Source organism: Melospiza melodia, chromosome 11 (genome assembly GCF_035770615.1).
Source record: "Melospiza melodia melodia isolate bMelMel2 chromosome 11, bMelMel2.pri, whole genome shotgun sequence".
Classification (NCBI taxonomy): domain Eukaryota; kingdom Metazoa; phylum Chordata; class Aves; order Passeriformes; family Passerellidae; genus Melospiza; species Melospiza melodia.
The window spans coordinates 1,539,859-1,673,496 of record NC_086204.1 but is presented as its reverse complement, the minus strand read 5'-3'; the positions used below and the strand labels follow the sequence as shown (position 1 = coordinate 1,673,496).

Below are 133,638 nucleotides of genomic sequence, written 5' to 3'. Positions count from 1 at the left end.
TCTTTTATTAATCTATTCAGCTTTCACTCCAAAAGAACTCAGATATTATGGAATCTCCCTCTTGCATCTTGCAGGGTGATTTTGTTTCTGTGTCTCTTCTTCACTATTGGTTCTTCAGTGCAGGGCACTCAAGAGGAAGGCCAGAAGACAGAACAGAGATTTACCTCTACACAAACTGTGAGTCTCAATAAACGGTGATCCCAGCAAGCAAAGGTGGAATCCTTTTCAAGCTCTGTTTGCTCCAGGTGTCTGCAGTATCAGTACTCTGCACTGCAGAAACACAGTTGTGGGAATCTAAAAAATTAGAGGGTTTTGGGAAAGCTGCAAAAGGCAAGGCTCAGAGGCAACAGAACTGTGATTAGAGCTAAGCAGTAGCCATGAGATTGGTCAGCAGAAAAATTATTTAAACTGTGGAAAAGCAAGGACAAATAGAACCATGGTCTGTGTATTAATGCTTGGCTAGAATAACTCTCTAAGCTGCAGAAAAGTTTATCTAGCAAGATATTAGGAAGTTTGAAGCTTAATAATGGAGCTCTGTGCATTGTGTTTTAAGGCTTACAAGCAGGTATTGTATTTGAAATAAGCAAGCATTGTTTAACCAAAGGTACCTGTGCTTATTGTAGTGGTTGGATGGAACTACTGTCAATGTGCTTTGGCTTTGTGTGATTGGTCAAAAAATTTTTAAAGTAAGTTATAACATTGAGTTCTTGGTCTGCTGCCTGAGATGTGAGCTGGTGGCATCTTCCCATTGTCATAACCATGTAATGAGACTGATGCTGGAAAATCAAAAAGCTCAAGGCACATTCCACAGCAGTTCCCCTCCCATTTGTGATTTGTACACAGACTCTGGCCGACGTCAACAATCAGGAAATTGGATGTTCCCAATACAAATGGGCTCCCCTACATCCCCAGCAGCACTGCAACATCCTGACAAATATCTGACCAAGTTTTTAAGAACAGCACAAAGGTGACCCAGCCTTCACCAAGCAAAAGAAATCTTATTTGCAAAAATAGACTCGAGTTTCTTTTAAGCAGGATCAGTTCCCTAGTCCAGCTTACAGCTGATATGTGGCAGTTTGACTAGAAGTGTGCAATATCACAGGGTGGAAAACTTATAGTTTAAGGGTTTAGAATACAGTAATATCTATAAAGCAAGATGGAGGTTTTAGGGTGGAGGTTGGTCCTTCTTCACCTTCTTCTCCCTGGGTTTAGGTGGTTTTGTGTAATTGGATAAAAAGTCCCCATTGCAGGCCATGGGTGGTTGCTTATTGGGTTAAAAGTGAAAATACTTCAGGTGTCATTTCTTAATTGAACAGTTTATCCTTAAAAAGTCTTGTAGAGAGAGAGATGGGGCTCCATTTTTAGTTTGTTAGAGTGAAGTGCTGTAAAGCTCAGGGTTGGTGAGACTGTGACATAGACACCTGAGTCCCAACAAGAAATACCATCTCACACATTTAATCCCAACCCTGGCAAAAAGAAGCAAAGAATCCACACCAGAGAGTGCCACAACAGCCAAAGGTAATCCTGGATTCACTCAGCAAAGTGAGGTTTTCTCTTAGCAGACACCATAAACCCCATGAGAATTGTTGGGCACAATGGCACCCACACTTGTCTTTCCATGGTACAGTTCTCACCCAATGCAAACATGTCAGAAATAACAGTTCTGAAAAAAAAACAGGGTTAGTTTTTCAGGGTGAATGTTGGTTATAAGTCTTTTAGATAAATTAATGATGGGTTTGACTCACAGCAGTCCTGCCCTACACAAAAAGAGTGAAGATCTCCAGAAGGCTGCATAAACACTACTTTTATTTTCTTATTATTTTACCTGCATGTGATCAAATCCCTGTTGCAGCTCTGTCATCTGTGAGTTGCTGTGGACACACCATTTCTCCTCAGATCTTAGTGCAGACAACCAAGTGAATCTCAAGAGCACTGAGCCTTTTAAAGCACTTCCTACTGCTGTCAAAGCTTAGATCAAACAGATTTGTGCCCAGAACTGTGTGATAAAGAGCACATAAACAGCAGGGTTGGGTTTGTTGGGTTTTTTTGGTTGTTGGGTTTTTTGTTTTGGTTTGGTTTTGGTTTTGGGTTTTGTTTGTTTGTTTTGGTTTTTTGTTTTGGTTTTTCACTAAATGGATGCTTCATTTCCTATTTGTAAACAACAGCATATTAATATTTTCTGCTAAGAACAACTCACAAGTGGTTCATGCTGTCTCCTACACTGATATTCTGAACAGGAGCAGAATCAGTCCACCCAGAAGCTGTGAAGCGCTGTTACAGATCCCACATCTGCATTCACAAGGAGTGTGGTGTTTGAGTGTGGGCACGATGACACCCACACTATCTGTGACTGCTGAAATATGAGCAAACCCACACCTCAACCTTAGTTTCCTTTCCCAAATGGCCACGTGACTCTTTCTGAAGTTGAAGCCAGCTAACCAGCTTTTTTCTTGGTGGTAGGGAGAATCCAGAGCTCTGGATAAAGTGGAGTAAACTAAACTAAACTAACAGTCCACAATGCCTGCCAGTCATTGGCTTGAACAGCTCTTGGTCTAGAATAGGAATGTGCTTGTATTTATGTGGGTAAGCCAACATTTCCTCTGTGTGCCTTCCTCTCCCTTCCCATGAGATCAGGCAGTCCTGTGACAAGGGGTTTAGCAGAAATTAAAATGAGGGATCAGCTAGAGAGGCTCCTTGTTAAAACACCTGCAGCTCATCTCTGCCTAAGCAGCCCAATTAAAATCATGTATCAGATGGTTTATGATGAGTTGGTGCAAGATCCAAGGTGGATCTGCTTGTTAGATATTTAGGAGGAGGATGTTTCAGGATATTTAAGGAGGAGTTGGACTTGCTTTTATATTAGTAGGTAACCATCTGTCCCTGCAGATTGGAGCTGTACACGTACTTCTGAAACGCATCAGCTGCACAGAAAAAGAAATAAAAACATGTGCACAAGCTCCACATATCAAATAGATCACAAAGGGTCAATGTTTCCTTTAAATGATTATGTTCTGCTTACAAAACACCTGGTATGCAATTTCCACACAGACAGCACTCAGGAGTGCTGTAAGATTTCTCTTTATCTTAAAAAGGCCTCTATAGTCATTCCTCTGCCTCACACTCATGCTTGGCACATGCTGTCAGGAATAGAAGCAGTTAAAGCAAGTAATTTTTGCTTTATCTTTGACAAGAGGTTTTTAAGGGTTCCTGAGAGCCAGGGGATGATGTCCACACAAGAGGCAGGGGCAGAGAGCACACGTGCAGCTCTGAGGGCAGTGAGGAGCAGCTGCAGGTTGGGTGGCAGCTGGTAACCTTTACTGCTGCCTGGATTGTTCTGCTGCAGCTTTGGTGGCTCGTTCAGAGCAGCAGGGAACGCCCCTGTCAGGCTGGGAAACAGCAATGTGACAGTGGATGCACAAATTGTCTGGCTTGCTGAGGCCCAGACTTCTTCATCACAATCCTAAACGCCACTCATGTGTCCAATCGGACTTAGCAGTTTTCAAAATTATTGCTGTGGAAATAATTTAGTTTTGAGTTGACTGTGGAATTGACAAAAAAAAAAAAAAAAAAAAAAGTGCTTTGGGTTGATGAGAAACTTAAATTAAATATTGCCCTTTTCTCACACACACAAAAATTTCTGTGTCAGACCAAGTAAAATGTTTTCTAATTTTTTATTTGTAATCAGATTCAGGTAGATTTGGTTTCAGCCTATCATTTACAAGTACAAACAAGAATAATGTCTCCAGCAGACTGGTCAGTCTTGCAAAATCACTCTGTGTCAAGGAAATGCAGAGCAAAGCAAATCCTTGGGCAAAGACCCAGCCTTGGGAGGACAGGACTTCTGATGTCTCAGGAGAAACCCTTGCTTTGAACCACATTTCCAAAGCAGAGTTCACTGCTTGTAGGTCAGGATGAACTCACAAGCCTTCAGGGCATATCCTGCACAATTCCCATGTGCTTCCATGGGTGCAGCCACAGCAGCAATCTGGTATCGTTTATACAATTGGAATTTAGCAATCTGGAATTCCATCTAAAGCAACAAAACACGGCATCTGAGCCCTATGGGTAAATATATATTAAAATTAATGTCACTGAAATTGGCCAGAGCTCTGTTCCTATGGAGGGAACACACATTTCTTTCCCTCTAATCCTTCTAGCCCTGGTGCCAACATTATAAATTACATTATAAAGGGAGTGAGTGAAGCCACTCTTGTGTAGGAGAGGCAGCTCGAAGATTTTGTCCCAAGCACAGTGAGAGTCCCAGCAGGACCCAGATTTGGAGATCCACAAACAGTTTGCTAACACAAACAGCAATATTTGGGGAGGACTCCTGAGCTTTGGCCAGGAGGATTTTATTTGGTTCTGCTCAGTGGTGCTGAGGAGGAAGGGAAGGAAGGGCAGGGTTCCTGGTGAAACTGCAGCAGGGGCTGCTCTGTTGTTCTTGATAAGAAGCATGACAGCTGTGCCCACAACATCTGGTTCTCATTGAACCCTAGTGAGAGTTCCTTGCTGAGTCTCTTCCACCTCAGATGTGGTGGTTTAATTGATGGAGCCTGAGAAGGTTTTAGGTCCTGCATGGAATGCTGCCTTTCACTGTGATATGTGACACCAGATACAGTAAGGGCTGGGCTGCTTCAGAGCCATCTCTTAAAAGCATTTCTTTTCAAGATTGAATTTTGAGTCTATTGCCCTCTGTTGGCTCAAGTGCAGGGTAAAGCTCCTTTTTGAGGTGAAAGCTAGCAAAAATCTCCTCCTGCCTGAGTGGGGAGGCTTGAGGGGTTTGGAAAATGCAGGATGAAGTCTGCTGCAGCCTTGTGCATGTGAGTGTGCACAGTTCCTGTGCCCCCACAGCTCTGGTTTTTTATTAGCACAGCTCTAACCAAGGAGGAAGGGGCTCTGGAAACTGCCTGGCTCGGCCATTGAAAACTGCACACAAGAAGAAAGTTTTTTAGAAGCGATCAGAGAGGATCATGGTTTGGTGAGCAGGATGTTGCACACTCATGGAACAGCACAAAAAGCAATGCAGAACCCCCTCAGGGAGAACTGGGCAAGTGGGAGATAATTTAGGCTCAATGTCTTTCAGCTCTGGCATGCAACTGCCAGAAATGCTTTGGTGAAAAGTCCCTCAAGGATTTATTTTCAATTCCAAAGCAAGAGGAAAGATGGCAACCCACACCATCAAAGCTCCTTCTGCACACAGCACTGCCAGAAAAAACATGCCTTTCCACTTCCTCTCAGCTGGATCCTTCCTACCTAAGGCACGAGGCTGACCCATCTGCTCAGACCACAGAGCTACTGCCCCGTTATCCTGTGTCTGACAGCCACTGGCAGCAGATTCAGGGAACAGCCCAAATCCATTAGGAGGGAAGTGTGCTTTGGTAGCTCTTAGCATTTAGCACAGAGCCAGAGCAGGTATTTTCCTGAACTCTTAGAAGGGCCAGGCATGAAGCCTCCCCAGTGTGGGAAATCCAGGGCACACACTGGTGATGTGATGTGGAAGGGGTGATGTCAGGCAGGGACAATTCCCTTTCTGTGAAAGATTAGGTGTCCTGTGCCTGCTATCTCAGTGTGAGTCCTTTCTTTAGAAAAAAAAAAAAAAAAGTATCCTACATAGCATAGTTTCTATTTTAACATTTTGTTATAACCTAAAACTATATTTACCACACTACTTAAGACAATTAATACGGCATAACTTTCTAACACAACACATATAATATTCATTTTAATATTTGTGAAAAGCCAATCATAAAATAAGCATTTTTCACAGACAGCTTTTGTGTGAAGTGTGAACATCCTGACAAAAGAGCAACTCCACCCTGAGAAAGAAGAGAGTGCCATGGCTAAAAACAGAGCTGCAGAAAGAAGTGCTCTGTGCAGACCAGGACAAGAGAGACCATTTAACCTTCTCAATCTGCCTCTCTTTTTGCAGAGGCAGAGATGTAAAGATCCAGGCTTTCAGATCTGCAGCTCTGTGGATCCCTCCCTGCTGTTGGCTTGGAGGGCAAACATCAGACTGGCTTTCCCTGATCTGATACAGGGGAACATTTCACAGCAGTGCTGTTGACCATCAGTCAGAACTTTTAGAACTAAAGTGGAAAATAGATTGTTCTGTGAGCCACAGAGCAACAGGAGAGCTTCTTTTAGATGTGTGTCTTTCTGTTTCCATCTGAAATAAGCCCCACAGCTCCTCTCACTTGCCATCTGTTGGGAAAGATCCACCCTGGACAAGAAACTGCCTGTGCTGCAGCCAAGCTGGGGCTTGTGGCGTTCACATTCTCTGAAAAAATCCCTTTGCCCAGGATTTTTCTTCTGGGAAGCTCAGAAGCCTCAGAGAAAAGGAAAACAATTCTTATCTCATTTGCTTCTCCCGTGTTTTGCTCATGTGGAATGTGTTTGGAGATTGTTTACCCACAGGTGATTGTTTAATTTTTAACTCATTGGCCAATCAGGACCAAGCTGTGTTGGGACTCTGGAAAGGGTCACAAGTCTTCATTAACAGGTTTTTAGCATTCAGTAAGTATCCTTTCTGTATTTCTTTGGTTAGTATAGTATAGCATTCTTTAATATAATATAGTATCATAAAATAATAAATTAGCCTTCTGAGAACATGGAGTCAGATTCATTATTCCTGCCTTCATTGGGGCATTTCCCAGCAAATACAATAGGAGCTGCTGTGGGACAGCTTGGCCAGCAGTTCCTCTGTGCTGTCTGTCTGTCTGTCTGTCTGGAGAGTGTGCACAGAGGGACTGACCTCTCTCTGCTGCCAAAGAGCTGAACTCTGCTTAACTCTCCCTGAGCACAGTCCCCACCACAGGTCTCTCCCTCATCTGCCCAGCAGCCAGAGCACACAAACCCCTAGAAACTTAATTAACTTGCAGACTTGCACACAAACCTGCAGAAACTTAATTAACTTGCACATCTTTCAGTGGTGATTGCACTTGGCCAACATGTCACGAGGGCATTAAGAGGGAGGGAGCAGAAACCTGATGAATGCACGGATAGGTAAGGCAAGATAAAACTAATTTCCTCAGGAAGTCAAAGAAAAACGAGCTGAAAGGAAAAAAAGAAAAGTTGGCTGTAGAGAACAAATATGACAAGTGACCTTGAAGGACCTCTGGCACCTTTAGCTCCTGAGAAGGAGCGGTGTGGCAGAAGCCTGTGAGTGTGTTTGTGTGAGCACAGCAGGGAGATGAGGGGGGTCAGGAGCTGCAAGCAGCATTTTTGGATCAGTGAAAGAATCAGGAGTATAATATCCCTTGCATTTCAGACACATTTCAGTGTCTGTGACCCTGCTGGCTTGATCAGCCTTCATGCTCAACCTGGCTCTGAGTTGTGTGGAGTTTCTCAATACCAGGAACTCGCCAGTTAAATTCTGTGCATGCCTTGGAACATTAAATTTACCATTTCTGAAACACTAAATGATAAATATCAAGGGCAAAGAAAACTAGATTAAACTCAACTCCTGGACAGCATAAACTAGAAACACACCTCTTTGTGTGAAATACTGCTCTTACACTGAGGAGTGGCTCAAAAATTTGCAAAAACCTCTGTTCAGCACTGATGTAGAAACCTATATGATCAAGACTGGAAATTGTTTGCTTTGCATTGATAATTTCTTGATAAACTCTCAAACTAGAACAATTCAAAAGCCAAATGGATGTGTGCTGTCCTTTGGAACCAAAAAATGATCAAGATGTGAAAGGTTTGAGATGGTTAAATGTTTCCTCCAGAGGCTGGGGATTAACAGCCTGGGCAAGTAGCAGAGGAGGGAAATAAAAAAAAAAAAAAAAGCAAAATAAAAGAAGAAACTCTTAAGTGACCTGACAAGGGAAACTTAAATCTTGTTTTTAAGAGGTTAGGTTGTACTAAAGCTTGAAAAATTAAATCCACAGCTGTCTCCAGAGGACCATATCTCACTGAGAAAGCTTCAAGTAAGTTTATCATGTATCCAACACCTAGACATTGGACCTCAGGGACCACTAGGATAATATTTCCTCTGGATTAGCAAGAAAGCTTGCAAGTGACATTTGTATGAGACTAACTTTTAGTTTAAGGGGTTTCCTTATAAAATGATAAATGAAGAATGAGCACACTGGGAAGGGAAATTCTTGCAGTTTGTAAATCCAATACATCCCCACTATTTGTTTAAAAATGTACTGTTATCTCCTAAATTAGTTTTATTTAGTGCCATCAGTAATTTGATGGTTTTATGTCTGTCATCCCCCCAGTGAGGATCAATGTGCTCTTTACGAGCAATATTTTTAATTTCATAATCCCCTTTATGAGAAATGCTTTTAATTTCAGAGACCACAAGCACTGGCATGGAGACAATATGTATGAAAAAAAATTCTAGAGTGAAACTAAAGGAAACAGAGGGTGGATCTGGCACAATTACAGTGCTTTCCTTTTTTGGGATTCTTCACTACTAGCCAGTAAAGCCCAGGATATGTTGGAATGCTACTAATTAATTCACCTCATTATGCCTTGCCAGGACAACTGATATTTCAGAGGAATCTCATGAAACATGCGAGATGCTCAGCTGGGTGAGCTAAGGACAACTTTAACATGCTACCTCTGAAATCTGAAATCCAGTAGCAAACTGGGTTTTGTACAAAATAAAACTCAGACATCTACACTAATGCCAATGTTGGAGTTTTGTACCACAAAGCACTTTTTTAAAAAAAATATATTTCACTCTTTCTGTGTCTATATAAAATATATTGGTGTGAGGAAGAGGCCATGGGTGCCCACAGCAAAATACCAGCAGTCTGTGGATGGGTTACAGTAATGCAGCCCACAAAGAACATCAGGGACAGTAGTGTTTTCCTGCTCTACAGAAAATCCTCAGTTACACACCTATAAAATCCTCAGTTGCACACCTATGTGCTTCTCTGTGCCTGCACAGGAGGTGGAATGAAGAAAAAGCATACAGAGCAAAATTAAAAGGGGAAAGTGAAATAAGGGGAATGGCTCAAACAGCTTGCAGATGGTAACTAAATTAGCTGAAAGCTGAAGGATTGTTTTTTCAACACACAGCTCAACAGCACTGTAAAACCTCCATTATTGTAACCCAGAAGCTCCTGAGAACCAGTAATTTCCAGAGCTGAACTTCTCCTATTTTCTTACTCATGGACCAGCCAGTCCCTGCTTTTTCATTCCCCCAGTCCTTTCCAGGCCCCTGGAAAGCACAGCTGGGAGGGTGAGGGAATATTCTTTGCCCCATGTTCCCTTCCACCTCCTGGGTCTCCTGTTGCCACCCCACCCCATCACCATCCTCCTCTGACAGCCTCCCCCAGGTGCTCCAAATGCTCTCCTGCTTTTCCCTCACCAAGCAGGGCGAAGGGGCAAGTGCACTAAATCAAGCCCAAGCTCAGCCTCTGCTTGGTTCCTTCCACGATGGAAATAAAACAAATTAGCATCAGGACAGACCCTGGGAAAGGATTTACTCCACACTCACCCACATTCTCTTCCTTAAACTCCTGATATAAAGGCTGGTAATGATGGGGAAGCATCAACTCATAAATCCTAAGGTAAGTCATTCCATGTGTTAAGTGCTATCCCAGTAAAATTTTATGCTTTATTTCAGGTCTGAATTCATCTAGCTTGAATGCTTCTCCTTGTACTTCCATTCTGCTACATTCCCGATGTGCCTTGGCTAAAATTAGGTGGAAACAAATACAAAATTACTGCAAAACTAGAAGAGTTTTCCTGGGTATGAAGAACAATGCTGGTGTTGTCCATGACAGTTAAAAAACTTTAAAAAATATTTTGGCTGCAAAGTGTTGTGCAAAATCTTCACTTTTTAAATGAAGTGTCTGAAGTATTTAGAATTAATATTGAAAACTGATATTTCCCTCTTGAATCCATTTGAAATGAGTTAAATGTCACCAGAGCAACACCACTTCAGCTGAGGTACTCATTCCTTGCTCTCCCTTTGCCTTTTTTGGACAAAAACTGAAAAAAAAGAGGCAATTATTGTTGTGCAAAGTAGAAACAATTTGATGCTCACATGCAGAATCCTTTTCTTTAGAAGGGGAGGAATTCCTGATTTATGATGAAATATAGGCTTGTTCAAGTGTAAAAGAGACCCCTCCTTGAAAACGCTTTAGCTAGTGCTTAACTTTATTACTGTGGCAAAATTAACCATGTGCTTGAGTGGTTGCAGAGTCAGAACCATAAAATGTCACAGCCTTTATAGCTACGAGTCTGCTTTCTGCCTGCTGCATCTAATAAACATTAAGAGGTGAAATTCTGTCCCCGCCGGGGTCAGTGCAAAACCCCCAGTGATTTCAGCAAAACCAGGATTTTGCACAAGAAATCCCTGTCGTGGTCATCAGGGCTGACAAGATGACACAAACAGAGAGAAGCCATCTGTTCCTTCTTCTGTGGGCACTTCCATATTGAATCTTTTCAGGCTGGTTGCCAGGAAATGAGGAGAAATGGAGAATGCAAATCCTAGAGCAGCACAAGCACTGAACATCCATATCCAGGATAAGGTGTGGCACTTAGGGATGTGCTTTAGTGGTGGATTTGGCAGTGTTAGCTTTATTCTTGGGCTTGATCTTAAAACTCTGTCCAACCTGCATGATTCTAAGATTCTCTGACAGCGCACAAGATGCTGTTCTGCCTTCCTCACAGGAAAATTCCCTCTTAAAGACCTGGGCTGGACTCAGGCACATGGAAATCCATGGAGATGGTTACTTTAGCACAGCCCCAGCTCCAGAAGGAGCTACAAGGCCACCAAAGATCACCATGGAAGGCAAAAATTCTGATTTCAATAGACCAAAGAAGAAAACAGCACACTCTGCTTTACAGTGAACTCTGTATGAAGAGATCTGCTTCTTCTCACATCTTCAGATGTTTCTTTTTATACCTGAAACAATGGAAACCTATAGGTAGTTTTCTTCCCTGGTTTGAATGAGATGAAAATTGATGCATTTACTTAGCTCAGTGTTATTATGCCTTGTTATGTTATATTAAATTAATTATATCATATAATATCACATAACATATCACATAATATTAAAATATATTTAAAATATATTTATAATATACTTAAATAGAAATAATAATTATATAAAATATATTAAATATATATTAATTGTAATAACTAAATATATATTAAATACATATTATATTATATTATATTATATTATATTATATTATATTATATTATATTATATTATATTATATTATATTATATTATATTATATTATATTATATTATATTTTCATATCACATATCATATCATATCATACCACATAACAGAATATTAATATATTTAAAATAGATGTATAATATATTTAAATATAAAAATAAATAGAAATATACATATTAAGATATAAATAATTTTTATTATTTAATTATAATATATATATTATATAATATATTATATATTTAAATATTTTATATAATATATATTTCATATATTTAAAATGTCTTTTAAATATATTAAAAATATTTTGTATTTTAAATATATTATAAAGTACAAACCAAGCTCTTCATGGAGGATCTTGTTCTCTTCTTCTCATTTTTGTGAAGTCTCACATTCAAGAATAACAAAAGCAGCCAGGATTTGCCAGCACAATCACATGTCACACTGAAAATGACCTTCTCCTGTGTAGATGCCACTGTCACTGCTGATCGAAAAGGCACTCAGGAGTCACCTTGATCTGTGCTCCAAGATGAATTCCATCCAGAGGAGTTAAGCCAGACTTTCCCTCTGCAGATCAGATTTTGCTTTGCCTTGTCTCACTTCCTCCTCCCAGTATAAACTTTTAAGCCCGGGGTTTACTACCTCCATTCCTCAGCCCCTTCCTGTGTGACAGCATCATCTCCATCCCCTACTTGAGCTGCACAGCCTAATCACCTAGCACGTTTCCCTGGAAGTCATCCTTTCTGAGTGCTCCACCTTATTTTATCTAATAAAGGCTCTTCAGGAGTTTTATGCACAGTTCATTTTACAAGGTCTAGGCAAATGTCCCAAATTCATTATTTTTTTTCCCCTACAAACCACTGGATTCTTTTTTTCCTGAGAGCAAGATGCAGTCTTTGATGGATAGGTTACAAATTTCAGGGCTGCTTTGGTTTCTCAGCTCCACAAGGCACAAGAGATCAGTCTATTACATTTCAACCATTCCATTTGCTACAGAAAAACAATGTTGACTATTTTGGTTGAATTTTTTTTTTTTACAGTGATGTAAAAGAAACCAGTCCCAATGCATTTTCAACATGCAGTCTTGTCATATACCAAAGACTCATTGAAGACAATGGAAACACCTCTTTTGGCTTAAAAATCACTGCTAGCATCAGTACTTTTCAATACTAAGAGAACAAACAGGAAGAAATAAAATCAAGTTTTTACCATGAGGCAATGTGGTGCAATGTTTCATGACATGTCTGCAGCTTGAGACCAAAAAATATAAATTTGGGGAGTTTTTGCATAAAAATATTGTTAGTTACTCCATCTGTGCTTATTCTACCATAAATCTATATACATATATACACACATAGATACATGTACCATATGGGAGCACTCCACAGTTCTTTCCTCTTGATTTTTACCCACCTGCTTCACTCCTCTTGCCCAGCTTCTCCTCACCTTTCTCCACCATTCTCTTCCTATTCTGATTTTCTCTGCACCTCCCAAGCTCTTTCACACCCTCCTTTATATTCCCTCACTACAAAGAAAAAATAAAAATCTCTTCTTCAAGGTGACTCCAGAACTATATTTCTTGCAACTATTCTACAAAAAAAGCCAAACTAGCCCAAAAACACCCAAACAAAAGAACAAACACAAAAATCTTGTATATTCCAGCTTCTGCTTACAACTTGATCACCCTGCTGCCTCAAATTCCACCCTCTCTTTCCTCCTCTTACTTCTACCATGCAGGTAAGGAGATATCCAGAGTCCCATCCCATAAATTTCATCACACTGTAAGGACAGGGATGTAAGGAATTGTTCAAAACAACATCAGAGGCTCAGGGCAAGGCTGCAGAACAAAACCTCAGGCAACAGGCGCTCTACAATTGAATTTTAGAAGAATCCACCATGCAATACCTGGGGTTTGGTGTTTGTGCCACGTGGTTTTCTAAACCCAGCGTCAACTGGTTGTCACTGCCCAACAGAATTGTTTGATTTGGCAGAATTGTCTGATCTTTGTGGGCTCAATACCTACAAAGCTAAGATATTTATTTCACTTGGACTCTTTCCAGCCTCTGCTGTCCCTTCAGGTCCTGACAAACAGCCAGTTTTAGCCCAAACATCATGGCACACTGATCTGGAATAAGTGTTCCTTTACTTGTATTTTTTCACTTCTCACATTCTTTTGTATCATTCTCATCTTGTAATCTTTGGCCTGTTTTCTATAGATGTCTAAAACTAGACTCCATTCACAGGCATATGTGACCAGATAAATAAGATAAATTCATAGTGAAATAAATGAAGACTGTCAGGTATTTAGTGCTCAGTAAATATCAGACTATTTTTATGGCTTAAGAGTTTAATGTTTGGCTTATGCTTATCGAGAGAGCTGCTGAAATCACTGGAGAATTATCATTCTGATTAGGTATCTGCATTTTTTTTTCTTTATGACAATATTACTGTGATAAAAATAGAATAAGTAACAAGGGTGTTATGTTCTAGCAATGTTTTGTAAATTCATTGCACAAAGGTAGCACTTCATATTTCACAGGGTACTTTCTTTTTCCATTTTCTGTTAAAACAAAGGCAGGCTGTGTGGATTCCACAAAATATTTTATTCTGCTCTGTTACAGATTATGAAAGTATAAAAAATCTTAGTCTTTAGTGGGATCAGTAGACATTAAGTATTTATTCTTAATATTTTGCCACAATACAAACCAAAAGCTTTGTTGTCTATTATTTATTTCTGCATTACCCCAATGACTCTGAGCAGACAGAATTTTCGTTTGTAAAGAGTACTCCAGAAAACTGCAGCCCATTAAGATTCTTTCTGAGACTTCTTGGATATGATGCTGTTTGCTTTTTCATTAGAGTGGCTTGGAGACAAGATAAAGGGACAGAAAATTCAGGTGCTGGCTGAATATGTAACTTTTCCAGCATGATTTTGGATTTGCAGCCATTTTGCTTGAGTCTGGAGCTACAGCTGTGTCATCCCCGTGCCCTCTGTGTGTCAGTGACCCAAAATGAAGATTATGTTCCAAAACACCAAGGCAAGGAGCTGGTGCTGAGGACCAGTGGCCAGCTCAGGTGGCCATAATGGGGAAGGATACCAGAAGAACCCTTCTTCAATCCTCCTCTAAATACTGCACACAGGGTCTGGAGCATCTCTGGATGAGGAGCTGGGACAGCTTAGTCTGGAGAAGAAAGGTGATCTCATCCATCCATGGAAATGTCTCCAGGGAGGTGCCAGGAGAATGGTGTCAGATGGTTTTCGGTGCTGTCCAGTGGCAGGGTGAGGAGCAAGAGCCATGAATGGAAACACAAGAAATTCCACCTCAACATGAGGATGTTCTTTGCACTGACCATGACAGAGGAGGCTGTCCAGGAAGGTGGCAAATTCTCCCTCTCTGGAGGCATCCCAAACCCACCTGGGTGCATCCCTGTGTCACCTGCTCTGGGTGACCCTGTCTTGGCCAGGATGATCTCCAGAGGTCCCTTCCAACCTAGCCGTGCTGTGATTCTGTGAGTGTTCTGAGATTCTCCCTCACTCCTGCTGAAGTACCTCTCACCAAAACCAACTTGCTGATTAATTGAAAAACCATTTCACAATGTGGCATCCCAAACCCACCTGGGTGCATCCCTGTGTCACCTGCTCTGGGTGACCCTGTCTTGGCCAGGATGATCTCCAGAGGTCCCTTCCAACCTAGCCGTGCTGTGATTCTGTGAATGTTCTGAGATTCTCCCTCACTCCTGCTGAAGTACCTCTCACCAAAACCAACTTGCTGATTAATTGAAAAACCATTTCACAATGTGGCTTCCCAAACCCACCTGGATGAATCCCTGTGTCACCTGCTTGTGGTGACTCTGCCTTGGCCAGGACAATCTCCAGAGATTGTCCTGGAGATTGTCCAGCCCAGCCGTGCTGTGATTCTGTGAATGTTCTGAGATTCTCCCTCAGGTCCTGCTGCTGGCAGTGTGCTGAAGCACCTCTGACCAAAAACAACTTGCTGATTAATAAAAAAAAATTTGATGATTTGGCAGGAGGTGGCAGTGATATAAATTTCAAAATAATTAGGAATTCAACAAATACAGAAGACTAAGTAAAGGGCACCAATCCACCTGCCTCTACTGTCCTTAAGCCAGGTCACCTTTCACTCTCAGCCAAGTGTCTAATAATCTGAATCATATCGACGCCCAGAAACGCAGCGTTTCTCAAGCTTATAAACGTAACTTTTGCGTACATATTTAGGGGGGAAAAAAAACCAACAACACAACTTTTTTATTTCAAGCCGGGCCGTTCCGCGCCGTGAGGGGCCGGCAGCGGGCGGGGCAGCGCCTCCCCCGCGCCTGCAGGGGGCGCTAACGGGGAGGCAAAGGCGGGGCCCGGGTGGGGGGGGACAGTGAGGGCGGCGCGCATGCGCGGGGCGGGGCTCGCGCTCTCCCTGGTAACGAGCACCGCGCGCGCGGGGCCGCGCCCTGCCCGGGCCGCCCCCCCCCAATCCCATCCCGTCCCCTCACGGCCCCTGAGCGCCCCTCACCGCCGCCATGCAGGGCGAGGACGCCCGGTACCTCAAGAGGTAACCGGGGAGGACGGGCACGAGGGGCGGCGGTTCGTGCCGGGGGGATGAACGGGGTGAGGGGGGGGATGTCGCGGCGGTTGGGGCGCGGCAGGTTGTGCCGAGGGTGGATGGAGTGTGTCAGGTTGTGGGGTGCGCGGCACAGGTGTTGCGGGGTGTTGGCAGGGGAACATGGGGGAGCTGAGGGGTGGAGTGTGAGGCTGAGGCTGGAGTGAGGACTGGCTTGGGGATGGATGGGAGATTGGGGAGGTGGCAATGGAGTGTTTTGGGAGAGTGATGATGGGGTGGGTGGAGGTATGGCGAGTGAGGAGGGGCTAGTTTGGAAGCTGGGGTGAGATGGGTGAGGGAATGGCAGACAGATTTGTTTGGGCGGTCCCCCCTCAGCCTGCCCCACTCTGTTGGGAACGAGGTTTGGATGAGCATTGGGAAGGTTAAAGATGAGTGAAGGTTACAAAGGCAGCGTGGGCAGAGAGGTGGGGTGGGTGCTGCTGAGGAGGAGAAAGAGGGATTTGGAGGGTGCTCTGGCCTGGGGGTGGCATTTTATGGTGTGTTTGGGATGGGGCACTGAAGTGACAGCAGGGTGAAAGGAGAATAGGTGCTATTAGGAGATGGGTGGTGGGGATCATTGTGTATCAGGTGCAGGTGGCTGCTTTGGGGATCAGGGATGGGATATGAGACAGTAAGGCCAGGTTCAAGGAGCAGCAGGGAGAGTGATTCGGAGGAGCTGTCAACAGTATGGCCTGCAGATTGGGCAGGGCAGGTGGTGTGAATGGAAGAGGTAACTGTGGGGTGTAAAGTGTATGATCTGGGTTTGGTGTTGCAGGTGTGATAAATGAATGGTGCCTTTTATCTGTTTGGCAGTGAGACCAGTCAGCAGAAAGAATAGGGCCTGAGCTGGCAGCTCTTGGATCTCTGTCAGCTGTTTCAGAGCAAAAGTGAATCAATCCCAAAAGATGCCAGCTCATCCAGGCCTCTGTCCAGATGTCATGTGTCACACATGGACAGTGTCACTTCCTCCTGTCATACTGGTGATTTTATCCATCCTGTCTTGAATCCTAAGGAGTTCCTGCTCTTGTTTTTTACTTCCTTTCCATTTATTAGTATTTGCAGAATTTCCTGTTTAGACTGTCTAGGTTTTACTTTTTTTCCCCTTACATGCCACATATTAAGCTCCATATTTGTAAACAGTGCAGGGGAAAAACCCCTGTTGATCATCTTTGCATGTCAGTTCTGTCATAGCAATGTCATGATGGGTAAAGATCAAATGCCACCCTTAATTAAATCAACAGCTGTAACTTTAGAGCAGTGCCTGTTTTTTTTAGCCTTACCTGTTCAGTTTGTGCCATTTTGTAGGAATTTTTTTTTTTTTTTTTTGTAGCCATCCCTGCAACAGGTGTAGTTGTTTCTCTTTTTTGGGAGCACAAACCCAAACCTATCAGTTTGTGGTGTGCAAGTCTGGTGCTGCTGTGCTCCCTGTTCCCCTTTGTCACCCTGCATGGGCACTCCCCCTCCCACCCAGCCTCACTTGCTGGGATCTGTTATTGAATTTTCAGCCTTACCCACGTGTGCTTTGTGCCACTTTTCATTAGGACAGTTGGCTTTTGCTTTTTCCTTCTAAAGGAATCAGTTAATAAAGGATATTAACGCTCCAGCTTTGGTTACGTGAGCTCAGCTTGCAGCTTTTGTCTGTGGAAAAATGCCTTCCTCTTTGAAGCTTGAGCTGAGCTGGGTTCTTGTTGACAAAGCAAGCAGTGGAGTGAAAGGACAGGCTGATGTGCACGAGAGCTCCCCAGTGCATTGCTGTTTCTGCTCATAATAATATTTGCAGTTTCAAATGTTCTGTGAGGTGATTTACAGACTCAGGATGTGTGGAAAAATCAGTAAATGCGTTTGTAGATTTGAGGGATTTTTTTTTTTCCTGTAAACGAAGATTTCCCTCGTGATGCTGACAATCTGAATGCAGTGTTTTCCAGATAAAAACCAATTTCAGTGGCTGGGGAGTACATTTTAGTGCAGGTCCTCAAGCATTTCACAAGGCAGGATTTTCAGAGAGGGAGCTTGGCTGTGTATTGATTTGTGACTTCATTAGCTCAGAAATAGCTCAGGCAGAGAGGGTGTGTGTCAGTGTGAGAGGGCAGAAAATCTCTGCAGCTCTAAGTTCTTCAGTTTACCCATCTATCCCTCTGAAATAAAAACATTAACACCTGCTTCAAGGTACTGCTAAAGGGGAACAAACCAAGTCTCTTCAAAAAATCTCAAGTCATAAAGGGAGTTTTGCTATGCTTTCATGGAAAATGTTACTCTCCAGCACCAGAGAGATATATTTGTTTGCTCTGTGTAGCTTTATATCCTTTCAAGACTTTCTAGACTCTTGGTTTTCTGACCTTTCTGTGGTTTGTGGGGTTTTTGGGCAGCTGTACCTCAAGACAAAGGTTTTTTTTGCAGCTGTATCTCAAGACAAAGGTATTTTTTGCAGCTGTACCTCAAGACAAAGGTATTTTTTGCAGTTGTATCTCAAGACAAAGGTATTTTTTGCAGTTGTACCTCAAGACAAAGGTATTTTTTGCAGTTGTACCTCAAGACAAAGGTATTTTTTGCAGCTGTACCTGCAGAAGGAAAACTGGATGCCAGGGTAGCTGATTAGATGGAGACACATTTCAAACATTTTCTGCTGACAATGGTTACAGCACAGGCTGCATCTGGATTTGCTGACATTTCCAGCTTTTTGAGGTTAAAGTAATTTTTCCTGATCTAATTGACCCAATGTCATTGCTATCTCCTAGGTGCTGATACGACCACTGGTGAAGTCACTTGTAATTCTCTTTAAGGACATGATCTGTCCAAAAACCTGAACACCCAACAAAAAACCCACTCCACATCCCAAAAGCCAAACCTACATTTTGGAGGTGGTTTTAATTTGCAGTGTTTAGCAGCCTGGTTTATGGCATGACTGTACCAAGTGGACAAGGGACAAGTGTCATCTTTACCAAGAAATAAAAATAGGTCCCTGTATTCTCTGGATGTGTTCTGCCACTGCTTGAAAGCAGAAATGAGGTGTGTCTTCATCCATGTGAGCCTTTCCTCAGGAGCTTGGATCTGCATGGACACAGAATTGTTGGCACAAGGAGGAGAGAGCAGGACACTGCTGGCATAGCCCAGAATGCTTCTCCCAAGGATCTGTAGCTGTAGAAAAGCAGGCAGACAGGATTTATTGCTTTTGATGGCAGCTCTTGGTTTTTGTAATCCCTCAAGCCTGGCAGCAGGCACAATGAGGTGAAGAACAGGTTTGTGTTTCAAAAGAGAGTAGTTCAATTGAAATACAAATTATCTGTAATTCAGTCTCAGAGAATTGTAACTACTAGGAGTCAGCCAAGAGAATGACAAAAAAATTCCATTTGTAGAGGACTGCACTAAGTGAAGGGCATTAGACAAAGATTTGTCAATACTGACAAGGTAATGGGGAACCAGCTGGGAAATTCACCTGCTTGGTGAAATGCATCTTTTTATTCATTATGTTGATATGGAATAGGATAACTTTGATTTCTTTCCTCATTTCTGTGAGTGAGGCTTTACCAGGGGCTTGGATATTTCTGTACTCCAGGTGGTAGCCAAGAATATGCCCCTAGCACCAGGCTTTGGTACATTTATGTGGGATGGAATATGCAACCCAAGCACTACTTGGGTTTAGGGTCTGCACAGCAGGTACCTGATTTCTGCTCTGATGTGTTTTCTGAGCTTCTCCTTTAATCAGTTTTTTTCCCTTTATGGCAGGAAGGTAAAAGGAGGTAACATAGATGTGCATCCATCTGAGAAAGCCCTCATTGTCCATTATGAAGTGGAAGCAACAATTCTGGGAGAGCTGGGAGACCCCATGCTGGGGGAACGCAAGGAATGTCAGAAAATGTAAGGTCATAGCAAGCTCTGATATTTTATTTCAATTTTTCTATATTCAATAACTCAGAGTACCACCTGCTCTGAGAAATTGTAGTTTATAATCTTTGTGGAACTTAGTGCTGGACCAGCAGAGGTTTCAAAGCTGGGAAACAACACGTGCCTGGGAACATCTGAAACACACGTTGTGAATTGCTTTTCAGCCATGTCCTTTGAGGTGTTTTGTAAAGGAAAATGATGACTTCTGTTTTACATGATGGGTATTTGAGGCAGAGAAAAATGATTGTTTCCTGTGCAAATGGTAGTTCATGTTGGAGCAAGGAGTACCATTGAACCTCCTGACAGCCTTGTGCTCCAGCTGTTGCCTCTCCTGTTGTTTTGATCTGCCCAACCAGTGAATTCACTGCTTTTTCTGCATTTCAATTTTGCCTGGTTAATTTCTTTCAAGACCATTAAAATATTCCCCACTGGAAAAGCTGGGAGAACTATCCTAACTTCATCTTTCAAGCTGCAAGGTTGGATCTGTTCTAGGGGAGTTTTATCTCTGTACTGATTTCTTTTTGAAAATTTGAACTGAAGTGGCTGCCTGTGTGAGTGCATGTTGAGGGGAAAAAGAAAAGAGAGTCTTTAAATTGTCTCAAATTTTTGAAAATATCAGAAGCATACTTCTGTCATCAGATGAATCAACATAATTTGCATCTTCATGATGGTGGAATTCCTTTTTTTTCCAGCCTGTTGTTAATGCCCACAGAGATTTCTTCCTGCTCTTTGCTTGTGGACCTGGCTGCTGTGGGAGACTCCTGGCGCTGCAAAATAACCTTTCTGTGCAGACAAACACCCAGGACTGTCGTTCATTTGGGACTTTTTTTTTGTCTCCAATACTCCTTTGTGGTCCTGTGCCCTTTTTATGTGGTACATCCAAATCAATTACTGTCTTTTGTATCTAAGATGGCTGTGAGGGATCTGTTCATCCAGCTGCCTTTAATGTTGCTGCTTGTCAGCTCGTGAACAGTTACACTCCACCAAATCTGTTTGACGCTTGCTTGGCATTTGGAGTTCAGAGGCACCACTTGGACATGAAAGGCACTGGGTGTATCAGGATCATTTCTGCTTTGAGAAATTCTTGATTGTATAAACATAATCAAAGGGCTGAAGATAAATTTAAAAACTGAAAAGAGATTTGTCTGTGTTGCAGAATTCGGCTGAAGAGCCTCAATGCAAACACAGACATTGGTTCCCTGGCTCGAAAGGTTGTTGAAGAATGCAAGCTCATTCACCCCTCCAAGCTTGGAGAAGTGGAGCAGCTGCTGTACTACCTGCAGAACCGCAGGGATTCCTCAGCAGGGAAAGGTAAAAAACACAGCAGCAAAGCAGCTTGGGACTGGGCTGCCTCAGCCTTGAGCAAATACTGAGGTGTTCCTGGCTGAGAGCCCAGTGTGCCTGATGTACCAATTCTCTGGGGATGGTCACAGTAGGAAACATATCTTTATCACCCTTGGAAACAATTATGGTCTTGAAGCCAGGAAATTACCTTTTAAATAACCAAATTTATTGTGTTATTTACATTTAATATTGATGCTTCTTACTGGCTGCCTTGTGCTTTAGCAGGACTTGAGAGGTACAGATTTGGCTCTTGGCTGAAGCCTCATCGTATTGAATCTGCATTTTCAGTGACATCAAAAGTCTCTAAGGAGATCTTCCTAGAAAGATCTCTGCCATCACCTCCTGCAAGGGTACAGAGGGTGCCTAGGCTCAGTTTGGGCTGTGTGTAAAGCTGGAGACTCTCAGAGCCTCACAAGCTTTGATGCCTGGGGTGTTTCTCTCATCTCATCATCTAAAGTCCCATCTTGGTGCTCCTGTTTATGTCTTAAGTTCACCTTGAACTTTCTGCTCAGGGCACAGTTGAATATTTAACATAAGATTCTACATTACTTTGTGGTTACCCAGGTTTCTTGCAGCCCTGAAATGGTAAGCTTTGTTTTCAAACTGGATTCCTAGTGAGACAAATTTAAAATGAAGATTTATGTTAGAAATGGGATTTGATTGTAAGAGCTTTGCAGGTTTTACCCTCTTTCACTCTGCATTTCTGTGTCTGGGTGTGTCACAGGGCACAAGAAGGATCAAAGCTGCTGATGTCTCACTGTGGGAGTGAGTGTTGTCATTCTAGACTTGTTCTAAGGTTTATTAGCCTCTATCTCCCCAGCTGATAAGGTTATCACTGATCATTTAGACTGAGCTGTCAGAAGGCAGCTGAGGATTTGTTGTACTCCCTAGGACTGTTGGGGTTCAGAAACCTGTGTTAGTCTGGCAGGTCAGCTGGACACAAAGGACTTTGACCTTGATTTAACTCAGTATGAGAACACTGGACATGTGTTTGATCTGTGTTTGTGTGTAACTTAACTGCACCCACATCTTTTTCTTTGTAGAAAGGAAAGAGAAAGCCAGCAAGCCAAAAGATCCACCCCCCTTTGAAGGAACAGAGGTAAGTATTGATGTTAAAAGAGAAATGCAAACCCTGTTTGCTACTTCAGTAAGCAATTACAAAAGGGAGGAGGGGAGAGGAAATGCTGAATTCTTGTGGGTTTTTTGCTTCTTGATTTTTAAACAAAGAACTTGGTTTGGAAATACTGCACAATGGGAAAAAATTATCTCCAAAAAGGGTAAAATACTTGACTTGCATACTTACCCCTCCAAGTATAGCACACAGCAGGACTGACAGTCAGGACTGCAACATCAGACAAGACATCCTGAGCATCCTTTGATTTTTAGGAATTACATCTCCTCAGATTTCCTGCTGTTCATTGGCAGTCATTCTGCATGTGTTGGGATTTTTTAACTTGTATTTAATTTTTGCCTAAGATCTGTACTCAGAAGCTGAGTGTCCTTTGGTGTGACAACTGAATTGTGATTGCTGGTGTTGAATTGCCCTGTCTCTCAGTGAAAGCCTTGCTCTGACTGCTTTCAGATTGATGAAGTTGCCAACATCAATGACATGGATGAGTACATTGAGTTACTGTACGAGGACATTCCTGACAAGGTGCGGGGCTCTGCCCTCATCCTGCAGCTGGCCAGGAATCCTGATAATTTGGAAGAGCTGCTTATAAATGGTAATTTTAAAACCCAGTGGTAATTTCTCTTAATGTGCTGTTCATTTGTGTCCAGGGAAAAGTAGCTCACCTTTAATTTGGGATTTTCTTTACTTTGCTAGGCTCTGTTTCTCTGTATATAATAAGGTGACCATCAAAGCTCTGTTGGGTCTCTCTGCTCAGACTGGTCTTAGGTGAGGCTAATACTGAAATCCTCCTGGCCTCTAGAGCTTCAGCTATTTTTTTCTGATCCTGGTTATTTTGATGCTCAATTAACTCCAGCTGGCATTATTGCTGGAGATGGGAATGTATTGGTGTATTCTGTAGATCAGGGAACTTGCCTTGAAAAGAGAATTTGCAAGCTGACATGAGTTAATTTTTTTTTTATTTTCTTTCCTTGCCCTTTTTGTCTCTTTGCTGAGCCCTTATACCCTCATGTATTGATGACTTCAGTACATGCCCATCTTGCAGTGTCTCCACAGAAGATGGGATGGGAATAGTGAGCCATGAAATAATGGCTTGTCCCTAAGAGTTGTTGAAAATATTTAGTGCTGCAAGTTCCCAGTTGCTGCTTTTGTGATCAAGGAACCTGGTGTAACATGAATAGAGACTAGCTAGGGGAGCATGACTGGAAAAGTGAAATTAAATAAGACAAGGAGCAACCAAATTATTAAATAATATGAAGTAGATTCAGGGGGAAAAATAAATGGAAAGAGGGATGAGAAATATTGTCTGTCCAGGCAGAATTTAAAAGGAATTTGAAAGTGAAAATGGCTAAAACACAGAGACACAATGTAGTGTGCAACACAGAGCTGGCAGAGGCCACAAAATCTGAAGGTTAGTGGCAGTTCTGAGATGAATTCAGTGTTTGGTTGCACTTTCCTTCCATGCTGCTGCTTCTAGGGTTTGTGACATGCTGACCACCCAGGGCACTCTCTGGTACTGCCTCCAAACAGAACTGGTGAGCAGTGCTGGCTGTTAAAGTGAGACACCTGTGAGAGTGTTCCACTAGAAAACTGATAGATGTTTTCAAATTCTGAGGCTCGCAAGCTAAAAAGGAGGGACACAAAATGCTGATGCTTCTCTAAATCTTGTTTCACTTCAGAAACTGCCCTGGGTGCATTGGCCAGAGTGCTGAGGGAAGACTGGAAACAAAGCATTGAACTGGCTACCAATATAATTTACATTTTCTTCTGCTTTTCAAGGTGAGTGCAGAGTCCCTGGATTTAGGAACATAAAGAACGTAGCTCTGCTTAGTGGCTTTTCATTTGTTTATTGCTCTGTGCTACAAAACTTCACTGAAACAGGAAGAACAGACAGAAACATGCTTGTGCCTCAGTTTTCTCACTTAAAACAAAAAGAACTCTCGTGATGAGGCAGTTTGTAAGGGAGCTGGGAAGGAGCTAGTAAAGATTGACTCATAGCTTTGTGTCAGAAATGAAAGGTGGCTGAGCTGCCACCTCTCATTTCCATCTGCACACCTAAGGGAGGAAACAATGTTCAAAACTGAAGTGAGCACTTGCTCTTATTTAGCTATGCCAGTGTTTCTGCATACCCTGCCTAGAAATAATTCAAGCAGAAATTGCATTTACCTTGATTTTAGGTCTCTATTTCTGATGAGGAGAGTGCTCTGAAGCACTTGCAGAATGGAAGGCAGGGCTGAGGGGAAAACCTTTTCCTTTATGCATAAAAATTGAAATGTGTTTTTATTTTGATCTGGAACAACAAACTATTCCTTATTTTTCTACAAGTTGAGAAAATATTCATGTTTTCAGGGATTGCTCTTATTTTGAAATAATTTTCCAATAGGAGAGTGCTTTAATGGGACAGACTGTAAATACCTTTTTTAATATTTGATGTGGTGCACTATTACTACCATAGATGTCACAGTAGATATGGAGTTGTTGGCATTTATTCCTCACAAATATTATTTCTTCAATGTAGTTTCTCTCAGTTTCATGGGATAATCACACATTACAAAATTGGAGCTCTGTGTATGAATATCATAGACCATGAACTGAAGAGACATGAGCTTTGGCAGGAAGAACTTGCTAAAAAGAAGAAAGCTGATATCCTTTTGATGTTCTGCTGTAGCCTGATGGCTTCTGACTTGTCTTGATGAGTGTTGTTGGGTTACACAAGATGAGTGCACAACACCTTCTGTGAAAGCAGTAGAATTTACCAGAAAGTGCAAAATATAATTGCAGATATGAGAAAGACCAAGGGGGAAGATTTTGGGATGTGGAAGAGGTTAAACTGAAGCTATTAAAGCAACACAAGAAAAAAAAAATTTATCAGCAATATGTCTTAGAACATCTGTGCTGCTTAGTAGGGTGTAAAATATCCTGGCCTGGATTGCAGGTGTAGCAGCTGGTGCTGAGGGAGAGTTTTGACACTGGGTATTCCATAGATCCCTTGCTTTTCACTGGTGATTGAGAAACACTTTCCAGGACAATTGTCACCTAGCCTGCATCACTTTTCTCTGAACTCCTTAACTTCTCTAATTCACTTGATGAAGATCCTGAAAATCAAACCCTGAAAAAGGACTCTGAGAAAACTTACAAGAAATACAAAGGGCTGGTTGTCAAGCAGGAGCAGCTGCTTAGAGGTACCAAATCCAAATAGCAAATTATTTTCTTGTTGGTAAACATGGCTGAGGGATCCTCTGGGATTCTTTTTACAACCAGGATGTCTTAAACATGGATGAGTATGGAAGAGTGTTGCCCAAGAACAGGGAAAAGAGAAATATTTAATCAGATTGTTTGACATTATTAATAATTTTAAAAACCGTTTGTCAGTAGAAAAGCAAAAGTGATCCACTCTTCTTTGCTTATTATATTGGTTTGGGAGGAGTTGGGTATTTGAAATTTTTTAAAATTTACCTAATTTTGCTTCTATCTGACTCTTTGAATAGATTTCATTCTGTCCCAGTTTTTGTATTAAAATACACTTCATGTTAGATTGAAATGATCCGAGTGGTAAACCTTTCCTGAGAGGGGCTTTTTTGCTGCTTCCTGTTGGAATTGGAATTTTAAAAAACACAAATCACACAACATAAAAAGCTTCTAGTTATCATAATTCTAATTTTCTTCAGAGCCACAATTAGAATTAATGTTCTTAATGCTTCTTAAAGAGGCCAAAAAAAAGGCATTCACTGGCAATTTCCTTCAAAATGCATTGAAAAGGGAGCAAAATGCTTCTGAAAGTCTTGTCTTCAGTACCTGAAGTATAAATAGAGATTTGTTGTGTTGGGTGTGATCTGTTGGTGTGATTTGTGTTGACCTTTGCCAGTTGCAATTTACCTGCTGCTCAACCTGGCTGAGGACACTCGCATTGAGCTGAAGATGAGGAACAAGAACATTGTGCACATGCTGGTGAAAGCTCTGGACCGCGATAATTTTGAGCTGCTCATCCTCGTTGTGACCTTCCTGAAGAAACTCAGCATTTTCATGGAGAACAAAAATGATATGGTGAGGCTTGTAGCACTCCACTGAATGCTGGGAAGGTTGGAGATCTGAAAACTTTTGTGTGGTTGGAGGGAAGAGGGAAACATCTCTGTTTTCACACTGAGTATCTCTAGCACTGATTATTCTGTTTTGTTACAAGTAAAATGAGTGCAAGAAAAGCACAACATCCAGTCATAACCTACTGCAAACTGTTTTGAGAAAATCCCAAACAGAAAATATGATGCAAAATATGGTCCACAAAATTCCAGATTTTGAATTCAGCACCTCAGAGTCTTGTTTTATCCCCACTTATGGTGGTGCCCATGACTCTGCCCCCAGACTATACTCTTGTGACAACATATTGTTGTTTCTGCCATGTATTGACTTGGGAAGAGAGATATTTTTTCTCTTTATTCTCGTTTATTTATTTCCTGTGTCAGTTTGGTTCCTTCCTCCAAAGAAGTGGAGGCAGTTATTCTTCATAATTTTTTTTTGTGAAGTCTTACACTTCTGAAATTGTAGCATAATTTGTTTTGTGACTTTAAACTCTAGCCAAGTACCTCTTTTACTGATACTGTAATAGATGCTTGACTTCACTTTTGTGCCTCTATTTCAGTTAATTAGATGAAAATGATACATTTTCTTTATCCAAGAGGGAATCTGAGATCAGTGGTGTACAGAGATTGTGAGGTGAAAAGATCTGTGTAAAAGCAGCAGTGAATTAACTGGACCTTTGCATGCATGTGCACTGAACACTGCAGACAAGCAGTATCTCCCTTATTTATATATGGGACTTGGTTAGAAAAATAAGAATTTGCTCTCCAGCCCACTGATTTGCTGGCACACTTTCCCCATTCCTCCTGATTTACTGGAAAGATAAACAAAGTTGTTGAATCAATTTGATTTCAGAATGTTCTAACAATTTTGGAAATGTTGGTGTGCTTCAGGTCAGCTGTGTGAGCATTCCTTACTGATAATAAAGATGATGCTTTTTTCTCCATGGTATTATTAAGGAAAGCTACCAGTGAAGGAGAAAATGTTCTGATATTTGTATTGGGCAGTAATACAAACCTGTCCAAGGCAAAATGAACCAAGATTAGTTGTTCAGCACCTGATTCTGAGTACCAGTGAATAATTCATGTGTATTTATAGCACATTCTTTCCTTGGCTGTTGCAGGGCCATATGAAATTCAAAGCAGTGAGGTAGGAGTTGTTGCTATCTGATTGTTTCTGATCAAAGCTGTCCAGGCAGTTGTTGATTATTGCACTGGGCTGTGTGGGGAGAGCTGTAGTTTCTTTTCTTAGTGTTCATTCAGTGTCTATTTATAACCAGACTAGTAATGTACATGGAGAAGTCTGAAGAATGCCAAGTAATTTAATGTGCCTCCTTCTGGCCAAAGAAGGATCTGGGAAACAAAGAAACAAAAAAAAAAAAAAAAAAAAAAAGGAATGCATTTAAAAGATTGTGTCAAATAAAAGCTCAGAAATGTTGCTTAAAACATGATAAAAAACTTTCTGAAGTCTTGCCAGTTCAGATGTGTTTTCTGGCTGGTGAAGTGAACATGATCTCAGGAACTGATACCACTTCTCAGTTTCTGGATTCCACTTTTTAATTTGAAAGTGATACATGTTTCAAGATGACTTTCATGCTTTTATTAAATTGACATGTAGGATGGCATGCCTCTTCTGAGAGCACATGCACACTTCTGGCTAGGGGTTGATTTGAAATTCATAATGAAAGGTCTCAAATTCTTTTTGGGTGCCAATTTTCTGTCTTTCTTGGTTGGCTCTATCTTTGACTCCACTGGCAGTTGCTGCAGGATTGCATGTGTTAAAGTTTAAATGAGTTTGCTTACCCCAATCTAGTTCTGCAGGTGATGTCTTTACCACATTCCTGCAGTATTCCAACAGTGAGGAATGTTTTCAAGACATATGAACTTGTTGGTTCAAAGCCTTTTTTAATCAATGTTTCCCAGTAAGCCAATCTAGAAGATTTCAACCACAAAGGCATAAGTGAAACTACTTCAGATGAAACTGCATTAACAGTCACTGTTATGGCTACAAATTGGATATTGAAGCCAGAGTAAGTTTGGATGGATTATGGTTTTGGTTTTTTTTCCCTTGAAATACAGGTTGAAATGGATATTATTGAAAAACTTGTGAAAATGGTGCCATGTGAACATGAAGACCTGCTGAATATCACTCTTCGACTCTTGCTGAATCTCTCCTTTGACACAGGCCTGAGAAGTAAAATGGTCCATGTTGGTTTGCTTCCCAAACTCACTGCACTCCTGGGTATGTCTTCTTTTGGTCTAACACAGACATTGCAGTGAAGCTCTTTGCATCATGCTATGATGTACCTGAGAGTTGCTGTGTCACTTGTGTTTTTGCCACTTCCTCACCACTCCCAGCTTCCTGGCATTCACATCATCTTGTAGATTCCTGTAGATTTACTTCTAGGGTCTCTTGAGCTGTAGAATGAATCTTCCAGTCTTTAAAATTTACCTTAGTGGCTACCTGAAAACCCCATGAGCTGACACATGAGTGATGTTTGTCATTCTGGGGGAGCACCTAGGAAAAACAGCCAGCAACTTCACAGAGCCCAGCTGATGTAGGTACAAACTATATATATAAATATTTAGTGAAGCTTGGTGTTCCTGCTAGCTCTTGGAACTTGTCCAAACAGATCAGACACCTCCCAGTTTTGTTAGTTTTCAAAAATCACTTCAGTAGCTACCTGAAAACCCCATGAGCTGACACATGAGTGATGTTTGTCATTCTAGGGGAGCACCTAGGAAAAATAGCCAGCAACTTCACAGGGCTGATGTAGGTACAAACTACATATATATAAATATTTCTTTTTAGTGAAGCTTGGTATACCTGCTAGCTCTTGGAACTTGTCCAGAGAGATCAGAAATCTCCCAATTTTGTTAGTTTTCAATCTAGGGTGTACTGATTTCTAGACTTGCAGCTTGGCAGTCTTGTGTTAAGATCATGTACGTACATCAGTTACAAGTGAAACTTTGTTGTCTCTAGGGGAAAGCCGTGGAAACAATAAGGAATTTGGAAAAAGCAGAGGATTGTTCTGTTTGATCACTGTTGTATGCTGGAGTTCTGAGGAGGGACTCTGTTGCTTTCTGTGTTGTTTGGCTGAGGAGGCCAGACCTGGGGGTTGCTCTGGTGGATACACTAAAGGTTTAGCAGCTTTTGGCTTTAGGGATTGCTGAGTGGGAATAGAGAATCTTGTTTGTGTGAATCACTGATGCAAGACATTGCTAAAGTCTTCTGAAACCCCTTGGCTTTGGGATGTGCTGAATCCAGTGCAGAGGGTGTATCAGATCCTGGCTGGGGCAGGGGTAATGCAGTGGTGAATCTCAGCTTTCTCCTCTAGCTGTGAATTCTCTTAGGGTTGTTTGTCTTCTCAATTCTACTTCAACCTCATCACAGCCTTTTTGCTGTTTATTGAACACCATAAAAACTTAAAATGCTTTGGAAGCCTTGATCCTGTTGGTGATTATTATACAACAGCTACGTGGTACAGCCTGCCATGCCTCACATCCTTTTATACTTTCTGTTTGCTCTGCTCTGAGCTAGGATGGTGAAAATTGGCATTTGAAAGACTTCTTTATTATATATCCTCAAGACAATGTTATTTGGTAGTAAAGTCAACTGAGAAATGGAAGCTGATGAGGAAATCTTTGAATCTTCTTGGTTCAGCTTGGGTTGTAAGGTTTTTGGAGCAGGAACGTGTCCCTTTTGTTCATACAGCAGATATTGCTGTGGTCTGAGGGGGGCTTCTGGGGATTTGTCACCCCTGGCAATGACACAAATCACTGAAGTCCCTGCTTCCAGAAATTCTCCATTTAATATCAGAGTCAGACTGAACTCATCAGTTAAATATCTGCTTTTAGTGTCTGTTTGTAACATGGAGAGGAGAATTGCTTTTCAAATGCCATTCTCTTAGACTTGTAAGTAGGCCTGTGTGAAGGCTGTTTAGCTCAGAAGAACTGGTTGCTAATTTGTAGTTGTTAGGATAATTATTGCAAGTAATGCTGGTACTTCCAGAATATTCAGTGTGTTTCTTTTCTCACCTAAGATGTATTCAACCATTCTTTCTTTTTTAATTTGAATTTTTCATAGAGGCATGTGCTGTTCTTGCTTCTCCCTGTAGAATTGGTTGATACTTACTTTTGATGTGCTAAAAATTCTGTTATTTGCTTCTTTAAGCCATGACTAGGGTTTGTGAGACTTTTCTTGGTATGGTGATTCTAACAATTGCATCACTTGCCATATCCTGTCTGAGAGAAGTCTGCAGTCTGAATAATAAAACTGCCATGTGCCAGATGCCCCATTCATACAGGTTATTTGGATATTAAACACACATTATTCAAGTCAGTACCCTTCAGTTTACATTTGCAGGTCATCTCCAAGTGCTAACACAGCACAACAGCTGTTGACACGTCCTTGTACAACTCTTAATGCCAAGAGGTCAAGTGTGCTGACTCAACCTCCTGAAATTTAGCATTTATGCATGCTGGGCCTCTGAGTTTTTAGCACTGGGTTTGAGATGGGTACAAATTAATTGTAATAGGTGTTTAAGGGGAGAGTTGAGATTGCAAAGAATTAAAGGATTTGTTTGTTAGGGGTTTAGGGCTTAGCATGGAGCTGAATGCAGCCTGCAGTTCTGGAAGATGCTCTGCTCTCCCAAGGGACACTGAATTGTTTGGGAGCAGGAAGGCTCTAAATGGAGGTGGAGGCTGCACAGTGGGGATGAACTGGCTCCAACTGAGCTCTCAGGAGAGGAATAAATATGCCATGGGTATAATGGAGAAGGAACATCTTTCTTTCCATCACACTCCAGAGTGTTGAGGCTGCTGTTGAAAGCATGGACATGAGAAACTCTGCTTAAGTCTTGGTTTCCATTTTAATTAGCTTTTTCTTTTTAACAGTGCCAATGCCTGCTTCCCCATGTAGCTGTGCCAGTCAGCACCACTTGCTTCTCTTCACAAGTCTCAAGTATTGTATATGACAAAGCTCCTCTTGCTCCCTGCAGGCACCCAAATTAATCAGCCACAGCTGATCTTTGTTGGTCTGTGACTCTCAAAGAGCTGTGTGCAGCTGAGGGAAGTTTGGCTTCAGATTTGAGATCTGAAGCTGGAGCAGAGCTGTGGAGGCCTGTAAGATACAGCCTGCTGTACTCAGCTTTTTCCATGCACAGGGTGGTTAGGAGCTGTGAAAAGAGATTTTCTTGCTTTGTGTGACTTCCATCCTTTAAGAAGTCCTTTTAAATGTTGAATCACCAGGGCCCTGCAGGGAATGGTTTTTGTAGTGTGGCTTTGTTTTAATACTTTGAAATCACATTTAGATTTCTAAGTCATCTTAGATTTAGAGTCATCTTTCTGTGCCAATATATGTGAAGTGTGACTTGAGTTGCCTAAGGTGAGAATTCATGTGAATTCACCAAGTGGTTTAAACTAGATTTTTGCCTGAAATGTGGAAAACACAGGTTTAGTGTCTTCCAGTCATCCCCTTGGTAAAATACCAAAGCAGCCTGCTACACTCCTCTCCTTGCAGGTTTGCTTCACTCTTAGAGTGCTCTCATTGTGCTTTGCATGGCAGAATTCAAGGGAAGTGGAGCATAGGAGTGACTTGCCCCCAATTATGGTAGAGTTTGGAAAGGGGGAAACACAGAGCTGAACTTCAAAACAGGATACAAATCTGTTTTCTTGATTCCTGGAAATGCTCTTCCATTGTTGGACATCAGGGAAATGTTACCCTTTTTCATAATTCTTCCCCTGGATGTGTGATTGGCTTCTAAAGTAAATGCCCTGGCAACAAACAGAAGAAAACATTCAAGGAAAAATAAAACCCCCTCATTTTTTGTTTGGACCAAATCCACTTTGTTTTTCAGTTAAGTGGCCAAATTGAATACAAAATTTTTAGTACAGCTCTGTTAAATATAGGCACAGCTTGTGATGCATAGTCTTTTAATAAGGGTTCTATTTTATGCTGACTCTGAGTTGTTCCTTAGCCTTTGTGAAGTGAGACAAATAGTTCCCATTTGCCATGAGAACAGCAGGCAGTTTGTAGAGCAGAGCCAGCTGAGTGCTGCTGTGGGGGTTAAGCCTGAAAAGCTCATGGTGGAGCCCTGTTGAGAGGCAGCTTCTGGCAGCAGCCCTGTCCTGCCATCAGTGAGATATCCCTCTCCAAGGGTGCAAATTGCAGGGAATTCTGCAAGAGCTGTTACAGTGGGAAGGAACTGTGGTGCTGCTCAGAGAGTAAAAAGGGTAAGTCTGACTGTGTGGGGAACAAATAATCTCTTTGATGTGTGTGTTCATCTCCCAGAGCTGCTGGACAGTTCTTAGGTGTACTCAATACATATTGTCCTGAAATGCCATTTTCTTTTCATTCACTCCCCAGTGCAAGCCATGCTGAAAGAATAAAACCCCATCATGCTTGGAAGTCAGACTTAAGTATCTCTTCTGTTGCTTGCAATTACTGTCTGCTTTTAAAAATGGAAGATTGAACACAGATACTGGTGAGCTGAAAAGTGAGTGGGTCACAAAACAGGACTGGTTGCAAATCAGGCCCAAAGGGAACCTGGAGTGCAGAAGGGTTGTGAAAGTGCCACTCAGTGCCAAGGCAGTCAAACTCAAATAGATTTTAGGTGGTGAGGAACATCCTGGGTTATGTTTTCCAGCACAGATTACAGTGGCTGAAAGCACTTTGGCCTTGTGGATTTGTGTTTCAGCCAAGCAGGTGAGGGTTTGTTATACAGCACTCTGAAATACAGTGTGGGCAGCCCCAGGTAGCACCAGTATGGTTTTGCCAGTCACAGATTGTGCCCAGCCTCTCTGCCTTATTAATGTGAGCATCCTGGCATGATGTCCTTAATTTCTTTAATATAAGTACAATGAGGAGGAGTAGCCAACTAACTTTAGATAAAAATTCATGGGCTGTGGAAACTCCAGAGTAAGTCAGGCTTCTCTGTCTTGTTCATTTAAGCTGAAGAAGCCAGAGCAGAGAGTAGCACTGACAGTCATATTTAGCCCTCAGTGAGGAGCCTGTCTGCACTGGATTCATTGATAGAATCTTTTCTGGGAACTGCTGAAATTCCTCTGATATTTTTCCATTCTTTACAAGTTGGGTTTAATGAGCAATCAAAGAATTGCCAAACACAGTTGTGTGTTGGGCTTCTTAACAATCAAGGCTTGATATGGTGTGCAGCCAAGCTGGATTATAAGGTGACTGCTGGTAAAAAAGCCAAGTAGTACTTTGCTCTCTAATTAACGGAGTGCTGTGGGCTTTTAATGCTCTATTCCTTTTATGAAAGTTTCTTTTAAGAAGGCTTAAAGTAGATGTGCTCTCTTTATGCGTTCACTTGGCCTTTTTGTAATGAACTTATTATGGAGCTTCACACATCTGTTGAAAAATGGAGCTTCTTATAGGCTACTGCAGTGTTTTTTCTGACTTTAATAGGCCTCATTTATCCTATAAAGAAACATACATTTTCTTACCTGATCAAGTGAGCAAACAATGAGGGTCAGATGTGGCAAAGACCCTAACAAAAAGCACATGTCCAGCCATCAGGGTGAGGTAAAGTCATATCAGGATTGCTTGAAGTTATTAATGGCAGTAAAATTTATGCTTCCTCCTGTTTTCCCAATTAAATTGAGAAACCTTTTTTTCCTAAGGTGGCTCTGCAGCAGCTGGTTCCAATACTGCTTGTGTGAATATTGCCTGGGGTGTCTCCATTCCTTTATAGTGAAGGCTGGCTGAAGCACATTAAGTAACAGTTCAACTACAGGGACCAGTCTGTTGGAAAGCAGCAATTATTAAGGGATTTATTTTAATGGGAGTTTTTTTATCATTTGTGGTGAGTATGGCCAAGACTGAAATAAAAAAGAAAACCCTCAACAACAAACAAAAAGAACCCCGACACAAAAACCCCCACAAACAAAAAACATCTCTTAACATTGATTTTCAAAATCCTTATTAGAAGTGCAGATAGACTTAAACATGTCTGAGTGATATAAAGGGGGGGGGGGTGCACAATGTGTCTTAGAACTTTAGAACTCAGCATTTAAATTTAGATACTTTGAATGTGGATATAGACAGCAAACTTTAAAGAAGAGATGACTTCTCATTTTGAGAAATACAGAATTGAGTGTAGAGACACATCACTATCATGTGAGTGAAAACTCCTTGCTGTGGTGTGCAAGTGCATGTGTGAATTTACCTGAGTTATTGGCCTTTTTAGTAAAGAGGATAGCTTCAGTGGAACATAAGAAACTAACTTCATGTGTGTTGACTGGAAATAAAAGTGCTCATGGCAGCAGCAAGGACAGGAGTGGAGAGATGGCAGCAATCTAAAGATGAGAGATCCAAGTTGTTGGAAATTCTTTGAACTCAGGAATGGAAAGGATTCCTGAGCCAGTATTTCTGTTGTGGAGCTTACAAGATGTGACTGATTAATTCAATGCTTTTAATGATTTCTTAGCTTATTGCAAGAGCAAATTAATATTTCACAGTAAAAAGTAAATCTTCTGCTGAGCTGTTGACATCTGAAAGCTTTACAGAGCTTAACTTGGATGCCTGAAGCATGACAGAACACAACCAACTAGTTCTGGTTTATTGGAAAAACCTCCATAAGGAAGGGGTGGGGCATTTCTGCTGATGTGTGGTAACATCATCATGAAGAGGGCCAGGGTGGAAGAGAGGAGCACCTTCCCCAGAGCTGTTGTGAGGGCTGCAGGCAGAGGGGCACCCTCAAAGCACCACATTGAACAGTTTTGCTGCTGGGGTAGACCTAGAGCTCCTGAGGATTTTACAAGTTCAGATGTAAGGGAGAAGGTTACACTCTGCTTTCCTTCAAGACATGTGCAAGCATCTTAACTCACAAGTTTGTTCCCTACTTTAGAGTTTCTCAAATGCTTGGTGCAGTCCAGGAAACCAACTGTAGATTCCTCATGTCTGCAGTTGCTGAGGTGAGAAAGGCTTTGTCAGTTGATAATATTCTCTTCAAACCCTTTTAAATGGGTGCTTGAAGAGTATGGAATTCAATTCTTGCTATCTGGAAGACTCTAAAGCTCAACCAGTATTTAACTCCACTGTTTGGGCTTAGTAGATTTGAACCTCAGGGCTGTACTTCAGCATCTTCAAGAGAGGTAAAACCAGTTTCCATTTCAGAGTGGTGAATCATCCCTTTCTCAAGGCAAGAGAACCCATCCTGCATTGGGTTTGTTCCTCCTCCAAGCAGGAGCATGTTGGAATCCAGCTGCACCATCCATCCAGAGGAGCACAGAAAGCCTCCACCTATTTCCTTTCCTTCTGAATGCCAAACTAAATAGAAGGGTGTGTTTAGATCCAAAAAGTCTCAATAATTTGTAGTAATTTCAATCAGAACAGTTGATGTACTTTAATGAAATCATAGTGCAGATATGGCAAAAATTATGCATGTCCTGTATATTTCTATTTAATCTAAGTAGTGTGGTGGAGACTTCTGGAAGAAGATCTTTGCTTAAAAATTTTTCCACTTATTTTGGAAGTGTTTACTTAGTTTGAATCAAACTGAGAACCTGTTCTGATTTCTAGTTCAGTCCTTAACTCTTTTTTTTCTTTCTCTTGCTTTCTTTCTTGGTCATAGCCTAACCCAAAACATAATATTCTGTGGAGAAAAGAGAAGCAGCTTTACCTTCTTCTTTCAGGGATAATCCTATTGCCTCTTGATTTCTCTCTAATCTGAATTTTTAGTTGATTTCTTTCTGCTTTGTGAGGTATATGGGATATTGCAACTAATCAGCTTCCAGCTTCTGTGTGAAGTCAGGAGTTCAAGTATGATTGGTTATAGCCCATCCTAAGGACAGCAAATGGGATATGTTTTGCCTCAGAAAAAGACACGCTTAATTACAGCAGTGTGTTAATTACCATTCTTTCTGAGTGACAGTCCTACACTGAGGTGCTTACTGAATGGCTTTCAGTCTGTCTTAGAAATAAGCCTGAGGTTCCAGACATGCAGCTTTGTTTTTCCTTGTGCTGCAACATGAAGTAACTCAAATTAGTCAGTTTTTAGTCCTTTAGGATTCATCACTAACGTTCTTTTTTTGTTTCCTAGGGAAAAAAAAAATTATAACCAGGTTTCAGATGTGGTATGTACTGAGTTCTTTGGGAGAAGGGGGAAAAAATCCCCCAAAAATCCCAAAAAAACTAAATCCCAAACCTAACCATGACAACATTGAGATTTTAAATTAGACTTATGGTATGAAGCCAGTTTGAAATAACATAAAGGAGGCACAGGAGGGGTTATTAGTATGTAATTACTATCATAATGTTTTATTTACAATGTCTAGTCTCCTTGAGTCTGAGCAGATTTGAAAAATCTTTCAGTTTCTCTTGATAAAATAAACTGATATAGCCAATCTGATTTATATTTACATATGTAAATCAAACCAATATGTGTCTAGAGCACACATGGACTAACTCAGTCCAACTGCTTCAGAGCTGGTTGTGAGGAATGATATGGGGTAGAGGTAAGTGGAGATACCTTTTATCAATTTTTTTTTCTTAAAATCACTGCTAATTATGATACATTTGAATAAATTCTTTATTAATCTGTTTTCTGACATTAGGGTGAGACAGATAGAGGTGTGATATTCAGTTTGTGGCATTCCTAATAATCTAGATTTCTGACTTGCCTAATTCTGCAGCAGATCGTGTTAGGGTGTTAGAGTTTGAAACTGAAATAAAGACTCACTCTTCTGTTTTAACAGGTATTTATCCTCATTTGTGATCTGGTTTTCATTTAGTGTTGGAAGTGTTGTGCACATGGGTGGGATAGGGCATATTTCATATCTAATGTGGAGACATTGATTATTCCATTAGAAGTGATGGCTGCTTGATTTACTGATAGTGTTATATTTGAATAATTTAGTCCAGAAGTTATATTCTCCTTTTTACTTTAGCATTTGAAAGCTGAATGCTGCTGCTGAGACTGGCAATTCAGTTTTACAGTTTTAGAGTTTCTCTTTTTGTCATGGAGCTAATGAACTATTTTTTGATTTTAAGCTCACAAAGTCAACCAAAATATAGGACTTGATCTTGTGATCAAGAAATCGTATTTTTTCCTTTAGCCTCTGCTACTAATACTATTTAGATCTTTAACCAGAATAAGAACTAAACATGGAATTCAGGCATTGGTCCCCAGAACTGGCACATGGCTTCTTATTAATGTTCAAAGGCTAAAAATCTGAAGCCATTTTGAACTCAGAACCCATCATGTATTTATTTCCCTCTCTAATTTGCAGAAAACTAGTTGTGAAAACAGCCCCAGGGACCTGATATTTTTCCATCCCATCTGCTCCAGCTGAACTACAGCTGCAAAAAAAAAAAAAAAAAAACTAAAAAAACTTAAGTATTGTTTCTATAAACTGTTGAGTGTATTTTATAACATCATAATTCCCACAAAATCAGTAACTGCAGTTAATGACTGGTTTGTTAAGGCATTAACTGCACTCAGCTGGGAATGACCAATTTCTCAGGAATGGCTGTATAAGAACTAAAGCTAATTCAGTTACACTTTCAAATAATTGTTTGGTTAATTAATGGTAGATTCTTGTGGAAATCCTATCAAAGTGCTTATGACCCCCACATTTAATATCCAATGAGTTCATTATGATTCATGTTTTATTATAAATACCAGAAGAATCCATAATGACTAGGCCATTATTTTCCAGGGCTGCCCTTACTGCTTTAGGCCATTTGGCTATTCCACCTTCAGTCATAAAAAGCTTGATGCTCAAAACTTACCAGCATTTGTAGGCCACAATTTTCTGGCACTCCACCAAAACTTTGGTGATTTTTTATGAACACATTTGGCAGAAATCTGTTTTTTGGGGTTTTTTTCCCTCTTGCTTTTTCCAGTTAGGGCAATAATTGATCCTTACTCTACCCAGTCATAAGGAAGTCTTCCTTGCAATGGCTCCTTTTTCAGCAGTGGTCAAAAATAGCAGAAAAGGTATCACTTGGTGCTTTGGAAAACTGCTTTCCAGCCAGCTGCTGGGCAGGGTTTGACATTTTTACAGCCAAGTCTTTATGCAATGCTTCACTCAGGGTTAATTACTTAACATTCAGATGAGTAGAAAATAATTAGAAAAAAAGGAAGCTTGGTACTGACATATTCAAGTAAGCTGCCAGTTGATGTTTTTGGAGTACCAGTGTAAAAGGATGAGAATTGGCTTGGTACAACCACTTCCTCTTGATTGTCCTGCAGTGTTTTACTCTCTGGATCAGGAATTGTCTCTGTTTTATGTGAGAACTGACAAAATCACAAGGTTCTGCTTTTCCTTCCAAAGAGCATCCACAGGGAAAGTAGAACAGTGAAACTTGCAGACATCAGCCTGAAATCTCTGCCTTTCTGGAAAATTCAAATGAAATGAAACTTAAAACACATATACCATTAAATACTTAAAAGATAGGTTAATGGCAGACTGTTTGCCTTCAGATTTTGTTCTGCAGTTTACTTTTATTCACCAGTTAGTAAAATTCACTTGTTTTACTCACAATTGAAAAGCACTTCCTTGCTGAGGCTGTCCAATGGTTGTTTGTGACTTAAATGCTTTAAACCCTTCTCTGTTCCCCCTGTTGACAATAGAACAGGGGCAATTCAGGAAAATTGGTCAGGTAACTGCACAGCAAGGAGGAATTTAAATTCAGTTCTTCTCTTGAAAACTGTAACTGTCTTTGCCTTTTGTGTGTCATGAAATCTACTTTGTGGAATGCACTTTTGCAGAATGATTTAGGTGCTGGTCATTAGAAAGCAACTCTTTAGGAGTTTGTTCAAATAAAATAAGTTTATTTGGATTCCAAATATTCTTCACAATTTAGGTTGAGTATCTGGGTATTTTTTATTATTTTTGGTAGTTTTGAAATTGAGGTAGTGCTGTCATTTAGCACTGACAGCCAAGGTGGTGTTCAGGCATCAGAAAGGTTAATGTGACCAGTAGACCTTTGAAAAAACAGGGGTTAGAAAATCCTGCAGAGTTTTCTCTAAGAAAGAAAACAGAAGGTCTTTTACTTTTACTTTACTAATATCAGCCTATTGTGATTGAAAATATGCCACTAATATTGCCAAATAGCAGGGAGCTGCTGAGCTTACCAAATATAAAACTGTACCTTCACTGATGCTTTATGTTAGCACAAATGAAACTTGCAAAAATGAAGAAGAAAAAACCCACAAAGGACAGAGGTTAAACAGTAACATTTAGCATCATTCTTGTTAATGGTCTGGCAGTTCATATGTGCTGAAGGTCTGGTCAGACTCCATTCCAGTTCTTCTTGTTGGTGTTTTGGGGAGCTTTTCTCTCTTTTATACTGGCTTACCTTTTATTTCACACAGTTTCCTGCATTATCAGCTAAGTGTAATTGTAAATTGAGTCTTAAAAGTCCTAAATACAGGCATGGAGTGTTAAGAGCAGTATAAACAGATTTTTTTTTCTTTAGACCCTTGAAATTTGGAGGAATAACTTCTTCTGTAAACTTCTAAATTTGTATAGAATAAACTTTTACCTGTATGTGTGGGAAGTTGTTTTGGTTTTTTTTGTGAAATTATTGTTTTCCCAGTGTTCTGCAGGTGAATATGTAGGTAAGGTGACCAGTCTCAGGAGAGGCACTAAAGAGAGCACACACTTCATTTTGTTTTCTGTGCTTTTATTTTCATAATGATCAGAGTAGCTTTCACATTTGGGTGTTATCCTTCCTCCCACATTAAATGTATGGGCAATTGTGATACCAGTTATGTTTTTTCAAGCAGGTAAGACTAAAAAGCTTTGAAAGGTCAGCTCTGATTTTAGATTTAACATGGCTAAGAATACTTCACTCACTTGTATGGCAGCTACCAGAGGGCTTTCATGGGTCTCTTTGGATAATTCAGTTTTGAAAAGGGCTCATTCTCAGGATAAAGGCATCATATCCTTGCTGCTCAAAGGAAATTCCAGCTCCCAGTGATGTATGCAGAAGGGAAATTTTGCTTTTTGACATCTTTGTTCTTTGCCAAATTGTTACACAGATATTTTCTGACTTAGCATCAATAGAAGTGGGAGGTGGGGTATTGCTGATGAGTTGTGTTAAGAACTGTGAATGAATCTGGAGTTGGTGACCTTATTCCATCCTGGTTTCACTAATGTCCACGCTGAGATGCATTTATCCCATATATAGCCAATATCCTGCTCGTGCAGGGCTAGAGGAGAACTTGAGAATGCTCAGTGGGTTTTAGCAGTGAGTCAGAAGCAAATTTGTCTGTGTTGTTCTTAAACATTTGTATGTTTGTGTAAGGTGATTTTATAGAACTTTTCAGTTAAATACTTCACTCCCACTCGACTGCTCCAGTTTTCCTTGGGAGTCTTTGGTAAATATCACTGTGAAAATACACTGATGTAGTTTTTGGTATATATGAAACACAAAAGGCACCAATGGGGATAATATTGTTATTTAGGAGAGTAAAACAATGAGTATTTGCTTGAAAGGCAGTGGATTCCTTGCACAACACCTCTTAGTGGTACTTAGTTCCTATTTTTTCTCTCTGCCACTGGTGAATTCTTTATTAATTTCAATAGGAATATCCACAGCTAAATCTTAATTTTCTAGCTGAAGACTGATTAAGCCTTTCTCTGGATGACCAGTCATTATTAAGCATTCCTTTCACAAAATAAATACCTTGCAGAGTGGGGCTAAGGAAGTGTTTTGAGGTGCTGGGAAGAGGAAGGAATATTTACCATTGCCTTGGTTCCCTCTTTGCATTAATATGTGGTTCATTTGGCCAGGCCAGGACCCTTTCATTAAGGTGTCATTTCTGATTTAAATTTTCCATCTATTAGCTAGGATTGTTCTGCTTTTCATTTTCCTCTCTTGAGTATTTAACAACAGCTAATAGAATAATATATTTTTTTTCTCTTTCTAGGAAACGAAAACAACAAAAAAGTCGCGATTTGCATTCTGTATCACATCAGCATGGACGATTGCTTTAAATCGATGTTTGCATACACAGACTGTATCCCTCAGGTACGTGATGGGCTGATCGAATCCCTCTTCCCTCGCTCATGGCAGAGCTCGCACTGACACCCGCAGGTGACAAAGGGAACAGCCACGGTGCTGCCTGGGGACTGTTCTTTGGGCTTTGACGGTCCCCTGGAAATCAGAGGTGACCGAGCTCTGTCACTGCTGCTGGCACTTGAGCTGCACCAATGAACTCCTGAAATTACAGGTGACCCGGAGGATTCCTACAGAAGATTGGGAATGCTTCAGAGAGATTAAAGCTTGTGCAGAGCAGCTCCTTAGGGAATGGAGTGGAAAGTATTTCCTTTACAGTTTTAGAAGGCATTCTTGCCTGATCCCATTGGGTATCAAAATGTCAGTGTCTCCAGTATTGCAGGATATGAGCTGGAAACCAGCCAAGGAGGGTTACATTCCTACATGACAATTCCTTTTCCAACTGCAGGCATGTACAGCAAGGGAGACTTGATGACTGTGGAAGGCTCTTCACTGATCTTTCAGCCTGCATTTTGTTACTTAACTCATTGACTCAAGCAGACACAATATCATGGGGTTTGGGGATTTGTGGGTATGTTTGGTTTTTTGTGTGCATGTGTTTTGTTTCTTGTTTGTTTTAGTTTTTAGTTTTTCTCAAGCACCAAGTCCTCTCTCACTGACCTTTTTCTCAGCCCTGGTGAGGCTGGAGTTGAGAAAGCCTGTGGTGCCTAAGAGTAAAAGCTCTTTGGTAGCTTCTTCAGAATTGCACCATGGTATCTTCTCCTGCCAAATAGGTTTTTAACATCAAATACTTCCAGAGTGGAAAGTTGTCATGGAAAGTTGTCAGAATGTTTCTGGTCATTACCTTATGGCAAAATCGGTGAAGTTTTTCCACATGCAAGATGATCTTGGATAATAGAGAGGGGAGAACTGGTGGGAATAACTAATCTATGTTGCAAAGTGTTATTGTAAACATCTTGCTGTAATTTCTACCACAAGAAGCAATTCCCTTTTAAGGCATTTGTGTGATATAAGGGACCTGCTTTGTTCTGGCAGTTACCAGCCAAACTCAAACTCCTGCACTGGTGTCTTAGGACTTGCTTGTGATGTGCTTTCAGGGAATCTTGGTGTGACTCCTGGACTCCCAATCCTTACAGAGCTGTGTTCAAAGACTGGTGGAGCAGCAGACAATTCTGCTGCCTTCACTGGGCTTTAGTGAAATAAACAACAAAGTTGGAAAGTGTAACTATGGCTATTGTGGCAGTTGATGCTTCACAGCTCACACCTGCACACTGTTCAAAAAGAAGCTGAGCAACCAGAGCTTAAATTTTACTAATGAACGCTCAAAATTAGCATGGTTATCAAGGAAGACAGGTAGCAGAAAACATTAGGAAGTGGGTAAGGCATCAGGAAAAGAAAATTGTTTTAAATGGGCTCCCTGCTTTCTAATTCTACCAGAGAAACCCAAAATCTCTTTTCAGAATGCTGTACACCCTCGTGTGGGTTTGTCTCTTTGAAGAAAGGTGTTCATTAACAAATACTAATTAATGTTTAGCAGTATAGAAAGTGCTTGCAGAAAGCAGCCCCTGTGTGATTGTGGCTGCCTGCAGGGCTTGCCCGGGGCTCGCTCGTGGTTTGCAGGAGTTAGTGGGTGCTACTCTAGTAACAGTTAAAAGTGAGTATTAACAGTTCATTCTTGTTTAGACCTCAGCAATGCGTGTTTTGTTTAAATAGGTGCAAATGCCATCCAGATGCTTATAAAAGCCTTTATTGGTAATAACCTGGCCAATCAAAGGGCATGGTTAGGCAGTGATGTCATGGTGATATTTAATATTTTACCGCAGAGCGGTGTGCAAGGTTCTCCAAAGCTGCCCACATGTTTTCCACCACGCTTGTCCTGTTTGGGCCCTCTTTGATCTCTAAGCTTCTTTTCAGCTTAATGCTGGTAAACGTCCTCTCTTGACAGCCCCCTTTGCTCCTGTCCGCCATTATCTGCTGAAGTTCAGAAACCAGAGCATCACTTCAAACAGCAGAGTTGGGAGTAGCCGCTCAGGAGAGATTCCTGAGGCATGCAGTTCTGGCATAATCATTCAAAGATGTTGGAGCTGGCCTTGGGGAGGGGGTTGGACAGAGGTGTATGTGAACACAGAGCTGTGGGGGTTGGCCTCTGGTCACTGGTAAATAAGTGAAGGCAGGTGCCAGAGAGTCTAGACACAGTGATTTCAGTGCTGGTCTGTGGTATCTGATACTCAATATGGGACTTGTCTGATTGAACACTACTGCCTCTTCATTGCACATGCTGCAGTCTTTTTACTGCCTTCCTGTTAAATCAGTAAAAGATGACAATGGACATAGTAAAAGCAGAACAAATTTAATTTTAATATTTCCTATTTGGCAGCAATTACTCTTCCTTTTGAAGTGGCACAAGAAGCAATCAAATTAAATGAAGACATAATGGGAAACATGGAACTCGTATGAAACTATTATTTTAAAATTTGAATGGCTTTAATTGAAACTGGATATATTTTTTCTTTTATAGAGAAGTAGTTCAGTAATTAACAGTGTAATCCCATCTTGTTAAACATTTAATTTCCACAGATTTTGTATTGTGTAAGTAATGAGAATGTTTCCCTTCAAATTATTTGAAGGGTTTTAAAAATCTGTTTTTAAAGGTTTTGTAACAGAAGAGTTGCAGGGGGTGATTTTTGAATGCTCGTGTTCTACTTGTTAAATGGCAATTTTCTTCTCTGTTAATTCCCTCTTATGTGACTGTCAGGCTTAAGGATTTAATAAACCAGGGATTTTATAAGTTCTTAAAACAACCTAGAGAAATCTGATTCTACCTTTTTAAGAAAAGGAGGAAGAAATCAATGATAGCTTTTAAATGAGTACCTGAAAGTCTCAGGACAGACATAAATAGCTGTGTTGTAATGTAGTTTTTATTTTGGGGGTTTTTGGTTCTGTTTGGAATGAGAGCCTGATATCTGATAATGGGTAAACATACAGAATGGCTGGAGTAAAATAATTTGGAGGGAATTCCTGCAATCCTATTGTTTCTTTTTATTTTCTCCTGTTTAAATGGATTCTTCACCTACTTTCTCTAGCTTTTAATGCATTACAAACTTGTCTTTCCACCAGGGGGCAAGCACACAAATATTTAATGATTAGTTAGTCATGAAATTTAATGATCATTTCTTGCTTTCTTGTCCTCCCATCCCTTTCTGAGGTGCAGTTTTTGTACCTTATCTTTAGGCTTAGTTGTTTCTTCTTCCAGTAATCTCAGTCTTGTCATCACACTGGCTTGCATTATAATCTAACCATGTCTGATGAACTGAGTGGGTTGTAGAAGCAAACAGGGTGATGTCCCCCAACCCTGAGGTTGTGCAGGGCTTGTCTGTCAGGATTGGAACCAGAGGGAAAAGAAATGGGTTTATTTCAGTCATGTTCATATATTCCAAATGCCATTTCAATGTTCCTGTTGAACCAAATGAGCCAGGATAGCCAGCCTGTGATGTAATGGACAGTGCAGGGCCAGGTGTGTGAAATGATGGCAGTCCATGGCTTAGGAGCCTTGGCAATCACCTGGGAATTCACTGACATTTGCTGAACAGTTTGAACAGGATTGTAGGTGATTGTCTGCTTACATGAATGTTACATTAATGAAGAATGGGATTTCTGCTGAGGAGTCTGTGGATGTGGCAGTTCAGCTCTAGCTGAACACTGAAAGCTGCAAAGAGACAGAACAGTGCTGCAGAAACAGCTAAAATTGCCTATCAATGGAGTAACACACAGCAAAATAGTAGTAAAATTATTTTGCACTTAGTTACCTGTTTAGAGTGATCATTTTATTAAGATAATAGGTATTAATCTGACTTTCTGTGAAATTAAGTTGTGGGGTTGTTTTTTTCCTATATTAAATTCACCTAAGCTTTCAAAACTTATGCATTCACAAATACTAAAAACCAGTCAAACAAAAATTTCAGTGGTAGCAATAAAATGTAACTAAGTCAAGTTAATTTAAGGTGATGAGTGATTGCCATTTTTGGCACTTTAAAGGATTGTTATCCCTAAATAATGGAACTATACATGTCATGCCCCTGACCTTTGTAACTTTCACTGTTCTTGCAGAAATGCTGAATACTGATTTTTACAAAAGGTACTGTAGTTGATATCATAACACTGCTTTTCTAATGTTTTTGAAAGATTAATGACCCAAGTGTGCTTGTGTTTCTTGGCAGTTAATGAAGATGCTTTTTGAATGTCCTGATGAGAGAGTTGACCTGGAACTTATTTCTTTCTGTATTAACCTTGCTGCCAACAAAAGAAATGTGCAGCTTATCTGTGAAGGTAACTGGGCTGAGGTTTTGCTGGGGGGGTTGGAGATGACAACACTTTGTATATTTTCCTTTTTTATACTAACATAGGTAAATTATGTATGTTTGAGTTATTTATAAATGTATATATGTGTTTTTAAAAAATAAAATGCGTGTGTTTGGGTAATGATTGCAGACAAATGGCCACATCCTCCTCACAATTTGCTCCTGGTGGCAGAAAGGACACTTGAGGGAGATGCCCACAGTTCTGAAAAACAGGCTGATGTCATTGCTGTGGAAAGCTATGGCTGTATGGAGACATCAGCATTTTATTTTGCCTCATGCCTAAAATCCATCTTTGATTGGTGTTTCACCTGCCAGTTTCAAATGAATATAGCAGTGATGTCTGTTAGTTGCCTATTTCCTTTTTTTTTTATGATAATTGAGCTTCTTTTGGGTTCTAATATTTTGATTCATAGTCTTTTTAGTTCTGATGTTCTTGCACTAACTCTGGATTGCTTTTAAAGTTTCATTATTTTCATAATAGCAGTTTTAAATGAAACAATATTACTCAGTAGCTCCAACTTTCACTTGTGCTCAACATTTTCCCAAAAACTGCTGCAGTCACTTACTGCCCTTCAAAGGGGACAATTGCAATCAGGAGGTTCTGTGGCCTGAAATTCCACTTTAAAATTCTGTGCATAGCTCTGTAGAAGGGGGAGCAGGGAGATCCAATTTGATATTAAAGGTAAAACTCAAGCTAGCAGCACCTTTTAGGTAGGCAATGCTAAACATAATGGTAACACTGGCATTTGCTCTATGTGGTGAGATACTTCAGATCTGTTCCCATGCATTGATCTTTGGTAAATAAACTTTTAAAACCCTAACAACATATTTATTCCATGGAATGGGGAGAGAAATCTCTGTGCCTGGACTAACTGCTGTGCACTTTTTCTTTCTAAACTTTTACAGCTTAAAGCATTTGTTTGTGTGCATGTTGATTTTTTGATTAGCCAGTACTTGCCTCTTTTTTTACTAAGTGTTTGTTTCTTTTCAGGAAATGGTTTGAAAATGCTCATGAAGAGGGCTTTGAAGTTTAAGGATCCATTGTTAATGAAGATGATCAGAAATATTTCACAACATGATGGGCCAACTAAAAGCCAGTTTATTGTAAGTATTAGGTCTTACCTGATGTGATCTCTGGTTTTTATCCTTCTGAAAAGTCTGGCTCTGGAGAGCTGCTGTGGTTTGTTTTGTAGGGTGTCCAGTTGAAGTTTCCTTGTCTGTCCTGGGGTGATTTATGTTTTGTTTTATAAGGCTATCTCAGCTGCTAGATCAGAGTTTGGATTCCCCACTAAGGGGAAAACAGGCCTTAAGCCTTATCCAGTAAGTTTCAAAACAAACACACAAACCCAAGCAAACAAACAAAAATGCCCCAGCTGCTGGGGTGAACATCATAACAAGTAAGTTATCCTAAATTTCTGCTTTTGGACCTAGAGATAAAAATCTGGTGCTTTTTTTTTCCCCCACAGTGCTAAGTGTGTTTTATTTGTGGGTATTTTAAATATGTAATATTTAAATATTGATCCTGTAAAGCCACCCTTTCAAAAGAAAGGAGGAAAACACAGCATGAAGGTTTTAAACATACTCTTACATGTGGATTGAATATCAAATTGTCTTAAAGCAGTATAAAATAAGTAGAAGCCATTATTCCCCTGTTCATGTCCTCAGGCAATCTTGTAGTTATTAATTAAAATCTTTAGGTAAGGAACTCCATTACTACCAGTAATGCAGGATGGTTTTCTCTATCCTCTTTTCCTTTTTTTTAAGAGCTTTTTGAAGCTCTGTGCTGTAGTAACTACTTTTGGAACATTGAAACAAAGATCCACATTCCTTGAAAGTGAAAGGATGTAGGGGAAGAGTGCTGAAATGTTTTCTTGGATTATTCATCAACTGGAATTGAAACTGCCTTATTAATCCTTATTTCAGGAGCAAAGTTTCTTTAGTTTTTTTTTTTTTTTTGAGAACTAGCTTTAGTTTGGCTAAGATGTGAGTTCTTCAGAAACCCAAATTATCCATTTGTAATGCTCGCTGCTGTATTTTCTTCAGGAATATGTTGGTGATTTAGCAGCTCAAATATCAAATTCAGAAGAAGAAGAATTTGTGATTGAATGCCTGGGAACACTTGCAAATTTGACCTTACCAGAGCTGGACTGGGAACTTGTGCTGAAGGAATACAAACTGGTTCCATATCTCAAGGATAAGTTAAAACCAGGTCTGTACAAAGTTGGGTTTGGCTTCCAAAGCAGAGTTTCTGTAAGATTATTTAGAGTGCTCAGAGCAGAGTCCATTTACCTTTATAATTTGTGGTTGTTTAGGAAAACATAACACTGAAGAATAGAATCATGTCTGCAGATAAATACACAACTGCCAGTAGATTAAGAATTCCTGAGAGAGGTGATAGTTCCTATTTCTGCCTTGTGCCTTAGCAGGTTCTGCTGAGGATGACCTTGTGTTGGAAGTGGTGATCATGATTGGGACTGTGTCCATGGATGACTCCTGTGCTGCTCTGCTGGCCAAATCTGGGATCATCCCTGCCCTCATCGAGCTGCTGAATGGTAAACTGGCCATGTGTGACAGCAGGAGCTGTGATTGGCATTGCTGTTCCCTTGCAAGGCAGGGCTTGGGCTTTGTGTGGGGAAGGAGCAGCAGTTACTCTGTTAGTGATAGATTCTGAGTGCTGGTTCCATAGATTTGGCTTTTCCAGCACGTTCACAACTCTTTAACCATCAAAAGCTTCTATTGTGAGATTTGAAATTGTGCTGGATTTTTCCTCTCCTTGCAGCTCAGCAGGAAGATGATGAATTTGTCTGCCAGATCATCTATGTATTTTATCAGATGGTGTTCCACCAAGCCACCAGAGATGTCATCATCAAGGAAACACGTATCTTTTTACTGATTAAACATCTGGAGTTGCAGCACTTAATTTGCCATTGCTGGTGCTTGACTTCTGTTTCTCTTGCAGTAACCTCATGATCTCAGAGGTTTCTTTGTAAATGTTTATTTCAGCTGAAGAAAAAAACCCAAGCAGCCTAAGCATGTAAAGGGACTGTAAGATTAATAGTAAAGATGAAAACTTAGTTTGCTTTGAAGCAGGGAGGGGAGTAGGAGGGGATCACTGCACCAGCTGACTCATTAGTTGCTATCCAATCTGATTTACTGAATTTGTTTTGCAAATCATAATGAAATTCACAGTTCATAGAAGAACATATGTAGAGCATAAGCAAACTTTTTGTATTGTACAGTTATACAAATATGTTGCATGGTCTGAAATTTTGTGGGTCTTAAATGAATGTTGAATCTTATTGAAGCATTCAGAATGAGCTGAAAGAGCCCTGGGAGGGATAGCAAATTAGTGATTACATTGCTAGCAATAGAAAGGATACTTCTTCATGTTCTTTTTGCCTTTAATCTCTGTGGAATATCTGGGAAGCCATTTGGGTGGTTGTTCTTTGTGTCCTGTGTGCACTCCTAGGTTGCTGCTTTAAAAAATTAAAGATAAGAAGTTGCATCTCTTGCTAATTCTGGAACGATAAAGCAGCAACAATTAAAATTACTTTCTTGCTACGTGAGATGAAAAATTCCTGCAAATTAATGAAATTTGAAGAACCCACAGTTGTGAGGGAGGGAAAAAAAAAATTTCTCCTTAACAGTTGCTGTGCAGAAGCTCCAGCATACCTCATAGACCTGATGCACGACAAAAACGCTGAAATCCGCAAGGTCTGTGACAACACTCTGGATATCATAGCGGTAGGTCTGCCTTCCTTCATCCTTCCAGAGCCTCTTTGCACTAGAGAATTCCAAAAGAACTAAATGTATTGCTAATTGAAAGTATTTTTCTTGTGCAGCTTTTTAATCATATGGATAAAAGATGAATTTTCAAGGCACAATGATAATCGTTAGGCTGTGCATCAGAAAGTGTGTGTGTACTTTGAAAATTCATCCAAGTTAACTTTACACTTCTTAAAAGTGCTTTTAGACTTCTATAAATTAATCACATTATGTAAGTGTGCCAAGCTTTCATTATTTCTTAGTTCTCCAAACAAATGGCTCTTGTTACCCAGCAGCTTTATTCAGCTTCTCTGCATTGCCTGGTGCCAATATTTATTTCAAAAGGAAAATGTGGCAGTAATCCTGATGCTGGCTGTTCCCTGCTGAGGGAACAGACACACTAATATTGTGTTCACCTTTTGGATAGGCTTCCTTCAGCTATCCATGGATCACAGTCAGCTTTTGGGATTGGAAAAGTTGGAATTTAAAAAAAATTGGAAAAAAGAATACTGAATTATCAAGTGCTGCTGAGGATTGTAGTGACTCTACATCCTTTTGGGTATAGAGTAGCTGTCATGAAATTAAATTTTATAGTCAAAAACAATTGAACAGCAGTACCTATGGCTTTTTCAGTCATCTATATTGTTCCTTTTTCAGTTTAATTACATGTATTGCAGCTTGTTCTCTGAAAAGTTCAGTATAGTTTAAGCCTAACTTACACTGCACAATACTATATATAGTCTGGTTTGGCTTCTTCTGTTATACTCATTAATAATGTCTTCTAATTTAACAGTGAAATAACATTTTCTGAACTGGAATGCTTTTTAGCTGGCTCTGTCTTTTCTTCATGGAGGTATGGAATGAAAATTTGCTCCAGAGGCAGAGTTGCTGTTGATATTCATTAAGGACTAGATTTAAACTCAGATGAATTTGCACTTAGTACTTATTTATGATAGGCATCATGTTCAGTTTAACACAATCAGCTGTTTCTAGGGACATCTCCAATAGGAACAGTGGAAGGACTTCTTAAAATAAAGTCTCATTCTGGGTGAGGCTGCACAATCTGAGTGCATCCAACACTTGTTTTACCTTGAGGCCAGTGCAGTTTCCAAGTGACTCACATGTTGGTTTGTTCCTATGGGGAAGCTTTACAGTGAGGTGTGTTATAATATTATTAAGCAAAATTTATAGATTCTAGAAGAATAAACATATAAAAATACAGTTTTATATCCAATATTACCATCTGAATAAAATGTACTTGGCTTTGTTTCCCTTCCTAAGAATATGAAATCTTTATGCTCACCATGAGTCAGTGAGGAGTGCTAAGATAATGGACAGGAAAAGTTTCTCAACTTGCAAAAAGCACTGGACAGGGCTTTCAGGAAGGAAACCCCTTCCTTCTTTCTTGAGGAAGAATAAAGGGGAGAAGTGATGTGGCACTCTGGTTATTGGGGGTGGAGGAGGAGACACCAAACACACACTGAGAGCAGCTTGCATGGTGTGGTAAGTTATATTTTTCATTGCTTGTGAGCACTGCCACACTTAGAATGGTGCTAGCTGGTGAGTTAGGAGAATTCCTTTTCCAAGAAGGTTTTCTGGCTTTATTATCTGGGTGTTGGGGCTATAAGCTGCATAAACACCATGCCCCTGAGGGGAACAGGAAGCATAATGTGCTCTCTTTTCTGGAAGAGAAAAAGAACCACTAATTATTTGATTGCTTTCTCAGTCATGTTGGAATCTGGTTGCACTTGTATCTCTCAGTACAAAAAATCACAAGCAAAAAATGCAGTGTATTCTAAATAGTGATGATAGGAATTATAAGAGAGAAGGTTATCAGAAGCTCAGATCTGGGTAGGTGTTAAAGGAATGTTACAGCAGGCTGTAAACACAGAGGTGTTTGGTTGGGGGGCAGTTTTACACCAGCAGTGCCTGCTGAGGTGTCTGAACAGTCTCCAACAGTGGTGGAACTTATCTCTGCTAAATCCACAACAAGCAAACCTTCACTTCTCAGTCTTGTTGCACACATGCTGGCAGGAATGGGTCCTCTGATGGAAATCAGAAAATAAATGTTGGGGAGTAGATTTGAAAATAATTTCTACTCAGGGAGACAAATGCTTCTTTCACTCATCAATGAGCTGTATATACTGTGATTGAAATAGCACTGGAGAAAATCACATGGCTTATAAGCCTTAGGGGAGAAATGCTTTCTGTAGTAAAGTAATTGTCACAGAAATTATGGAAATGTTACACTAGTGATGATTTGTTTAATATAGCTTGGCTGGACTCTGCCACTGATGAACTGAAACAGATGTGCTGCTTTAGCTCAGAATATACTGGGCAGTGTCAGCTTTGCACTGGGAGAAGCAAGAGATCCCTTTTGTCAGAAAAAGTCTGAGTTGATGATTTAGGAGTGCTTCAGTCTCAGTCACGTGCTGAGCTTTGGCAGCAAGCAGCCAGTTCAGTGTTCTTGTACCCCTAAAGTGGGGCAGCTCTCAGGGCTTAGCTGAAAGCCTGGAATCAGCAGCTGCTATAGGAGTCTCAAGCAAATTAATTTCCATCTTCCCCTGCTTCAGAAGCCTGGAGAGCTGCAACTCCAAGCTTGTGGAAAGAGATGTCAGCTTACCTGAGATGGTTTTATTCTGTTCACTTTAGGCAACATTATCAAGAGCCAAGGGAGCTACTAATCTCTCAGGTTTCTTATTATTTTTCTGCTCCTAGCTGAGTTTTATTGCAGTCAAACTATTTTCCTCATTTATTCAAATGATATTTAATTAACCATCATCAGCTCCTAGGACTCTGTATTCTGACCCTCCCCCTTTCCCCTGATTTTCCTCTTCATTGCCTTTGCAGCTTTGAATCCAGACCTGCTGTACCATTTTTTTTCTCTTGTGATCAAGAGTGGATCACAACACTCCTGCAGCAGTAAAACATCTTTCAGATAGTTACAGCATTGTCCATGGGATTTAGGAAGGGCCTCATGCCTAAGGTGATTTTCCAGCTCTCATTTTTTGCCCTGGGTACTTGTAATAAATGGCAAATAATGTTTGCCTTGTATGGAATTCATTGTTAATGAGCAGCTTGCCTTTTTCTGTGTTAGCTAAGCTCCCTGATAGAAATCCTTCATGTTGGGAATGCTGGAATTTCACCTAAAGAAGCAGGAATGTGCTGTGAACCCTCTGTGCTCTGGGATTTGGGGCCAGCTGTATGAGATGTTGGCCAGCGCTCTTAGAGTCAAGGAGGAGCAGAGCACAGGGATTTGGTGTGAGCTTTCTTTGAATAGGCAGCATGCTCTGAAAATAGATAACCTTTGACTCCAGCCTGGTGTCCTCTTTCCATGAAGAGTGCTGTCACTCCAGGAAAAAAGGCTCTCCCTTCACTTGACAGGACCCCTTTCTGTGGTGCATCTTGTTACCCTGTAGTAAACATGAAAACAGAGGGGTGTGAGGGGCTGGGGCTGCAGCTGAGCTGCTGAAGTTTGCTCTGCTCATTGTTCAATTTGCCAACAGCCTGTTTTGGTGTTGGTTGTTTTTTGTGGCTCTGCCTGCAGCAGAGTAACCACAGGCAGCTTTAGATAGGGTAAGAGTGTCCTGATTGTTTTTGTCTTCACATAAAACCTGCCTTGGACAGATTCCTTTTCAGCGCTGCTCTCTGGCTTTGTGGGACTGGGAAGGTGAGCCAAACCCCTGATGTGTTACTTGCATAGCAGGTTGCCAGTGAGATAGCTTACATTCCTCCAAAAGGGAAGGAAAAGAAGATTTTCTAGTCTGCTACTGGCAATATAGGAACTTTGAGGGTGCCCTACATTTTATGGAGCCACCTAAATTTAGAGGGCATCAATGGTTACTCTTTTTTCCTTGCCTTGCCATTAGTTTCATCTGTCAGATTTCTGTGAGCTTACTGTCAGAATAAGTTTATTGTTACAAAGCTGATTGTGAAGCAGTGACTCCAGGTTGCACAGGTGTAAAGGGTGGAAGGATTTTTTTTCCTGCCCTGTGAAGGAATTGCCCTGCAGTGGTATTTATCCTAAGGTAGGTGTGGTAGACACCTGCAGAAGGTGATCCCTAACATCTGGTTCTCTCCTTGGTTTATAAAGGAGCTAAAATCACATGCCAAACTTTTGGATAGCTAGACAAGATAAATCTTTTCTTTCTTAATAAGTGGTTAATTGAATGTTTTATGTAAACAGTAGGTTTTTAATGAAGAATGTAACAAATCATTTAAGTAGAGCCTTGAACATAATGAGCCTTCTACTTATTGTACAGCAGTTTTGGTTCAGTATGAGGAATCACATCAAATGAACCTTATTACAGAGCCAATTAAAGGGCAACCACATTAAAGTGCAAAGGAAAATCTGTTTTTCATCAGCTGTGAGGGAACACAAAGCAGATCTGTGTAGCTCTGTGTTATCCTATAGTGTGTTAATCAGATACAAGGTGTGACGGAAGCCAGTGACAAAGGGGACCCTGATAGGGAACAGACACGCTCTGATAATGGGCCAGTTAACGCTTCATAATGTTTCAATGCTTCAGTGGTAAACAAAGCTGCAAGGAGAACTTCAAAAAGGATGGCACATTCCTCCCAGAGTCAGGCCATACATCTTCTATGACACTTCTGGATTTATGGAAACCGAATGTTAAAAGCAGTGATGTCAGGGAGCTCCAAAGAGAATCAAATCAGCTTTGAGAATTCCTCCTTTTAAGTTTCTGACCATGACTGGGGTGTTTGAAGGGGTGGTGCTGGAAAATAAGCACATTCTGTTCACCTTCTCATCTCCCTTGCTGTGCTTTTCCAGTAGCCTGACATTTAAAAGGACTGGAGGGCTCAAAGCTATAGCTGGATCTCCATAATTTTTAGCTTTCTGGTTTCATGTTTGAAGAAATTCCCTTGTAAAGGAGGAGTGCTTCATGTGTTTAAAAACCAAAACCCAACCAAAACAAAATAATAACCCTCCCCCACAAAATAATAATAAAAAATATTTTAATAGCTTAAAATATAATTGCTGGAAGACTTGCAGTGTTTTAGGGAATTGTTTTGCTCTAAATGTCTTTAATTTGGTTTCTTTGTGCCTTTTGGCTGTAGTCCTGCATTTACAGCTTTTCTTCCATTCTGATGTTATTCCATTAATCATTTACCCAGTGGTGGTTCTGCATATTTCCATGGAAAATCTACAGATATATCCCTGATCTAGCTCTACTGAAATGGACTTCTTTAGTGCTGAGGTTCTGTAAATCATTCTAGATTATTGCAGATCTTCCTTTTCTGTGATTGCTGCCAGAATGAAACTCCTGACAAAACTGATCATTGATCTAATTCTGGGGCAGTCACTTCTTTGTAACATTTGTACCTTGCTGTTTTCACTGAGAATGAACAACAAGAACAAAGATGTCAAAGTACTTGAATGGATAAATTGTGGTTTTTAAGTAATTGCTGTTCAATTGCTAATACTTTTCCAACGTAATAGGTTTCCAAAATAATTGCTAATAATTTTCCAAAATTTAGATGAATGATAGAGGAAAAATATCTGGGAGTCTTAATCCTCTTAATATAGGATGGGAAATGTAGAATATGTAGGAATATTCTGCCCTGCTGTCATGAGCTGAAGGAAAAATCAGTAAGAATCTGAGAAATGTAAAATGATTTTTGCATAAGGAGATAAGAAGTTGATGTCTATTTCTGACAGACATTCAGCATGTTCAGACAGTGGTGTGAGTGGAACTCTGGTGTCAGGAAGTGGGATACATTTAGGGTTGTGACTTCAGGAATATTCAAGTGTTTTCCAAGTGCATTGGTGGTAAATGTGAATGAGGTGATTTAGCTGATGGCCTTTTGGCTTTTGAGAACTTTGAAAAGTAAACAGGATAATGTAAAAGGGATTCAGCTTTCACAGAGGTTAATCTAATTTGCTGTTTGTTAAATTTGTTTATTTTCCTCCCTTTCTTTGCAATCATGACTTCTGGGAATAGTGTTCTTAAGAGTGCACTATGATTTCTGGCAGTTACAAGATGTTTCTCTAAAGCTTGTAAGTAATTCCCAACTGCTGGAGGGTGACATAACAGCCAGCCCAGGGGTTAGCTCTGCCAGATGCAGCAAAGGAGCTGTTTCCAAGGTGCTGGTCAGATGTCATCATTGAAAGTCATGCCTTGTCTTTTTTTTATAGGTAATTTTATAAATCTCAGTGATGAGCTTGCTTTTTCCAAGTTTTTACTGTTACTTCTAGTTTTTCTTTATAATCAAGAGTGAAAATGAGGGAAAAAAATCAAGAAGTAGCCTGAGGTGTTCTTTTCCAAACAGTATGTAGTGTAAGTGTGTGTTTGTTGAGTTTTGGTCTTGTCTTTCTCCCTCCCTAGGGCTGCAGTAATTCTGACAGACACAAAGTGGAATTTTGCTTCCCTAGGCACTGAGAATACAGATCCCACAGGTGATACCTGCTCTGGGTGTGGAAGTTGTGCAGGACACCATGTTTAGGACAGGATCACTGAACAGGAGTGTCAGATGGTGAGGAGTGGAATTAGCAAGGTGTAGAAATCAGTATTGATCATAGGTGGAATTGGAGAAATTGAGAATAATGAAATCTTGGATGTTCTAGATACCTGTTGGCAATGTCAGAGAAGCCTTTGCCAGACTGGCAGGGCCAGCTGGTTTTTGTGTTATTACACAAAAAAGACACAGGGAAGAGAGTGTTCCCTGTGGAACACATAGACAGCAATGAAGACAAGGCTGGTTGAGTATTAAGTCAGTTAAAAACCTCTAGTTCAGATTGTGGAGCTTTCAGAAGTTTAACCTGAGCTCCTAAACCAGCTGATTCTGCCTTCTCTGCTATTTTTTGTCCTCTGGTTGTAGGCAGATCTACTTTGGCAGGTCAGAAATTCCACTTCCACAACCAAGGCATTGTCACTAATTGTGTGACATCTTCAGGGCTAAGTAAAACAGATGTTTAAAGCCTTAAACTCCTCTGAGGAAAGTATATCTAGATCATGTGTTCACCACCATGAGAGTTCAGAAATTATTTTCAACTTTTCTCTCCTTTGTAGTTAGGTCAGAAGTGGAGTGGGATGTGTTCCATAAGGATATTTCTTCCCACAAGAAGAAATATTCTGGCTAGGGATATTATTCTTGCTCACAATACTTTGGTTTAAAAAAGCACAAATTGTGGTGCATTATTTGTGACTATTCCCAAATGGATACAATCTGCAGATTTCATGTGTTGATGAGCTACCTAGAGGTAGCTGGGCCTTATCATTCCAGCAGGATTGAGGAGCTGAGTGTTACCCATGGGAAATCACCAGCCCTAAATCTACTCTGTTCAGAAGATCCCTCTCAGAACAGCTGATTGCAGTGACCATAGGCTATCTCACTTCATGCTGCTGTTCCTTTACACGAATATCTCATCATTGAGTGCAATTAGGCTGTAATCCAGATTGAAATGTCATGCCTGCATGTTTTTCCATAGTGACTGGAACCTATATCCTGTTTTACTCAGCTTTCTGGAGAAGTTCCCCTCAGAGTTTACTTGCCTGCCGTTTTTGTGGTTGTTAGACATTGTACATAACATTTGACATGAAGTTGAAATTAAATTCTTGCTGGAGCTCATGAAAGAAATTTGTTTTATCACAGCCTTTTTCCTTAATAGATTTTTTAGTAACTAGTTGTCCTAGGAAATGCTCATCTAATGAAGATGTGCAGTATTTGGCCAGTGTTAATAATTAATTACTAAAAATCCCCTGGAGATTGGCAGTAATTGGGTCTTCTTAATTAAACCAAATGAGGAGACTGCTGATGGAACTGTTCTGTTGAAAGCAGGAGTTTTTTCTGGATGGAATGAAGTTCCAAACCATGAAGGGAAGATTGTACTGCTGTAGCACAAACCCATATAATTCCCAATGCTTGCAAAATCCCTTTTGCTCAAAGAACATGCAGCTGAGCAGAGCATTGAAGTCACTGGGCCCTGAGCTGGCATTTTTGCTGATGTTGGCTTCCCCTGATGTCACTGTAGGACACAAAACAACACAAGCACACACCCTGCTGCTCTCAAGGTGAAGGAAAAGGGAAGTTTATAAATGTTGGAGTCAGATAATAGTTTTCCAAAAGTGACAGTGGATTGGAGGGTGAAAGTGCCACATCTCCAGTGACACTGGCCAAACCAACAGTCCATCAAATTTCTCCTCCTCCATAAAAGAAGGAAAGTTCGTTACAAGAATGTCAACATCAGAAGGCTTAGAAAAAAATCTTAAAAAATCAGGGTGACACCCTGCCATTTCCTGTTACACCAGCTGTGTCTACAGCTGATCCTAAAGCAGTGTGTGGTGATTTTTACCAGGAATATGATGAGGAATGGGCTAAAAAAATCCAGACGGAGAAGTTCCGATGGCACAACTCGCAGTGGCTGGAGATGGTGGAGAGCCGGCAGATGGACGACAGCGAGCAGTACCTGTATGGGGATGACCCCATCGAGCCCTACATCCACGAGGGGGACATTCTGGAGAGACCTGACCTCTTCTACAATGCAGGTAAAGCAGCACTGTCAGTGTCCAGCACTGGGATTGCCACCTCTGCATTTGCAGTGGGAGCTTGAGCTGGGCCTGACTCAGCCGTGGTTGGGTTTGTCCTTGTTGGGGTTGATGCCATGGAATGCCTACCTACCTAGAACAAGATTAAGACAATAAAAGTGTTTATTATTATTTAGCTATTTGAAGGCCTTCAATATACCTTGGGCATCTGTTTCTCTGCTTGGTTTATAGAGGCACAGAGTTAAAATCACATGCCTAACTTTTGAATAGCTAGACAAGATCAATTTTTTCTTTCTTAATAAATGGTTAATTGAATCTCTTATGTAAACAGTAGGTTTTTAATGAAGAATGTAACAAATCACTATGTAGAGCCTTGAACATAATGAGCTTTGTACTTTTTGTACAGCAGTTTTGGTTCAGTATGAGGAATCACATCAAACAAACCCTATTACAGCCCAAATTAAAGGACAACCACATTAAAGTGCAAAGGAAAATCTGTTTATCATTCCTCCTTGGGCAGCCAGAAGCCTCCAAAGGGCTACACCCAGGATGGACAATGGTCACAAGTTTCTCAGACAATTATAAGTTTGTTCATTCACATATCAGGGGTTAATCCTCCAATTACAGCTTCAGGTAGTGAAGTTATACTCCCTCAGTTTGCTCCTCCCCATTTCACTTTTTGTTCATACTTCTCAGGGCCTGAAGCTGCAGGGTGTCCTTGAGTTTGAGGCCCAGAGGGATTGTTTTGTCTGACCAAAATGTGAAGGCAGCAGCTGAAACTGTATAGAATTTAGAGTTATACACTAAATCAGTACAGGATCTGAAAAATCTAAAATCCTAAGGCATCAGGATGTTAGTGATGGTTTAAGTACTACACATCCATGATTTTAGGACATGTTACAGGTCTGCAGGAATATGAGTAAACCTGTCTCAGATAGCTGGTGGACCATGACAGTGGAGTCAAGTAAAGATAGCCCAGCCTTGTTCTTCCCACCTATTTCTTGTGTCCATAGTTTGTTTGCTCTGTAAACAAAACCCTCTCACCCCTGTTAAATTCACAGCTGTGGGATTTATGCTGAATTTTGTTGTGCCTATTGTGTTAGTTGTGCAATGGGATTTTTATTGCAGATATTGATGAAAGACTTCACTTGATTCTCAGCAAAATTGTAGATTCCTTAGCAGAGGCCATCATTTCACAACTTTAATCTATCTGTATGATTTTTTTGCTGTTGTATATCTGGGATTTAGGGAAGTGTGTGGATCTCTTCTGTAAATGCTGATTTATCTAATCCAGTGCTGCCAGATGTTCAGGACAAAGGTCCAATAAAACTTTGCAGCAGACTATAATGAAATAATTTGGCCCAGTGGATAAATGTCTTCATAACTTTTTGTAACTAGGAGTTGGCTTACCCTCTCCAGCTTGTGGGTTTAGATCCTCTTCAAGCTCCTGGATAACTGAGTGCATGAATTTTTGCTTTTTTTTTTAATTGCTGGGTTTGAGTCTGTGTTTTTCATTTTCCACAGAAGTGTCCAGTCCTCTGCCACGAAGCATGAGTCACAAAACTCTGTGACTCTGAATCAGTTTGCAGGAAGAGTAATTAGAAAAACAAAACCACTAAATCCCATTGTCTTCACTCATAGCTGCTGCAAGAAAATAATTGTGCAAGATCTCAGTAGCATTTCAAATATTGTTCTCAAAGGATATCAGAACATAAAGCTTCTTTTTCTTCTGCCATAGCTACTTGCCTCTTAGTGTGATAATTTTTCCCTTTTGGATTTTTTGTGCTGGAATTGATACTTGACTGGAAAGGAAGGGTAGAATTCTGGTGATATGTTCTGCAGATGGTTTGAAATGTGTTTTTGGTTTTAAAGGTAGCCCTTTTTCAAGAGTGGTTATATTCAAAAGGTAGGTTCACTTCTCAGGTTCATTGCAGCAAATGTCAGTAATTGTGTGCTTCTGCAATTTCCTAGACTTCAACTTTTGAAATGTGGCATCTCAAAAGGGACATAATACTCCTTTGAAAGTTAAGGTTAAGGTACCAATTGGAGCAGAGATTTGGGTTCTGAAGGACAGATCATTACTTAGTGAAAAAAACCAAACCCACCAAAAGTACAAATCTTTGTGCAGCCAGAAATGAAATACTTGTATTTCAGTTTGATAATTTTAGAAGTGATCTACACTGATGGCTGACAGCACAAGTCCCACCTTGACCATAATCATTTTTGAGCTCACTGATGGCAAGATAAGTTCCTTAATTCATGACAGACCAATCTCTCTCTTGCACAGGAATTTAAATCTACATGAAAAATGTGGTAGAATCTCTGAAGTTACCTTCCTGAGCTCAGTGCCTCTCTTGCTCTGAAAGTACATAACCTAATTTATGTTGAAATGTACATAACAACAGATGTCCTTTAACTGTGTAATCACATTTTCTGCAGCTGATGCTCTCCATGTGCTTTCATTTTCCTATACATTCATGTGAGCCATAATTCTGAGTGTTATGGTTTGACTGTTAACACTCTTGATTGAAGACACTTTAAGTAGTGGTAGCAGTAGCCTCAGAGTTAAAATGTAGTGCTTGCTTTATTAATACAGAGACATATGTCATATTTCAGTTTCTCTTAACCTAGCCTGGCTATTTAAAATGCATAGTCACTTACTTACATGGATTGCTTTTGATCTGAAGTGCTGCAGGTATAAAAGTGATCATGCTCCTCCTCATTTCAGTTCAGTGGAGCATACAGACTAGGAGGTGAGCTAGAGAAATTTGGCACAAGCCTTAATAAAGGCTATTTCAACTTTCCTTTCACTTCTTTGCACATTTTCTGTTTGTGTGATGTCACAGGGCACCCCTGTCCTGCTGAACATGCTGAGAGACAGGAATATTGATCCCTGCCAGAACTCCTGCTTGTCAAGTCATACTCCTTCACATACTGTACACACATGTCTGCAATTAGAACATGGCCATGTACAGCAATCTGATGCTGCTAAAATGTGGGCTGATCATGGCTGGCATTTTTCATTTGCAATCTGCTGCCTTGCATTCAGTCACTTTCCCATGAGGTATTATCTTCTAAATGAATCTCTGTAGCACCTCATCAAATGTCTGTTAGAAATCTAGATGTGTCAATTCTATTCCTTTTATCACTTGTCACTATATTATCTTCAAAAAACATCAGGTAAATTCATAAAGCACGGGGAGATTTGTTTGAATGCCAGAGTCATCATCTCTAAGCCCTTGTGTCTGTAAGTAACTTTCCACTGCTTCCTGTGCAGGCAGTTTTAGTAGTTTGGAAACCACAGAGGTTAAGCTAAGTGGCCTGTGACTCCCTGGATCTTATCTCTCTTTCTTTAAAGTGGAATGGCATTTGTAACTTCCTAGTCATTAGGAATCTCTGTGTTCCCTCTCTTAAACTCTTAATGTATCAGTCTGGGTGTACCTGTTTCTGCCCTGGTTTTATGGGGATGCTTTCTGCACTTCAGGTCTGGAATGGTTTTCATACAGTGATGGAGACAAACTGATGTAGGGGCTGTTTAAATGAAAGAGCTTGTTTTATCTGATTAGAGCCTAATACTAATTACCAAGTAAGAACTGTGCCCTTAATATTAAAAAGAAATGTGTTTTGTGAATGGGAGCAGCAAAGAGTTAAGCTGGGTTCTCATTCAGCTGGGGTCAGTTCAGTGACTTTACTTCAAAGACACTCTCTGGGTTTACACTGATGGAACAGAAGGAAGATGTTAGCTCCTGATTTTCTTTTCCTCATAAAGCAGGCAGAGACTGTGAAGCCTTTAAGGAATATTTCTGGCTTTACAAATGTCTGCATCTTCACATGTCAGTGTTGTAATGTAAAGGGAGCACAAAAAATCTTTAACCTGTGTTTTTGAGAGGATATCACAGGAAAAGCCTGCCCTTGTTGGGAAGAGCTCTGAGATATTAAAAGATGGGCAAGAGAAATAAGTTTGAAGTCACTTTCTTGTTTTTCTCCACAAGTTTGAAAAGATACAGTGGTGCAGTGTAGAGTCTGCACAATTAAGACCTTTGCTGCTTTTTTATTTTTATGCTGCTGGCCCACATTAATGTTTTACCTTTCTCATTACTTGTTTTCTGTGCTTACTTTGATGGGTGAGACAAGATTTGTCTTGAAATAACTTTTATAGTCTTAAGGAAGAAGGGCTAAGAGAATATTTGTTAGGTACAGCATTTTTCAGGGCAGTGGGCTGAAGCTCCTTGGAGTCCCAGTAAGGACTTGTTTGTACTTGAAGTTGCTGGGTTTCAGTATTATTGTTGATTTTTGTTCCTCACAGAAATATTGTAAGTTAAATTCCTTTTGAATTGCTAAAAGAAACCAGGACAGGTGATTTTGGCCACTTTCCCTCAATCCTTCTCTTGACAAGTGGCTGTGTTTTGTTTTCTAGATGGGCTGATAGTCCCTGATGGAGCAGTGAGTCCTGATATCTTTGGGGATTACCAGCTGCAGAATGGAGACCTGGTTGGGCAGCACCCCTTCTCTGCCAAGTAAGTAGCTCCTACTGAAGAATTCTTATCATCCAACAAGTTTCTTTTAGGGCTTCATTTGTAGTGCTCAGTAATTGTTGCCCCCATAGCAGTAGGAATGATTTACACTGCACAAGCAGTTCTAGTCTGTTGTCTGAATCACATGTCTGTTTTAACATCCTAACATGTTGTAATACATCACAGCTTCTCAAACCTGTGGAATAGAATAATAACACAGAATACACCACCTGTTATGACAACTACTCAAATACTCCTCAGAGTATTTGGGAAACATCTAGAGAGAGGCTTGAGATGCTGATCATCCAGATGATGTTTGTTTCCAATATTCCTAAATTTAAAAGAAGTCTTTCAGCTGCTGTGGGTTTGGTGGTTTTTGGTGTTTTTCCATTAACCTAAGCCTTCCCAAGGTATTCTCAGCTAGATTCCTGAAAATGGGCAACAGGGGCAAAAGGCATCAGCTTTTGCTGATATTCTTGGAGATCTTTCTCAGAATTTCCCCTCTGCTCAAAGACCTCTCCCTCTCAAAGTTGGCAAGCTGTTCCAGTTTGAATTTCTGAATAAACTTCTCCCATGAGTTCAAAATAAAAAAGACTCATTTCCAAGAATGGAATCTTCATAAATCCTGACGCTGTAGAGTTTAGGAAGTGCCTTTTATAAAAACATTAATTCTGTGCACTCACGAGCAGGAAATAGTTCAAACACTTGATAGTCAAGGCACAGCATTTGCTTCAACAGGATCCAGCTATGTGGATATGCCCAGCCCTGGGGCTGAAGCTGTTTCTTTCCAGAGGAAGAATGTTCTTTTCACCACTAACACCTTAAATTTGTAAAATGTAAGTCATTCACAGTATGTACAGATGAAGCAAAAAAGATTTTCCTCCCTTACTTTGGCTTCTTGTAATTAATCAAGGGTGGTAAACAGTTACTTTGGTTGGTTTATTCTACCTGTGATGCCCCAGAAAGCTGAACACTGAGTAAGGGTTGGAGTGGTGGTAACAATATAGAGACAAATTAAAATAACTAACATGCTCAGGGAACACAAAAAGCAAGATTTGAGATGGATCTTCTGAAAAAAGTAAATATTTATACTCAGTAAGCATCAAATTCAGAGTAGTGTGAGGCTGTGTTTGGGAAAGGGGATGCTGGTGCCTGTGCTGATCATTTCCAAATGTTCAACCTTGGTTGCAGAGCTTGCAGGTGGGAGAGAAACTGAGGTAAGTGTGAGCTCTGTGCTGCTCTTGGGGTCTCAGTGGGTCACTCACCATTTTTAACTTCACAGTAGACACACAACCACGAGGTGATGGATTTCTCTGCTCACCAGAACATTGGAGGGTGCTCTCTGCAGGTTTTGGGGAAAGGTGTGTAGGGTAGAGCTTGTAGACTCCTAGAGAAGTTTACTTAGTTAATTTAGAGAAAGTCCCAGTCAAGATACTCTGAAAACAGAGAGTTTTCAGCTGGGAAACAAAACCATCTTCAATGTCCTTGGTTAAAAGTGAAGGCACATCAGTCAGCCTCAAATTGCAGTCCCTCATCAGGGAGCTCCAATATAACCTGCTTTTTAATCTGATTGTATTCCAGCTAACATGAGTGGCAAAATACATCTGGTGTATGCCTAGTTAAATTAAGTTAAATCAACCTTACTTGCATGTTTCAAGGCAAGAAAATTCTGCAGGTTGGCCCATTGCTGATGGCCTCTGGAAATATTGGAATTTCTGTTTGCTAGGAAGATTTCTTCCAATATGATTGCTCCATGGACTTATCTGCAGTCCAGACACACAGACTAATTGGAAACAGTGTGGAGTGCTGCAAATGTTCTGTCTTATTTGTAGCAGAGCAGGAGTGAATTGTTTGATAGAATAGATAGTGGCAGCTGAGTGGTGAATCTGACTGCTCACATGTGGATCATTATGGGCTGGAAGTGCCTGGCGCCAGCAGCCAGGATTTCCTGATGCTCAGACCTAATGTAAAATGCATTAGTGCTCCAAGGCATGAGCCATGGAATTGCCAGTCCCATGGGTCTGGAGCTCCCTTTTCCCAACTGGAATTGGTGTTGGAAGGTAAAACCATACGTGCTACAGAGCCTAATTAAAAATAATAGCAGCAAGTCAAGGCGCTTTTTATGTGTTATATAGTGTACATTTCAGCCACAGCAAAACATCATTCTGGGGGATTTTTATGCTTACAGTTTAAAGCTAACAAGAACCTTATGTCAAGGATTTATTTTTAACCAGTTCCAGCTTTTAATAAATCAAGATTTTTGTTATAAAAAATGGTTCATTTTTTTCTATTAATAATATTTGAATATGTTTTCAGGAAACTTTTTTAGCAAGAAAGCTGAGTTGTGGTTTTCATAGACAATTAGCAAGTCAGTTAATAGTAACATGTCTTGGAAGTTCAGAGAGAGATTGCTAATTATGAGTAGATTCTTGGTTTTGGTCTTTTAATTTGTTATACTTTTTCATTTATTATACATTTATTTGTTATGCCTCTGTCTTCTGGTCTGCCTTTTATGTTAGGCTTTTCAATTCTGTAATAGAAGCAGTTTTTGCTAAGCAATGGGGTGAGTTCTGAAGTCTCTTTGTCAATTTAAGAGAGAGTCTCTTTGCCACTTAAGACCACCCTGTGAATTTTGAGGTAGGTAACAACCATGAGCTGACTTCTTGCTCCTTAGCCTTGAATAATTTAATCCTTTCTTCTTTCTGCATTCCTATGAGAAAGAATGAGGGTATGTTACCTCTTTAATTTCTCTGAGGCTGTTTCCTGTCCTTGCAATGTGCTCAGAGTATGGATCAGGACTTTGCCTTGCCTCCAGGAGGAAAGAAAAGGCAGCCAGAAAATCCCACGTTTTTAGTGGCTGCACATCTGAGAAACTGAGTTTGTGTTGAGCTGGTGTTGGTGCCCTCAGTGCATTACCAGGCCTTGAGTGTGTTCTGATCACCACCCCAGTTTTTGGAGCCAAAGAACTGTGTCTGTGAGCAGTGGCTGTCAAGGACCACAGTGAAACTCAAACTGTCTGGAAGATTTTCCCTGTAAGTTCTGTTTGATAACCCAGCCCCCACCACCTGCCATGTGTCCTATTGTTACTCCAGTTCCATTGTGAACTTCCTTGGCTGGGGGATGCTGTTCTAGCAGAGCTCCAGGGCACCCAGAAAACTCAGTTCCTTTTCAAACCAGGGTACTCTGCCATTGCAATTCCAGGCTGCTTCATTTGGGAAGTTTCAGGGCAATTGGAGCAGCAGCTGTGTCCAAAGGTGCAGTTGCTGAAGTGGTTGACTGTCCTGTGATGCAGCAGGGATGCCGCCAGCATCTCTGGTGGAGTCCCTGCCCCAGGAGCCCCTGGACCCACACACCCAGAGCTGCTGCACAGTCCTGGGAGGGTGGGGAGATGCTTTTGTGAAGTTAAGCAGAACAGGAATTCAAAATAGTTGAATTATGGATAGGCATCTGCACTCACTGGGTTACCACACTGGGGCTGTTCTTCCTGGTCATTTTCAGGAGGGTAACGTGAAGTGGCAGCATTGGCAGTAAAAACATCTCTTGATCTGGGGAAAGAGGCTTTTTTTTTCAAAGACACTGCCTTCCCTTCATGGGATATCTTTTCCTTTGACACCTGGAGTAGTGTTACTCTCAGGAGTTGAGAGTGCCACCTCACATCACCATGCACTGTGAAGTAAGGAACAGCTTTGAAGGGAATTGTAAAAGTATCTAGCCCTGAATTCAACTTTGAAGGGAATTGTAAAAGCATCTAGCCCTGAATTCAGCTTTGAAGGGAATTGTAAAAGTGTCTAGCCCTGAATTCAGCTTTGAAGGGAATTGTTAAAAGTATCTAGCCCTGAATTCAGCTTTGAAGGGAATTGTAAAAGTATCTAGCCCTGAATTCAACTTTGAAGGGAATTGTAAAAGCATCTAGCCCTGAATTCAGCTTTGAAGGGAATTGTGAAAGTATCTAGCCCTGAATTCAGTTTTGAAGGGAATTGTGAAAGTATCTAGCCCTGAATTCAGCTTTGAAGGGAATTGTAAAAGTATCTAGCCCTGAATTCAGCTTTGAAGGGAATTGTTAAAAGTATCTAGCCCTGAATTCAGCTTTGAAGGGAATTGTAAAAGTGTCTAGCCTTGAATTCACTTTGTAGATTTGCTTGCATGCTTGCTGCTCTGGACATATCCCATCCTGATAATTGTTATTTCTGTTATTTGTCATCATGAAGCAGAAGCAGCACAAAAGTGAAGACCTGTGCAGCTGCCATTTTTCTGATAGTGCCACCCTGGGAAATGCTCTGTTTCTGGGGATCTAGCCTGTGTGTTCTGCAGCTTCTGTTTACAGCTCTTATCCATGAACTATATTCTTAGTGCTGTTGTACTGTTACCTATGAGGCCTATAAATAGAATTATTTCAGAATGTTACATCCACAGGAGCAGTGATAAAGCCCATAAACAGCATCTCTTGTTTTCCTCAAAGGTTTGGAGCATAATGCAGACAGATTGTAAGGTATGTTTTCCATTCAGCAGAAAAGATGTGGCTGAGGAGGTTGTTTTGACAGCTTCTATCCAGGTTTTTTTAATTGGCTAGGAAAAGACTTTTATGATTAGATTACCAGCTTTGAATCATCTTTCTCTCTTTCAGGAGCAGATGTGCATTAGGCATAGATTTGAAATTTTCATCTGTTATTAAAATCTGAATTCAAGGTTTCTGGTTCTGATAAGGCTTAATATTGAGTGAAAGTTTTATGATTGTGGCAAACAAAAATCCCTCACCTTTGGCTGATGTGATGACAGCTTAGTGTCTGAGCTGCAGGGGATAAGGAGCAGCTGAAAGACATCTTCCAGAATCTATGGTCATTCATCAAATTTTAATCACCTTCTGGAGACTAATTACTTTCTTAGGACACAAACATAATAGTGATGGCTAAATACCTTATAATAGAGATAGCCACAGTATTTTTCTTGCCCCTTGGGGAAGAGGCAACTTCTTAACCTTTCCCAGCTACAGCCAGGTAATGGTACAAACTCTGAGTGCAAAAGCCAATTTTTGGTTAATATCCTCAACAGAGCTCTCAAATCTTCTCAGTCTGTAGCTTTGAAAAGATTAATAGTTAGGAATGCTAGAGCTGGCCAGAACTCTTTTTTTTTTTTTTTTTTTTTTTTTTTTTTTTTTTTTTTTTTTTTTTTCCCCTGAGGAAGTTTTTCACCAGCACAGGATCGTTTAACCTTGTTGTAAAATGCAGCAGAGCTGCCATTGCTCAAGCTCATTTTCCCTGAGACAAGGCCTTGCTGTGTGTGCTGTTCCCAGCAGCAGTGTTCATGTGCACTCCCAGCTCTTCCCAGCACAGATCTGACTGAGGCTTCTTCCCAGGAAGCACTGAGGTTTGGCATGTCAGGCACAGCCAGTTTTATGGGCTGACTGCATGTCTCTGTCCTTGGTGGGACATCTTTCCTCTGCCTGGATTTACAGCCTGAAGCTGTGCCTGCATGTCTTGTTTTTGCCATGGCAGGTCACTGGGATGTTCTGGCAGCTCAGTGCCTGCAGCCAGGCCCTGCTCTGTGCTCCCCCAGGGAAGCTGTGGCTGCTCTTGGCAAATTCCAGGCTGCACAGCCAGCCTCTTGTGTCTGGCCTTGATGGAAACCTGGCCACAGCTCCTGGTGCTCCAGCACTCTCAGTGGGACTTGGCTCATCTGGAGCTGAGCTAAGCATGTGTGATGTCTGCATGTGCTGCAAGGCCACACTGAGTGGCAAGAATGCTCCTGTCCATGGCCTTTTTTCACTTGGAAACCTGGCAGCTTTCATGGTGGAACAACCCAGAGCTGTAGCCTTTCACTGCCATTGATTGCTGCACTGTGGTGTGAATTCCCAGCTGGGGCAGCTACAGGAACTGCAAATGTGCACTTTGTGATGGTTATCAAAATACTTCTAAATTATTGTACCTGTAACTTGATCCTACTTTGACATCTAGAGCTATCTTCCATATAGATCCTCATCTTCAATTAGATTTACTGAAGGAAAGGGCTGAAGGAATTGGTGATCCTGGTCACCCTGCCAGGGAGTGTGTCTCATCCACCCTCTGTTTTCAGTCAAGTTCAGCACAGTTTATTTAGAAGCTGGAACATTCCCTTTCCAGCCTTTCAGGAGGTAAGAACCATCTTGCAGGCTGTCTCTGAGGGTGACAACCCACTCTGATAGCAGACAGCAGCAGGGATCAGTGACAGAACAAATTATTCCATGCTCCTTTAGACAAAAAATGTTCCCATACTCTGTGCTGAGAGTACTCACATCTCTCTCCTCCCCATTTGAACAGTCAGTGATGCTTCCCTGTCTTAGAGGTGGACATACAGTGAGTATAAAATCTTTTAATTAATGGAAAGAAAACCTGAAAGTGTATAAATTACTATTACAAGATGATTCTACTTTGAACCATTTTATCATAATGATATTTCTTACAGCTCTGGGCAGAATTTCTTCTTTTCCATAGTTAAACCTTATTTTAAAAACAAAACCCAACTTAGTTGCTTTTGCAATATGTTCAGCAGAGTTGTACTCTGCTTCTGCCATTTGGACACTATTTAATTTGCATTTCCCAGGAGAATTAAATTAGGTTTTATTAGTAAATTGGGCCTATAACCTTGCAGGCAGGTTTTATTAGTTTATCACACATCAGTATTAGCAAATTGTAAATCCCACTGAAAGGAATTTGAAAAGGCCTTAAAGAAAAGCCCAGAACCAATGAAGTTCCTGGACACAAATAAGGGAGTTTATTTTGGTTGGTTCATGTATTTTTCTTTTAATCCCACAAAAATCTGTTAGTGGCAGCAGAGTCACCTTTTTATCATATTCTGTTACCCTAACTGTGCCTACATGTTTAGTTTTATAGAAGTTAAAGGCACTGACTATTCCTGGGGACCTGGCAGAGATGTTTTGTTCCTCAGTGTCTTTGCAGGTGCTACATATTCCTACATACAAGAATTGAGATTTTACATCTAAAGAAATGTGAGAAGGAAGTGGGAACTGCTGCCTTTTGGAGGGTTTTGGTCACAGTCTGGGACAAGCTTATTGAAAGAGTTCACTTGTCTGCTCCAGGTAGCTAAAATGACCCAAAATTCACTGTGTAGTTATTCCCCTTCAGCACTGACATGTGGCAGTGGTGCTTCCAGAACAGGAAGGCTTCATTGCTGAGAGCTTTTGAATGAGAGCTGCAATTTCTCAGTACTAAACTAGAGCTCTCTGTCCTTTTCTGGGTTGGTTTGGGGTTTTTTTGGTAGTGGTCATATTCCTGCTAGCTGTCACTTCATTATTTTTTCACACTGTCTTCTCAAAGCCTTGTTTATAGAAGTGCTGCAGCCTGATCATATAATCCAGTTTAGGTGTCACTAACAAGTGTCTGACCAAATTCTGCTGTTATGCTGTGGGCACTTAGTGGAGCATTTTTGAAGACAGGAGTCTGATTATTCCAGAGTATGAAGATTTTACCCTGTGGCAATTCATCAATGTGATTTTCCCACAGTTTGGAGAACTTTTGCACCACGGAAAGATTAGGGCTGTAATTGAGGAATATCCATAAAAGGACAATATTATTCACATCCAATATTTGATCTAGAACAACTTTTGAATGTACTTGTGTGTTCCATTTGTTGTCACCGTGTTTTTAGCATGAGGAGAGCTCTCCATGAGCTCTCCATGTATCCCCCACACAAAGACAATGCTCACAGACCCTGAGAGCTGACAGCCAAGGTGGGCAGGGAAGCACAGGTGAGGTGGAGGTGAGGGAAGGGAGGGAGAAGGGCAGGGAGAAAGGAGGAGAAGGGAAGGGAGGGAGAAGGGCAGTTCCTCCTGAAGACTCAGGAGCCAGGGATGGGACAGGAGAAGGGCAGCTCCTCCTGAAGATTCAGGAGCCAGGGATGGAGCAGGAGAAGGGCAGTTCCGCCTGGAGGTTCAGTTACCAGGGATGGAGCAGTGAAGGGCAGTTCCTCCTGGAGGTTCAGGTGCCAGGGATGGGACAGGAGAAGGGCAGTTCCTCCACAGTCAGGTGTCAGGGATGGGACAGGAGAAGGGCAGTTCCTCCTGGAGGTTCAGGTGCCACATCTGGAGCAGGAGAAGGGCAGTTCCTGCAGAGTCAGGTGCCAGATCTGGAGCAGAAGGGCAGTTCCTCCTGGAGATTGAGGTGCCAGGGATGGAGCAGGAGAAGGGCAGTTCCTCCTGGAGATTGAGGTGCCAGGGATGGAGCAGGAGAAGGGCAGCTCCTCCTGCAGTCAGGTGCCACATCTGGAGCAGGAGAAGGGCAGTTCCTCCACAGTCAGGTGCCACATCTGGAGCAGGAGAAGGGCAGTTCCTCCACAGTCAGGTGCCACATCTGGAGCAGGAGAAGGGCAGTTCCTCCTGGAGATTCAGGTGCCAGGGATGGAGCAGGGCAGGGCTCTCCTGATTCCTCCCACAGTGACCAGACCACACCATCTCACCAAGGTGTGTGGTCTGGAGCTGGCAAGGATCAGGTTGCCCTTGTTTCATTTACTGTAAGAGAGGTTTAATTGCTCCAACAATTGCAGCAGTATGGGAGAGATGAAATAGCTTGCTGGGGAATATTTTAACAGTGTTAAAATAGCAGAGTTTTTTCAGCAAGTTGCAGATGCTGTTTGGGGAGAGAATAAGTATTGAGGTTTTAAAGCACTTCAGCTCTTTTGGAATACAGGATACTTGGGCCTCTTTTACTTGCAGTCACTTTTTTTTTTTACATTTTTTTAGTTGCTTTTAATTTTATTATATTCCACCTGCAGTTGGCCTCATTTAACCATCATAGTTTAGGTGGCTATTAAGAATTTTAAAAGAATACCCAAATGCTGTAGCAGTGAGCTCAAGTCCTTTGGAATGTTTTACCAAAAAATCCCCCAAACCTGGGCCTGTCTCTTCTGAAATGTAACATTAATTAATTCCCACGTTCTGTCTGCTGCTCAGTCCCTCCAGATGTGCTACTAGGAATAGACTGGCTCCCTGCTTACAAGCCAGCTGGGCTCTGTAAACTGATTTGCACTTATATTAAACAATAAGTGAACAGAATGAGGAAGAGTTATTAAAGCAAATGTACATTGCTTATAAATCTCAAAGTAAAATATTAAAATGCAGTAAAGGGGAATGGAATGTGCAAATGAAGACCTGCTTGTTTTTAATGAGTTTAGTTGTGACCTTCTTGATTTCAACCAAAAGAAAAGAATTTTATTTTTCTCTTTAAAAATAAAAAAAAAAAAGAAAAAGAAACTATAAAACTGCTTACAGAAGTATCTGAGACAAAAACAAGGAAATATAATGTTCTAAACTTGACTGGTCCAAACCACTCAAGCTGCTGTGACAGCTCATAAAACTGAGAGTAGTTTTTAACTGGACTCTGTTTTACATTGCCAGAGTGAATTTTCCTTGCAGGAAGTAGCCAGAAGGTTTATTTAGTTTCCAGACTGCTGCTTTGATCTTTCCATTCTGTCACTTCTCAGGTTACATAGCCCTTTTTCACTGCAGTAAATCTGCAACAGTTAATGAGAATAAAATTTCCTCCTTCTCACTGATCACATGCTGTTAAATGCCAAACCACAGCCAGCAGCATATTTGCAGAATTCGGCTGCACTGTACAAAAACAGCACAATCAGTTTAATCTTGTTGGTTTTGTAATTCATTTTATTGAGCTTTCCTTTTTCAAGTGACCTATTTTATCAAGACAAGTGGTTGCAAGGCCAGATCTGGAAGAAAGATTTAAAACTGTAATAAAGTGAGGGGTGTTTTGTGTGCTGGGTTTAAGCATGCTCACAGGATTCAAAATTAAACTTAAAATGAGGAGTTTTAAAAAGGCCCATATATCAGTGGGATATTTCTTGTGGTTATTATCTGAACTGAACATGTGCTCTGAGCAAGTCTCTAGCATAAAAATTAATATATCAAATTAATTTCTTTGCCAAATACTTAGAATTGTTTTGATTCTAAAATTTTATTCTGATTCTGTGTTTATCAGTCTCAACCATCCAACTCCAAAGACTGACCCACCCTTTTCCCTCTGGAAAACCAAGATGATAGGTTTTTAACTCTGAGATTTGAAAAAAATAATAAATGGGCCTACAAATTTTATTTGCCTTTGGGATTTTGAGCTTTTAAAATTTTTTTTCCAGTACTCCCTGATCAACCTTTTTGGTCTGGAGACATTTGATTTTTAATTTTTTTGAGTTTTTTATATATAATAATGCTACTCCAAGATATAGATCTCCAAGAACACATTCCTTGTATTTGTATCTGCCTTGTTTCCTGGTATATCCAATGTTATTCCTAAGGAAAAAGAAAATTAGTGAGAGACACTGAGATTTATTTTCTTCTTGATTTTCACTAAAATCTTTGCTGATTGGGATAGACCTCAACAAGATTTCACTAGGGCCCTGTGCTGATATATATAAAAGTGCTTGAAATCAGGACAATCCTCTGTGGTGGTAAAATAATATTGAAAGTTTCTTCATCAGTAGTAACACTGCAACTGCATTTGCTGTGAGTGCTGGAGCGAGCGCTGCAAATCCCCCAGCAATGTTCACTTTCAGAAAGGCTTTGAAAGCTTTTATTGGCTGCAGCTGGAAGGCAGAGCAGAACAGATTTCTTGACTCTCCCTCCCTCCTTCCCTCCAGCATCTGGATCCTCATCCCCACTGGGCTGCCCTGCAGACAGCTCGGTGTCACCAGTGCCCTGTGGCCTTGCTTTGGTGCACAACAGGGAACTTCTGTCACCATTTGTGTTCGTGGACAGAACTGAGTGGCTGTGCTTGGGCTCGAGGAGTTTGTATAAACATTTAAAGGGAAAATTCTCCACCAAAAAGCTGCATTTTTGCTTCAGCTGCTTGTCTCTGAGGTCATTTTCAGTGAGCTGCTCTGCAAGGAAGCAAGGAACAGTTCATGTGTGGAAATGGGAAGGCTGGTGGAAGCTGGAGCAGATCCTGATGTGGGCAGTAACACCAGTCATCTCTGTGAACCTTCATCTTATTCTGCTCAGGCATTTTCCTGAAGCTTTCTGTCCCCAGCCTGGCACTGAGCTTGCTGGAGGCAATTGAAAGAGAGGTGTGAAAGCTCCCCAAGCCAGGCCTAGCCCTAGTTCAGATTAAGGCAATATTCTCTTCAGTTTATGGAGTTGACACTTTGGACTGTGCAAGCAGAGAGGGGGAGGAAAGGACATCTTGCTTTTTACTGCCTGTTCCTTGGGGCTTTTTTATTTGATTTAGTTCTTAATTAATTCTTAAGAAATGGATGTATCTAATCAGTGGGTTTGGACAGTTGTTGAGCCAAGAGGACAGGAGATGTTTCTGTCATGCTTGGAATGGAAAACCAGAGCTCTTGATTTCCGTTCCAGCTCTGTCTGTGCACTTGACCTTTTAAGAAATCCTGTAGAGAATGGCTGAGCAATTCCCTGTCTGTGTGGCAGAGCTGTGAGCCTGGCTGCAGGATTGCTGCAGGAGCTCTCCTGCTGCCCTTCACAGGAGCAACCTGGCTGCAGGACACAACTGCAGCCTTTGAGCTGCTGTTCTGCCCCCCAGCTCTGCTGGGGATTGGTTGCTTTTCTAGCAGAGCACAGATAATCTTTCTTACTAAAGCCTTTTCTGTCTGTGTCAGTCTAACTTGAGTCTTCTCATTACTCTAGTTTGTCATTTGGCTGTCTTTAATGTCTGGGGTGTTTTCTCTTCCAATACTCCAGTGGGAAACTGAGGTCACGGAGAAAAGGAGCAGCTTGTCCAGGATCACACAGCAGGTAACTGACAGAGCAAGAAACTGAGGCCAAATCCCAGGCTGTGTTTGCAGAGCAGGGATGGCAGCAGCTACAGCTTTCAAGCAAGGCTCACACTGAATTTGGCTAAGCAAGGTCATTTGGTTTTGGTTCAGTGCTTTCTTACTATTCAGTTGGGAAATAATTTTTTTTAATGCTGCCTCCCCCCAGTGAATTTTGGCGTGGTTATTGCTTGGTGCATAGCTGGAGCCTGACACAGAAGACACTGCTCATTTCTCCACCATTGTCAGCTTTCCATTTGTTTGTAATTAAATGGCAGAAACAGCAGTATTGTGCTGAGATACAACTGGGCAACGAGTCCAGAAGCAATTGGAAACTTGAAGTCATTAAGCAGACTGAAGAAAGCTGGATCACATGGAAGGAGAGACATGATCATATCCATAAAAGCTGTCTTATGATGCATGAGGGAGCTAAAGTATTATTGCACAGGTTCATTTGGATATTTTCTGTCTTATGAGCAGGTACAATATTACTGTTTAAGGGATATTAATGCTAATGTAGAGATGGACTTGGGTGATTGATGCAGTGGGCACAGTCACAGACACTGCCACAAAACTCCCCTCCCATTTGAGCTTGAAGAATAAAAAGCATGAAAACAAAAAGCTTCACAGATAGGGGAGAACAACTTGGGGTCATGAGAGGCAGAATTTAGGAGATTTGTGGTTTATAGTTTAACGTCATTACCAGCAGTGGGGCAATCTACAGTTACAAGACATTATATAAAGAAACATTGTTTTTTCCTCAGGCTTCTCAGTTGTATGGAGTTTCTCCATAACCCATGGTCTGTGCTCTTGCTCTGAAGGACAGAAAATTTATGGTCAGTGAAGGGAAACCAGAATTAACTGGCTTGTAGGAGGAAATGGGATCATCATCTCAATCCCTGGATTTAAAGCAAGGGCAGAAGGAACAGGCCTGTGTCCCTTTGTGATGCCCTTCACCTGCCATGGCTGCTGTTGGCAGAATGGGGTCCCACCCAGCACTCAGCTGCCAGGGAATGACAGCAGAAAGGCCACAGAGTCCATGGCTTCAGGAGCTCTGAGCCTTGGCTCACTTGTGAAGGTTCTTGGTACCTGCAGAGGGTTGGCTGAATGTGTCAGACCTGCAGGCAGCTTTGGAAGCTGGAGTCTGTGTGTGTTCTGGGGGATTCCAAACCATTTCCCACCTGCACACAGTGCCTTAATCCCTGCTTGTGCACTGGGTCAGGGCTGGGTGCCCCAGCTCCCCCTGCCTCTCCATGCAGAGGAAACCTCAGGAGAGAGGGAGGAAGGGAGGGAGGGAGCTGCAGCATTCACCAGCCATTCTGCTGATGGGGCTGAGCATCCCCTTTGTGATTGCCCTGCAGTCCTTGTCTCACACCAGCTCTCATCAACACTTCAGGAACAAACAAAAACACTGAGATGAGGGAAAAAACACAGCCTTTGCTGCTGGCAAACTTGTGTGTTGTTGGCAAGAGTTCTGATCAGTGAGCTGCACCTCATTTGTACAGGTTATAATGCTGTGCTTGTCTGGAGATTAGAGACTGCTGTGCCACTCCCATGGCTCTGGCACCTCCTGAGGGGAAGCACAGCCCCAGTGCTCATCAGAACATGATTTGTTTTGTCTGCTACACACAGGAATCAATCCAGCATTGTGCAATACAGGGGTTCGTGGCATCAGAGTTTATAAGGGAATGGGATGGGAACTGTGCTGTCATGCATCAGTGGGTTCCTGGAACAGAAAATGTAGGACTTCAGTGATGTGCTGCTGAAATTCTGAGGTGGGGATGGCTTGGGAGTGAAAACTGATTTTTAGGAACAATAATAGCCAGGGTATAGATGGAGAAGGTACAGAGGAAACAGTGGGACTGCTGTGAACTGTACTGATACCAGGCTTCTGAAAGATGCTCAGAACTCCTCTGGTTCTAACCCCTTTCTCTGATCCTCAAGAGGAGTTTTGGAGAGCTGCAGGTGTGATCAGAGGTGCCACATGTGTCAGCAGAGGCTGCCTGTTTGCACCTGCATGGAAACCTCCTGGCAGCTCACTAGAGCATTGGAGAGCTTTGGGGGTGAGTCCTTCACTGGGATTATTGGTAGGGCTGCTGTTGAGCTGAGAGTTGCAGGTAGTGTTTGGCTGGTCTGAGCATCTACATAATTAAAAATATATAGATTTTAAAAAAATAGGTTTTATTTTTAATCAGCTTATATATCTTGTATCCCCACTGAGTAGCTGAGAGCCTCTGAGACATGAGGGCTTGTTGATGCAGAGTAAGGAGGGAGGACTGACAGGGTTTTAGAAGCAGTTTAGAATGAAAAAATTAGGGATGAAATCTTGGCTCTGGTGGAAGCACTCTGTGTTTAGCTTGCAGTTCATTTTCAGGGAGCAGTGATTGCAGGATGCCTTAATTTTGGGCAGAAACAAATAAAATTGTGTCCCTAAAGTGTGAGCTCCTAAACTGATATTTCACCCTCAAAGGCTTTTCCAGAGCCACTGTCACACAGGCAGTGACAGTCTGGTACAGTGTGTGCCAAACTGCTTCAGACCTGCTTCCCAGGCAGTTCTTCCTGCTGGGACCACTCCAAATCCATGTATCCTACTGGGGGCTTTCAGCTGGATTTCAGGTGTTTACTTTTGACCAAGAATCTCCCCAGTGATGCTGGACTTTTCTTTCTGAGGAATTAGTACCTGGGAATTAGGCTGTGGTTTGAGCTCCCCCTGTCAGCAGCAGCACTGCTCCCAGTGTGAGCACTGGTGTGGACAGGGTGGAGGTGTGCAGTGCCATGGTCACTCTGCACCCTGGTGTTAATTACTCAGCTGTTAATTACCCAGCTCTCCTGATACCCTGCCCTGGGGAGGAGCACAGACACTTGGAAGGAAACCCCAGCAGAGGATTCCCCATGGAGTGCTCCCTGTGGGAGCCTGCTGAGCCTTGCACACATCCATGAATTCTGCCTAGTTCAGAAGGGTTCTGTGGATGCAGCAGCATGCTGGCTGCCATTTCCTGCTGGGAGACAGGACACAACTGCTCTTTACACCTTGAATGCTGTCAGGGCACCTAACATCCTACATGGGTATATGAATTTGGATGCTCTGAAGCATCAATAAGCAGGGCTGTTCAGAAATCTCTCCTCACTCATGCACATCAGGAACGTTTTCCTCTTCAGCATGTGTTCCTCAGTTCCCTAGCAGTACAAGCAAATTGGAAAGTTCAGCTGTCATTTGGGGAAGGTCATAGATCACACTAGCAGCCTGAGTAATCCAAGAGGTTTTAAGTATCACAGCATTTAGTTTAAAGTGAAATTTGCTCTGACAGGGGCTGGCAGACCAATAGGAAAAAGAAATATTTGTGCTTGGAGAAGTGCATGTGTAGAGACCTCGAGTATAACTGATGGCTGGAAGTGATTTCAGTCTAAAAAAAACAAATCATTAAGAGAGTGCATAGGGGTAAAATACACAGTTCATATTTTAAAGGATCTCAAAATGAACCAGCAACTGAGGTTAGCAGTACACAGTAATTAGCTGGGCTGTTCACTGTTTAACTCTGTGAGCCCCAGGCGTGGGGCTGAGCTCTGCACAAGAGCAGGGCTGTGCTGAGAGCCAGGGCTGCCTGCAGTGCCTGCAGCCTGAGCTGCAGCTGAGCCTGCTCTGCTGCTCTGCCATCCAAACCACCCCACAGCTGCAGGGCTGCATGCACTTCTGCCTGCCCAGATACATAGCAGTGAGCACTGGGAGGAAAAATACCAACTCAGGCATGAGTATTGTTGCCCCAATGGACAATTATGTGTCCCTTTCTTGGTGACTTTCCTCTCCTGCATAAACTCTACCACTATATTAGCATCCCAGCAAGAATAATCATCCTTGTGAGGACTGAGTCAAAATATCATTATTATGAGAGACAGGCTTGGTTCTTGCACTGAATTTCCTGGTGGATGCTGTAGCATAAACCAACAATGTTTTTCCTAGGAGCAGGTCTTGAGGTTGATTGCTGGTATAAATCTGAGCACACATGGCACAGATCGTGATCTCAGGCCAGTCGTTATCCAGCAAGTGTTTACAGCCACAGAGCTGCCATCTCTGCTGGCTCTCCCCTTGTGCTGTTGGCAGAGGGGGCAGGGATTCATCAGGACTTGTTTTTAAATCCATCCTCACCTCGGTGGGTTGTGCCCTTGGCCGGGCAGCCTCGGGAGCGAGCCAGGCTCTCTCTGCAGGCCCGTGTTGGCTCTGTGCTTGTCCCACCCTGTGTCACCTCCTGGGCTCAGGACCCTTCCCTTCAGCTCCCACAGCTCCCTGCTGCAGGCTGCCAGTGCAAACAATCCAGCAGGCAAAGCTGCTATGCTTCAAGAGCACTAATGTGCAAAACGAAGCCAGTTCTTTTCAAGCATGGTCAAGACTTCATTTACTTCAGGGAAATATTTCGATAGGAGGGAGTAGTGATTTGATCAAGGTGTTTTAATGTGATTTTCTGTGGTTGTTTCTGGTTTTTTGAGGGTTTTTTTTTCTGACTGTCCAAAGCAGTTATCAGCTGATCCATCTCTTCCAGTTTTCTTCAGGACACTAACATATGTCTGAACCATTTGGAAATAACTGATACTCCTCAAAGTTTAAACTCTCGGGATCTTTACCTAATTACTTACACATTTATAAAAAAAATATTAAAAACCTGATTTGTTGAGAATGTGATTGAAACCATATTTTCCCTGTTCTCGTTATCAGTTTAAATACATTTAGAAGCTCTTTGAGTGGGGATTACCGAGCTAGAAGTGGCTGGAAGAGCTCAGCCTGCAGGGATGGAGGCCCATTGCCACCGCGTGGCTCAGGGCGTTATTGCACCTCGCCCCCAAGCCCGTGGTGGTTCAGCTTGGGGTACAAAGGAGCTCGGGACAGGTTCCAGGCTCCTGCTTTTGATGTGTCCCTTTGCCACAGGAAACCTGAGGGTGGCACTGCTGTGAGCCTGGGTATGGCTGCTGCAAGCCCTGGGCAGCCACAGCCTCCTCACTCACCTGAGCATCATTCCACAATGAGCTTTGCAGGAATGCAAATAGGCCCTATTCTACCACACTTGTAATAAAAACTTATCCACAGCTAACCTTGTTACACTCACAGAAAACATCATGGAAAGATAAACCCAGAAAAGCATTTTCTGTTAAAATCGCTCTTCATTATAAATCAGCTGTAGATATTTTAAGGATCAAACAATGAAATTCCTCAGTTTAAAGGTAGCCTTTAAGGGTCCTGCTTCTCTGCAGTGTAACATCTCTGGTGTCACTGGGAATTTGTAGGAGCACAGCAGAACCAGAGCCTGCAGTCCCAATTCCCACTATGCCTCCCTCTAGTACATTAACTCATGGCACTGACAGTAACCCTGAAGGATTGGCATTGGTTTATAGAAGTTTGTTAAATGGTTTGTTTTCTGAAGTGCCAAACAAACTGGTCAGCTTCATGCTTGTCCTGGTTGGGTTGTTCACAAGAGTTTTGGGCCTGATATGGAGACTCTGCAGCCCAGGGCAGCCTGGGTGAGGTCTGTCTGTCTGTCTGTCTGTGCCTTTGCACACTGAAAGCAGTGACACAGGAGAGGCAGGGGCTGGCTGAGGTGACTGCTGGGTTTGGGGTTTCTGGAGATGAGAGATAAACACAAAGTAACCGGATTTCTCTTAATCCTCTCTTTAAGGAGTCTTTCAAAGCTTCAGGGCTGATAATGAGAAAGCTGTTGTTTGCCAGGTACAAAGGAGGCATCTGGGGAAGGTGCCTCAGAGGTCACCAGCTCATTTCCTAATGGGCTTGGAAAAGGGTAAGAGGGCTTTGGAGTGGGTACAGGCAGGAATGGGTGGTGAGAGGAATGCATTCACAGAGCTGTGCACCACTGCACGATCCACCAGGGCCCCTCTGCTGCTCTCTGCTGTGCTGAAGGGCTGCTCAGCCTGCAGGGTGGGGCTGAGGGCTCTGTGCAGGGCTGAGGAGATGGGTGCTGCCACTTCAGATACACTGGAAATGAAAAGCACTTTCAGCTCACAGCATTTCTCAAGGTATATCAAGTAAAACCGTGATTTATTTTTTTCTCTGTAGCTTGGCTGTTGATTGTGTCCCTTCTATCTCAGAGGACAAATCTCAGCCTCAGACCTTCCACCTTCACCTGACTATCAGGATATCCCATGAGTGAACTCATTTTCTGAGAAACCAGGCACGAGGGATCCTTTTCTAGGGCCTCACTGAGACACAATCCAAGGAAAGTGCCTTTGTGAGGACAGAGAGGGACATGGTCCCCCCCATGCAGCTGAGCCCTTTCAGCCCAACCAGTTGAGCTGTGCCAGCTTCTTGCAGAGCCAGGGCCTGGGGCCCACCCATTGTACATCTTCTGCAGGGGTCATTCTTTCCCAGCCTTGGCTCTTGCATAACCCATGTTCCATATGGATAATTGGCAGTAATGAGGTTCAGCTTTCCCCACTCCTAAAGCACTTTGCTTCTTTGTGTTTTGACAGTCTTCAGAGGGGAAGTTCGGCTCCTCTCAATGCATCTTTAGTCAGACAATAAATCAGGATCCTTTTCCATTTGTCCCCTACTGAAGGGGAAGCTAAGAAGTGACATAGCTATGAGTAGGCAGCAATCCAGTGTCTTTGGCAATCCTCATTTTTCCTCTACCTCCTGCATGAGTTATTGTTGAGCATGAAATATGTGCCACTTTTCCCTATGCAGTTCTTGTGTTTTAGTATCTAACTCATTGTTGTGGGACTTTTTAGGTGTAAAAAATGCTGTTTTACATGAGAAAATAATTACTCTGTCTCATTAGTACATAGCTTTTCAGTATGTGTTTAATTCCTTCTGCCATTTGGCTGCCACTCTTGTATCCCACCAGAAGCACCATCTTTCACCAGATATTCTCTCTTCTAGCTGGTGTTCTCCATGCACCTCAGAAATGGACTGAAGGCAGGGAAAGAGACTCCTCAGATGTGTGTGCAGGGCAGGGTTACAGCAGGTTTTGCCAGAGCCTGAAGGACATGGTAACTGTAATGTACACAGGGAGACACTGAGTCATGGAAGAAAGTGCTTGGCCAGTAAAGCTGTGAAAGGAGGGAAGAGAAGACTTTGGTCTCTCCTGGGATTCCTCTTGGACCTGAAAGCCTTTCCCTGACTGGAGTTGCACTGATGTCTCCACAGCATTTCATTTCCCACCAGGGAAATGGTGTCCAGAAGGGGAACACAGCTGGCAAAGTTTCCTCACAAAACCATCATGCCTTAGGATTTTAGCTGGTATATTTTTCATATATTTGCAATCCTGCAGTTCTTTAGTGTATAGCTCTATCTCCATATACAGTGCTGGCTACTGGCTTCACATTTTGGTCAGACACAATTCCTCTCCAGGCCTGGCAATCAAGGATGCCTCACTGCCTCAGGCCCTGAGAAATGGAAACAAAAGTGAGTTGGGGGGGAGCAAACTTGAGGTAAATGACTCCATTAGCTGAAGCTGTAATTGGAAGATTGGTCCATTTCCATATTGGGAATTAAACTTATAGAAGTGTGAAAATCTGTGATCCGTGGTCCATTTTTGGGTGTAGCCTCTGGGGGACTTGGTGTGTCCTAAATGCACCTGAAAGCCCTTCAATAAATAGAACTGCTGTTTCTTTTGTGTGACCTCTATTTTAGGCAAGCCCAAACGGGCACCAGCAGCACCTGCAGCTAGCAGCACTGCTGTTCCTCCCACGGCACACAGAGCTGTGCAGTTTCTCTCTCTCTCATTTCTGCAGCCTTGCAGTGGATGGCTTTGCCCCGAGCACGGCGGGTCCCGGGCGCCCCACGACCGCCTACGGCTACCGGCCAGAGGAGCCCTTCGTGTACGGCTACGGGGCACGGTGAGGGCCAGGCCCTGCTGCTCCTGCACGGCTGCACCCCAGCCTCCAGCACCTGTATCCTTTGCCATGTGTAGCTCCACTTAGCCTTCCTGGCTCTGTGTGTTTGTGACAGTGTTTAGCCTTGGGTTGCTTTTGTTGTTGTTGTTTTTGTACGGTGACTGCGACTTGAAAGCGGGAATTGGAAACTGCCGGACTGGAAAGTGTCACTTTATGTATATTAAGCTACTAATTTAATTTCTATTAAATAGAAAAACCTGTGTGGTCAGCAGTGGTGAATGTTGTTTCTAAGAGATGTTTTGTGGGTTTTACAAGGCACTTAAGAAGAGTGCTCCATGTGCAGCGTGTTTAACATGGACTGTTTCCCTCTCAGAACAGCACTGAGCCCCAGCATCTCCTGGCACTGCCCTGACACATAGTTTGGATCAAAGTCCAGTCCTGGTCACCACTTTAATAATGGAAAGATGGCACAGGTTCACTCCCCTGGAGCTTCAGACATTTACAGTCCATTTAAAATGCTTGAAAACACTTAAAATTAGAAACTACCCAAGAGAACATCTTTACTTACCCTAGTGTTTAAACAGAGCTCTGTGGGCTGAGAGAATACAGCCACATCCATCCTGAGGGCCAGCAAGAGCAAGAAACATTGTACCTTGGTTCAGAATCCAGAGCAGAGCCTTTACCCCAGCTGTTCTATCTGGAAACACAAATCCATCCTGTCCTGCTGGTTTCTGGGCTTTAAGCAGAATCAGGCCAGGACCCCTTCATGCTGCACTCCCAGTGTGGTGATTGTTTTGTGTCATGCTTTGAAACAACCTGCAAACAGAATTCAGGCTGAAGCTGTTCTTCAGCTGTGCATGCCCACTGTAACAGACAGCAGAAAGGGACGATAATGCCCCCTCTGCCACAGCTACCAAGGCAGCAATTCAGATTTTCACTTTTTAAAAGAAAAGTTACCTCTACCTCATCCTTTTTCTTTTGTTAATGCCTGTTGATTTGCAGATTTGTTTTTCTCCTTCTTCCTCTCTCCTTTTTGGCTTAAACAGAAAGTTGACTTTCATCAGGGGCTGATCCTACAAAACCAGTCACTAGTAATTCCATAAAACTGGGGTCTGTGCTGGGAAGGTGATCTTCAAAGGCATGGGATTGTTTGGGGAATCTGACAAACTCTTAGTCTTATACTTCAAAAATACCTTTGAAATAAAAATTGTTTTGAAACCCTGTGTTATCTTTCCAAAGTGTGCAAGTACTTTTATAAGCACTGTTACTCCCTGTGTTCCAAGCTGTATGACTGGAAATGAGTCTAAAATTAGCCATGGTATTTCAGAGCAGTTTTCAGCCTTTTCTCTGGGCTGGCCTTTTGTTCAGGGCTTCACCCACTGGAGGTAGATGGAAGAACAGCATTGCCAAAATTAGGCAGTATTTTTTAGATTATTTTCTCCACTATTAACTAATTCTTACACAGTTTCTAAGAAACATGGCAGAAAACTTGAACTACACAAACAGATTTCCAGTGTTGTACCTTCCTAGATAATTTCCTTTGTTCTGAATCCACACTGGATTTGCCCAGAGGTTGTGCCACATTCAGTCAAAAGCTTTCAGATATTTTTATAGTTAGAGCTGTGAGAGAAATCCCCCAAACTGCACACCCAGGCTATTCTTTGAGCCTGGCACTCGCTTGTCAGGCTTTTCCAGAAATTAGTGTGAAGTTATTTAAAGCAGTTGCCCTGCTCATGGAATGTGTTTTGGGGGAAAACCAAGATGAAGTGGGTCCTTGGAGTATATGCAAACTATCAATGAAACTGAAGGAGCCTTTAATTGGAAGCTTCAGGTTAACGAGGAGCTGCAGTGGAGCTCCAGTGAAGGCTGGGTGTCTGTAATTGTAATACAGTTGTGACCATGCTGAGCATAAATGGCAGTGGAAAAAAAAAATCTCTGGCTGGAATTTTAGTATTCAATGTTAGGAGTTTATGGGAAATGAATAAAAGATCAAGTATTTGTAGCTTTGCCTGGCAGCAGCTAAGAAAAGAACATCATTTATCTGCAAACAGAGCTTGGTAAAAATTACTCAGCACTTAGTAGCCTGAGGACAGAGCCTGCTTGCCAAGATGAAAACCAGCTGTGCCACTGCACTTCCAAGCAAGGAGAGAGGCTGATTTTCCCTTTAATTACAGTTCCTGAGCCAGAAAGGGGGGAAAAAAAAAGATAGGAGCACATAGACTTTTCACATTTCCTATATCACGTTTCCTGTGGGTGTCAGAGGAAGATGGGAGTCTGAGCTGTTTAATTATCTGTATTTTATGCATTCAGTCCCTGGGTATTGTACACTGCACAAAAAGGGTGAGGAGGGATCTGCTTTCTTTTAACAATTTCTGCAACTTTTGTCCTCTTTTTCCTGGTTTCTCCTCCAGGCTTTGTAGAGCTCCTCTCTTCTTTCCCTACAGCAGCAATCCTGACCCATCCTAGGAGTATCCTCTTTCCCAGCCTGCTGCTAATTAATTAATGAGTTTGGTTAGGCAAGTGTTTTAGATATAATGAGGCTGTAAAGTTAATAGCACAATGAAATAAGCAATGGCTGAGAAGCTCCTGTGTCTGGTAGCTATTAGAGAGGCTTTGTGCACATGGACAGGATCATTTCTAGGAGCAATCTGCTCCATGCAGCCACCTAAGATCTTGTGTTAAATTATTATTATTTGTGCTACACCAGTACTTAGGAGCTTTCCAGGGCAGCAGGGTGGGGGAAAGCAAAAGTAAACAAATATTCTCCTCCCTCAGAGCTCATGGAGGACCTGATTCAAGGTCTTGCAAATACCAGGGGGTTGTGGAGCTGTCTGCAGTTGAACATGTGCATTTCATTCTGAAATCAGACTGCCTGATTCTGTTTAATTGTATCCACTCTGGATTAAATTACACAGGAACAAGATGTATCTTCCTCTGGAATAAGCGGGACAAGCTCTGTTTAGATAGAGGAGATTCTGGGCTCCTCTGGCAGGTTCTTTACTGGAATTCCTGTAGTGCAGCCCTCATGTGTCCACTCACCATGGCCAGAGGCTGAGAGGGGTGACAGCCTCCATTCCTTCTGTGGCCATCCTCAAAACCCATGGAATACCCTGAGCTGATTTCTGCTGCAATTTGTGTTGCCTTGAAGCTCTTGTGATCTGCTCATTTTTTCCTTCAGGTAGAGGTTGTGGGGTTTTTTTCTGAAAAAGCTCTGAGGTGCCAAGGGAGGTGTTGGAGCTGCACAGGCAGAGGAGGGCTGCACTCCCCTGCATGGGTTTCATACTCACAAGGTGGTGTTGGCAGCCCCTTGGTCTGGACACCCACTTGAATAAAAACATTCATGGACTTTTCCAGAGCTGGAGAAAATATGCCTTAAAAAAAAAAAATAAAGAATTCCACTCCTGTTTATTAAGAAATTGAGAAATATCATTGGAAGCAAAAGGCTGCTGTGCTGTAGTTGTCATTCACATGGCCATGCAGGAGTGGGACATCATGGAGAAGGCATCAGTGGGAGCCCCACCGCAGCCTTTGCTCCTGCGCCTCTCCCAGAGAGTTGGGAGCAGCTCTGTACTCCTGAGAGCTGCCCAGAGTGCTGGGCAGGCTTGGAGCAGCCTGGTGACCCTGCCCAGGGTTGCAATGAGATGAGCTTTAAGGTCCTTTCCAACCCAAACCATTCTGGGATTCTAAGGCTGTGCTCCCCAGCTGTGCCTTCAGGCCTCACAGGCTCCACTCCACTGAAGTGATTTTGGCCCCATCCCCCTCTGCAGTCACCAGCTGTCTCTCTGGCCATTATGCCAATCTTTTCTTGCACAACTGATTTAAAGAAGCAGTTCCAGTGCTGATGAGGCATTTGCTAGGAGCTCTGTAATCCTGCTGGTTCCATCTCTGCCCTTGAGGGGTTCACACCTCCCTGATCCTAATCCCTGGGTGGTTCTCTGGAGGAGCCCACGCTGGCTGTGCTTAGCAAAGGCAGAGGGTGAAGTTTGGGGCAGAAACCCAGCTGGGGTTTCTGTGCAGCACCTGGGGACAGGGCACACTCCTCAGTGCCACTTCAGCCTGTGTGGTACAGCAGGATCACTCAGGAGAAGCAGGTAAAGGAAAGAATGCTGCTCCACAGAGACAGCCCAGCAAAGGAAACACACCAGAAATGATGCAGAACAGCCAAAGTTTGCTTTTTCTTCCTGACAGCCACATGAATCACACCGCAGCCTGAAGCTGGAGCCAAGGGCTGTGAGTAGAAATCAGTTGTTGCTTATTAAGAATTTTTTATCTTTACCTCCAGTTATTCGTGTCTTCTGACCTTCTGCCTTTGCCCTGCCACACACACATAGGACATACAAACCCACACCTGGCCCCTTGAGTAAACTGGTGACTAATGTACACCTTAATGAACATTACACAGTTTATTTTAGTTTGTATTTTGGGGCTAGGATCTTTTTAGGTGTCTGTCCCATTTGGGCCAAAGACTCTGGATCTTTCCTACCTTTGACAGATAGAGGTGGTGTACCTGAACTTCATTTAGTTTCAGTTCCTGTGTGCATTATATTACCCTGTAATGTGTGATGTACTACATACTGTGACCCATTTCACTTTCCTGCACCTTGCTCCTCCCATCATATGTCTTATTTTTTTAAAAAAGCCCCAGATCATCCATCTACCAGCATATCCTGATGTGCCACCTTACAGCTCTTCCCCTGCACAGTCATGGGAGAAATCCTCTCTCGGGTGAGGCTCAGTTGAGCAGGGTTGTGCTGTGGATCTGAAGGAATCCCTTTTGCTATCCAGAACTGTAGCTGTGCTGAAGGGACTCTGGCATTGATGAGCCAATGTCCAGCAGAGCTGTGTGTCTGGGACCATCCGTGCTGTCCAAGCCCTGGAAGGCTTCCCTCGAAATGGAAGGGGGAAAGCATAAAGAACATACTCTACACAGTTCCTGCTGGATTTGGCAGCACAAGACGCAGCACAGGTTAAACTCGTGGAGTTGAGTTACTGCAGAAAGCCAAGGCGCTTGCAGAGCTCAGACCACCTGTGTTAAACACTCTGCCCTGGCCATTAAACCCGCGTCTAGACGAGGCCACGGGGCTGGGCTGTGCTGCTGTTCAGAGCGACCGTGCAAACCACATCCTCACGTCCTGGCGCTGCAGGAAACTGGAATAACACCGGCGATATGAAAATAGCGTGTGAACAGCTCAGACCTCCCACCGCCCTGGAGCCCTTCCTTTCAACCTTCGCTCCGCCGTCCAAAACACTCACGTGAAATCTCTCCCCGGGGTCGCTTTACGCCGCAGCGCGGAGAGCAATTACATTTAATGGCATTTAATGGATCCCCTCACGCCGCAGTGTCAGACCACCCTGCGGCCCGGGCTTGAGCGGGGCACAGGGAGGGCAAGGATATTTAAAAATTTATTTTAAATTGGATATTATGGGGCAGCAGCGTGTCACTTTACAAGGCTCGTGAAGGGGCTACAGAAGAGCCTGTGAGGGGCGGCTGCGGGAGCTGGGCTGTGGAGCTCGGGGAAGCTCAGGGGGCTCGGTCTGTTCTGCCGGGGTGCAGTGGGAGAACGAGAGGAAATGGCCAAGATGAGAGAGGGGAGCTCAGATTAGATATAAGGGGGGGGAAAAAAAAATCACTGTCAGGGCAGTCAGGCATTGGAACAGGCTGCCCAGGGGGGTGCTGGAGTCACCATGCCCGGCGGTGTTCAGGAGGAGCCCGGACCCCACGCTGGGCTTAGCGGTTCCAGTGGCGCTGCCCTGTTCCATCTCCTCACAGGTTTCCTCCAGCCCCGCCCGTCCCACAGCTCCCGCTCCTGAGGGGGCCCGGAGGCAGGCGCGCCCTCACCCAAAATGGCGGCCGGCGCTCTGAGGGCGCTGCGGCCGCCGGGCGCCAGGGGGCGCGCGAGGCGGGCGGCGCTGCCGGGCCGGCCGGGCGGAAGGACGGACAGACAGACGGACAGACAGGCGGAGCGGCCGGCGGGGCCCAGCGGCACCGGAGCCCCGGCCCGGCGGGCACAGGTGAACGGGGACGGGCGGGCCGAGGGTGGGGGCTGCCGTGGGGTCTGACGGGCGGGCCGGGCCCTGCCAGCCCCGGTGCCGCTCCCCGGGCCGGGCTGTGACCGCGGGCAGCGGGCGAAGCTCCCGCAGTGGCGGCTCTGGCTGTGCTGCTCCGGGGCTCCCGGGCGTTCAAACCGCGCTCTGCGCGGGGCCCGGGGTCGGACCGGCCTCGGGGGAGCGCGGTGGAGCCGGGCTTCCTTCGCAGGGTGCTGCTGCTGGTCCCCCTGCCTGCCAGGGGCCCTTGTGCGGGGTGCGGGCGGGCATTTGGGGGAGTCACCCTGGGACACTTCGGCCTGTGGGAGCCAAGCCCCGGCGCTGCTGAGAGCCCTTCCCGCAGGCTCTGCTGGCCTGGGAGGGCGCCTGGAAAGCCTGGAACAACCTCTCCCTGAGCTGCTGTGTGTGTTTCAGGCCAATGCTCTGTATTCGGCTGTCATTCCCTCCGCAGGGAAGCTAAATGGGAATTCCATCTCTTTCTGGTAGCAAATCCACGTTGTCCTTTACTACCAATCGCTCTGGCTTTCCCTGCCGGGCTCCTGTCTCTTCCAGGGTGTTCTGTGTATTACATCTGACATTCGCGTTTACAATTAGTTGGAAATAAGATCCAAAAGGGTTAATGCTCTTAACTCACAGTTGCGTGAGTAATGGTTTGTTTTGGCTCCGGAGAGCCACACCTGGGCACAGACCTTTGCCGATGTTTTTGCCAGCTGGAGTTTGAATAGCCGTAAAAAAAGCCCCGGGTGCCGCAGGCTGCTCGTGTTTGATCCCCAGAGGAGTTTCCCTGGAGAGGGGCGGTGTGTTTGCAGCTGGCTGTTGGTACAGCAGGGCTCAGCTACATCACAGGCGTGAGGATGACTCTGCTGTTGCAATATTCAGCATGAGAAGAACACCGAACTGTTGGAGCAAGTCCAGAGGAGACCATGAAGTTGCTAAGGGGACTGGGGCACCTCCCCTGTGGCTGGTGGAGTCGGGGTTGTTGTGCCTGGAGGAGGTGGCGTGGAGACCTCACAGAAGCCTTCCAGTGTCTGAAGGGGCTCCAGGGAAGCTGGAGGGGGGCTCTTCATCAGGAAGGGTGACAGGACAAGGTGGGAATGGCTGCAAATGGAACCTGGGGAAAATTGGGTGAGGTGTGGGGAAGAAGTTCTTCCCGGTGAGGGTGGTGAGGCACAGGTTGCCTGGGGAAGCTGTGGCTGCCCCATCCCTGGAAATGCCCAGAGCCAGGTTGGATGGGGCTTGGAGCAGCCTGGGATAGTGGAAGGTGTCCCTGCCCATGGCAGGGGAGTGGAATGGGATGAGCTTTTAAAGTCTCTTCCAACCCAGACCATTCTGTGGTTCTGTTCCTGAACTGTGTGTGTCTCTGATGACAAATATGTCCATGTGCATTTGGAGGAACCTGAGGCATCAGGTGAGCCCAGATATTTTCAGGTGTCCTGAGTGAGAAATCATTGAGGTGAACAGCTAAATGAGGCACGGCTGAGAAGGGCAGAATGCAGAGAAGTGCATTGGCTGTGCCCAGGAGCTGCAGCTGGTGCCTTGCACACAGGTGAGGAGGAGGAGCTGGGGCAGCCAGGGCAGAGCTCCCAGGCTCTGTCTGGAGAGGAGAATGTTCTGTTTGGGGGCAGCAGGAATGCTTTTGTGCCAGGGAGCTCACCAAATTAAAATCCAGTTTAGAGGCATGTGTTGTTGCTGCATTGTGTTTCCTTTTCACCTGTCAGCCCCTCTGTGTAGTGCTGGGAAGCTGCAGTTTAGATTTCCATAACTTTCCCTTTATGTCCTAAAGGTGCCATTTAAGGAATCAGTGCTGAAAAGGTGCAGATCCCTGCCAGAGGGGAGAGAGCTGCAAGTTCTGTAGTTAATTCAGATTTTAGGTGGATCAGGACACAGAATTAATTAAAAGCCCCTGTTCCCCCCCCATTTCAGGCTGCAGGGGTTGTTGTGCCCTCTGGAGGGTTACAGGAGCCAGGGAACTGTAACAAACCAGCTCTTTGCAAAGGCTCTGAGCATTTCTGAGCTCAGGGCTCCTGGGAGACTGGACTGGAGACACAGGTGAGGTGCCAGAGCAGCAGCTTGGGGGGAGCAGCTCTGCTTGGGGGCTGGGAGACTCCTGTGGTGTTGCCTCCCCGAAGCCTCAGGTCATGGCTGGGAACAACCACAATGAAGCAATTCTCCAGTTGCCAAAAATAAAATGCTTGGGGATGGGCAATTTCCCCCACTTTTCCTGACAACAACTGAGGGTTTCTCTGTCCCTCTGATTCCTGAGGAGGCTTTGCTGGCTTCTGTGTGCAGACAGGTTCAGGTCTCACCCCTGGCCTGTGATCACAAGCCCTGATGACAGAGCATGTGCTGGGTCAGTGTTTTCCAAAAAAGCCTCTGCAATCAGTGTGTTTGTTTTACCGGTTTTGTGTGTGAGGAAACAGCACAGAAATCTGTGTCAGCCTCTTCCTGACAGGCTGTGGGAGGAAGGAAGTGTTGGCAGGCAGAAGGAATATTTGTTACATGGAGAGAAGGTAATCAAGGGGGAAAACATGCTCCTGGAGGGTACCTGGCTATAGGTAACCTCCTGAAATCCAGCTTGTAACCCTTCCTCCTTCACTGCATTCTTCTCTGCCTTGGAGAATTGAGGAATGGTGTTTTTAAGGCGGCCAGGGGCTGCTTGTGGAGTGGCAGTCACGCTTCCCAACTGTGCTTAGTGCCAGTTTAACCCTTGGAGTGGGTGTGTGTTGCTGGGTCCTGCTTTTGGTGGGTCTCAGCCAGGGCAGGGATGGGCTGTGGGTGCTGCTCTGTGTCAGAGCTGCTGCTGATGCTGACACAGGTGCCAGTGCACTCCAAGCCCCACTGCTGACAGCTGCTCCTGTTGATCCAAACCCGTTTGTGGACACTGGGTTTCCTTTACAAAGTGAACTTTGGGGATTTCATTCTTGTCCTTAAAACTCAAGGAGAGGATACTTCTTGGGTGTTGTGTTGCTGCAATGGCTCCTGAGGTATTAAAGTCTTTTTTTCCCAACCCCATGACCAAAGAAGTCGAGATTCCTCAGTTCTGCTTTTCAAGGTTTATTTTCTCTTACCTGTTCCATTCTCTCTCTGACCTGCTGAGATCTGTCCAGCAGGTCAGGTTGTGGCACAGTCCCTGCCCTTGGGGTGGTGTTAAATTTTTATACTATGTGTACTTTATTTACAATAATTTCCCAATACCTATCACCTATTAGACAGTCAGTCTCTACTGACTGTAGATAAATTTTTATGCTAAGAACTATGTGTACTTTATTTACAATAATTTTCCAATACCTATCACCTATGTTAGACAGTCTATCTCTATTCTAAACCAATACAGAAGTGTCACCATCACAGCAGAAGATGGAGGACAAGAAGAAGGAGAAGAAGGACAGGACACATCCAGATTTCTTTATCTTGCCTCTTGAACCCCCATTCTAAACCCCCAAAATTCTACTTTTTCACCCTGTGACAAATTCACTATCATTCTACTCAAACTCTTGTGGCTTGTAAATCCTCACACAAAGTTGGTAATTGTTTCCATGGGCTAAAATCAAAGGCACAGGTGTTTGTGACTCTGTGCCAAGGTCTCTCAGCCCCTTGCCAGGGTCTGGGATCACCCAGGGCAGCCAGAGCAATGTCCTGGGTCCGGACAGATTCTGGCAGGAGGAGATTGTTCATGTGTGTTCCTTGCTTTGCAGAAAATGCTCTGAAGGTGACCTGGACAGCACCTGCTGGAACTAAAGCTGCCCAAAGCAAGTCCTCGTGCAGCCAGGGCCTGTTTGTGGTGAGCAGGGCAGCTGTGCAAGGCATGGGCTCAGAGAACAGTGCTCTGAAGAGCTACAGCCTGGAGGAGCCGCCGCTGACGCTGCGCAGCGGGCACAGCATCCACCCGGCCGTGCTGCAGGATGGCAGACGCGCCTCCGTCTTCGTGTACAAGAGGGACAGCCAGGACAAGGTCAACAAAGCTGCCAAGGTACTGCCTGGCCTGGGACACGCTGCACAGCTCCCCCTCCTTCTGTTGGCAGCGTGGGAATCAGTCAAACCCTTGGGAGTGAGGGCAGGAGGAACGTGGAAGCCAGCCTGGCCATGGGGCAGAAGGGGGTTGGCAGCTGCAGAAGTCATTGTGCTGAGGGCAGCCATGTTCAGACCTTTGCAAGGTCCTGTCTCCTCCTGCAGATGCAAATCAGGATCTTTCTTGGGTGAATCCCACCCAAAGTACCATATTTATTATGAGTAAGGATTTTATTCTGTGTAAGATTTTTTTCCATCCAGTGCCAGCGGGGAGCTCACAAGACAGATGGAGAGACAAGAACATGTAGTGACAGGACAAGGGGAAATGGCTGAAACTGAGAGAGAGAGTGGGTTTAGATTGGATATAGGGGAAGAAATTGTTCTCTGTGGGGGTGGTGAGGCTCTGGCACAGGTTGCCCACAGAGAAGCTGTGGCTGCCCCTGGATCCCTGGAAGTGTCAAGGCCAGGCTGGGCAGGGCTTGGAGCAAGCTGGGATAGTGGAAGGTGTCCCTGGAACAAGGTGGTCTTTAAGGTCCTTCCAACCCAGACCATTCTATGATTCCGTTTTCAATGTATTTTAAAAAGTTCTGCAGTCTGAGTGAGTAAGCTTGCAGGGTGCTTGGTGAGGGGCAGGGATGGGCTGTGTGAATTCCATGAGAAGCCGTGGCTGAGGGGGCAGGGCTGAGCTGTGCACCTGGAGGAGCTGCCTCAGAGCAGGTCTGACACATCTTTGTTCCCGAAGCACCTGAAAACCTTGCGGCACCCCTGCCTCCTGCGCTTCCTGTCCTGCACCGTGGAGGCCAACGGGATCCACCTGGTCACAGAGCGGGTGAAGCCCCTGCAGATGGTCCTGGAGACACTCTCTGCTGCAGAAATCTGTGCAGGCATCTACGATGTGCTGCTGGCACTCATCTTCCTCCATGACAGGGTAGGTACCCCTGGCAGCACCATCAGGCTCTGCTGGGACACGGAGGAAGTGTGACAGTGTTGTACCTGGCCTTGGCTGGGTGACTCACTGCTGATTCCTCCCAAAAAAGACAGACATGTTCCCCACAGTGCTTGTAGGCTGAAACTGCTAAACTTGCCTGCTTTGGAGGGGGAAAGGTAATTGAAAATGTTGTGGAAATGAGGGAAGAAGCAGTTCTCAGTCCATGGATCTGCCTGTAGTACTTCTTGCTTTAGGGACTGCAAGGCCTTGGTGTTTGTGTACAGCTGATGGCAGAGATTGGTGTCACTGCTGCCCTGTCTGGGCACTGTGTGTTTGCCCAGGTAAATCCCAGCTCAGACTGTAGCTCTGGGGTTTTGTGTTCACAGTTGGATTTACAGTTGCATTGCAGGGCCTGTGACAATTAAAGCTTTGTCTGCTCTAAAACCCTGGCCCTCCTGCCTGGCACCTGCTGCTCACCCACAATGTCCCAGAGGAGCTGTGTGGTCTTTTGGCAGCTTTCCCTCAGCCCCCTGCAGTACCTAATTAGTGCTGATTAAGATTCTGCATCTTCATCTATCCCCCAAGTCAGTAACCCTTTTTTTTTTTTTTGTTTGTTTTTATGTTTTAGGGAAACCTAACTCACAACAACGTCTGTTTGTCATCTGTGTTTGTGAGTGAGGACGGGCACTGGAAGCTGGGAGGAATGGAAACAGTCTGTAAATTCAGTGAAGCCACCCCAGAGGTAAGAGCCAAGCCAAGTGCACCCTGGATGGCCAGGGGAGGATTCCTGGCCTGTGGAATCTGGCCATCTATGGGGGTGAAGGCCCAAGTCCTTCCACTGAGCTGGATTTGCTATTAAATGTGTTGGCTCACTTCCAGCTCTGTCCTGGAGCTTTGCTCTGTGGACACCATTGCTATAAACCAAAATGCCCACACAAATTAATTCTCCATTAGCCAGAACACAGCTGCTTTTCTAAGGGACACTGCTGGCTCTTCTCACACACTGGAGAGTGAGAAATCTTTGCCTTCTGGACTGATAGAAAAATAGAAAAAGAGCAGGAAGAGTCAGGTTGAAACAAGCCATTAAGAAAAATAATTTAAATGCCTTCTTAGCTTGTGCTGGTGGCATTTTCACTGCTTGGTAGCAGAGAGAACAGTTCTTGTTTTGATTTCTGCTGCTTGCTGTGCAGTGAGGCACAGCCTGCCCTGGGTGCCAGCAGAAGGGGCAGGGGCACAACTGCTGAGGGGACACAGAGGCAGCTCATGGGCCCCCCTTGGCACTGAGGGGGCACTGAGGGGACAGGGATCAGCTCATGGCCACTGAGGGGACAAAGAGGCAGCTCATGGTCCCCCCTTGGCACTGAGGGGACACAGAGACAGCTCATGGGCCCCCCTTGGCACTGAGGGGACAGGGATCAGTCATGGTCCCCCCTTGGCACTGAGGGGACAGGGATCAGCTCATGGTCCCCCCTTGGCACTGAGGGGACAGGGATCAGTCATGGTCCCCCTTGTCCTTGCAGTTCCTCTGCCACGTGAGGTCGGTGCGAGACCAGTCGTGCATCCCCTGCGAGGAGATGGTGAGTGCCAGCTCAAGGGGCTCCCTGCTGCCAGCAAAGAAAAACCTGGTGGGCAGGAAATAGTTTTACATTCATGTTGTATTTCCTCATGCCTAAATGGCATGGAAGTGGCTCTTGGATATTATCTGAGGTTTCCTTTTGTCCCTCCTCTGTCCCATCCCTGCTTTGGGAATGGTGTTGGGCACAGGTGATGCTACTTTTCAAACTCTTTGTGTTGCTTCTAAATCACCAAATTTTGCAAAAATCAGAGTAGTTGCTGAGAGTGCCCAGATCACTGTGGTCCCGTGGTTGTGTAACTCTGAGCACAGCTTTTCCCTACCTGTCAGTCACTTCCCAGCCATTGAGAATCCTTGGAGCTGCCTGTGCTGAAGGAGCAGCTTCTGCTCTCTAATTACTGCCTGTTCCCATAGAAATGCTGAAAGCTGTTGACTGCCTGCATTCATCAGGGAGTTGTTTCATCATGATGGAGTTGCTCCTTTGGGTTATAAATTCCCCAGTGGAGTTTTTTTAGCATAATATTCTGCTTGTGGGGTACACAGTGATGCTTTAGTGCTATAAAAAGAACTAGAGTGTGGATATGGTGGGGGGTGGGAATAAAGACTTATGGAAGACACCACATATTTCATAAGCTCCTGCCTTGCTGGGTTGGTTTTTTTTTGGTGTTTTGTTTTGTTTTCAGTCTGCAGACTTCAAAATGCTGCCCAGCAGCTACGGGCACGCGAGGGACGCCTACGCCTTTGGGACAACAGTTGAGAATCTCCTGACAGTTCTCCATGATCAGGGTGAGAATGAATGACACTGGTTTATTTTGCTGGTGACAGGCCCCCTGTGCTTCACTCCTGGTGTGGTTGAACATCCCACCTTGCTCTGCAGCTGGCAGCAGTGTTGTGGGCTCAGTGGCCAGGGTTGTTCCTTGTTTGCAGACTTTTTTCCTGTGTTCCCTTTTTCCTGTGGGGATGTTGTCAGGTGTGGCTGGAGGTCACCAGCCCGTGTGACACCAGCACTCCCAAACCTGCTCTGGTCCTGCCAAGGGTTGTGGATGTGGCAGGGGGGATCTTGAGAGCCACAGCTGAGCAGGGGCTGCCACTTCAGCAGAGAGGCAGCAGAAGTTTCTTGGAGAACAGTTGCACTCCTTGGAGGCCCAGTAGCCAGGCAGGTTGGGAAGGGAAATGGAAATGCTACTTTCCCCTTCCTTTTGCACTTTTGCTAAAAATAAGTTTGGTGGGGGATGGAGGAGTCCTGAATGTGTCTTGTTCAGTGTGGAGAGAGGAATCTAACAGTAGGTGCTCTGGATTTCAGTTTCAGCAGATATTCTCTCCAGCTTTCAGCAAACCTTGCACTGTACACTGCTGAATCCAGACCCAAAGTGTCGCCCACCACTGTCCAGCCTGTTGTCTCACGAGTTCTTCAGGTAAGGACAGGAATATCAGGCCTCTCTTGGTCTTGATGCTGCTTTGAAGGTGGGATGGGAGTGCAGACTTTATCCCTGCCTCTTGCAGGGATCCTTGACAAAGAGGCTCCTTGAATGAGGAAGGTGTTCCCAGCCCTCCCAAGGAGGTGCTGAGCAGCCTTTGGCTGTCACCTCCTTGCTGGCACTCTTGATCCAGCAGCATTTATTTGACTTGGGTCCCTCTGTTTTCTCTTCTAAAGGGGTGGGGAGGGGGTTTCAGTCTCTTCACAGTGGGTGGTGTAAGCATCAATAAGGATTACACTTGACAGCTTTTGGTTTTGTGCTTAGGAATGATTTTTTGGAAGTTGTGAATTTTCTGAAGACCTTAACACTAAAGTCTGAGGAGGAGAAAACTGAATTTTTCAAGTAAGTGAAGGAACTGTCATGTGGAAGCTTCTTATTTCAGAATGATAAAGCACCCTTCTGCAGATGGATTGTGGGAAGGCTCCTGGCCAGAGGCAATTCCTCAGGTGGCAGATTTGGTGGCTTTGGCAGAACCTTGGTCACTCTGTAACACTCTGGGTACTCCAGCCAAAGTAAGAGCTCTGTCAAAGAGGAGACTCTGCACCTCTCCTTTCCCAGTTCCTTGTGACTGGTTTGGTGTTTGGGAGGAGCATTCCCTGCTGGGCTCTGCATCACCCTGATGCTCCCCAGCCTCCAGAGGGATGCAGCTGCCAGTGAGAGGGTTTGCAGTAAGACTTGCTGGGTGAAGTGATCATGTTGGTGCCAGGAGTAAAGCTGTTGCCTGTAATGGATTTCTCAGCTGCAGTAGTGGAACATCTTGCAGTAAATCCCACTGTTGTGGTCCCCAAGAATTTTTCTGTCAGGGAATTTTCTGTGTAATCATGGCATTATCTAGGCCTGAAAAGGGGAGAAGCTGATTTTTTCTTTTTCCACATAAAAGAGCCTTGGTGTTCTCACAGAGCTGTTTTCCTGCCTATTTTATACATCAGTTATTTTTAATTAGTTTGAGGTTTTAAGTGGAGAAGTAAGAGGAGAATGGGGATCCTTAGCAGGAATATTCAGAGTGTTTCTCACTATCTCTGTGTCAGCAGAGTTTACTGAGGGAGGGGATGAACACTTTGCTTCAAGATAGGGGAGTGCTGCCCTTCCATCAGGCAGAGGGGCCTTCCCAGCATGTGCACCCTTCTCTTGGTCTCCTCCAAGCACAGAGAGACAGCAGTAACTGATAATTAATACTTTAAAATGCAAATCTGACAGACAAGAGCAGTTGCACAAAATTAAGCTCTGATAAACCCAATCTGTTGGCCTCATTAGATGGAAGTGGTTTCAAAAGGGAAACTTCCCTTGTGTGGCAGGTAGAACAGCCTTTTGCAAAGCAGCAGCAAAATAAATCCTTGTGATGGACCAGGGTGAGGAGTGAGGGGAGAACTCTCTGCTGCAGGTTTGACTGCAGCTCACAGGGGATGCCAGCAGCTCAGAGCAGTTTGATGCCCAGCAGCTTCCTGTGCCAGCTGGATGTGCTTGTGCCAGCCTGTGACCCGGGTGTGGGGTGTTACAGGATGTGGTTCTGGCTCCTGCTCTGTGCTGTCTCTGCCTCAGGCAGGAGCAGAGGATTCTCTCTGTAGGTCAGAATGCAGAGAGAGGGAGAGGCTGCAGTGGGACACTGACTCTGGATGAGTCAAACACAAAAAGGGGAAAATGATATTAAGGGGAACAGGCATAAATGCATGGAAGGCTGCCTTGGTACTAATTGCTGTCTCCTGGAATGCAGATTCCTGCTGGACAGGGTGGCTGGATTGTCAGAGGAGCTGATTGCATCACGGCTGGTGCCTCTCCTGCTCAATCAGCTCGTGTTTGCAGAACCTGTAGCTGTCAAGAGTTTTCTTCCTCATCTGCTGGGCCCAAAGAAAGGTGACCTTTAAATACTTCCTCATCACAATTACTCCTGGCAAGTTTGCAATGAATTCAGAGCAGTTGTTTCATTGCATCAAGGGAATAGTGGTGTTTCCCTGACAGAACAAATGCTGTAAGAGACAGAACTGGACAGGACAGTTCTCTGTGCTCCCTCCTTTGCACTGCTCTGCTGCTGCTGGGGGAGAGTTAGCAATGATCCTGGTGTCACCACGCAGCAGCTGCTGGCTGAGCTGTCTCTGCTGGGTGAAGCAGCCTTTTCCCATCCTCACCTCTGTTCCCTAGAGCAAAGTGGGGAGAGCCAGCCCAGCTGCCTGCTGTCACCAGCCCTGTTCCAGGCCCACGTCATCCCTGTGCTGCTGAAGCTCTTTGAGGTGCACGAGGAGCACGTGAGGATGGTGCTGCTGTCTCACATCCACGCCTACGCCGAGCTCTTCTCTCGGGAGGAGCTGAAGAACATCATCCTGCCCCAGGTTAGGGACTGCACACCTGGGCTGCTGCACCCTGGAACTGGGTGCTGGATGCTGGAATATGGGGGCAGGATGGTTGGGATGGATGGACACCAGAGATCTCTGCAGCCAGGTTGTGGAATTTGTGGTTTATTGCAAAGGGCCTGGGTGCAGGGCCCTGCTGGGAGCTGCCAAACACAGCTCAGAGCAGGCCCCAGAGAGGGAGAGAGAGGTAAAGAGAGAGAAGGCAAGAGCCTGGTAAAGAGGATGAAAAAGTGAGGAAGAGTAAAAGAGAGAGAAGTTCCCATTAAAATACCATAAATTATCTGTGTTGAATGTTCTAATTCTCACTAACCACTCTAATACAAGATAAAAATCCTACATTATCCATTACATAATCCATTACATTACCATCCTGTGTTACATTTTAAACCCTAAAAACTCCTCTTTGGGCCCCTTCTGCCAAGCTGTAGGGTCTGCTCTGACCCTTGGGCCTGTCTGCAAGCAGAGGGTGTTGTTCCATCAAAAGGGGATCACCTTCAGCTGGCCACACCATTGTTTTCCAGTTGTTCAGTAACTGAGGCATCTCAAAGCTTGCTTTCATTTCAATCTCAGTTATCGTTTCTATATTCTCAAAATCTTTTGCCAGGCAATCATATTTATAAGGCTTTCCTGTTTCATCTTGCCCAACATATGGGACTTCACAGAATCACTGAATGGTTTGGGTTGGAAGGGACTTTGAAGGACCATCTAACCTAACCTAACCTAACCTAACCTAACCTAACCTAACCTAACCTAACCTAACCCCCTGCCATGGGCAGGAACACCTTCCACTAGACCAGGTTGCCCTAGCATCAGCCACCCTACTTAACTGGTAGCACAAAGTGGAATTTTATGCTCTGAAACAACATCCAGTCTCTACTGAGAGCTGCAGGGGATTAGAAATGAGATGTGCTGCAAAAGTAGCACTTGAGGAGGCGAGCAGTGCAAAAGCAGAGTTTGTGCTGTGCTGACATCAGTGTGTTGTTGGTGCAGGTGTTGCTGGGCCTGAGGGACACCAGTGACTCCATCGTGGCCATAACCCTGCACAGCCTGGCTGTCCTTGTCTCCCTGCTTGGGCCTGAAGTGGTTGTGGGTGGAGAAAGAACAAAGATCTTCAAAAGCTCTGCACCAAGTTTCATGAAAACTGCTGATCTCTCCCCAGAAGGTAAAAGATACAGTCACAGTGCTCTTGGGGTGCTGGCCTGTTCTGTCCAAGCAGTGTAGGCAGAATTTCTTGGATTATTCATCTGTTCCTGGTGACAGGTTAATTGAAAAAAAAAAAGCTAATTTGCAGCCAAACTTGGATTTTAAGTTGGGTTATTTGCAGATACAGAATTGATATCAGAAGAAGAGTTATATAAAAGTATTTTAAATATACCAAATATATTGGGAAAAAGTGAAATCTCTTCTTCATTTAAGAATCCCTGTAAGTAAAGCAGATAGTGTGTGTGTGTGTGTGTCTTCTGTGGAAAAAAATGTGTAAGTCCTTCAGAAAGGAAACACAGGCAGTTATTTAATATTCCCTCTGTCCTTTCTGTTTTTAAAACCAGTAAATCTCATGTTCTTCCCCCAATTTCTATTCATAGATTGGAAAAGGAATACCAACTTCCCTATTTTCTCAGCTCTCTGGAGGCTTTTCAGCTAAAGCAAGTGAAGACAGTAGCCCCTGCACCTGCTAGATAACTTGGAACCAAGTGTGCTAAGGGAAAGCTTCTCTGGATATTGAAACTCAGAATTTATAACAAGGGAAAAGTCAGCATCTGTGCAACTTTAGATGTAGAGATACCAAATGAAAGACATGACAGATCAGTTTAAGTGCTTGCTTCCTGTTAATGTGTGTACTGGCAGCTACCACCCTTCATTAAAATCTGTGGATGGCTCACTGCATTAGTTTCTTTAATTATTTATTGTAGTAGACTGTAGTAAATAAACCACTTTGGATCACAGGTTTATTTTTCAGCACATACTTAAAATCAGATCTGATTTAACTATTGATAAACAACAAAAACCCCACTTTTGTCCTCAACAGTGAGTGATGATCTGCAAAAAGCAGCACAAGAGGCTGAGCTTATGATGCTCACTGAGCTGTTTGCTCAGGCCCCTCAGAGGATGTGCCCTTACTGAAGGGCACTGGGCAGGGGGTGGGTTCCCTGTGTTCCTTTCCTGTGGGCCACGTGTGTCTGGTGGCACTGGTGCTGCCCAGCCTAGGCAGGCACAGCTGGCTGGGGACACACATGAGCCCTGTGCAAGGAAGTGCAGCCTGGCCCAAGCTGTGCCATTTGGAAATGGTGGCACAGGCTCCCATCACCAGCACTGACCATACCCTGCAGCTCCCAAAAATGGCCTGCAGCCATGTGCTTGCCAAGCTGGCATCAGTGAGCCAGGGAAATAAATACACCTGCCCTGGGCAGCTCCAAAGCATGGCCTGGGCTGCCCACCACCCACCTCACCTCACCTCACTGCCAGGGCAGCTTGCAGAGTAGAGACTCTCATTTCTCATTCCAGGGAGCTGCTGTGCCCATGCCCAGGCAGGGAAAAGGGTTTGTGTAGCGTCATGAGTTATGCTTGGAATTGCTGTGAGTGAGTGCAGTGCTTTTGTGTAAGGCAGGTACCAGGGGATTTGTGATGCAGTTGGGATTTTGGATCCAGCCAGGTGGCAAACAGCATTTTTAAAGCATCTGCTCTGATCCTAATCAGTTTATTCATTGTGTGTGTCTTGAAAGAACATCTCAGCAAAGCTGACCATGTACAGTTGCCATAACTTTGTACTGACAGGAGCTGCAGGCAGCAGGAACAGAGGAGCATTGTGTTCTCTATGGATCAGGAGGTGCAGCTGTTGGATTGCTGTGCCAGGCCTCAGTGTTGTTCAAAAAGAACATTCCAGTGCTTCAGGCAGTTCAGCTCAGACTGACAGCACACCTTGTGCACTCGTGTCCTTTCTTTTCTTTTATCTTGGCAGGTTCCCCCAGTCATGGTGTGATCAATCAGAGAAACCAAACCTCTCAGGCCCTGAAGAGCAGTCCCAGCTCTGCAAATGCACCTGGCAAAAAGCTTCCTGTGCAACAGGACAATCCCCTGGCTTCACAGACAGGTAAAACCTGCCCTAGTGCTTCCTTTCAGAAATCAAGTGTTCACCAAGGAAGTGTTGCTTGAAAAGATGTGCCTGTTCCCCCATGTGCTCATCTGAAAGTGAACCACAGAAGGCCACAGTGAAGGAGGGGGATTGTGATCCTTAGCATGCTAGGGAATGGCTGTTTGGGAAGCTGACACACACAGACTGAGTGCCTGGACTTGAATTTGTTTTCTTATGGCAGATTCTGTGCTGTGCTTTCACCCTCCCAGCTCAGCAGATACTCTGCATTTACAGAGCAGCTCATTCTGACAGTCAGAGCTGATTCTGTTTCCTTCCATGGCCTTTGCTCAGCCACCTCGTGCTTATCAGCAATCAGGTTGTGTTGCCCCAGGGCTCTGAGGTGAATTCCCTTCCTGCCAGCAGGAAGGTGTCCCTGCTTTCTAATCCAAGAGGAGCTTTCTTTCCAATCAGTTACTGGCTTGTTCCCATGCCAGGTGGTGCCTGTAATGCCAAGAACTGCTGCTCTCTTTAAATGAGTGTGTAACACCTTTGCCTTCCACAGGTGAGCAAGGCACTGAGCCCCCCCTGAATGGAATTCCTGGAAGCATGAATCCCCTGGGGAGCAGCAGGAGCTCTCTGACTACCTCAGAAAAGCCAGCAGAGGAGTGGCCAGACTGGAGCGAGCCAGAGGAGACAGACACTGAGAAAACTGTGAACATCCAGATCCAGCCCCAGGAGCTGCAGGGCAGCACAGGACCTTACTTTGCTGATCAGGATGTGGATGAGAAGCCTTGGGATGACTTTGAACCCAGGAGCCCCAGTCACAAACTGTCCTCAGGATCCTGCCCCACTGTGACACAGGCTGGTGCAGCTGAAAGGCCTCTGCCAGGTACCCAGCAACTGAGCAAAGAATTGAAAAGCCTCAGACTGAGTCCCCCCACAAAGCCTTGCCATGGGAACAGCTGGAGCAATGACAAGTGGGACCATGAGGAACCACTGGGGGAAACTGTGCTGCCAAAAACCTTTCAGGAAAGGCTGAAGTCTTCATCAGAGTCTGGCCTGGGAGAAGAATTCACCATCAAAGTGAAGAGGAAACCTGTGCAAGACCCAGAGCTGGACTGGTTTGCTGACATGATCCCAGACATTAAACCTTCTTCCTCCCTCTTGATTTTACCTGAGGCAAGGACAGAAGCAGTTATTCCCACCCACTCAGGTGGGCTGTCCAGCAGAGAAGGGGCCTCCCAGACTGTGCTGTTCTCATCCAAATTTGCAGCAGCTGATGTGATTGAGGTAAGAGGCTCCAGGTTTAGGTGACTGCAGCCCTGAGAGGCTCCTCAGCACAGAGCAGGCACAGGTACTGCAGTGGGCACTTGGTACAGCAAAGGGAGCTCTGTTAGGAAACAGGGAATGGGCTCCATTTGCACACTACTGCAAGCACTCAGGAGTTTTAGCTGCAGCTTTTACTCTGTGCTGCTGTATCCTGGAATCCTGTGATTTGCTAAGGAGAGTTTGGTCAGGACAGGTAAAACAAGGCTGGGTCCTGGCTGCTGAACAGACATGGTCCCATCCACTGACAGAAGGGGATTTCAGGCACAGAGTGCTCAGGACTGAAGTGTTTTTCCTGACTCTTCTAGCAAAACATTATAGCATTTAAAGTAAGGCCCAGGAAACCTGAACCTCTGGATTAAAGAGTAAAGATTTTTGAGTGTGTTGTTTTCATGAAAGAATAGCTGAAACATTTCTCTGTTTCAGAGATGGGGGAGTCACAAAACTGGAGTTTGTTTAAGCAGATAAATCCCTGTGGCCCAATCAGGGAGACTCCAAAGACCATTGCTGTTTGCCAGGAGGGGAAGGCAGCGTTCCCATTTGAACATGTAACTCCCCTGGGGAACAGCTGTTGACTTGAAGTTGTTTTGCTCATTCAGCCTCAAGAGAGCTGCCCCAGGGACAGCAGGGAGCATGGGGAGAGGAGCCTGGGCTGCAAACTGAGGTTGTTTATGACATTTGAAAGTGGCACAGTGTCCTGTGACTGTCATCACCCCAACCCCATTGTGGGGGGAAGGCAGTGAGATCTGTGTCAGTGGGAAGGGGAAATCAAACTTAGTGTTAGAATACAACCTGAAAACAACTCTTTCCTAGGGGAAAGAAATCATCTAATGTATGGCATCATTTTTTTAATGGGAAGTGGGTTTGATACAAACAGTAAAGAAAAAAAAAAAAGACTCCCTGCTAAATCTGCTTTTGAACTACAGGAGGAATCACCTTAAAGACAAAGTTCTTTAAGAGCATAAGCTGCAAGTACTGACATTTCATTTTTGGGCTTTTGTGGATGCATGCTCTGCCATCCCAAGCCCCACAGGCTCCTGCCTGGCTCCTGGGCTGTGCTAAGCACACGAGTACATTCCACATCCTTTAATCTTGATAATTTTATGTGATTCTAGGCTGAAGCTACAGGCTGGGGTGAAGAAGAGGAGTTGAACTGGGAAGATGATACAAACTGGTAACAGTTCTGAAGGAGACCAAGGTGATAGATGGTGTGTTGGATCCTGTGACAGGAGCTGCCGCTTCCCCAGTCCAGTGGATATTAAAGTACCTCAGCACTGCTTTTGCCACAAGGCAGGCACTTGCTGCACAGCCACAAGATCCTGTGGGGCCTGAGCTCTTGCCAGGGCTGCTCCTTCCAGTCTGTGCCAAAAGCTGCAGGGGTGAGCCTGCACTCCAGCCATATGCCCAGCTGTGGTGCTGCCCCTGCTCCCAGAGACAGGACAGCTATGGTGGTGATGGTGCTGATGTGCTACTGCAGGCCAAGAGTGGTGGGTGGAGGAGATTGATCCACAACTCACCCCTTCCCTGAAAAACTGCTGACAATAAATGAAAGTCACACTGAGTTTCTTGGTTAATGTGCCTTTTTCCTTTGGTTTTCCTGTTTGGTTTCTTTTCCCTTTCCCAGAAAAATAAAGCCCTTAGAAATGGCTCCTTTTAACTTTTCAGCTAAGAGATGATTTTAAGATGATGTACAGTTTATTCAACTTATTTATTTCTGTTTGTATAGTTCTGTCAATGGATGGCTCAAGAGGTGCTGGGAACCATTCAGTGAACAACCAGAAACTGCTTAAGCACCATGTTCTTTCTGCTCTTAACTGTAAAGAACAATAAAGATTATTTTTAAATTATCACCCTAGTGTGGAGTGCCTGCATGTGACAGGAACAAGATCACTGCTACTTTTACAACAGATTCAAACCTCTCAGTGTTCAGAATCCAATGTCATGGAATGTTTATCTGTGCACAGTAGAAGAACAAGCAATGCACAAACCCACAGCTCCCATGTCCAGTAGTGCACTCAAACCCATCAGGCCCTGCAGGAGAGGCTGGCACTGCCCCCCTCAGTCCATCCTGGCACACAAAGCACTGCCCCATGGCACAGCTTTTTCTTCTGCAGCACTCCTGGCACGAAGGCACCTCCTCCCTGCCCCGGGGAGCTGAGCTGGGTCACTGTCCCCAAGGGCTGAGGAGCACCTACCGCACGCTGTCCCTGAGGGTGGCAATGGCCGCGTGCAGAGCCTCCAGCTTCCCTGCAAGCCAGCCTGGGGGGGGCCCTTTCTGGAGCAGCAGCTTCACAGCCTCCACTGCTCCCTCCATGGAGCCTACTGCTGCCTTGTACTGCTCCTCAGAGGGTGGGTGACAGGCTCTCTTGGCCACAGGCTGCAGATTTAAGCAAACATGAAACATCAATTTAATAGTGTGCTCGAGGGATCAGTCTTCATCCAAATGCAAGAAAGCCCTTAGGTGGAGCAGAGCTGCAAGAGTCCCTTGTGCTGTGAGGGTTCTTGCTGCCTGGCAGGCACTACAGACCATTAAAGTATCACACAAAGGGCCAGCAGTGCATGTGACCTTTTTTCTTAGAACATGGAGGGCAGCAAGAGCAGCTCAGCTTTTCAGAGACTCCCCAGAAGTGACAGAAATTATCAGAATCACACGTACCTCTCCTGCTGACTCCAATTCTCCATCCACTTTCAAACCCTGTGTGCTCCAGGTAATCCTTTCTTGCTTCAGGCGTTCTGTTCGTGCTTCTCTTGTCTCCTCCACCTGCCTTGTCTGGGGAGAAAGCCCCAGGAGAGGTAACTAAACCTTCACAGGCACAATTTATAGGCCAGAACAAAAGGGTGAGAGGGAGGGGTTTTAACGTGCAGTTCAAAGAATATTATTTCTCACACACTCTTGTGGATCAGAGACAGAGGTTATCCACAACTGCCAGTTCTGTAAATTACCTGCTTGCCAAAAGCTGCTCAACCAGAGCCCTGTCTCAAGTTGCAGCTGTCCCCCCTTTCCCAACGCCACTGAGAGGATTTCTCCTAATATGCAAAAGGCACTGAGATGTTTCATACATGCTCATTTAGATCTCAGAAACTGATCCAAGAGAAATGGGGAAGGAAATCAAATTATCAAATCCTGTCTTTTTAATAGGCAACTTCTTTCAAAAACAACAGTGCAATTTAGTAAGTATTTTTTGATTAAGGATGATAAATGCTTTGCTTTTTTTGAAAGTATTGGAGGACCAGTGTGCATAGGAAAGGCAGTTGCTAATTCTGCTGATGAAAGCAAGTAGAGAAGTTCAACCATTCAGTTTATTTTAAAGTTACTTAATGGCCATGCAGATAATGCAAGTGTAGATCCATGCTGTGTATTGCTGATAGCACATGTACAGCATCAACTAAGATAGCAGTAAAATGGTTAAAAATACACATACCTTAGCCAGAAAATTAACAACTTTGTTCTTGGCTTCTTCAGAATTAAGGCACCAAGGAACAACATCTTCATGTCTTGTTTCCTGTCAAAAATGTTATTGGTTGTTCAGTACATTCATGCTAACAAGGGAACAAAATAGATGTTTTGTAACCAATCTAAGCAACCAGTGCCCAACCCTTCTTCACTTCCAGCTCCTGAAATCTCTTCCACCTGCACCAGCCCTCAGCACTTTCAGTGTGTAACCCAGATCCAGATTTGAGTCAGGAGAATTGGTGCACAAGAGAAGTTAACAGAACCAAATGCCTGCACCCAAAGCTGTGCTCTGCTCACCTCTGCAAAACGTGTGAATGCCTCCAGTGCGTGCTGGTGAATCAGCCAGCTCTGGTCAGCCAGCAGAGAGGCAAACAGACAGGACAGCTGGGGCACCACCTGCCTCTGCAACAGAACAAACAGCCAGCAGTTCCCAAGAGTTAGCTGAGCATATCTCACCATCATGATTCATTATTGAAGGCTGGCTCTCAGACTGAGGGACAAGTTTGGGAAATGTGAGAGTGCTACTGCCCTGTCTGGCTGAAGAACCTCTGGCAGGGAGGTGACATGCTATTCTCACTTCTTGTTGCCTCTCACCAGTGAGAAAGGACTGGCATTTGAAGCATCTTGCATGCACTCAGCACATCTTGATGAAAAATAAACCTGCTGCAGACTGTTAATCCAAGACAACTGTCCTGGCATTCCTGTATCTATTTAATGAACTTGATCCTTTAACTGTATATTTAAATAAAAGTCTTTTTATCAAAAGACAAGGCAATTTCACTAAGGCCACCATTCCATTTACCTGTGCTTCTTGTGGAATAAACACCTTTCCCATGGAGGAGAGAAAATCCAGCATGGCCAGACGGACATGATCTGGGGGATGCAGCTGGAGCAGGGATGACTGCAGTGCAAACACCTGCAGGACACAAACCCCAGCAGAGCCCATCAGACTGACTGCAGGTGAAACTGAGCAGCTCATCTTTCAATCCAAACACAGGGAGCTCAGAAACCTGAAGGAATTGCTGCACCTCCAATAGAACTGGCCAGGATAAAGCTGCAGGGGGCATTTTAGGAAGAAATGAATATTATCCCTAAAGCACTTCCTTAGATCTCAATTATCTTACACAGGAAAGAGATTCTCAAAAGCATTCCCAATATGCCAGGTGCTTGGTTTGAAGGCCAGGAAAGTAATCAAGGAAGATTATTTCCTTGTTAAGAGAAGGCCCGAGCATGAAATAACTCATTTGAGATTTCAACAAATCACAAAGAACTTGGTTTTCATGTAGTGAATTATTCATAAGGTGGTGTTGGGGGTTTTAGGATTTTTTTTTACCTGGGTCATCAGTTGAGCATCTAATGCTTGGATGAAAACCTCCAAAAGGTGAAGCAATAAACACAGTGTCTTCTGGAGACATGGCTCATCTGAGACCTTGAAGAGAGCACAAGATATGAGTAACATTGCATTTTAGCTCATGGAATAACTGCTTAGGAGAGAATGTCAAATTACAGTAGCTTTCCAAAATTCATAGCCTGATATAAAACATTGCATTGTAAGCAGCAAAGAAAATATTGAAATAATCATATCAGTATTTCAAGGTGGTCATATTTTATGAGGCCATTTTCTTTGATTTTTGTGAAGAACGTTTCTTAACCCTCCTCTCCTTGCACCACTCACTAAAATAAGCACCTAAAGCTTATCTGAACTGTTTCTTTTCACTTTCAGTTGCCAAATATCTTCACAGAATGGCTGAGGTTTGAAAAGACCTCTGAAGGGGCACATTGCTGGCTCTTCACTCACTCTCTCAAACTTTCTTTTTTAATCTGGAGCATGAAAACCCCGACAATCCTTTTTTTCTTTGCTTTATGCAGCTGCAGCCATGAACATGTCCATGGTGACAAGGACACTGCTTGACCATTTTGGGAGGAGGGTGATTGTCCCTGCGTGTCTCCATGTGCTGGGCTGTGATCTAATCAGATCACCCTGAGTTTTGGTGACATTCTGATGAATATTTAAAATACACTGAATTTGTAACTGGTATGAAACAAAATCAGGTATTTCAGGCTTCTCCTTGAGCAAGTCTGAATGTGACACTGAGTAACAGATGGAGTAACAAGGAACCAAATGTGTAATATTCAGGAAATTCAAACTCAAGCTTCCCAGAGCTCATCCTGCCCTACAGAAAAACCAGCTAAGAGCAGCACTGGTACACTACTGAAACAGCCCAATCTAAGTCAAACAAATGAGTAACAACAACCTGAGGAAACAGCACCACAACATCTTTTTACTGCTGGAACAGCAAACTCTCTTACCTGCTTAGCCTGGAGAAAAGACCAGAACTGACTGAGCATTCCCAGGACAGATGTCTGAAGTTCTGCCTCCAGAGTGGCATCAGCAGAACTGCAGGCAGCCAGCAGGGCAGAAAGGGCAGTGTTCTAGGAGGAAAACATGTGTGAGACCAACCAGAACACATTTCATGCAAACCAACCCAAAACCCCAGGCTGGTATGAAACATCTGAAGTGATACAAGGTGGCAAGAAGCCCAATGTGCAGCCTCAGCTGTTCAGAACAGCTAATCCAGCAGGAGAGCAGCCAACAAAGATTGCAGAGCTGGGAGACCATGCATGGCTCCTGTGAGTTTCACACACACTGCAGGTCGTTTGCTGCACTGGCAGTAGAAATTTCATGTGGAAGCCTCTGGTTTCTCATGTTCCCTCATCAAAGAGACCAGTGAGCATCCTTCAGATTTGATGCTGCATAAAACCAGCAGGTTTTAAAACCGAAGAGGAATTGTATGCTAAGGTACAGCATAAATGAGAAATTCTGAAGAAAAACATGTCTGCTCAGCCAGAGAGCAAACACAGAGAATCACAGAACCTCCACTAGCACAGCAGAGCTCCTAAGGTGCTGCTTACTACAAGAAAACATTAAAATGAGAGATCTTGCTTGTGCACATGCCAGCTAGGCATGGCAAAAAGCTGTGCAGCAGACTGACTAAGAGAACTGAGGTGATAACAACAGAATCCTTTGAAAAACGAGAGTTCAGTCATTTTTCCAGAGAGAAGCAAATCTCCTTACCACAGGAGGGAGCCCTCCCAAGGCTCGGCCGCTGTTCAGCCACTGCCGGCACCGCTGGAGCCCTGCCGAGCACAGCTGAGACAACACTTGTGCCCTGAGGTCAGGGCTCAGCGCTCTGAGGGACACGTGCTGCCACACAGCCAAGTTGGGCACCTCTTCAGGAGGAAATTCATGAGCAAATTCCACCTGGAAACAAAAGGCAAGAGAATCTAAACGGACCAGAAAACAATTTGGTAGCCTGAAAGACGAGAAACTAGAATGCGCTGCTGGTTTGCTTCAGATTAATTATGTGAAAAAAAAAAACAACTGTGTAAAGTATTTCAATAAAATCCATCTTTTAATATGAAAAATTTTTAGAAACTGCCACTTGTCACACACAAGACATCAGAATGATTAAGCAACTGATTCTTTCAGCTGCTTGAAGCATTGGCCCTAGTGAGTAGAAGTGGCTTCAGCCCCTCCAGGGTACACAGAGAGGCACTGACAGGACAGGACACTCCTCTTGACACCTGATATCATGAGATGTCACAGATGCAATGACAGGACACAGTTTCAGCCAATCTGGGGAGATGTGCTGTTTTCATACTTTGTTAAAAAAAGACTTTCTTGCTACCCAGCAGGTCTTAAAAAGGTCAATGTGCTTTTCTTGTTTTAAAGAGCACACCTGCACAAAGTGGGACCCGCAATAAATGATAATTTAGTGACCTAATAACTTAGACTAAGTAATAACAAGTGCAGCAAGTGAGCACTCAACATCTTGTCACTTGTCCAGAACTGAAAGGGAATATTTGAACACAGGGCATTGATTCAAATCTCTTCTAGTGACAGCAGCAGATGCTGGTGCTGAACTTGCCTGATGCTCTGGAGCCATCAGGAACAGCATTCTCCTCAGCAGCACAGCCAGGGCAGGCACCTGGCAGCAGTCACTGGGCCAAGCCTTTACCTGCATTGGGGTAAAAGAGAAATGCACCTCGTTACACTGAGGGAAAAATCAAAATCACCACTGAGCAAACAAATTCTGTGCAGGATATTCTGAGAGCTGCTGTGTGGGATCATAGCAGTTACACTGGAAATGAAATAGGCAGGGCATATTGGTTTGTATTTTCACTGTACTACTTCTGCTAATTATTAAGCCAGTTTGCAGAATTCAAATCTCCATTTGAATCTTTGCTGGTAGCACTCAAGAAACTCAAGAAACTTAAAACTGTGGTTCTTACCAAGTGGGCAATCACATTAACGTGGTGAGCACAGAGCTCAGCTGTTCCATACCTGAAACATGAGAGACAGCAGCTTGTGAATCTGTACTTCCTATTCTTCTGCAGATTAAATATCATAAATCTGGTCTGAGAAATTGCAATTTCCTCTAACATATTTAAATTTGATTTGCAGAGACACAATTTACTTGAGACAACCATTTCAAAAATCAGTTATTAAAGAGAGAAGCTGTGTTCCTCTTGCTTGCAAGAACATAAAAATGGCTAAGCCATTTCTAGTCCTAATTTTCAAAATATGTTCTGTATCTGAAAATAATCCAAGTCTGGGACAATTCTGTCTTACAAAAATCTCTCTCAAGCAAACTGCAAATTATGTACAACAACAAGAGAATGAACTGAATCTGTGGGAAACCTGCTTGACTGTACTAGGAGCATGTTACCTGGCAAGGAAGCACCAGGAGTCCATTGCCAGCAGAGATGTGATCATACTGGAACCCAGCACAGCTTCCAGCAGGGCATGCTCCTGAGGAGAAACAGCAAAATTACCACAGCCTGAATACCACAGAAAAGAAAACATTAAACTTTTATAACATTCCCTACTCTGAAAGAGAATAAAAATTGGCAAGACCACTGAGATCCTCATAAACTTTCTTTTCCCTTTTCCCAAAAGTGACATTTGCTGTGTAACTGAATTCCAGCCATGCAACTGCTGATTTCTACAAAACCATCTCTGAGATGGTTCTCTCTGAGCATCTTTTCATTAGAAAGAACCCATTCTTTTTAAGCAGCACCTATGTATCACAACAGCTTGATAAGCAAATTGATAAGCAAAAGCCAATCTTACCAGCTGAGGGAAGTGTGGTGGGAGTGTGGAAGCAATGAAGGAGCACAGGTGGACACAGACATAGTGATAGAGGCTGATGGGAACTGCTGGCTGTCCTGGACTGAGCACCAGTGGCAAACACACAGGGAGAGAAAGCTCCCCACAACACTGCTGGAAACTGAGGAAGAGAGCTGACAACAAAGACAGGCTGCAAGGGGGAAAGGAAAAAAAAAACCCAAAAAACAAAAAAGAGAATAAGAGAACAGTTTAATTACAGATATTGAGTTCCAAATCCTGCGAGCAACATTGGTATTACAAAATCTTTGTCTTCAGCCAGAAAAGATAACAATAACTTCAGTGCTTTTACATCAGATTCATGCTGCTGACTGCCTTCCTCTTTTCCCAATTCAAGTGATTATTAGAGGGTTCAGGCATAAAAGTGTGAGACTTTAACTTAGTTACATTCAGAGCCTTATTCCTACCCTACAAATACATTAAATACCACTCCCTCCCTGAAGAAACAAAGCCATCTCTGTCTCTGTACCCTTCACTCCTGAGGCAATGACCAGATCCTGTTAGTCTTGGCACAAGGATAGAAATCCATAGTGACAATTTTCCAAGTTCAGTTGCAAAGGAAGCTGCAGCAGCTGAGCCCCTTTGTTTGCCTGTTTGACTGCTGTGGTGATAGAACTAAAACAAAAACCTTTTTTGTACCTTTTGCCTGTGTTCCAGAGAGTTTGCACTTCTTCTGGCTGAGAGGACAGCTTGTCCATTATGGTAAGCAGGAGGAGACACTGGGGCAGCTGCTGCTCAGGAGGGAGACCTGTAGAAATTTGGGTTTCAAGTGTGAAAAGTGTGTAAGCTGGCTTGTAAGCAAGTGTAGAGGCAAATTGATGAGCTATCTCAGAATTGGGAGATGTTGGTGAGGGCAGAAATCAAGAAGAGCTTGTTGAAACAAAAAGCTGATATTTTCCCAGGCGTGCTACTTTTCACAGAAAATATTTACTTTATGAAAAAAAGCTGTCTTAAAATCCATCTTTGAAAGTTTGTGGCAAATGTGGATTGAAATTATGCAAAAGAACAGAATTGACAGGATTTCTGCTAATCAGATTAACAGTGCAGTTGCTATGAGTACTTTGGCAAAGATGAATCCAGCCACAACATAAATTATCTGTTATAAAATCCACCCAAATTAGCAGCCCATCAGCTCTGTCACAGCACTTACAGAAAAACCAGAAACAAGCAAGTGAGTACAGAATATTATGGTCCAGAAAGTCAAAATGTCAATGCTGGGATTGCACTTTCAACCCACCTAAACTTTCACTTAACACTTGTTCCATGAAAGGACTGAAGGGAAGGAGCTGGGTGATGAGAGGGTCCAGAGCCACAAGAAAAACCTGGGATATTTCATCTTGATGAACTTCCAAGATTTCTGGAGCATAAAGACTGGGAGGAAATTTGCTGAGGGGAAATGGAAAAAAAAAAAAAGAAGTTAAATATTCTCAGTAGCATTTTTAGGCAAATTCATTATTTCCTTGTTCCTGTGAAATAAAAGACAGAAAAGGCTCCCCATTTTAGAATGTTATAGCTCAAGAGTTATAACTCTGCATCCAGCCTTTAAAATAAGCATCACAATCCAATATTTTACTAAACATTTAAAGAAAACCTTACAAGCTCACAGAAAAACGTGTGTAAAATACATAACATCTCTCAGAAGAAACATATCAGATCACAAAGAGTCAAGTGAAAGGGAAAAGCCAAGAAAACACTTTTATATATGATTTTACAGCCATAAATATCACAGCACTAACTTAACACATGACCCTAAAAGGGTATCACAGCTTCTCTGAAGAGGAAAAAAAACACCTTGAGCAATAAAAGAAAAAAATTACCAATATGAGAATAAAGGAAAAGATAATGAAATAACCTTATAATCTTGCAGCTTATAAAGTGAACTGTAAAACTGCTGCTTTCCTACTCAAAAATCCTGCTCATTATTCCCTGAGTGAATAAAAGTTTACAACCTTCCACTTGGGAAAAACCTACAAGGGGAGGTAAACTTAGAAGAAGAAACTCATAAAAAAAATATCCACCCCATGTTGCAGTGGAACATGCACTGACCTCAGGTGCACACCTCACCACAGAGCCTGGTTTGAATTCCAACAAAGGGCAGAAATCAGCCCTTTCATAAAATAAACAATTATTAGTATAAAGTCTGGGTTCTCTTATGCTTCCCAACCACTGTAGCAACCAAACTTTTTGAAAGAAAAGTGATAAAACTCTTGCAGACATTTATAAGTGTAGCATTACAAGAGTATCTGCTTCCAGGAGAACCAGAGTCCTTCTGTGAGATTCCACAAGATTATTAATACAATAGTAAAGTTATGAAAAATTCCAGGACACTATTTCTGATCCCCTCTTTTTCCAGGACAAATTTTTCCAAACTTTGTCTTAAAGTAGAAACAATCTGTCAAAAGGCACTGCTGACACCTGCATTTAGTTGTAGAGGCTTTTTCCTGCATATCCTACACATAATTTGTTAATAAATCTTGCCTAAATAATTGCTATGAAGTTAATTGTTTGTCATTATGGGACATGCACAGTATTGATCAAGAATAGGGTTTAAGGTAACTATAAAACACTAAACCACCTAATTTATTAAAAATATTTTAGCTTAAACCACCTAATTTATTAAAAATATTTTAGCTTTCAGTACATGAAAAAAGATGGCAACAACTCTGGAATGAGAAGTGCATTTTTACACATCAAAATATTTGTAATTTAAGAATGTAATACTGAAATGATATTAAGATACTATCAATAATCAATTCTTTGTACTTCACATACCTGTAGATCTGAAGAAAAAGCTGATGTAACTGAGAACAGGAATCAGAGAGGCAGGCACGAAATTCCTGCAAAAGCCATCAATATTGAGTGATACTTTTAAAATAAAATCCATTATTAATTACATTAATTACTGCACATCTCCTACCAACTCCTCAGTCCCACTGCATGAAACAACCTGTTCCAGTTTATTTTTCTGGGAAATACCAACAGAAATCCTGCACAGGCTTGTGAGTATTTACAGGTGGAAGAACTAAAGCAGGTTATGCCTGGATGTTAATTATACTGCCCCTATGGGACAGCTGTAAATCACTAAGATGTTATACAGTACAAAATGATTCCATCTGCAGACCAGAGGCTTAAATTTAATACTAACATAGAACTGAAGTATTAAAACCTACCTTGGTGTAGTGTACAAGGGAGTTAGCAAAGAACCTGCACAGTTTCACTGTCCTCTGGAACAGCCTGAAGTCAGTGCCCTCCTGCCCAAAAGAAGCAGTGCTAAAAGTTAATTTAGAGTAATTAATAGAGAGTAAAATAAAAGTTAGCTTGCTAACAGTGTTCAAACCCTATTTCACATTTGATTCTTCACAGACTCTACAGCTAAGGGGGGAAAACTTTAAAAATATTGAGTGTGTATGCTTCAGCACTTTCAGAGCAATATTAAGGATTTGCCTGACCTTGGGATATTGTCAGTTTAGGAAATAAAGAAAAATTCTCACCTAGTATGGTGAAAATTTAGTGTCTCACTAAAACATCCTCAATCTACACAAAGCTGTGGGCCTCATTTTCATGTGGTTTCAAAGGTATTCTGTCATGAAATAAATAAAATCCCAAAAAACCCAAACCAAATTACTCCAAGCAATAATACAGCACAAAGAATTTCCCCTCTTCAAGTTCACTGGCAGCTTTGGGAGCTTTTTAACTCACCTGTACTTCTGACACCTTCATTTGCTCAGCCAGCTGCAAACAGGAGTCAAAAGAAAGAAGAATGTCCTTGCACAGGCCACTGAGGATGTCACTGTGCTTCAGGTGGCACTGCAGCAGGGAGTGATGCTTCAGGCTTTGCCTGAATGACAGGAATATATATAAACAGGTATTTAACTGTCAGAAGTGATCATGCAATGAGTTCTAACAAATCCAAATGAGTAATTATTCCATTTAGCCTTTTATACAGCAGTGATTGGTGCAATATCTGTGAGCACTGAAAGCAGAAACTGAGAGAACAACTCTCTCTCCATGGCCATGACTGAAACCCAGGGCAGAGGCAGGATGGAAGTTTGAAAGAGCAAAATCAAGGTAAAAACATCACCAGAACTGCAGGTCAGACCTCTTCATGTCATCACTCAGACAACAGTGTTGCAAATTTTCTTGTGCATTTAATTCCAGAAAATCAAGTTTCTAGAACTTTTCATACCAATTCCTACCTACTTTCACTGGCAGTGCTCCTAGCTAAATTTCCTTACTAGCTACATCGAATTCTCTCATTTTAATTTTATTAGAACCTCTGAGCACAAAGCAATTGATTCATTCATTATTTAAAACTACACCACAATAAAACCCAAAGAGTTTAGCTACATACTTGATGATGAACTTCCATGTATTGGCATGAAGAGCATGGTCCATATTGGAAATGACAGAGCAGATCTCCAGCACAGTGTGGATTACTAAGGAAATAACAGCAACAGAGTTAAATCAGATTTATGAGTTCACAGCAATCCCAAAAGAATACTGAGAGAATACCAGCACACTGACATATATTAGGAAAATGGCTCAGTGTTTAGGTGCTGCCCCTGTCCTACAAATCTACACAATATTCCTACAGCTTCAGGAGAAAAATGGAAATATTTCAGGTTCAAAATGCTGCTTTCTGAAAAGCTGGTCCAGACAGTAGGAACTGAGAACACTCAGGAACCTGTTTTAAAATTTCAAACATACTCTCCAAAGAAAAAAGGACAGAGTAAGACTAAAAAAGTATCAAATCCATGTATACCTGACACCATATATGTGATGTCATCTTCAGTGGAAGCAGAGTCTATGGAAATCAGATCAACCAGTTCCATCAGCTGTTTCTGAAGGGAGTAAGTTTCCTTGAACATGGATTGGAGGAGGTCAGAAATTAGGTGCAGGTGTCCATAGTACACTGATTCACTGTCCTGAAATGGGGAGGAAGAGGTTTGTAAAACAGCTCAGGACTCACAGCCTGATTTTTCACATGCAGAAAGCATCAAGAGCTTTGCCATACATTTCTCTGGAGAAAAAGAACAAGGCACAGATGTACCTACTTTAACTCAATACACAGCCCCTGAGCACTCAATATAAAATATGTTCACCTGCAGCTTGTGGGAAACTAATGAGGTCTGGCTGGATCAGGCCTCCATATTTTTGAACCAAACAGAACAATGTCAGCAGCAAAGGAAGTAGCATTCCAAAGATTTCCCAACACCTTCATATTAGAATTACCATATAAAGATATGGCACCTGAGTTTGTGTCCTGACATGGAAAACTGATGTAAATGTTCCCATAAGAAAGAAGTATTAAAAATATTAAAATGAAAGGCAACCAGAAGTTAGTGTGTCCCAATCTTGTATTATTTTCAATGCTTGGAGGGAATTACTGTTGCACCTGAAAATCCAGATCAGTCCATATCTGAAACTGATACACAGTGCTCACTGTAACCAACATAAACCTGCTAATCTCAGCTTTCAATCCACTCTGGAACTTGCCATTTGTAGCTCTGTAAATACTGTAGCCACCACTGCACAGATGCCTCAGAGCACTCTGCTCATGAGCAGAATGTTCAGTTAGCACTGATGCAAAGGATGGAAACAGCCCAGTGTGAGCTTCTCACCAGCAGGTCAGATTTGCTGGGCAGACAGATGAAAAATCATCTCTGTACCTGTGCACTCAGTGCAGTCTGAAAACAACGACTAAAATTAAAAGAATAATACTTTAATGTGGTATTCACATTCACTGAACAGAGAGAGATATAATTCTCCCAGGATTTTTCCTGGGAAAGGCATTAAGAACCTCAGACAAGAAGAGAAAACAATTCTTATCTCTACTCACTACTCCTGTTTGGCACATGTAGAATGTGTTATGGAGATTATTTACCCAAAGTGATTTGTTAATTGGACACCAGTGAAAGTTGTTTTGATTCCTTGGCCAATTGGGTCAAAATTGTGTCCTGATTGTTTCAGACAGTCACAGGTTTTCCTTTAGATCTCTTTTGATAACTATATCAAAACTATCATAATTATATTCCTTAGTATAGTCTCTTTAATATGTATATCTCTTTATTTAGTATATTATATTTAGTCTGTTTATTTAGTATATCTCTTTAATATGTAATATAGCATAGTATTAGGATAATATAGTATACCTTAATAAAACAATTGTTCAACCTTCTGAATCATGGAGTCAGAGCACATTATTCCCCACATTGGAGTCACCTTACAACTATACTTCAACAACAGCATGATTTCAAAATAAGATCATCTTCTGAAGTGCTTCCCTGTTGTATTGCACTAAGTAGTTATTAAGTTGTTTGCACTGGCTGTTTGTATCCTATCACCACAAGGGCTTCCATGGACCCCCAAGTGTCAGTGTGGTGGTCTCCCCCTGATTTACACCTCCCATTGCCCCTCCTCACTTGTGTCCCATTGGCTGTAGTCCCTCTCCTCCAGCCCCCTTTCCCAGCCCTTAAAACCCCTTAGAGGCAGCTGGCCTGGCCTCTTTTTTCCCTGTGGGTCCTTTCCATCTGGTGGTTCTCCTGGGAACAAACTGAGGACATTTGTCCCCACGTGGAGAAGAGCTTCTGGTCTTTTCCCTTTGTCCACGTAAGATGCTGTGGGCTGGGGTCCATAGCTAGCTGGACTGGACCCAAAGAGCCACCCAGACATGGATTCTTCCATTCCTACATTCCCAAAAGCCAAGGAGCAGCAGGATTCCTGTGCTGCCTGCCAGCAGAGCCCTACCTTGCAGTGAGTGAAGGTGCTTTTGACCACGCAGAGCAGGGAGGAGGGCAGGGAGCGGATGCTGCGCAGGGACAGCGCCTGCACCGAGCACAGCGAGCGCACGCAGCCCGTCAGCGTCTCCAGCAGCTGCACCAGCGTCTGGGATCAACACTGAACAACATCAACACTCCTGCAATGCCTCCAAAAGCTTCTCTTCTGAGCTGAAATACACCTGGGCTTTATGGCATTTAAAGCTCACTGCTATTTGTATAAATAAGTTTGTTAAAGATGAATGAAGCGCCAGAGCTTTTCTCCGTACCCTTTTCTCCATACCGTACTCTTCATGAAAACTCCTGTTTCTTTCACTATTATTCTGAATTTTAAAATTCAGAATGAAGTGACATATGTATAAATGGCTGCCAGGTTCACTCTTTAAATATGGGGAGTCACATTCCATCTGCAGGAGGGACTTGGAGCAGAATTTGAAATGATTTTTAAAAATTATTATTAGCATCACATGCTAGATGTAATCAAATCATTCACAAAATGTTAACTGAACTTCAAACACAAAGGAAGATTAAATCACATTTTAACCACCAAAAACATCTTAAAACCTTTTTAGTAATTAGTAATTTAGCAGTTTAGGTAAAAGCAAAGAGTGATGTAAACATTATTTTGACAGCTTATGAGATGGGACTTGCCTGGAGCAGATTCCTCACAGTACTGCATAACTCTGTACTCTGGCTGGTCAGTCCTTTGGCCTTGCTGCATAATTCACACATCAAGTTATCAAAGAACTGTAGAGTCTGGGAAAACACAACAAAAAAATGAAACATTTTACTTACAAAGGTACACAAAATAATAAATAATAACATTAAACAATTAATAACAAATAATAACACCATTGTATACCTGCTTGCTGCCTTGGCATGGAGGCACAGAGAGAACTCACAGCAGAAAACACTTTGCAGCATTTCAGTCATAAAGCATGATATAACAAGAAGTAAAAACCATTTTTATGTATATATTATAGACAGAAGACATTTTAGCTGTCTTATATATTATTCATTAATAATATATTTAATTTATACAGATAATGTATAATAAATAATATTATATATTATTTAATATGGTATATTAAATATAATATATTATTCTACCAAAGATTTTTACTTAGTTAAAACCACATAATTTAAAAAAGTATTTTCATTTTGTCTCAGAAAAAATATTTGCTTGTTGAAAATGATTATTAACATTTTGAATACATTAAAAAAATGTCTGTGACATACAGACAACATTTATTTCTACTTTAATTGAGGTTTTTGGATGAGTGTTACTTTTGAGACTGCAAAGACAGTGAGGCACATGCAGGATAAACAGTGATCCTTTTTCAGGATATGCCTATTATGAGACAATTTTCTTGTAATCTTCAAAAACTTGTTACTTGAGATAAAATATGAGAAAGGAAAATCAAGTGCTTTTTACTGGCTTCTTAAAATGGACAAGCTGAGTCTTGAAACTTAGATCAGTAATTTGGTACCTCTTTACTTCACTTAAAATGCAAGCACTGATTTTAACACACCTATGGCACAAAATTCTCCATCATTTATTAAAAAAAGAAAACGTGTGAGGTCAGTATGGTCTAAAAGATTATTCACTATATTAATTCACAAATTTCACAACATTCATTTGTGATATGGGAGTGTTGAGCTCTTCAGTTTACTTGTCCTGAGAAGCTCCCTCACTTAAAAATTCTCCACCTTGGTCATTTTACAAAAAGCCCAATTTTTTCAGAAAGAAATAAAAGCCAAGTTTATTGCTGAATATAGAAAGTAGAACATTGCATATTTGATTTTCTCCCTACTGTAAAGAACAAGAACAATCACAGAAACAATTCAACACAACACTGTGAAAACTCTTAATGAGTAAATTTCAATTTTTGTATCCCATAGATATTTTGCAACCCCAAAGAAGAATCATTGCAATCTAAGCAGGTTCTAACCTGGACTGACAGAAAATTCCACAGTTAACTGAAGCTGTCCTACCTTAGGTAATACTTTTGAGAAAAAACTTTGTTCCACATCTTCAAGGCTGATATGTGGCAAAAACATTTCAGTCAGGATCCTCAAAATACCTGCAAAGAAAAACATTTACAATGTGTAACTCTCAGAAATATACAGCAACCTACCAGAGGAAATAAAGAACTGCAGAAAGCAAAAAACAAAACAGGTACTTGATTTTGAGACGGGCAACAGAACATTTGCCTTATCTGAAATGCATGAAAACACACATACGTGACCTGAAAAATCAAAGAACTGTAATAGCTCCAACATGCACAAACCCATCAGAAAAAGCAGCACACCTGACTAAACTTAGCTGAAGGCTGAGCACGACTGCCAAGCCCGCAGATCCACAATTTGCCACATTCCAAACTGCAAACAGTAGCAAGTTTTATAATGCAACATAATATGCAATGTAACAATTTTAGCAACACTCATAAACAGTTACAAATAAGCCTAATTTTCTTTAAACTATTAGCTTTGTCACCGGGAAGATAACAGCCCAAAAGACAATAAAACACTAGATAAGAAACACTTTTTTTGTGTATTTAAAGATCAGAAGTAGCAGAAAGGAAAAAGCAGCCTTAGATGCAGAGTTTCTATAGGGGCATTTATAAAGCTTATTCAATGTGCAGTTAGTGGAATATACAAGGTCCAGCAGGATTGCTGAAGGCTCCGAAAAGTTGTAGCAGAAGCATTTTAAGCACTGCAGTGATTTTAATTTTAATGCAATTGCAATACAGGGCTCCACAGGAAGAGGCATTTCTTAGCCATTACTTACGAATATGCTCAGTCCAGTCCTCAGACTCTGCATACATTGAGTAAAAACGTTAAAGAAAATCAAACTTATTCTGCTATAAAGGCTAACTTTAAAGCATCTGCAGAAGCCACAGCGACTTCTACTGAAATTGCTGGGGATGCTGCACAACCAACGCAGGCTGACAGCCCGGATCAACAAAGTATTTCCAAAATGTATTAGAGAGTAAGTCTTGAGGGATTGGTTTTGTTGGGTTTTTTTTTTTCGGTTTGGGTTTTTTTAGGGAGTTGGGTTTCTTTTGTTTTTGGGAGGATAGGTGAGAGGTGTGTCGGGGATTACCTACAGTGCTAAATGAACCACACGCGATGTTCTAGACTATAAATTTTTTATTCCAGGGAAAGGCTGTACCCGTCTCCAGCGAAACTGCCGGCACCCAGCCCCTCACAAAGGTCCCACCGCTCTCCCTCACACACATTCTCGAACCGTGGAACTCCGAAGGAAGCAAACACCCCCCAACAAGCACCACTCGTGTGCCTTTCCCACAGCCACCCCGAGCCCTGCTGGGAAGGATATCAGGAGCCGGGGCAGCACGGCGGGCAGCTCCCGGCGGCACAGCTCCCAGTCCCAGCCGTCCAGCTCCCGCAGGAGCTGCTCGGGGTCCGCCTGGGACATGGCGGCGGCCGCGCTCCCCTCAGCGCGGGGCGGCGGCGGGAGCGGCGCCCGCGCTCCCACAACGCCCCGCGCCCGCCCGAGGAAGCGGAAGCGGCTCCGTGAGGGAGCGGCGGGGATGGCGGAGCGTGGCCCGGAGAGAGCGGCGGCCGCGGGTGGGTGCGGGCACGGCGCGGGGAAAGCGGGGTGGGAAACGCTCCCGGAGCCGCCAGCCCGGCCTGCGGGGCCCCTCCGAGCGGTTTGCGCCCTTTGAAACGCGGAGTCTGAAACGCGAGCTGGCAGCTGTCCTAATTCCCTTGCCTGGTATGTGGGATGGGGTCAGCTGTGACGCTGTGTTTTAATAAAATTAAGTGGTTAGAGAGCCGTTTTTGAAATTCCAGAATAGTTAGGGTTGAACGGGAGCCCTGGAGATCAGCCGGTCCAACCGCCCTGCAAGGCAGCGTCCCTGATGCATCCGGGTGGATTTGGAATGTTTCCAGAGAGGGAAACTCCACGGCTTTCCAGGGAAGCCTGGTAATGAAAATCAGGATGCTACAACTAGACAAACTAGATTTGTGCTGATATTAATGATACATAAAACTATTTACTCTTATTTCCAGCAGCAGTTCACCTGGCTCTTGGCAAGACATCTGATACTGCACCGGTGAAATACTCTGTCCTGCAACAATACCTACATAAAAGCTTGGCTGTAATAAATTAAGCTTTTAAAAATCGTAATTCCTGAAAATGGATTTTCAGTTTAATTTTGCTGTTGATGAAAATGAGAACAGCGAGGCAGATGCTCACTTCTTGCTGCTGTGCTCTCCAGAACAGAAGCAGGAATCTACAGATAAGAGCAGGGAAAATGCTGATCTTGCAGCAAAGCCCGGCCCGAAGCTGGCTGCTGCTAAGCACCAGGATGAGGCAGCTTTGAAGAAAAACCTCTGTGTTAAAGCTGCCAAGGAGCACAGCATTCCCCAAGACCTCAACAAAGTATTGGAAAATAAAGTCATGGAAACAGTATTGGGCCTGTCTCATGTAAAGCTGTCTGTGGTGGAAAGGACGTGTTCAGGTGATGCTGACAGCGAAGGCATCGTGTCCAAAAGTGTTTCTTCTCACTCTGATCTCATCCCAGGAGTCTATGAAGGAGGGCTGAAAATCTGGGAATGCACCTTTGATCTCATGGACTACTTGACTGAGGCTGAGATAGAATTTACCAACAAGACTGTATTGGATCTTGGCTGTGGGGCTGGATTGTTGGGAATTGTTGCTTTACAGGGTGAAGCTGCCAGAGTCCATTTTCAGGACTACAACAGCACAGTGATTGATGAAATAACCTTGCCTAACGTGGTGGCCAACTGTATCAGTGAAGGCAGGAGTGGGAAGGACAGAAAAGCCAGCAATCCTCCTTCAAAGAGGCCCAGGAAAGCAGAGAGCTCACCTGATGTGCTCAGCAGATGCAGATTTTTTTCTGGAGAGTGGTCTCAAGTCAGCCAGCTCCTGTCAAACAGCAAACCCTGTTTGAAGTATGATATAATTCTCACCTCTGAGACCATCTACAACCCTGACTACTACAGTGCTTTGCATGACACACTGGCTCAGCTCCTGGATGCAAATGGCCACGTGTATTTGGCAAGCAAAGTGCATTATTTTGGGGTTGGTGGTGGTGTCTATCTCTTTGAGAAGTTCATTGAAGATAAAAATGTGTTTAGAACCAGTTTGGTTAAAACAATTGATCAAGGTCTGCAGAGATGCATTATGGAAATTGCCTTTAAAAATTCCTGTTAAAATTAAACTAATGATCTTCCAAAAAATAACTCAAAAATGTTTTAACCCTCATGTCTCTCTTTGCTTTTTCCTCTGTTATTACGGTTTAAAAAAATTAAGGATGGTGGTTGTGGAAATGTTTGACAAATTCTGGTGTTTGACTAGAAGTGAGAGACTTTTCTGGTGTTAACTCTGCATAGAGTTCTGTTTAAAGCAGCATCTGTTTATGATAATTAATTTATACATAAGATTAAGCAAGTCATTGTCTCCAGCCAGGCTTTCACATTCTCTGTCAGCAGCAGAACTGTACATCACAGGAATGACATACATGACATATTGTGGCTGAATGAGGTAAATTTAGCATCCAAAATTAGTGCAAGAGGCTTTTCTCAATCTGCAGCCAGATTCAGGCAGGGACCACACTCCTCTGAGCTCTGCTGCTTTGCCAGCAGAGGGAGTTGTGATTGTATTTATCACTCGTGGGGATCTCAGAAATCCATGTAATATTTCCATGTGCAATGCACACATAACTTATTCAAGCCCTTTAAAGAGTGTAACAATGTTAACTAGTGTAGCCTGTAAATTTTTATATTTAGATTCTGTCATAGGCTAAGAAAATTTCAGCAAGGAATTAGAAAAAGCCATGCTGGTTTAGAAGCTGACTTGAAAGAATATTCTACACAAGATAAGTTCCTTCTACCAACCAACAAGCCTACAAATGAAATACTGGAGGATGATGAACTGAGCTTTACAGATAATTGGAAAAGGAGATAAACTAAGCTATTACAGGAGTTTAATAGATTGCTGTACTGTTTAAATAAGAATTTTCCAGAAATGAATTTCCCCTTTGTCTAAACTTGCTGGGGGTACTACTGAACATCCATCCACAGCTCTTCAATCTTTTCACAGTTTGGCAGGACAGAAGCCCTCAGAAAAGCCTCAAATACAAGGCACTTCCCTAGGCTGAAGAAATGGGAAATTTCTTCAGTGATGTTGCTGAAGAAATTACTGCAGACAAAGCCCCAAAGAACTACACAACCTGGCCTCAAGCACTCACTGCCACTGGCAATTCAAACAAAACAAAAAAAAAAGGAAATCCACTGCATGTTTTGCCCTGGCCAAAACCAGACAGAGAGCTCTTAGCTGCTTTATCATGTGCCCTTGCAGAAATATAAATTTGGAGGCAGTGACCACTGCTGTGAACTGGATGCAAGGATCTTCAGTGTAGAGCAGAAGGAAACAGTCTGAGAGGATGGAAAGGAACTTAGCACAGCAGTGATCTAAATCACTTTAATTATGCCATCACGTTTCCATCACTGAAGGGGCCCAAAGTCAATCCCAAGGTTCCTATTTTGAACCTGCTGCTGTTAAGAGAGAGTTGTAAAGGATTTCCTGTACTTCACAGAAGAGCCTTCACTACTGTTTCAGGCTATTTTGAAGGGATGCTTTGGAAACTACTGAATTTAGCCTCTCAGGACAGGAGAGGGAGGAACAAAGTCAGTTTTGCCATGACTGCCACAGTGCTTTGGAATTTTTCTGCATCAACTCTGAAACTTAGTGATGATAACTGCTGACTACAGACTGAGGAACAAAAAAAGTTTTAGATTTGGCAAATCAAGAAGGTACTGTTAACAGCTCTTTTTATTCTTTTTTTCTGCCAAAACAGATGCTGGAAACAAATGGGTTACCATTTGTCATTTTTAAAACTCAATTCTTAGATAAATCATGGCTTGCACTGAATTGGTTGTTCTACACCTGCTAGTCTAGTGCAGTTCCAGAGAACCATACTTCAAGTAATAAAAAATATTGACCTCTATGACAAAGAATATGGTTAGGAACAAGAATCTCATGTATTTTTGGATGAATAAATTAAGAAAGTACTTAAAATCTTGTATAATATCTCCTCCTGATAATATTCCACTATCAAACTCACCATCTTTGGTTTAATTACTGTGCCTTCACTCAGTATTTGGCTCAAACACAGCTGGTTTTGTGCAAATACAGAATCAGAATTTTTAGGACTTCAAGGGAAGAATGGCAGAGCCACAATCTTATTGTGACTGCACACCTGCAAAACAAATAACCCCCACACAATATAATTAGCTTCCAATTTCAGAATCTGATTAGAAAATGGAAGATGCTTTTTCTCAGGTGAAATCAGCACAATTAGGATTTCCATATCTGAGATGAGTTGTGTTGTTAGAATTCAGCAGGTACATGCTGAGAGGAAACAGAATTCAACACTTAGTTTTGTAGGTTGTTGATGTTTTAACTTCAAATAATACTAATTTCCCTTATTTATGTTAAGGCTGCCACTATCTGAGAAATCCTAACCACTCTAGTAACCAGAGTCCTGCTCCTCTTCACAAACTGGAATAGAAGAAAATAAACTTTTCATTCCTTTGTAACACTTGTATGTATTACTTAATGACCAAGGAGATTAAATTGCCCCAAATGCCATTGCACTAAAAAAATAACTGAACTGGGAGGTCCCTCAAAGTATTTTTTTTTTAATGACACATTAAAATCTTTCTTCTATGAAGAAATAAAAGGTAGAGATCAGCTGGTAACTCAGTTTTGATCAGCTCACTCCAAATCATCACTGTTTTTCCTCCCCTCACATTTTGAACACGTCATTACAATAATAAATCCAGTGTAAGTTATGTCTTTCCTGTAACTATTGTAGAGACAAAGATTAAAATCAGTCATTAAATACCTCAGGAAACTAAATTGAAAGGCTTGTTTGTTTTAACACAATTATCCCTAACTGATGACTTCCATCTGAAGACTATTTGCCAGTTTTGGGAAATGAGGCTATTTAAAACTCAGGTCTGTATACTGGCAGCTACAGTTGTTTTACTAAAGCTTAGGGGAAAAAAAGCCCTCGATCATGGAACTGGGAAGTGCCCAATTTGCAGGTTACTGATTTGTGTGCTATTCTTGGTTCTAAGGCACTGAAATCAAAATCTTGTTAAGTAAAATCAATCCTGTCATCATTACCTCAGTATTTGAAGTGCAGCCAGACGACCAGGAACTCAAAGAGAAGCACAAAGAGCAGATGGAAAAGGAGGCAAGGATGGTGGAGGGGAAAATCCAGGCTGCAAGTGAGGGAATGTGGTGCCAACCAAGAGACCTGGAGCACCAGGTTTAGGACATTCTCCTCTGAGATTATTGGGGTGGAGACCCTGGAACTCCTCTGGTGAGGACTGGACTGAAAGGTTTGAGGATGAGAACAGAAAATTCCTCTCCACAACTGAAACAAAAGCACAGAAGGATCACAACTGTAAGAGGGCGAGTAACAGCAGGATTTTTTGGTGATAGAAACTGGCCTGAAGTGTCTCAGATTTCCTGGTTTGTACTGTTAGAATCACTTGCATGCTGAAAAGAAAAGGCTTCCTCTACCACCAGATACTGCTGGGTAAGTGCAGTAGGAGCCACAGAAAAGGGAAGAATATACCAATCATCCAGAATGTATCATCATCCAGAATTACCTCTGGAAGTCAGCAAGCCTTCAAGACAGCAAGTCAATAAATCCACGAATTAAATGAAAAGTATCATGAAACAAAAAAGCATGAAAACTAACAAGTAAATTTACAACAAACAAAAGGCAACATCCTGTCACATCAAGAGGGTGATGTTTGCTAATTCAGGCACTTGTCTAGGTGTACTGAGGAGGTAGTTTAAAATAATTACTGCTAAGAAAATAAAAAGAAAAAAGCATTATTAAATTCACACAAATCAAAGCAGTCCAGGGGAATCAGAATGAAAGAAGCAGAAGTTTTACATTGCCACCAGTCTGCTCTAGGGAAGGTTCTTACAGGAAAATCAAATATTTTGACCATTACTTCTGCAGAATACTAGATTTTAAAATCATTGAGTAAATCAAAGATTTGGATCATTGAAGAACTGTAACAGTCAACTGCACCCTCCACAACAAATTTTTTTAAAAAATAGGATAGTGGGTAAGAAAGGTGAAAAGCCTAAAGAGTAATAGAAAAACAAATTGAAAACACTGAAGACCAGTGAACAGGTTTGGCCCAGTGGTGTTTGAAGTATCCTACAATAGATCAGTGAAATGGGACTGGATGAAAACAAATTAGAGGTAAGGTGGTGTGGGGGTGTTTAACTAAAGGGCACATCAAAAGGACAGGAAAAAGGGTTGGAACTCCAGATTCTGCACAATGATCTAAAAAATAAGATACATCTGAGGATTATATTACAAACTATGGCAGAGTCCACTCACTCCAGATTGATGGTTACACACAGAGAACACACATTCAATTTTATTTATCAAAGTGCAGCTCACAGTTACCAGGTTGGAGCTGCTCATTGTGCTCACAAGTTTATTTCTTGTCATCTGACCATGTAATTTCATAATCTGTATATTCTTTCTTCAGTATCTCTACAGTGACTGAGTGATCTGCTTTTCCATAGCCCTGCAAGACAGAACAAATTGCACGTGGACATTAAGTCTTCTGAACCATTCAGTTCTTATCAGCACAAAATTGTTCACATGCAAATCAAAAGTTGTAAAATAGATACTCTCGTAGTATTATGTTTTATTTTTCTATTATCCTCTCCACTTCCCTCCTCCCCAAACTGAAGTTCCAGAAAATAAATGAGATAGAGTCACATATAAAATGCATTTTTTACACAATTTCTCCAGCAGAAAGTTTGCTTTAAAATGTTCCCAACCCATCAGGCACTGTATTTATGGAATGTTGCTTTAAACCACAGAGATTGCACTGACCCACTTTAATGTGTGAGCATACAAACAACTGATTTGGCTCAGCTGAAGGGAAAGGGAATAAGCAAACAAGTGTGAGCATTTGAGCACTACTCTGGCCACTAAAGAAATCACAGCCTTCATGTTTTATTTATTTCCCATCCTGCCTCAGCTGATAATAGCACAATTTTAAGTATCTGTGCTCTTCAGCCATTGCAACTCCCAGGTAAGGTCAGATGGCCCATGTGGTTTTTAGCCCTTTAGATTTTAGATTTAAAAATCTAAAATTTAAGATTTAAAAATCACTGGTCACAGTGTTACTGTTTCACTGAAATTTAAGGCAGTTGTGGTGAAAGTGGCCTTTCCATTATTGTCTTACATGATCAGAGTTATCTGGATTTCTTATTTCAGAACTACACATAACAACAGTGCAGTACACAGATAGAAATCTCTGATTTACAGGTTGTTTTCCCCCCATAACATTTCACATGAAAGTTTACTTAGAATACTGAAAAAAAGAGTCCAAGGTTGTATTATCAAACCAAACATACTCTTATTCATCAGTGACAGCCCCAAAGAGGAACAGCTGAAATAAACAAGCATTTAAACTGAAAAGGTCAAAGTTGATGCATTATGAAATGCAAGCTTTTCAAAAATAACAGATAATACAGTTATGTCAGTTGGAAAGCAACAGATCCACGGCTCACTCTTGCCTTGGCAACCACTTTGAAGACCTCATCCAGCCTTAAAAATAGCAGCACAGCTCCAGAAGAAGTTAGTAACTATTTCTCTGGTTTCAATAAAACACCAAGGTACTTCTGGTTTAGAGTCTGACACCAAACCTTCAAGTCAAAAGAAGCATTAAACCAATAAAATTAATATTTTGACTTCTGACCTGGGACTGAGGTGATCTGAGCCTCAGGGTCTCCACCTGACAGAAGCCCTGATGGCAACAAAATTCTGCTTTTACCTGATGCTCCTCTGTGAGCATCAAGGCACCAAAAGCAGAGGATAAAGTCTGTATCTCAGACTGCAAGAGTTGACCACTGCCTCTAACACTTAATTTGGCAGCTAGATTAATAATACAGCTCTCCTGCCTTAAAACCATTGTTTTTCTAATTTAACTCACAAGTGAGCCAGGTAAGTTCTCCAGCTAATGTTTGAAACGTGATGTAAATTGCCAACACTCATCATGCTATTAACTAAAAATCCCACAGCATCAGAGACAGAAGCATTTGAAGGAAAATGAGAGATGCACTTACTGTTGAGAGCCCAAATACCCTGATTTTCTTGTCTTTGCTGTTATGTTCAATTTTCCCTCCTCCAAGGCATTTACATTCATATCCCAGTTTCTCCATCTCAGGATTTACTTTTTCAAATATATGATCTGCACAAGAAGAATGGTGAGAGACATTAGAACAGGAACTAGGCATTACATAGTCTAGGAACTTATTTTTGGCTACTTTCTTATTTCACCTATGAGGCAGGGAGGTTTCTCTTCAGAGGCACAGAAAAGCTGCAGTTAAAGCCGTTTAGTTTGTTATTTAGTATATTGTTCTCCAAAATTAAGGTGATTTTGTCAGGAAAAATAATCCACTAATACCAGAGGTTTATGTTCACAAAGGATAGAGAGGAGTCCTGTAACTTTATTTGAATGAAGGGAGAGGTCATGGGCACTTCCCGTGGGGTCTCTCAAATTGTTAGAAGACACAATCTCCTTTTTATTATCATTTTTTCTCTTCTCTCTTTCCCTTGAAAGGTACAGACTTCCCCAGCCACCTAACAGACCCCATTTCTAATGTGTACCTCCCACCTTTTTTCTTTCTCCTTTTGTCTCTGTTCTTTTTCTGCACATCCAGGGGTTTAACACAGTCTTGAGCAAGTCTGTGTCAATTAGTTGAATTCCATGGGAATTTATGGTTCCCCCTCCATTGCTTCTTTCACCTCTCAGTATTTGCCCTTATCTACCCTCAGGCCCGCGGTTTGCAAAGACACCTCCTCATTCCCTTCAAATGGGCTCCGAAACAGCACATGACAGATATATAGCCCCAAATTTTCCTATCACTCGGGGGACACAGAAAGTGGAGAAAAGGGGATTTTTGAGCTGTTTAGGGCAGGGCTTCCCCTCCGCCTCAGACCCGCCGGGGTCCGGCGGCCGCGTCCCACCGCCGGTGGGGCCCCGCTGCGGCCGCTGCCCGCCCGGCCCCGCGGGCTGTCACGCACTGTGGAACTCGGCCGCCTTGGTGCCGCGGACGATGTCCCGCTGCTCGCCGCCGCCCGGGCGCTGCAGGCGCACCAGGATGTACTTGAAGGTGCCCTCGGGGTCGATCTCCACGTCCCGCACGGCCGCCATGGCGCTGCCGCCGTGAGGGCGGGAAGGCGCGGGGCGGGGCGGGCGCCATGGCGGCCGTGAGGCGGGACGGGCTGTGGGCGGCCCACCCTGAGGGGACGGGCGGCAGCGGCTGTGGGCGCCTGCAGGTGCCCGCCGATAAGAACGAGCCGAGTTCCGTCGTTATGTCAAATTGCAAAGTTGCTCTTCTGCGGATCACTTTTGTGTAGCCACGTACAACCTTAAAAATAGCAGCACAGCATCTGCCTAAAAAGAAATAAATTACTGTTTCTCTGTTTTCAATGAAACGCCAAGGTGGTTCTGTTACCGTCTGACAACAAATCCCCAAGTCAAGAGAAGCATTAAAGCAATATAATTAATATTTTAACCTGAGACTGAGGTCCTCTGAGCCTCAGGGTCTCCACCTGACAAAACCCCTCACGGCAATAAAACTCTGCTTTTACCTGATGCTCCTTGTGAAAAATGCATGTATTTTATGATTGGCTTTTCGCAAATATTAAAATGAATATTATATGCGTTGTGTTAGGAAGTAATGCTGTATTAATTCTCTTAAGCAGTGTGTTAAATATAGTTTTAGGTTATGACAAAATGTTAAAATACAAACTATGCTATGTAGGATACTTTCTTTAAAGAAAGGACTCGCAGTGAGATAACAGCCACAGGACACCTAAATCTTAGAGAAAAAGAATTTATTGCTCCATTATCAGAAGAAATTAACTTCTTCCTGCCTCAAAGGCGATGTTAGGATTCAGAGGAAGAAGATGACACTGACCAGGCAGAATCCTGTGTTTGAATGGAATTTATGCATCATGGATGAGGTGTATGAATATGCAACAGGTTATTGTTTTTAAGGGTTAATCCTCTGTTAACGTGGGTCCTTTTTCAGACTTATTTTACCCAGAAAGAGGTACCCGGACATCTGTAACTTTCTATTGTCTCATATTGTCCTAATTCAAATTGTCCAAATTATTATGACTCTAATTGTATTACTATTTTTACAACCATTTTATTACTATTAAAATTTTAAAAGCAAGCGATTGGTGTTTTTCACACCATATCCAGCTTTAAAAATAGCAGCACAGCATCTGCCTAAAAAGAAGTAAATGGCCATTTCTCTGGTTTCAATAAAACACTAAGGTGGTTCTGTTACAGAGTCTGACAACAAATCCCCAAGTCAAGAGAAGCATTAAACTAATATAATTAATATTTTTAACTTCTGACCTGGGACTGGGGTCATCTGAGCCTCAGCGTCTCCACCTGACAAAACCCCTCATGGCAATAAAACTCTGCTTTTACCTGAGCTCCTCTGTGATCATCAATGCACCAAAAGCAGAGAAATGAAGTATTTTGCATAAACTTGTGAAAAACGCCAATCACTTGTTTTCAAAATTTTAAAAGTTTAATAGTAATAAAATGGTTATAAAAATAGTAATACAGTTAGAGTCATAATAATTTGGACAATTTGAATTAGGACGATATGAGACAATAGAAACAAAGCGTTATGGATGTCCGGGTACCTTTTTCTGGGCAAAATAAGCCCGAAAAAGGAGCCACATTAACAGAGGATTAACCCTTAAAAACAACAGCCTGTCGCATATTCATTCACCTCATCCATGATGCATAAATTCCATTCAAACACAGGATTCTGTCTGGTCAGTGTCAGCTTCTTCCTCTTAATCCTAACAGCGTCTTCAGGGCTGAGCAAGGCAGGAAGAAGTTCATTTCTTCTGATAATGGAGCAATAAATTCTCTTTCTCTGAAAGATTCAGGTGTTCTGTGGCTGCTATCTCACTGCAAGTCCTTTCTTTAGAAAAAAAAGTATCCTACATAGCATAGTTTCTATTTTAACATTTTGTTATAACTTAAAACTCTATTTAACACACTACTTAAGAGAATTAATACAGCATAACTTTCTAACACAACACATATAATATTCATTTTAATATTTGCGAAAAGCCAATCATAAAATACGCATTTTTCACAAAGTGGTTACTCCAAAATCAGGCAAATTTCAGATTTTAAAGACTAGAATTTTTTTAAAAACTTCAAAACATCAGGCACTTCCACATAACTACATTTTGTTACATTGTAGATCACTTCTAACTAAATTATTTTATTCTTTTCATGCATACAAATAGTTAAGTTATTGTTGAAATTAAATTTCTCCATCAACAATAGCTTTAAAATCTAAAACTAGTGCTTGAATACTTTCTCTAAATACACAAATGCTATATAATTTAAAATATAATGAAATCATCAGTAAAACAGAGGAGAACATATAATCTAAATTTAGTATTTAGAGATATTGCAAAGATAAATGTAAATTAGGGGCCAGTTAGACTATTTTATTATTAGACTGCTGGTTAATTAGACAATTATTGGTTATTTTACAATTATAGCTGCTTCCTGAGCTACTTTATTCACTGCGATAAAGGTTAATTTAAAAAATTCAAGGGTTCTGTTATTTCAGAAACTGTTGTTAGTTACCTTGTTTCTGCACAGAGCAACAGCAAATCTGGAAAGGGAAAAAAGAAAAACATGCCCAGAGCCCTAAGGCGTTGAACCCTTACTAACTAAATTTTAGAGGGATGAAAAAGTGTGAAGGGCTTTAAGTAGAAACCAAGCTCCTGCCTCAGCTGTTTGGGATTTTCAAGGCAGGCAGAGAAAGTGATAAAATCAGTGCCTAGTTAGGATAATGAGGCTTAGAGAGTCTTGTGGAGTTGAGGTGGTTGTTTAAGCTTGCTTTATCTGGCCCTAAAGGCCTGTAGGATTAGTGTTTTAAGTTTGTTTCCAGCAATCTTGGAAGGTCTGGCTTGGTTGTGGTTGGTTACTTTGTTTACCAATCACCCCTAATATCTCATGTTCTGATTTATCCTGTACTAACACAGCTTATGGAACTTGTTTTGTTTGCACAAAATCTCTTTTTTTCTTTTTCACTGGAACGATTTCCTTCATTTCCTCCAGCACAGAAATCTGTTGCGCGGCTGTGAAAACTTTTATTGCCCCATTTCAGTTATGATGCACGAAAGGAACTAGCAACAAACAATAGTGGTGAGGATGGCAAAGGAAATACTTGTGGCATACCTCAGAAGCTAAACTTGAAAGGAATTTGCTCTCAACAAGGAGGACAGGCATCAGGCTCTACCCTACATGATGATTTAGTGATAATCCCAGCAGAGCTTTGTCCATTTCTCTTGAATGCTTCACCCTTCCCAAGCGCCCATCTTGTCCAAGAGTAGTTTCCTATGCCATGCCCAG

The 133,638-nt window shown here is 42.7% G+C and overlaps 5 protein-coding genes across 15 annotated transcripts; 3 read left to right on the top strand and 2 right to left on the bottom strand.

The window, feature by feature from the left end:
- Nucleotides 1-15,578: 15,578 nt before the first annotated feature.
- Nucleotides 15,579-83,154, top strand: KIFAP3 (kinesin associated protein 3). Of its 4 annotated transcripts, none has more exons than XM_063165243.1 (20): nt 15,579-15,720; nt 19,492-19,623; nt 20,807-20,961; nt 22,038-22,093; nt 22,577-22,718; nt 23,803-23,902; nt 24,642-24,766; nt 25,207-25,305; nt 25,989-26,167; nt 28,276-28,438; nt 41,097-41,197; nt 45,403-45,511; nt 46,535-46,647; nt 47,587-47,752; nt 47,970-48,095; nt 48,323-48,421; nt 49,202-49,287; nt 57,626-57,815; nt 62,233-62,332; nt 81,830-83,154. In XM_063165243.1, the coding sequence occupies exons 1-20, from the start codon at nt 15,689-15,691 to the stop codon at nt 81,936-81,938; spliced, it is 2,382 nt and encodes a 793-aa protein (XP_063021313.1). In that variant the 5' UTR covers nt 15,579-15,688; the 3' UTR covers nt 81,939-83,154. The 4 variants fall into 4 exon arrangements, with proteins under 4 accessions (XP_063021313.1, XP_063021312.1, XP_063021315.1 ...); XM_063165242.1 differs by having other exon boundaries at nt 47,967-48,095; XM_063165245.1 differs by lacking the exon at nt 81,830-83,154 and adding an exon at nt 63,521-63,546 and having other exon boundaries at nt 47,967-48,095.
- A 4,724-nt stretch (nt 83,155-87,878) lies between these two features.
- On the top strand, nt 87,879-104,554 carry SCYL3 (SCY1 like pseudokinase 3). The gene is made up of 14 exons (XM_063165240.1): nt 87,879-87,943; nt 91,672-91,946; nt 92,727-92,912; nt 93,541-93,654; nt 94,433-94,489; nt 95,169-95,271; nt 95,789-95,900; nt 96,228-96,305; nt 97,675-97,814; nt 98,100-98,287; nt 99,299-99,470; nt 101,265-101,396; nt 101,941-102,668; nt 103,820-104,554. The coding sequence occupies exons 2-14, from the start codon at nt 91,782-91,784 to the stop codon at nt 103,880-103,882; spliced, it is 2,238 nt and encodes a 745-aa protein (XP_063021310.1). The 5' UTR covers nt 87,879-87,943; nt 91,672-91,781; the 3' UTR covers nt 103,883-104,554.
- Nucleotides 99,534-121,573, bottom strand: FIRRM (FIGNL1 interacting regulator of recombination and mitosis). Of its 3 annotated transcripts, none has more exons than XM_063165237.1 (25): nt 121,463-121,573; nt 120,914-120,953; nt 120,118-120,206; nt 118,774-118,878; nt 118,094-118,231; nt 116,109-116,271; nt 115,698-115,782; nt 115,046-115,184; nt 114,517-114,597; nt 114,119-114,183; nt 112,584-112,732; nt 111,986-112,094; nt 111,293-111,479; nt 110,889-110,971; nt 110,452-110,503; nt 110,088-110,177; nt 109,235-109,420; nt 108,469-108,591; nt 107,492-107,587; nt 106,961-107,074; nt 106,456-106,560; nt 106,127-106,207; nt 105,361-105,474; nt 104,900-105,081; nt 99,534-99,558 (listed from the first exon to the last, which is right to left on the bottom strand). In XM_063165237.1, the coding sequence occupies exons 1-25, from the start codon at nt 121,559-121,561 to the stop codon at nt 99,549-99,551; spliced, it is 2,685 nt and encodes an 894-aa protein (XP_063021307.1). In that variant the 5' UTR covers nt 121,562-121,573; the 3' UTR covers nt 99,534-99,548. The 3 variants fall into 3 exon arrangements, with proteins under 3 accessions (XP_063021307.1, XP_063021309.1, XP_063021308.1); XM_063165238.1 differs by lacking the exon at nt 99,534-99,558 and adding an exon at nt 104,394-104,518; XM_063165239.1 differs by lacking the exon at nt 118,094-118,231.
- An 80-nt stretch (nt 121,574-121,653) lies between these two features.
- On the top strand, nt 121,654-123,370 carry METTL18 (methyltransferase 18, RPL3 N3(tau)-histidine). Of its 6 annotated transcripts, none has more exons than XM_063165231.1 (2): nt 121,654-121,713; nt 122,161-123,370. In XM_063165231.1, exon 2 carries the CDS (start codon nt 122,285-122,287, stop codon nt 123,323-123,325), a length of 1,041 nt encoding a protein of 346 aa, XP_063021301.1. In that variant the 5' UTR covers nt 121,654-121,713; nt 122,161-122,284; the 3' UTR covers nt 123,326-123,370. The 6 variants fall into 6 exon arrangements, with proteins under 6 accessions (XP_063021301.1, XP_063021302.1, XP_063021300.1 ...); XM_063165232.1 differs by having other exon boundaries at nt 122,158-123,370; XM_063165230.1 differs by lacking the exon at nt 121,654-121,713 and adding an exon at nt 121,743-121,861 and having other exon boundaries at nt 122,158-123,370.
- Nucleotides 123,371-127,553: 4,183 nt separating this feature from the next.
- LOC134422843 (14 kDa phosphohistidine phosphatase-like) lies at nt 127,554-130,418 on the bottom strand. The gene is made up of 3 exons (XM_063165236.1): nt 130,254-130,418; nt 129,293-129,417; nt 127,554-127,740 (listed from the first exon to the last, which is right to left on the bottom strand). Exons 1-3 carry the CDS (start codon nt 130,381-130,383, stop codon nt 127,648-127,650), a joined length of 348 nt encoding a protein of 115 aa, XP_063021306.1. The 5' UTR covers nt 130,384-130,418; the 3' UTR covers nt 127,554-127,647.
- Between the last annotated feature and the right edge of the window lie 3,220 nt (nt 130,419-133,638).

Bases quoted from the DNA above. Each gene is read 5' to 3' on its own strand.
- METTL18 (XM_063165231.1), top strand. From the start codon at position 122,285: ATGGATTTTCAGTTTAATTTTGCTGTTGATGAAAATGAGAACAGCGAG.
- SCYL3 (XM_063165240.1), top strand. From the start codon at position 91,782: ATGGGCTCAGAGAACAGTGCTCTGAAGAGCTACAGCCTGGAGGAGCCG. The intron at 95,272-95,788 runs GTGAGAATGAAT...TCTGGATTTCAG, and splicing joins GACAGTTCTCCATGATCAGG to TTTCAGCAGATATTCTCTCC. The intron at 99,471-101,264 runs GTAAAAGATACA...TTATCTTGGCAG, and splicing joins TGCTGATCTCTCCCCAGAAG to GTTCCCCCAGTCATGGTGTG.
- FIRRM (XM_063165237.1), bottom strand. From the start codon at position 121,561: ATGTCCCAGGCGGACCCCGAGCAGCTCCTGCGGGAGCTGGACGGCTGG. The intron at 115,783-116,108 runs GTATACATGGAT...TTATTTCCTTAG, and splicing joins CATCACATATATGGTGTCAG to TAATCCACACTGTGCTGGAG. The intron at 109,421-110,087 runs GCAAGTTCAGCA...TTTTGTTTCCAG, and splicing joins TGATGGCTCCAGAGCATCAG to GTGGAATTTGCTCATGAATT.
- KIFAP3 (XM_063165242.1), top strand. From the start codon at position 15,689: ATGCAGGGCGAGGACGCCCGGTACCTCAAGAG. The intron at 19,624-20,806 runs GTAAGGTCATAG...TCTGTGTTGCAG, and splicing joins CGCAAGGAATGTCAGAAAAT to AATTCGGCTGAAGAGCCTCA. The intron at 22,094-22,576 runs GTAAGTATTGAT...GACTGCTTTCAG, and splicing joins CCCCCTTTGAAGGAACAGAG to ATTGATGAAGTTGCCAACAT.
- LOC134422843 (XM_063165236.1), bottom strand. From the start codon at position 130,383: ATGGCGGCCGTGCGGGACGTGGAGATCGACCCCGAGGGCACCTTCAAG. The intron at 129,418-130,253 runs GTGCGTGACAGC...CTTCTTGTGCAG, and splicing joins CAAGGCGGCCGAGTTCCACA to ATCATATATTTGAAAAAGTA. The intron at 127,741-129,292 runs GTAAGTGCATCT...TCTGTCTTGCAG, and splicing joins GGGTATTTGGGCTCTCAACA to GGCTATGGAAAAGCAGATCA.